This window comes from Episyrphus balteatus, chromosome 3, assembly GCF_945859705.1.
Source record: "Episyrphus balteatus chromosome 3, idEpiBalt1.1, whole genome shotgun sequence".
NCBI classification, from domain to species: domain Eukaryota; kingdom Metazoa; phylum Arthropoda; class Insecta; order Diptera; family Syrphidae; genus Episyrphus; species Episyrphus balteatus.
In genome coordinates, this window is record NC_079136.1 from 79,369,949 (window position 1) to 79,474,810 (window position 104,862).

General features: G+C 30.1%; 3 protein-coding genes across 3 annotated transcripts; 1 reads left to right on the forward strand and 2 right to left on the reverse strand.

Moving 5' to 3' along the window:
* The first annotated feature begins 2,909 nt into the window (after positions 1-2,909).
* LOC129913141 (esterase B1-like) lies at positions 2,910-11,477 on the forward strand. Its single transcript, XM_055991669.1, has 6 exons — positions 2,910-3,151; positions 9,436-9,748; positions 9,807-9,957; positions 10,020-10,580; positions 10,640-10,815; positions 10,883-11,477. The coding sequence occupies exons 1-6, from the start codon at positions 3,108-3,110 to the stop codon at positions 11,342-11,344; spliced, it is 1,707 nt and encodes a 568-aa protein (XP_055847644.1). The 5' UTR covers positions 2,910-3,107; the 3' UTR covers positions 11,345-11,477.
* A 6,983-nt stretch (positions 11,478-18,460) lies between these two features.
* LOC129913637 (esterase B1-like) lies at positions 18,461-52,207 on the reverse strand. Its single transcript, XM_055992404.1, has 6 exons — positions 51,717-52,207; positions 23,849-24,161; positions 23,633-23,783; positions 23,005-23,565; positions 19,214-19,389; positions 18,461-19,141 (listed from the first exon to the last, which is right to left on the reverse strand). The coding sequence occupies exons 1-6, from the start codon at positions 51,761-51,763 to the stop codon at positions 18,689-18,691; spliced, it is 1,701 nt and encodes a 566-aa protein (XP_055848379.1). The 5' UTR covers positions 51,764-52,207; the 3' UTR covers positions 18,461-18,688.
* Positions 52,208-71,929: 19,722 nt separating this feature from the next.
* On the reverse strand, positions 71,930-99,470 carry LOC129915101 (uncharacterized). Its single transcript, XM_055994563.1, has 11 exons — positions 99,318-99,470; positions 93,825-94,137; positions 93,058-93,769; positions 92,817-92,992; positions 92,298-92,746; positions 85,291-85,473; positions 76,611-76,923; positions 76,405-76,555; positions 75,784-76,344; positions 75,551-75,720; positions 71,930-72,413 (listed from the first exon to the last, which is right to left on the reverse strand). Exons 1-11 carry the CDS (start codon positions 99,362-99,364, stop codon positions 71,958-71,960), a joined length of 3,531 nt encoding a protein of 1,176 aa, XP_055850538.1. The 5' UTR covers positions 99,365-99,470; the 3' UTR covers positions 71,930-71,957.
* Positions 99,471-104,862: the final 5,392 nt, after the last annotated feature.

Sequence of the window (104,862 nt, forward strand, 5' to 3'; positions counted from 1 at the left end):
CAAATCAATTGTGAACGAGAAAAGGTTTTTTCTAATGGAAATTAATGAAAGAAATGAAAAATGTGTGTTTTTTTTTTAGTGGAGAGCAGTGGTAAAATAATAATTATGACGTCAATGATTTTAACTTTTTGGTTTTGCGTTGAATATGTTGTGTATGCACTATGCATTGATCGTAAATGAATCGATGAAAATATTTCTCCACTTTAATATCGATTTATTTCTAATACTTGGAGCTAAACATGTTATTTGTTTATTGTTTATGAAAAACAGTTGAAAATTGACTTCGAAAAAAAAGTTAAAAAAAAAAAAATTACATAATTTTGTTTGATCTATTATAATATGGCAATTTTACTTGAAATTTCTATATTTCTTAATTTGGGTGAAAACGTTTAAAGTCACTTTTTAACTGATTTTGATACAAAATACCTCGTTGGGTTTAGAAATAAATACAATTTTAAAATATTAGCAGTGTTTTTTTTTTCTAAAACTTAATTGTTACTCATTTTTTTTTCATTTAAAATGCAAAAAAAAAACAAACTAGGTATTTAAATAGGTTGCTGTTTGTTTTATTTGCGAATAAAATTGAAAAATTAGTATAGATACTGAATTGTAGAAAATAAAATGCACGACTGGGTCGCACGTACTTGCTCTTGTAGTTCACAGTATCTTTATCTTAAATATCTATTGGAAATTTAAGATTTTGTTTAGTGTCGAGAAAAAAAAAATAAAAAAAAAAAAATCGAAAGTTTAAAAATAAAATTCAAATTTTTTTTTTTTTTTTAATGTTTTTTTTTTAATATTTTATACTTCAAAATGATATCTGTAAATTTTTAATAAAATTGACTTATGCTTTGATGAAATATATGAACTTAAAAAATATGTCAATTTTTGAAAACGGCAACGCCATATTTCCGTTCTCCGCATTTTTTGAGAAAAACTAAAAACGTGGTTTTGTTAGAATCAATAAGAGTATTGCGCACACCAAATTTAATCTTAATCGTTAGAGCCGTTTTCGAGAAATTTGCAATGCCTCGAAAACGTTATATGGGGGATATGCGTTAAAATGGAGATATTAAAAAAATAAAAAAAATGGGTCTAGGGAATTATGTAAAAATCATCTGTACCAAGTTTCAAGCAAATCCATCCATCCGTTTAGGCCCTAGCTCGATGTACAAATGGACGTACAGACGCACAGACCGACGGACGGCATGACGAAAACCACGTTTTTGATCTTCTCCATAATCGTAATGTTGGTTTTGATTAAAACCTCGATTTTTGTTTCTACACGAAACCAATACTTGCCCTATAGAGCAAGTAAAAACAGGGCTTTTAATGAAAAATAACATGTTTAAGTTTAAAATCAGTGCAGAAAATTAAAAAAAAATCTGATTTTAACTAAAACCAAACGCCCTTTGTAATACACAGAGAAAAAAATGTCACCTTAAAATAAGATGATGCGGACATAAAATTTAACCACCTTAAAATAAGGTGATATCCGCTTAAAATAAGGTGATTCCACTTAAACTCAGTTAAATTTAATGTAAACTTCATCTTATTTTAATGTAAATGTTCATCTTAAAACAAACGACCAAAAATAAAATAATTTAAATTATTGTCACACTTTAGCTTTACAGTACCTTGCCATATTATTAGGCCCAAGCGAAAAAAATACAATTTTTTGGTTCAGTTTTTGCTCAGTTTTTAAAGTTTTTGTCGAAATATCTTGATTTTTTTTGTCCCATTTACTTGTACTTATCATGTAGATACGGATTGACTTGAAAAAAGTTAAAGAATTCATAATTTTTGATAAAAAATAACGTACAAAAGGGAATAAGCTCCAAAAACCGTTCCCTATGGAATTTAAGCCCGGATAATTACCAGACCGGTCCAATACTTAATTTCTTGTACCAAGGAATAACGTGACATTCTTAACTTTATGGCAAGGACCCAATCTTGCATAAATTATACAAAAAAACACGTATACACCAGAGTGCACAATGCACATGGACAACTAGCAAATAAAGTGAATTACAACTTTGGTATGGATGCAAAATTATGATCGAAACTAAATAACGCTTGCCAACAATAACCAATATTTTAACAAAATTTTTATCTTCTTATCGTAAGTGTTAATAAATAAACAAAAAAAAAAAAACAACATAATTTTGAAACACTTTTAAAATATTTCTTCACAATCAACGATTATATAAGTATATATAAGGTTTGTAGCGCAATGATCAGCTGGCTGCAGGGTAGGATCTTGCTTCATCTTCATTTGCATGCTTACAAAATTAGCCGTTCATAAAATATATGTATATCATACCAGACAAAAGAAAAGAGTGATTAAGAAATGCTATAGGCAAAATAATAAATTATTATTAATTAAAATAAATTGGGATAGAATATTTTCAACAAACCAATTTGACAAATTCGCCTCATTAAACTGGAGAAAACTTGATGAGTGAGTACTAAAGGAGGGTAATTGAAAATTTTGGATTTTGAAAGAATTTATCTCTACCGTTACTTTTGAAATTCTCATAAAACTTAACAACAAATTCTTCATTAAAATCACAGCTTTAAAATTCGCCTAAGAGTATACTCTAATTTTTTGTTAGTAATTGTATTGAGTTCAAAAACGTCATTGTTTCACAAATTAGTGCTTACTTTTCGTTATATGAGTATACCGACACATGAACATATTTACATATAGGTATGGGCTCTCATCTATAGCTTTACGGTTATAACATTGAGAATAAAATCAATGGCATTACCTACTCTCTTTATACATTTTGGATACAGCTGAGATATGATATCATTAACTTCCTAATTTCACCGTCCCACCGATAAAGCCTAGTAATTTGTTCCTCACTCTTGTGACGAAATGACGATGGAGCTTGATCGACTTTCTTTTCAACTTTACGCTTTAGTTTGCGTCGAGGTTTTGATGAATAAAAAGATAACGGTGTTTTGTCTGAATTTTACTTCGTGTGTGATAAATGTTTTATTGAAATAAAATTTGTTTATTTATTTAAAAAGAAGATAACTAAAGTTCTGGTTTTGAGTGCATTGTTTTGATTTCAAATCGATATCAAGAATTTATAATTGAAATGGCATCACTAAGTTTTTTAGATATGGTGAAATTGACCTTCAAGTAAGTTAATTAGGGATTACAATTATTTAATTAAATAATTGATCCAGTGGAAAGGTTAATGATCTTTTAGATTTCATCTTAGACGTCTTAGACATTCTCAGTAGTGTCACTGCAGTTTATTTGTGTCATCTTGGTGATATGAAGTGTATCCTTTGGATCTCATGTTTTTATTTGCTCTTTATAGGCCAAATATTGGTTTTCTAAAAAAAATTTAATGTTTAAAAAAGAAGCATCTTTGAAACCACTTCAGACAGTTTTGCATAGCTATAAGACTACCTTGAAATTCGCAATAGGATTAGTTTGAATTTTTATTTTATTTACCTTCATTTTGATTGTTTTCATTCGAGTTGTTTCCGTTCGAGTGTTAATAACTTTACATCGGGTTTGAGAAAGAAATTTATTAATTTATTAATTTTTTTATGACTCAAATTTATTGAAAAACAATTAAATTACACATTGAATGTCAAATAATTTGAGACATCTTTTAACCTCTAGAGCAAGTACGTGCGACATATTTTTTGTTTATTATTTTTTTCCTTACAAACGCACAGTGACGAAATTTGAGAGTCTTTCCTCATATTCCTATTCCAGTTAGCTATAAGTTTTAAAACCACAAAAACCTGCTCCGAGCCATGTTGTGTTTAGTAATTTGTGATGTTTTGTTTTTTTTTTTCTAGTTTTCTCTAAATCACATTGAATGTTTATGCAACCGGTGGAATTTTTTGTTTTTTTTTTTTTTAATTCTGTGCTTTTGACTTTTGTTTTGTTTTGATTTCGTTTTTTTGATTTGGTAGTTTGCATATTTTAATTCAATTCAATTGTGTTTTATATTAAATTTATGCGCGCGCACGTTTTATAATAATGATGATGATAAAAAAAATCGAAAGTAAATGAATAATATTTTTTGGGATTGCATTTGTATGCAGTGGCAGTCTTTTATTTCAAGAAGATATCATATAAGAAAAGGCCAGGTTGTTTACTAGAAGGAGTTGAGGTTTCGTTTGTTATTAACCTGAATATTGTTTGTTATGAGGTGAAATTGAGGTAGGTTTAGATAGGTGGTTATATGGTATCAAATCAACATTCTTATGAATTATTGACATTTAAATAATTTGTAAATTATAAGCATATTTTGTAGTGCCATCAAATGGGTATTTCAAAGTTACGAGATATCAACACATTGAATGAAACAAAGCTTACATACATTTTTGAATTTAACATTATAAGTGCACTATTCAGAGAGAATAATATCAAGAGTGAAGACAGGAAAGATTCATTGGATTCAATCGTATTTGTTCGTTTTTATCTAAGAATCTAATCAAAAGTAGGTATTATCACAGTTGTTCTGAAAATTGTTTTTGAAAGGTACTTTAGTTTTTAAAAAAGAGGTGTTCCAAATATCATTTCGTTTTTAATGAAAATGTGGTAATCTTAAATACTATCCAGTTGGCATAACTCTATTTTTTTTTGACGTTTTAATTTCGAAGCCGAATTTTAAATTAAGAAGCCGAATTTGAAATCGTTATAAGTTAAAAATGCAAGAGAAGAACAAATATTGGCTCTAAGTAATAGACGTGGATTAAACAAAACTCGATAAAAAAACAACAATAATTGGTAATAAGCCATTTATTTATTTATTAACAGAACCAATAATCAAATTTAACGCTCACTTTAACATGTAACTGAATTCTACATATTTCACCATACCAAAAATCTATTTAATAGCGAGGTTAAAAGTTAACGCTCGGTTAAATTTTATAGTTGGGAAACTCAACTATAATAGGATGCCATTTTGAATAAATAAATAATTTATACTTAAAACCAAAAATTCCAAAAATTCCGTTTTAAAAAAAATTGACTTTTCAAAAAAAAAAAAAAATTTGAAATATTTTTTAAAAATCCAAAAATGTGTTTTTACGAAAATTTTCTAAAATTTAAATATTACGGTAAGTAACCGTAACGCTTTTGTAAAAATATTTTCCTTGAAATCGGGTTAGTCTTGTAAGAGATATTTTGAAATAAAAAAAAAAAAAAAAGATTCTATGGCAGGTACCGTTAGTAACCTCCAAAAAAAATTTTTTTTAATTCAAAAGTTGGGTCTTGTATATAAAATTATACACAAATCAGTTTATCAAAATCGTTTGAGCCGTTTTTGAAAAAAAAAATTACTTTTGTATATATGTTATATGGCAGGTACCGTTAGTTTTGGTCCTAAAAAAAATTTAATTTCCCCTCTAGGGAATCATCTAAAACTGTTAACTGCCAAGTTTGAAGAAAATCGCTCTTTTAGTTTAGGCTGTAGCTCGTGGCACATACAGATACGGACAGACAGACCAAATTGCCGGACCCACTTTTTTGGCATTCTCCATCATCGTAATGTAATTAAAATAGTTACATATCTCAAGTTCGATTTTTTTTCCGAATCCTAAACTTGCCTGTATCGAAAGTAAAAATAACCGCCAAATGTTTCTTGATACTTTGAATACTAAAATAAAAATTCATTTATGAATTTATTCCTAGACCCCCCCATATACTAAAATCGAATTTTCATTACGTTACATACACTCGTATGTAACCTACCTAATTTTTTGTTTATTAAATTTTAAAAAATTTTTTAAAAAATTATAAAAATTTAAATGTACAGAAAAACTAAGTAATATCTAATAACAAAAACAAATTACATAATTATTTTCTGATAATCAGATTAAAAACAGAATATTACATTATGCACTTGCATCTTATCTTTTAAAACGCCACAGTTTAAACTCAATCAAGGAAGTATTTGTAAAGTTTATTTTTAATATCATAAAATTAACAGACAACTATTTATGAATATATGTACAAAATTATTGATAGATTACTCAGAACTCATTGCTTCAAAGTCTAAAAAAAATCAATTTAATTCATTTTGCAAACAAAGTTAATATATCAATAAACAAACCTTGTAAATGAGTTAAAATGTATGTAGGTATGTATGTATGGTATGTGTTGTAAAAAGCGTATAGCTTTTATTGTATTTTATTGTAAATATATATAATTTGCTTCCATAATTTTTTTTTTTTCTATTTGAAGTGTTTACTAGCAAACTTGCAATTTGTTAAACTTTGCTCTATTTACATTGTGACTTTTAGTTTCATTAGGTTAAAGTAATGTTACTCGTATACTTCCGCCATAGATAAGGTTACTCCGAGTTAGGATCCATTTTATATAAATCTTAAGTAACAAACGTTAAGACATCAAAATAATAATGATATAAATCTAATTGTGCAGATCGAATCCTGCGTGAAAATTCCACTGCATTTTAGAGACACATGTGTGTACTGGCCTAAGAATCGAATTGTTGCGTCATCGAGCAGCAGTTTTTTTTTTAATTAACTCCTGGGGTTAAAAAATTAATGTTCTAATCGAAGTTGGTTGAATTATTCCAGATAATATTCTTATACTGGCTAAATATTAAGAAAGGATTTATTGGTTTTTCGAATACAAATAAGTGGAATCCTGTTTAATTAATAAAATATATAAAAAACGACATTACCAAAACGATTATTTAATTAATCTTCTTTTCGGATGAATTGCAATTAAAATGAAAAACAAATATAAATGTCCCGAAGCCAGGATACAATCAAAATAAAAAATTCTTTTACCGAAAAAGCAAAATTCAATAATATTTCCATTTATCAGATTAAATTTATGTTGGCAAAAGGCACACTGCATGAAACAATACAATCCCACGTTATTGCACGCAATATCAATGCATGTCAGATGTAAAATTGTTTCACATAAATTACGTGATTCTGCATTCAAAGTATCATTTATAGGTACACTCAGCTATCAATCCATCAAAAAAGTATAAAGAAAAAAATCAAATAAATAATAATAAATTCAGTGCAAAATTAAAAATAAGGAAATATCCGCTGTTCTAAAGCTTGAAAGATGCAAGATGTTTATAAATTACGCGTAGATACAACTTTAAATTCCTTAACGAATGTACCTACAACATTTTGATCGTGATAGTAACAAAACAATGTTAAACAATATCGAACTTTTTAAAAGTTGCCTGACGGAACTTTTTTAACATTTTCTCCTTAATTTTTTAATTTTTACAATATTTCATCATTTTAAAATATTTGAATCTTAAATGCAATTTTAGCCATTTTCTATGTAGGTATGTGGATTAACTTTAATTTGTAAAGCAAAAAGAAATAAATTATTTGAGCACCAAACAAGTACGCATCTAAGTTTCTTTTACTAAAAAATGTATTCTATTTCGTGTAAAGAGATACCGTTTATAATGATTTTAGAAAATACTTTTTCATTCTTATTCTGGTGTTCCCCAAGGAAACCATATTGGACCATTTTTATTTACATTGCTGCTTATTAAAGACTTACAAAAACGATTTTCGGATTTTCCTTTGTTCGCTTCACCATCTTACAAAAATAATAACGAATCTGAATCAGTACAAAGAGACTTAATTAATGTTTCCAACAAGTTTAGTCTCAATGATTATGCAACTGGATGTATGTAAGTGTAAGTGCATTACTTAACCGTCTTAAATGTTTTTAATTTGTGTAATCAAACACTAGAAAGGGAACTTCTGTGATCTTGGCTTAGTAATTATACTCGTTTTGATCACGTTATAAATTAATCTAAATGTCGACTAGGGTAGGTGTGCCGGTTTTCAAAAGAATTTCGACACCCATAAATCTTAAAAACTTCATACGAAAACGGATTAAGAAACGGAATAACGGGACAAAATCGCGACATCTAATTAATTCAAACAGTATAAATTGGGACTGTCCGAACGAAATCTAGACGTCAGAATCTAATGCAAGAAGTACATAGAAAGTTATAGAAGGATTAATCGAAATGGGTGAAAAGTAATCCTAAGCTAAGTTTTACATATTGATTACGTTTTGACGTTTGTCGATTTTTATATGCTCCACTTTAATAAAAGTAATTGTATGTACATATATAAAAATGTTCAGAACACAAACTGGAAAGTATCTCAACATTATAATTTGTATGTGTGCGTAATGTCGTATTTCGATTACTATATTTATCTAAATAATGCACTATCCCCCTTTTAAAATCACAATGAAGTCATTTTTGAATGATATTTACCTATGAATCAATGAAGAAACCTAAAATTGGTCAATTGGTAATAAAAAAAAAAAATTTTAATTTCCTTTTGCTTTTCTACGCACTTAATTCAAACAATGTGAACAATTGTGTTTAATTTATGAATCATCTTATTGGCCTTGAAATTTACCTAATTACTTTGGGTTTTTTTAATTTCCAAAAAATATTCTACATGAGCAGAAGATCCACCGTAATAGCTCTAAAAACGAAGTTATTAAATATTAAAAATCATTCAGTTCCCAAGCAAATAATAAACAAAATGTTGGGTTAAAGGTTTATTTCTTGTTTTTTTATTATACCTTAAACATAATTGATACTTAGTCATATGGTTAAGGCCTTTTATACTTTATCATATTTAATGTATCAACTGGTTAATTACGAAATGAATATTTGGTGTTCCTTCTTTAATAACACTATGATTGGACAAATGATTTTATTCAGCCTCGGGAAATTATATTATTCATGTAAAACTTTTTAACAAAATTAGCAACTTTTTAGGTAATTATTTTACATGCGAAAATAAGCATAATAATTTCATTAGAAATAAAGTAAAGAATGGCATTGACTTTTAGATTTTTGGTTCTCAGATTTTGACAACCGTGGTCTATTTTTTGTATCAATAAAATTTTTGTGTGAATAGGAAAAAAGTCCAAAACTCTCAAAGATCCCATTTTTAAGTCTGGTACGCAGCTGAAGCAAAAAGAAATATTCCATACAAAATTTCGTTAGCGAAATTTTGAACGAAAAATTTCGTTTTTCTTTTCGTTTTTCAGTACGCAGCTCTGGGGAAAAATTGGAGAGTTTTCAATTATTTGTCACTTGCTTTTTACTGTCCTGTGCATTTTTCATGACTCCAACAGCAGTGTTGATGGTTTCTTCACTTTTTATTCATTTATTTCTTGTGTTAAAAAAATATTTTTTGTTGTTTTTCTTGATTTTAAATTAATTTGTAATTTTTTTATTTTGACTTTGACAGGATAGATACTTCAAGCTATTTTTTCGTTAGCATTTTCCTGGTCGACTTTGGAGACTTGCACATTAACATTGAATGATTTTTTTCGAAATAATTTTGGAAAACAAAAATAACTGTTAACCTGTTGAAAAAAACTTTATTTGAGTTAATTTTTTTTTTTTTTCATTTTAGAATCATAGGATATAAACTTCAGCAAAGTTCTCTAACTACAAATGAAACAATTGAAGTTCTAACAACCAAAGGCCCTATTCGAGGCGTTAAAAGGAATTCCGTTTACGGCGACTCATATTTTAGCTTTGAAAATATTCCATTTGCCAAACCTCCATTGGGAGAACTTCGATTTAAGGCCCCACTGCCTCCAGATCCATGGACCAACGTAAAAGACTGTACTCAACCCTGCGAAAAACCTCTTCAAGAGAATTTTGTTTTTACAAAATGCAAAGGATCCGAAGATTGTTTGTATCTTAATGTATTTACAAAAAATGTAAGCTATTTTTTGAAGTATCTGATGAATATTTTTTAAACAATAATGTATCTAATAGGTGAAACCAGAAAAGCCTGCACCAGTTATGATATGGATATATGGTGGCGGTTTTCAAATTGGTGAAGCTTCAAGGGACATTTATGGGCCAGATTATTTAATGGCTAAAGATGTTGTTTATGTATCAATAACTTATAGATTGGGACCATTTGGTATGAGCTTAAAAAATATAAAATATATATTTTTGAAATAATTTCGAAATAAACTATTCCAGGATTTCTTAGTCTCAAAGATCCTAAATTAAACATACCTGGCAATGCTGGATTGAAAGATCAAATTATGGGATTAAAATGGGTCAAAGAAAATATTTCAAGATTTGGTGGAGATCCAGATAATGTGACTCTTTTTGGAGAAAGTGCTGGTGGAACATCAACTCATCTCCTAATGATTTCTCACCAAGCCAAAGGACTCTTCCACAAGGCTATCGTTCAATCTGGCAGTGCACTGTGCCATTGGGCAATGCCACCAGTTAATAATTGGCCATATCGATTAGCTACTTCATTAGGATATACTGGAGCAGATGAAGACCAGGCTGTGCATGAGTTTTTGTCCAAAGCAAATGGTCCAGATATTGTCAAGGCTGCTGTTAGAATAACAAATAAGGATGAAAAAAGAAATCGCGTCTTATTTGCTTTTGCTCCAACAATAGAGCCTTATGAAACAGAAGACTGCGTTATTTTTAAGGCACCTTTGGAGTTAATGAAAACTACATGGAGCAATGACATTCCACTCCTGATTGGCGGAAATTCACACGAAGGACTTCTTTTTCTTCCAGGTTTGTAAAAAGGATTAATATTTTTTTTAAATTATCTTATGAATTTTTAAACGGTTTAGAGATTCGCAGAAGACCGATTACACTGGACGAAGTTAAAAATTGTGAATATCTTGTTCCGAATGACCTAGGTTTGGAGAGAAATAGTGAAAAATGCCAAGAATTTGGTTTAAGACTTAAAAAGGCGTATTTTGGTGATGAAGGATGCAGTTTAAAAACCTCAATGCAATACCTCGAGGTATTTTTTTTTTTATCTTTTAATTTAATTACATTTTAACCTCGATGTCCTTATTTTTTTTTCATAGTTACTTTCATATAAAATGTTCTGGCATGGAATATCACGCACAGTTCAGTCTCGTTTAGAGTACAGCAAAGCACCAACATATCTGTATCGTTTTGAATTCGACTCACCATTTTTCAACCAGATTCGTAACTTAATATGCGGCAAGGGACATACTGGAGCGTGTCATGGTGATGATATTTGCTATCTTTTTTACAATACATTCTCGTGTAGATTGTCAAAGGATACCCCAGAGTATAAAACCATCGAAAGAATGATTGGCATTTGGACCAGTTTTGCCCAAAATGGTAGTCCCAATTGTGATGTTATAAGTGATGTTAACATTCAACCTTTGGAGAAAAATGAATATCCTCTCAAGTGTTGCAATATATCAAATGAAGTTCAAATTATTGATTTGCCAGAAGCTGAAAAATTGAAAATATGGGATAGTATGTATGAAAAGGCTCAGTTGTATGGAAAAACATAAGAAAATTAATAATAAATAATTCGTGGAATGCAAAGTGATGAGTGCATCATTATTCGAGATGTTCAAACTACCTCCCAGTTTAGATGTATTTAAATATATGTTTATTTAATAGATGTTTTTTTTTTTTGTAATGTGATGGTGGGCTGTTCCTTGTTTATATGTAGTTTAAAGTATGTTTTTTTTTTTTTGAATAAAGATTTGTAGGTGTATAAAGTATCAAAGGATGAAATTATGTGATTTTAATATCTTTACTTCTTTTCTTAATTTCTCAGGGTAAGTGAAGAATGATTTTGGTTTTGTAATAGAGGAAAAATCTCGAAACAAGTTTTTATTTACAGAAATATGATTTCAAAGAAAATTGAACAGTGAACAATGTATTCAGGAAAAAAAATAAAAATTTATTTTTTTCAGATTTTTTTGCCAACAAAATACATTTTCAAAAATGTCCTCAAAATTTATTGAGTACGACATCAAAAGATAGATAAATAGGCTCTATTCATAACTGAAAACCAAATGTCTGTAGGAGTTCGGGTTGCTGAATTATTTGCAATCGAAATATTTCTTTTCCTTCATTCGGAAGCAGATATTTTCGGATCAGAGTCTCGAAATAAGTTTTGGTTTACAAATATGACATCACAGTGAACAAGACTATGCATTCAGTTAAAGAACTTACAAATTAATTTTTTTAAGATTTTCGAAAATTATCCTAAAAAATTGTCTAAAAAAAAAGGAATTTTCAAAATTTTTCTCCAAATCCATCGAATGTGACATCAAAAGAACGGACTTTTTAGACTCTATTCATAACTGAAAACCAAATGTCTGTAAGGGTTCAGGTTGGTGAATTATTTGCAATCGAAATATTTCTTTTTTTTCCAAATCCATTGAATGTGACATCAAAAGAACGGACTTTTTAGACTTTATTCATAACTGAAAACCAAATGTCTGTAGGAGTTCGGGTTGCTGAATTATTTGCAATCGAAATATTTCTTTTCCTTCATTCGGAAGAAGATATTTTCGGATCATAGTCTCGAAATAAGTTTTGGTTTACAAATATGACATCACAGTGAGCAGGCCAATGCATTCAGTTTAAAAACTTACAAATTATTTTTTTCAAGATTTTCGAAAATTATCCAAGGGGTACCCCTTTTCTAAAAAAAAGGAATTTTCAAAAATTTTTAAAATCCATCGAATGTGACATGAAAAGAAATGACTTTTTAGACTCTATTCATAACTGAAAACCAAATGTTTGTAGGAGTTCGGGTTGCTGAATTATTTGCAATCGAAATATTTCGGAAGCGATATTATCGGATCAGAGTCTCGAAATAAGTTTTGGTTTACAAATATGAGATCACAGTGAACAGGCCTATGCATTCAGTTAAAAAACTTACAAATTATTAATTTTTTTAAGATTTTCGAAAATTATCCAAGGGGTACCACTTGTCTTAAAAAAAAAGGAATTTTCAAAAAAATTTCCAAATCCATCGAATGTGACATCTAAAGAAAGGACTTTTTAGACTCTATTCATAACTGAAAACTAATAGTTTGTATGAGTTCGAGTTGCTGAATTATTTGCAATCGAAATATTTCTTTTCCTTCATTCGGAAGCAGATATTTTCGGATCAGAGTCTCGAAATAAGTTTTGGTTTACAAATATGAGATCACAGTGAACAGGCCTATACATTCAGCTAAAAACATTAAAAATTAACTTTTTTTAAGATTTTCGAAAATTATCCCTTGTCTAAAAAAAAGGAATTTTCAAAAATGTTCTCCAAATCCATCGAATGTGACATCAAAAGAAAGGTCTTTTTAGACTCTATTCATAACTTAAAATCAAATTTTTGTAGGAGTTCGGGTTGCTGAATTATTTGCAATCGAAATATTTCTTTTCTTTCATTCGGAAGCAGATATTTTTTCGGATCAGAGTCTCGAAATAAGTTTTGATTTACAAATATGAGATCACAGTGAATAGGCCTATGCGTATGCATTCAGTTAAAAAAATTAAAAACTAATTTTTTCTCAGCTCTGTTGCTCTAAGTAACAAATATGTATGAAATAAAACAAATGCTTTCTTAGGTTAATCATGGATAGTAACTTTAAAATAAGATTAAATGCTAATTATAGTGGCATAAATCAATAAATTCCCAGATATACGAAATGTGGTTTTGTTATACATACATTTTTCCCGCGCTCTGACATTTTTTACCATTTCAATCTTATACAAATCACCCTGTATTTTTAAACACATTCATGTTAAACTGTTTTTTTTTTCAAATAAAAAAACTAGCAAACACCTACTGCATAAGTAGAAAGTGGTAGTGTTATGTTCATAAGAGTATGCAACATAATCGGAAAGTCTTTGATCAGTTACTCAAAATTGAATTTAAAAACTGTATTATGTGAAATTCCTTGTTCGAATCATAGGGTGTAATTATAACCTGTAGATGTATATACCTATTACACAACCACATCTGCATAAGAAGAAAAGAAGCTATCAAAGAAAAAAGAAGGGAAAACTGGACAAAAAGGGATCTAATACAATGCTTTAATTTTCAAGAGCCCTTTTTTGACTACCTTACAGACATGTGAGTTCGGTATAGATACTAGTGTTCAATTACCTAAGACCCAACAAAAAAGTCAGATTGAGCGCTTCTGATTATACTCGTATGTATTTTAATTCCAAAAGTGAAAAAAATAACTTCGAAAAAAATATATTTACCGGTGAAGTCGAGAATTTCTTTTTTTTTTTTTTGTTGGAAGAGCTTGACAAACTTGACAAATTATTGCACGATATTTATAAACTTTTCAAAAATTATTAAAAATACTTTAGGCTAAAGAGAGAATATATCATTCCCCTTAAGCCAAGAGCATGAATGTGAATAATTTGAAACTTGTTGGGACTAAACATTTGGCAAATTTTCAGTTATTGAACAAATGAAAACACATCATACACACACACACACATAGGCGGATTCAGGGGGGGGGGCACGGGGGCACGTGCCCCCCCCAGAACTTAAAGTTCATACTTAAAGGAAATCAAACTATAAGAGTTTTAAAAATATATGAATAATAAAAGAAAGAACTTGAGTGAAATTCTTGTCTATTTCTGGCTGAAAATGCGAATTTTGTTGATTGTTTCATCCCTTTCCCATGAAAAGCTCCACCTCACAAATAAATAAACGATTTATGTAAAAAAAAGTGAATTTTCAAAGTGATTTTGGTGAAAAATTTTGATATGGACATCGAATGACATTGAATGATATAAAAAAAATAATTGTATATGCAACTCTATTTTTTCATACAGAGGGGTTAAAAAATTTGCACTTTTTTCGTTGTTTTTTTTCAACATTAGTGTTTTTAAAATAGCGGAACAAGTCACAAAATTGCATAAACTATACATTATAGAACTGCTATATATGTAGAACAAACTTGCATTTCAGAAGTTTGCCCAAGTTTGCACCCCGAAAATAAAGACCCCTTGAAAAAAAACTCCTCAAAAGCGACCCTTACTTATAGATTTTTATAAATATTATTTTATTGAGAAAATTTCTCCAAGGATACCTCTAAAAATATGTAAAAATAATAGTGTTCTAAATTTCAAAAGAATCGGTGCAGTAGTTTTGAAGTTATGAGGAGCACCGGCGTTGAAAACATTAGTTGTGAGGATAACGATTTAAAGTTTTGAACTCTGGACTAAAAGACTAAAACGTTCCTAAGGGTAGTATTAAAATACTTATAACTTGGTCAATTTGGCTCCAAGAGACCTACGATTTAAACACAATATTCTTGAGGTATAAAACAATTTAACCCCTTGTAGCCCCATGTGACATTTCTGTAACAAACCGAAAAAGATTGCATAAAAACTCTACAAACTATTTTTTTTTCTTTTGAAGCTTCTAATATTATAATCTTTAAGTATTGCTTTATCGAAATAGTACTTCAAATTTCTAATAAATAGCACCAATAGTTTTTAATTGACAGTTAATGTTGAAAGTTGGGCTTTTTTTGAAAATAAGCAAATTTGTATAAAAACTACGAAATTCAGAAAAAAAAATAGTTTTTGTTAGTAAACCCCACTGGGTTTTATTTTTGGATTTTAGGAAAGTGCCTAAAAATTAATATTAGATAGTTTTTTGCTTGAATTTTTGAATTTTTATATAAAAATAAATTATTTAAACTTTTTTTTTACTCCCAAAATATCGAAATAACTAAGTAAATAATGACTTTGTTGAATTTTTAAAAAATACGTGTTTTATTAAAGATAAAGGCCAATCGATTGACTTATTAATTTTTAAATTTACGACCTTGGGTTACAAAAGGTTAATGCAAATAAAAAAAAAAAGGGTTTCCCGGCAAAAAAGTAGGATTCAGTTTTTTTTGTTATTCTTAGGAACTTTAATATTTATTAGAATGAAGTCTTTAGTATTTGACTAAAAACTACTAGGTCATTAACTAATGGTATAATTATGTCCATAATATTGCAAAATTTTATACAAAATCAATTAAAAAACGTAAACATTTTTTTTTTTTAAATTTCATCTTTAAAACTTAATTTCTCAAAATCTATTTGGTGAAACAACTTAAGTCAAAAAATTAAACAAAGAATAGATTACTAACTTTAATATAGCACAGAATTGTACGTGCATTTTCTGATTTTTCATATTTTTTTTCTTCCGGCTAATCCAGGAGTAAGAGGGTTAGCACTTAAGTGGCTTTTACTGTAACAAGAAAATGAAAATTTTTCCTTCCGAATAACTTTTTGGTCATTTGGTACCTATTTGATGTGGGAAATGTGCCTAAATATTTTTGGCCAGGTTTTAGACCACTGTGGGTCGTTAAAATTTTCTGCTTGTTAGTCAGTCGTATGGTACTTCACTTTATTTCTAACTGTTATTGCTGTTTTTTTTTTGCCAATCCGTCCCTTGTGCCCCCCCCAGAAAAAAATCCTGGATCCGCCCCTGCACACACAAAATTTTCTAAAAATGACGAATTGGTATTCTAAAAATTTCAAATCCACAATACCTATGTACCTAATTTTTCAAATATAAAAATTTTCAAAAAAATTAAAAAAAAAAAAAGTGTTTGGACAACCGTTTTCCATATCAATTTCAACAAAAACACATTAAATTCTTGTTTCCAATAGTTCATCAACGATAACAAATCATAAGAAAAATAGTAATAAATAATTGACTTGCATTAAAAAAGAACACAAAAATATGAAAGTCGAACAATAACAGCTGAAGGATTGTAAAAGTTATAATATGTTTGTATATATTTTTATGTTTGTAAGTGTTGAAAATGTTGTCTATACAATTAACACATTGGACGTTGTACGTTCAATGTTTTCAAATGGGATTCTCATCTTTGACCGGATTATCTTTTCTTTATTTATCGCTATAGCTATTCATTCTTTATCAGCAAACAAATTTTTAAAATAGACAAACCTCAGACGAACGCCTTTGGCCTTATAAATATTTCCAGACAGTTTAATTGAATATACATATTTTAATTGGTCCAATTAATTTGCGATAAAGTTTTTACATTTTTGTTAAAAAAAAAATCAGTTTACAAATCAATGCTTGTAATTTTGTTGCAGTTTTAATAGAAATTTAAAAAAACACCTACATATTATTTAACATGATATGTAATTATATTTGAAAAATGTATAAATTGCAAACATCAAATATGTATTGTTTATAAATAGGAAACGCCAAGCGTGACCGAGTAGAGATAATATACAGGCAACAGGGAAAAAAAAACTTGTGACGTCAGTAAAATTTTGATTAAATATTAAAACGCGAATGATTCTCAGCACAATTTATACTCAGAAAATTGATACGGACAAATATTCTATGCGGCAAGTCGATATGATTTTTATGACCAATTTAATAAGGCCCTTTGTAAAGTGAAACAACTATTTCCTGTTAATACTTGCGTCTTTTATTCAGATCTGTGCATGCAGTCATATAAAGAGAAGAAAATAATCTAATTGTTACCCTGAAAACCCAAAGTCGCGAAAATCTAAATTCCTGAAAACCCAGAATTTCGATTTTACGAGTTCTAAAGTTTCCGGGATTCTTGATTTTTCGGATTCTGGATTTAGAATATCACAACAACATACTCACCTTATTGATAACAAGAAATTTGTATTAATCTTTTTCTTAGGTATTCAAACCTTGCCCAACGAATATAAAAATCAAACATTTTTTTTTTAATTTCAAAATAAATTTTAATGTTCTCTTTTTAAAAATATGTATATTGTTCATGAAATAAGATAAAAACACTTACTCTTTTTAACATTTTTTTTTCAAAAGACTAGTTCACAAAAATAAATATACAAAAATTTGTATCTATGCATGTGTGATATATATATTATATGTACCAGCATAACAAATCGATTTTACACACACGTAGAAAATATTAATAAAATAATATTTATTATTATTTATATTATACACAATTACATATAATATGTATGTAGTATTTATATAATATATGGCAAAAATATACCTATCTGATAAAATATAGTTGTTTTTTTTTCATACATTCATTTACACTATATAACAAATAAGTTTGTTTTATTTTTTTTAAATATAATTTATATATAGATTTAACATTCTCATATGTATTTTATTTATTTATCTTTTTTTTCAGGAAGGTAAATATATGAAACTTTTCTATCAATTTTTTTTTAACAAAACTAGTTTACTATTATGACACACAAAAGAGCTTATAGCCATAACTATAATATTTCTTGGGTCACTTCCCTGTTTTTTTTGTTTATATTTATAAAGCTCTGCTAGGGTCTTAATTAAATTTTATAAAAAAATAAAATGAACATTTCTATATATGTGCATCTTCAGCGTCTTTCAGTGCATGCAAATAGGTATTAAAATTCCTTCACAAGCTATCTAAGTTGAAGGTCAATCATCACATAGGTTATAGAACTCAATCTAGAATCACAATTCCAATAGAAAGATTGATTTAAAAACATAGTTGGAGAAATAAAAACGCTAGGATAACTTTACTTCTGGTGCATTTTATCATAAACTAGTTAAATATAAAAGAAATATAGTTAAATTTACCAGAAGTAAAGTTATCATTTTCTCTATATTCAAATGAAAGTTATCGTTGTTAAATAAGAAAATAATAAAAATGTAATAGATTAATAAATACAAATTTATAAATCCTTCAATTTAGATGGCATAAAGAACAGTTTTAACAATTTGACTGTGAATCTTTTTAGTATAAAATATAAATATTAAACATCTCTCACAGAGTATAAGAGAGTACACTTGGCATAACCAGACTCTTTTTAATACTATCACGACGTTGGCGGTCACCTTCTCAAAGCAGTTCATTCTCCTTAAAGAAACTCTCCCAAACCTGCAATTTATGCAATTCAGGTATATCAATAACTTGCAAACTATCAGCTATATTAAGGCACTTTAGAGTTTTTTCTTTCAAACTCACAGGTTCCCACTGCTCGGTGGCAGTAGGATCAAAATTAGGATTACTATCTGCAGCAAAATGAGTCCATAACCCAACCAGTCTTTCAATAGTCTTGTATTCAATTGTATGATTTTTAAGCTTTTTTGCTACAGAATTATAAAATAAATATGATAAATCATCGCCATGGCATGTGCCTCGCACTTTTTTGCCACAACTAATTATTCGCAAATGATTAAAATGTTTGGAATCAAAATCGAAACGATATAAATAAGTTGGTGCCGTAGCGTACTTTAGTCGGGACAATACTGAACGATAAATTGGAAACCAGAAATACTCATGTGATACCATCTGTGAAAAAAAAGAAAACAAAAATTTGATTATTTTTGGCAAAAAACAATGAAAAAAATATATTTAACTTACATTAAGGTATTCATTTAGAGTCTCTAGACTGGGACTTTTGTCGCCATAGTAAGTTTGTTTCAACCGCATTCCATATTCTTTACATAATTCACTATCTCGGTCCATTTCTAGTTCGATTGGCACCACGTACTGACAGTTTCCAAGTTCATTTAAAAGTTTTGGATCCCGTCTTGTATCTATGATGAAAAAGGTTATATTAAATTCTTTATTCATAAAGCAATGGTTAATATAAAATTATACTAGAAAATGCAAAAAAATTGTAACGAACACAACCAATAACATAGATGTTTGAATCTTGACTTTAATAAGGGGCCTATCTTATTCTCAGAATAAAAAATATTTGTGCATAATTTTGGGATGGTATTGTAACCCTTATTCTAATTTTTTGAATGTTTTCCTTTGCATGCTTTCAAATCCCTACACTCTACAAATTAATTCAAATCAATGAATTGTATTCCTGTTTTATTCTAATAAAAGAAAATTAGAATAAAACAAGTTTTATCCTATAATTTTTCCCCATGTAGTAAAAAACAGTGGAATCGTTACGTTAAATCGTTAAGCCAAAATCCGATAAAACGAAAATCAAAATTTTAAGGAACGAGTTAGAAGTTCAAGGAACCTATTTGGCAAAAAATAGCCGGCTCTGGCAACCCTGGCTGATACTGCTGCAAACATAGTAGGCCTTGATTCTCGTTAGTATAAGACTTAGCTTTGGAAGTGGTTTTATTAAAAAATAATGTATAGCCGTTATAAACCACCGCACAGGAGGGCAACTTTATAAAAATCGTTGGGTATTCAAATTTCTCGTGTGCTTAAAACCCAAAAGTAATTAATTTAATGGGCTAGGGAATATTGAAATCTTCAAAAACCGAAAGAAATTTTAAAATCGTGTTAAAAAAATTAAACTTGTACTATTGGAGCTTGTAAAAAGTTCTATTTTTATTACAGTTATGATCCTTTTCCCAATATTCCAAAAGTTGAATACAACTTTCGAAAAGCTTTTTTTGACTCAAATTTTTTACTTTTAATTCTGAAATCTAATTTCTTACTATTTCTGAAACATTTACTAAAAAACATCAGTGCCACTTTTTGCCTATTTTTATTAAGTTTTTATTTAAAAATCTTATTTTTATTCATTTATGGTTAAAACTCGAAAATTTGTATCAAAAAATAAAAGTGAACAATGGTCAATGCATACAAAAGAAAAAAATGGAACATTTAAGATTTTTGATTCAGTGGGCCCATTTTCACTGAATTACTATCAAATATTAAAGATCACTTTTGATTGTTGAAGAATCTTGAATCTGGGTTGTATGGTAGAATTGGTAATTAGTGCAGTAGAAAAATTTTAAAACTTCTGCTTTGTCTTCCTAGGTAGCATAGTATACCTACGCCTTTTCTTGCTGAATTATTATAAAGTATTAAAGAACACTTCTGAATATTGTAGAATCTTGAATGGTACAATCATCAGATAACTATAAACATCAAAAACCAAAAAAAACTTTCATTTTAACTCATAAAATTCATAGCTGTATGTTTTACGTTTATTTAAAGAAAAAATTGCTAAAATATTTCAACCCATTCCAAAGTTATGAATTTCGCAACGAAAAATGAAAATCTGGCCCATTGTGCGCCATTCAAAATGAATGGAAAAACTACTGGTGATAGCAGGGGCGGATCCAGGATTTTTTTCTGGGGGGGGGCACAAGGGACGGATTGGCAAAAAAAAAACAGCAATAACAGTTAGAAATAAAGTGAAGTACCATACGACTGACTAACAAGCAGAAAATTTTAACGACCCACAGTGGTCTTAAACCTGGCCAAAAATATTTAGGCACATTTCGAACATCAAATAGGTACCAAATGACCAAAAAGTTATTCGGAAGGAAAAATTTTCATTTTCTTGTTACAGTAAAAGCCACTTAAGTGCTAACCCTCTTACTCCTGGATTAGCCGGAAGAAAAAAAATATAAAAAATCAGAAAATGCACGTACAATTCTGTGCTATATTAAAGTTAGTAATCTATTCTTTGTTTAATTTTTTGACTTAAGTTGTTTCACCAAATAGATTTTGAGAAATTAAGTTTTAAAGATGAAATTTTGAAAAAAAAAAAAATGTTTACGTTTTTTAATTGATTTTATATAAAATTTTGCAATATTATGGACATAATTATACCATTAGTTAATGACCTAGTAGTTTTTAGTCAAATACTAAAGACTTCATTCTAATAAATATTAAAGTTCCTAAGAATAACAAAAAAAAAACTGAATCCTACTTTTTTGCCGGGAAACCCAGTTTTTTTTTTATTTGCATTAACCTTTTGTAACCCAAGGTCGTAAATTTAAAAATTAATAAGTCAATCGATTGGCCTTTATCTTTAATAAAACACGTATTTTTTAAAAATTCAATAAAGTCATTATTTACTTAGTTATTTCGATATTTTGGGAGTAAAAAAAAGTTTAAATAATTTATTTTTATATAAAAATTCAAAAATTCAAGCAAAAAACTATCTAATATTAATTTTTAGGCACTTTCCTAAAATCCAAAAATAAAACCCCGTGGGGTTTACTAACAAAAACTATTTTTTTTCTGAATTTCGTAGTTTTTATACAAATTTGCTTATTTTCAAAAAAAGCCCAACTTTCAACATTAACTGTCAATTAAAAACTATTGGTGCTATTTATTAGAAATTTGAAGTACTATTTCGATAAAGCAATACTTAAAGATTATAATATTAGAAGCTTCAAAAGAAAAAAAAATAGTTTGTAGAGCTTTTATGAAATCTTTTTCGGTTTGTTACAGAAATGTCACATGGGGCTACAAGGGGTTAAATTGTTTTATACCTCAAGAATATTGTGTTCAAATCGTAGGTCTCTTGGAGCCAAATTGACTAAGTTATAAGTATTTTAATACTACCCTTAGGAACGTTTTAGTCTTTTAGTCCAGAGTTCAAAACTTTAAATCGTTATCCCCACAACTAATGTTTTCAACGCCGGTGCTCCTCATAACTTCAAAACTAACTACTGCACCGATTCTTTTGAAATTTGGAACACTATTATTTTTACATATTTTTAGAGGTATCCCTGGAGAAATTTTCTCAATAAAATAATATTTATAAAAATCTATAAGTAAGGGTCGCTTTTGAGGAGTTTTTTTTCAAGGGGTCTTTATTTTCGGGGTGCAAACTTGGGCAAACTTCTGAAATGCAAGTTTGTTCTACATATATTGCAGTTCTATAATGTATAGTTTATGCAATTTTGTGACGTGTTCCGCTATTTTAAAAACACTAATGTTGAAAAAAAAACAACGAAAAAAGTGCAAATTTTTTAACCCCTCTGTATGAAAAAATAGAGTTGCATATAGGTACAATTATTTTTTTTATATCATTCAATGTCATTCGATGTCCATATCAAAATTTTTCACCAAAATCACTTTGAAAATTCACTTTTTTTTAAATCGAAAAATCGTTTATTTATTTGTGAGGTGGAGCTTTTCATGGGAAAGGGATGAAACAATCAACAAAATTCGCATTTTCAGCCAGAAATAGACAAGAATTTTACTCAAGTTCTTTCTGTTATTATTCATATATTTTTAAAACTCTTATAGTTTGATTTCCTTTAAGTATGAACTTTAAGTTCTGGGGGGGGCACGTGCCCCCGTGCCCCCCCCCCTAAATCCGCCTATGGGTGATAGCATCTAGTTTGAAATCATTGGCAACATAAAAATAAAGATAATACTAAGCGACCTAAGGACTTATTAAAATGGTCAGAAAAATAGTCTCTTAAACTTACCGGAATAAAGTAGCAATCCTTCATTTGTTACACCACCTATAATCATAGGTATGCTATTACTCCATGTTGTTCGCATCATTTCAATTGGTTTCTTTGGCACTATACATTCTTCCGTAACATAAGGTTCAATTACCGGACCAAATGAGAAACCAATTCTTTCTCTTTTTTCCGAATCCGTACAGAGATCTTCGTTAGCTTTAACAATATCGGCTCCTTTAGCTGTCATTAGGAACTGAAATACATCACGATCGTTGTTTTCTCCCGTATAACCAGCCTCCACAGCCAATCTGTAGGGCCAATTTCGCTGTGGTGTCACTGCCCAAGGTGAAAGGGCATTACCTGACATACAAATTCCTTTATGAAATAGACCTTTAGTTCGATCTGTTATCATCATATAATGAACTGATGCTCCACCAGCGCTATCACCGAAAAGTGTTATATTATCACTGTCACCACCGAAGCGTGCACAATTTTCTTTAACCCATTTGAGAGCCATTACTTGATCCTTGAGACCGGCATTGCCAGGAACACCAAAACTAGGGTCTTCCATACACAAGAAACCTAATTGTGGAGTTTAAGTGTTAACATAAAACATTCAATTTATTGAAATGGGAGTATAAGAACCTACCAAATGGTCCCAGACGATATGTTATCGAAATCACAACGACATCTTCCTTCAGTAAATAATCAGGACTGTAAAGATCACGAGACGCTTCTCCAAATTGAAAACCACCTCCATAAATCCAAACCATTACAGGTAATGGTTTATTTGGTGTAAGCTTTAAATTGACAATAAAAGATGAATTATTAAAAAAATACTTGATTTATGTATTTTTAAACTTACATTTTTTGTGTATACATTTAAGTATAAACAATCTTCTGAACCTTCTGTCATTTGAAACACAAAATGCCTCTGTAATGGTTTGGGACCCATTGACGTACAACTTTTAACCTCTGTCCATGGCTCTGGTGGCTGTGGAGCTTTGTATCGTAATTCTCCCAAAGGTGGTTTGGCAAATGGAATTTTTTCAAAACTGAAAAATGCTTCTCCATAAATAGACTTCCGTTTGACGCCTTTAACTGGTCCATAAACTGTGTTAACTATTGTTTTTTCATTTGTTCGATAGCGGCGTTGTTGTACCTTGAAGTCTACCATCCTGATAAAGAAAAAAAAAAATAAATATTATAGATAAGTGATAACGATAAGTATGTCATAGTTTTTTTTTTTCTGAACATAATCTAAGATTATAATCTTTATCAAGAAATTATTGTTTTCACAGTAAAATTTCATAGATATATTTTCATACAACAACAAAAGGTGTCAATGAAAGTAATTTTTTTTTGTATGGGATTAAGTTTCAATCTCTTCAAGGGAAAGATTTATTAATTATAATAGTTATTTTGACCCTAAAAATTCGTCTCTGGTGATGTGAATCGATTACTGATTTTATCATCAGGGGATACCAAAACTATATTTTTACTTGCATTATAGGTACTTATATCAAGTTATGCATTCGTAAAAAAAAAAAGTTGAGATAACATTTTTCCATGACATTACGATGGTAGACAATGCCAAAAAAGTGGGTCCCGGAAGTCCGTCTGTCTGTCTGTCTGTCTGTCTGTCTGTCAGTCTGTCAGTTTGTCAGTCTGTCAGTCTGTCAGTCTGTCAGTCTGTCAGTCTGTCAGTCTGTCAGTCTGTCAGTCTGTCAGTCTGTCAGTCTGTCAGTCTGTCAGTCTGTCAGTCTGTCAGTCTGTCAGTCTGTCAGTCTGTCAGTCTGTCAGTCTGTCAGTCTGTCAGTCTGTCAGTCTGTCAGTCTGTCAGTCTGTCTGTCAGTCTGTCTGTCTGTCTGTATAAGGAGCTACAGCCTAAACGGATGGACCGATTAATGTCAAACTTGGTATGTAGCGTTATTCTGCGACTCTCCAGAGGGGTTTTTGGAATTAATTTTTTTTACCAAAAATAACGGTACTTGTCATATACCGATTTTAGTAAAATTGAAATATCTCGAAAACGGCTCTAACGATTTTGTTTAAAAAATTCAAATGTTAGTTTTAAGCTAAGGTCTATCTTTCAATGAAAAAATTTTTTTTTGAAAATCATTATTAACGGTACCTGCCATAGAACCGTTTTTTTCAAATCCGATTATCTCCGAAACTGCTTATTCGATTTCAACGAACCTTTTTGTGGAGAAGCATTTATATAATTTAAATATAAGCCAAAAATAAAATTTTGAAAAAAATAATTTTTGGATTTTTAAAAAAATTTTGAAAATTTTTTTTGAAAAATCAAATTTTCGAAAACGGGACATTGAACTTTTTTGAAATTTTGTTTTTAGATGTTGATTAGTGATTTCTACCAAATGACATACCAATTTTATTTTAAAACTTTTTTTCCAAAAAAATATTTATAAAAAATTAGTTTTTTAAAAAACGGCTCTAACGATTTTGAAAATTTTTTTTCTAAAAATGCATGTTAATATATCAATCAAAACTGCATACTTGTTTTGGAGGGCAATTTAATTTCAGATTTTATTTTATTTAAAAAAAAAACGAATTTTGTTTTTTTTTTCCAAATTTCTATATAAAAAGTCTTAAAAATTTAAGCAACTTTAACTCTAAGAGCAAGTTCGTGCGACCCAGTCGTGCATTTTATTTTATTTAGCTTTAGCAACTGCAGATTAACAGATTATAAATTTATTTTTGGTGTTGCGTTACCTTGACATATTGTAGGGTGGCATAAAATTATTTTTTCACTCAAGTCAAGCAATGGAATCTACTGATTTTTTTTGTGTATGGAGCATTTTTTAAAAACTGATTCTGATGTGAATAAAATCTTTCGATTCTCCAAAAAAGTACAAAATATCGGTGGTTGATCAAATAAATATTCTCAGACATTATTTACACTAGGTGCATGTAATAAATACGGCCTGTCTGGTATTGATGCTTTAGTTAGAGAAATCGAGTTTGGAATGATCCTAGTAGGTAGTTCGATCGAGTTAAGAGTATTATGTAGCTTACAATAATGACGATTATAACTGGTTGATGTAGTTACAAAAAAGCCAGTACTCAATCAGGTGTTTTCAGAGACGAAATACCAACAGATTACAGGGGTGCTAAAAGATTCAAGGTCCTTGGTTTATTCCTCTATTGAATCATTCAGAAAATATAATTTCCTTTCTTGTTTTCCAGGTTAAATTGGTTTATATGGGTTTTAGTCTTTGATGTGATTCTAATTTCCTAAGATAGTTAATAGTATACAGGTAAAATAGGCATTTAAAAAATCTATGTATATAGTCTTGCAAAAACAAACAATTTTTCTGCATGTTTAAAACTTATTAGGGGGCAAAAATGTAAAGCCCATATTCGCGGTTTGTATCATTTTGAATCACAATCGATCGAGCAGCTACATATTTTAATATGCAAAATGTGTTCAAAATCCATTTTCTCACATAAATAAAGCAAGATTTCTTTAAAATTCTTTTTTATTTATTTATTTATTTATTTTTTGTTCATTTAGACCTGATTTTTTATTCGTCAGTTAGACTATCAGAAGAATAAAAGTCAATGTAAAAAAAACTTTCATTCGTAGGAATAAGCTCTAAGGCCCTTGATATAATAAAATAGATTTATAGTCATTCAAAAATTGTATCGCCAGTGATATAACTTACAGAACAGGGGAACAGTGTCGAATTGGCTGATGTAACTTCATGTATGTCCGAAACTATTGAACAGAATTTAGACATCATGACACCATGAAATCTTCACCTAATTTTTGATAGAAAATGATGATAAAGTTTCGCACTTCCAAAATTTTTGATAACTAATCCTGCACTGAAATTATCAAAAATTATCAAAATTATCAAAAAGAAAAAATTAAAAAAAATACATCGTTCATTATTAGTATTCTAATATTAGGTACAGTATAGGGAGCAAAAAAAATGCAAACGAAAGAGGTTAAAAGAGTTTTGAACAAGAACTAAGTTACCAAATTAGGCATATTGAAACTGTTTTGTTTTCATTAAACAGAGTCAATTTGTGAAATATTTTACTCCAAAACCATTATTTGGTCAAAAGTCTACCTAAATATGCGTTTTTAGACGAGCAAAAAAATACAAATGTTCTTATTGTTTGAATTTTTTTTTGCTCGCTACTGTATATTTGAAACTGATAAAAAATTAGAATATAATCCAACAAAAAGCACATTTTTTTCAATAATGAAAGAACACCTGCGTTTGTTTGCGTAAAATTTTTGGCAACAATTGTTCAAATAAAGATACCACTGATTAAATAAGTTTTTTTTTTACTTTATTAAACAAAATAAAATGAACTATGGCGATGGGAATAGATAGGAAGGTTATCTAATGCAGTATTTATAAAGCTTTCTTTGAGTTCGTATAGATTAAGTTAAGAAGATAAAAACAAAAAGTATAGGATAAAACATGACTTTTTGGAAATTAAATTTAGTAGACTATACACATAATAATTTACATGCATAGACATGAGTAAAAGGTAATTTTGTTTTAGAAAGTAAAAATACTTGCAATTTCTTATATTGCATTGATTTATATACGGCACCTATGCCACAAATGACAAAATAAATTTTAATTTTTAATAAAAATTAAATGATGTCATATTTATGCAATTTACTATGGTGTCAAACAATATTTAAAAATTCTATGCTCCAGTATTGATTTTTTAATAACGCAAAACTTCATGCATTGATGTCATTAAATCACGTTTCTAAGAAGACTTTTTTTTTAAATTTATAATTTGCCTTCTAAATACTCTCTATGATGACAACACTTTTAAAGCAAAAACTCATGTCATCACCACAAATGAGTTCATCACGTTTGCTGAAACTCTTTGCAAAGCAATGAAACCATGGTTATATCTTCATTGAGATAAATTTACTTTAATGCATTAGACTTATTTCTTGAAGTAGAAGAACGAGAGTGAAACTGATATAATGAAGAAATAATAAAAGGCCGTTTTGGGGGGCGGGGCGCCTTGAATTTGAAGTTGCATTAGAATAATTCGCTTAGAATAATTAAATAAAGAAATAAAAAAAAAATTAATTAAATTACATTTTCAAAATTAACTGACCTCAACTCCATATACATAAAAATGAAAATTTTTTTCATTATTTTTTCCTTTGTTTATTAAATTTTCAAGAATATTTATGTAGCAATCTTATAAAAAATTAAATTTTTTATGAAAGCAGTTCTCTAGAATTCCACACAAAATTTGTTGAGTAAATTGTGAATCAAAATGCATTGAGAAAATGTTTTGTTAACATGTAAGTAATTTGAAATTTACTCATATAAAACCGTTCTAATAGTTAAAAAAGTTAGAAGTAAAATAATTATATTTTGGTCATAATGAGCAAAGTAAGTTCAATTATTTCGTACCTAAGTCTATCTGTATTATAGCTTCCGGACACTACTGACTTCTTGTTGTCTTATTTTTAATTTTTTTGTCATGAAACAATTTAAAAAAAAAAAAAAAAGAAGGTCATAATCTGCATAAGATTATTATATTTAATATCGTACGAGGCAGATTGATGAAAATTATATTTGCCATAGAAAATCAAAACAAAATAATCTGTTTAAGACAATATTTATAAAATCAATTCTTGTGAGACTCAAAATCCGCCCATGTTCATGAAGTAATAACTTGTGTTATATCTTATATCCACCCTAGACATACGAATATAATTATCTATTTCATGATATAAAGTATACAGTTTATATAGGTTAACAAAGCTTAAGTACTTTCAGACTATCTATCCAAAGAAGTAAAACTTTTTTCTTTTATACCGAAAGTTATATCAGTAAATTAATGATTTATTTTTAGTTAGAGCTAAGAGAAAATATGCAAGGATACAAAATTGAATATAAAATCCTTTCTCTAGAAGTAAGTTTATTATGTTTTCTACTTTAAAATGTTTGCGTTTATAAATAATTTCTTTGCAAACAAAACAAAACGCCTGAAAGAAAAACCTCAAGCTTTATTAGCTTATCAATAATGGAGCAGAGCTCAAATTTTGTAGATGTTTTATAGTAAGAGTAACGTTTTTTAATTAGGATGTTTGATTCACAAATAAAAAAAAAAAAAACAATAATTACAAAATTTCTGAAACATTAAATGCCATTTTTCGAAAATAAAATAGTTTATTTTTCCCAATTTTTCGAAAATAACATAAACGATTCTCATTGATTGAATCATATTTTCATGTATTTAGGTATCCGAAACATTAATTTTTTGAATACCTACATAAAGACTTTAAAGTAAAAGCGTAATATAATGCGACCAGTTGGATGTTTAATAATGTTCACTCTGGCGTATACGTATTTTTTCTTCTCTTTTGTTTAGTACTTATTTTATCCAAGAAATAATTTTTTGTTAACTCAAAAACATTTTGAATTGTTTTTTTTTTTTCGTAGCTTATAAAAGAATGTAAAACTTCTCAATACCAATATAATAATATGTATTTGCATTGCACATTTATCAAAAGAAAAAAAAAAAAACTAGGCGGTCATTTCTTTCTTCTCTCATCATCATCATCAACTTAATTGAAATCAATTCACAACAAACTATATCAAATGCAAAAAATCCATTTTATTAATAAAGATCTTAGATTCCTTCAATTAAATAATTTGTATCACGTTAGTAAAGTGTGGTGTTTAAAAAAGAAAAAAAAAAAAAAGACAATAAACATTTTGAATGACATTTTAAAGTGATGCAATCAGACTGTCAATATTCCAATACATAAATAAATGTTCCTAGCAAATCTAACTTAACTTTTAAATCAAAAGTGCAAATTTTAAATTATAGTAAGAAATATTTTTTTTTTTTTTTTTCAGAAATACTTTTGGATGCTTTTTCATAAACAAGCATTTTGGTGTCAACAAAAGAAAATCTTCATTTGTTTATTATGATTTATTCATTTTTAATTTTGTGTTGTATATGCAAAGCTTTGCAATATTATAAAATGAAATCTACATTGCGTGGATCTATGAAGTGACTTCACTGTTTTTGTTTACTCTATAGTATGTTTGTATACCACTGCGGCTTTTTTTTAAGGTGTGTGGCCCTGGTGTGTCACCTCCATTGTGTTAATCAAATAACATTTTGTTAAATTTGTATGACAGATATTTCCGGCACAGTTAATAAGGTTCGTCAAACTTATAGAGTTTTTTTTTCTTTTTTTAGTTTAAATATAATGAACTTCTGCCATACTAATACAATATTGTTTTCCATTGTTTTAAATAATAAGTACTTAAAGTTTATTTTTAAAGTTTTTGAATTTGTAACATTTAAGTTTCTTTCAATAAACGAATAAATGTTCATAATACTTTGAGAAAAATTGTGCAAAATATAAAAAGTTTAAATTTATTAAAAATGATTCCGATGATGTTTTAAAATGTTTTGCTCACAATATTTTTTTTTTAAATAACAAAAAATTATATAAACAAAAATTCGGTCTTAAAATAGGCAATGAATTTGAACTCCAAATGAAAAACATCATTTTTCATTTTCAACTTTACGATAACTTTTTGAAAAATTAAATTTAATTATAATGCATATGTCGCATGTACTTGGTCTTATGGCGAATTCGGTTTCTGAATTTGAAAGCCTTTTTTTTAATTAAATAATAACAATGTTAGTTAAATTAACTATAAAATTTAAAAAAAATGTTAAAAAAAATATTAAAAGTTGTTCTAAAAAATACGAAAACACTAAGAAGATGTTTTTATTTCCAAACAATCTACGGTAATAGATTTTTTCTTGTATATAACAAATATTTTTGGATTTTTTTGTTTAACTTATTAATTAATTTAAGTATTAATTTTCCAAAAAATAATTTAATATCCCAAATGAAGAAATAATTAACCCACATATACAAAAAAAAGTTTCAAGAAAAATAGGTACATGATGATGGAAAATTTTTAAAAATATTGATTTTTCAAAAAATAGTTTAGGTAAGTAGCTATTTTAAAAAAGTTCAAAATAATTTTTTTTTTTTTCAAAATCTTTAAATTAAGAAAAAATTACAAATTTATTAATTTTTTTTTTTCAGATTTTCGACGAAAAAAAAAGCAAAATGCAAAAAAAAATTATTTCAAAAAACTTCCTCAAAATTCATCGAGTGAGACATCAAAACATAGTATCTCGTGAGGCCCTGGGTTTCTATGGGAGCACCGGGAACTGCCTCGGCTGCCCCATTGCTATGCACGATCTTGCTTCCCATACGATGTTTTCTTGTCTCGACCCAACAAGGGCTCAAGCCTGTAATACTTGAAAACAAGTTGCATTGCAAAAGTAAACATTTAATGCAATTGTCTCCTTTTTTCCGGTATGGCACATGGTTTAGTTTTTGCCAAGGTTTAAAATTCTAATCCGCTGATCTTTAAAATAAATATTATTTAATGACTGATAATAATGATAATAATTGGCGACAATTTTTTGCGATGTTAATAAAAATGCATTTCTTCCGGGGTTCTAAGACATTGTCAGATTCGAAAAGCAGCATGTTTACCTACAGACGTTATTATCTACTTAATTCCTTTTTGCAATTAATTTTAATGAATAAAATAGCTTATATGGTATAAATGGTAGTATGAACATAATATTCGCAATATGTACATAAATATTTATCGTTATTTATTTTATAAAGTAAACTAAAAAAATTCACGAACAATTCAAACAATTTAAAGCTTAACTAACTTAATTGTTCGTTGACATATATATGCCATTATTAGATTGATTTTTATAAAAGAACATTTTTTTATTCTCGTGTGCGTATACAAATACTGTACTATAACTACTTGTGTGTGCTTCGATTGTGGGCTCGTTTATGTTTGCTTGCGGTTATTACTTGTTGCTAATGCATTGCCTTTTTCAGAGAGTGTAAATGACGCAAGCTTTAATTTGATCTTGGGCGATCTTGTTATACAAACCTTGCCGATTCTTATAGAACACACGAACAACACAAACTGCTGAATTCTATTTGCCATCGTGATTCGTGGCATTTAATAAATAAAAAAAAAAAATTATCTCTAGGTAAGAATAATCTTCAAATAGGTACATAAAGAATACACAAAATGTATATGTAGTGTGTTGGAATATCAATTTTTTTGTATGAAAAAAAAATTTTATTATATTTTCATAGTCAAATATGCGAATGAGTTTTCATGGCCAGACTCAAAATCGAAAATTCGTACATTGTGCGAAAACAAAAATGTATCTTTGTTGGCACATACAATCATTCATATTGTTTGTCAAGACAAAAATAGGTCTAGTCAAAATAATACACATAGCCAACAAAAAAAAAAAATCGTTGATACAGAATTGCCCATAATTATTATGAGCAAAACGTTCGTTGAACTTTTGACTTTTGAAACTGAATAGACGAAAGTAATTTTTTATTATATGGTCTTCTAGACTACATTTTCACCGATTACCTAAGCTTATGTTTTGATACGGTTGTAAAATCTAATTCATTGTTTTTTTTTAGATTACAGACTAGGAGTTTTTTGTTCTAAATTCTCTTCGAAATGCTTTTTTTTAAATTTTTCGTATAAAAAGTGTATTTATTTCAGAACTTGTATTTTTTATCTCCCAAAATCATATATAGGAAAAAGGTACAGGTTAAAAAAAAAAAATTGTTAGCATTTTTATTAAAAATCTATAATAACTGTAATTTGTGTAAGGATTGATATAATTTAATTTAAATTTGTAAAAGATTCAAATCTGTCAAACTGAAAAATCAAATTTTAGTCGTTTCCAAAAGACTCTTTAGTGCATGTCTAGTAGGTAGAAAACTTGAATCATTTTATTTTTCCAAAAAAAATTTTTCAAAAAAAATAATATTAAATTATTTAAAACTGCTTATAGGGTTGTTTAGTTATATTATTTTTACCAAATAAGGTCAAACAGTAAGTAACTATTGTATGTGATCTAGTTTTCATGAAGGTTTTTTGTATTGAATTTAAAAGTTCAGTTTTACCAGAATTTGAAATTGATATTAATTGTGGGTGATTTCGTTTTAATTAATTCTTTCTATTTGCCAGTTTTGAACTTCAAAGTATTTGAAACTAATTAGTTTCAATAAAATGTAAAAAAAATTCAGAAAACAGAGCAGATCTAAACTGTTTTTATAAGCAATACAAGAATATACATTATTTTTTATTGAGAAACAGGTCCAAATAATTTAATTTTCAGTTGGTGTTATTTGCAACTTCATTCAGTTATTATATTTATATAAAAAGCCTTAATAAAATATTCCGGTTTATTTTAAAACCAAAAAAGTTGGATATTTTATTTTATGAATAACTAAATAATTAGCTTAGAAGTTATTTGCAAAATTTTGTTTCACGATTAATAAAAGTTTTCATATATGATTCTTTATAGGGTTTCCTTGTATTCATATAGATTTTTAACACAATGCGGTATATACAAAATTTAATTAATTTGTTATTCATTTTATTCTGATGAAAAACTATTATTAGAATAAAAGAGTTTATTTCGGTTTTATTGAATTTTGTGTGACGACACACCAAAGTTGATTTATTTGTTGTCAAAATTTATTTGTTTTTTTTTTTATACTTTTGACTAAATAATAAATTTGCTTCCGTTTTATTTTTAATTTTTATACAGGGTGTCCCTAAAAAAGTAATGGTCCAAACGATCCAAAATCTTTATGGGCTTTTTTAGTGAATTTTCTAAAAACCCCTACTTTGAAGTAAGTATTTTGCTTTCTTTATACGAGCAAAAAATAAACACACACACACAAAAAAATGGTAACCCCCATGAAACTTGGCAAAAAATTTCAAGGATAAAAGAGTCTTTAAAAAAAAAAATGTATTCTGAGTTTGTAGAAAATATAATGCTCTACAAATTTGTTATATGCAATTTTGTTGTAGAATATTATCCATTTCGAAAATAACACCGAAATAAGTACGAAGAATATAAAAAAGCTTTCGTGACCTTTCTTCTCACTGGTCGAAGTTACAATAACATCACTTGTTATACTTTTATAGATCGTTCAACTCTGAGTAATTTGCTTTTTGACTCATTGAAATAGCTTAAAATTTAGCTTACTTACGTGTTTTTTTTATGGGAAATCTCCAAACGGGGAGGCCGAGTGCTAATATAATATTTTTAAGGGCTCACATTTTTAGAAATTTTTTTGTTGGGTTTCCAACCAAATTTTGAAATAGAAGTGAAAAAAAACCTGATCGCCAAAATAAAAACACTCAAATCTTTATATTATTCCTGCAAAGGCATACATTTTGATTCAATCATGATAAGTTGGAAAAATAAAAAAAAAATTAAATTAAAATGGTCACCCTAATACGAAAATATCTCTAGCAAAAACCGGTAACGAAATAGAATGGAAACTTTTTTTTAACCTAAAAGTGTCATGAGGTTTTTATCACAAAAACAGTCTGTTTGAATGTTTTCGTTCCCATGATTTATCTGTAAAAAGCTTAGAATGAAGTCAAGCTTAAATGATGGCATACGAATATTAAGTGTAGGTGTGATAATAATCTTTTAAAATACTTGTTTTTTTATTAGCAAAAGTGATCACAAGTTAATGAAATTCAAGATAACAATTCTTTTCAGACGATAGAATTGTTTGTGTTCGCTTAGTCATATGATAGATATACAAAACACAGGTATCTATCTATCTACACTGCTAATGAAATTTTTTTTATTCAATTGCAAATATATTTAGTAGGTAATTTACATGAGGTAAAGGACTATGTTAGAGTTAGTTGAGTCATGGGAGCTTTTTTTTTTTTTTTTTTTTTTTTTTTCAATTCTAATTATATACCAACCTCTTTTTCTCTGAGTGATATTAGCTATGAGCTTTGAAAATAATTATACGAAAGATGTGCATTTATGTTTTTTGTGGTGTTTTCTGTTTTCAAAGAAACATAGCTGTTTGTTTATCTCTGATGTACCAAAAATAGAATTATAACTCAATTATACCTCAATTATACACACAAAATACAATAATTTGTTCCTGGTATAGGATGCTGCTGGGAATTGGGACATACATACATAGAATTGAGATATTTCAAATAGTATTTTATTTGAATTAATATCAAAGTTCATTTTACAATATTGGTTATGGTTTTGCATTTCATTTTATTACCTGCAATACATAGAAATAGCTAGGTATGCATTTACAGAACAAAAAATTGCTCTCGTGATTTTGATTGAACGTGATATCACTTTAAAAATACAACGAACGAACGGCGATTCACCTTAATTTTGGAATATCGCGTTGTTTTTTACAATATCAAGGGGATTTATTGGAGTTTTTTTTAGCATTAGCTATTGTTTGATTACGAAGAATTTCGGAAGTTGTTATTCATGGAACTATAAAATAATATAGTAATTAAAATAAGTATGAGTCGGTTTCCAAATTAAATTTGGAAAATTTACCTACAATTAATTAAATTTAATAAATAAAAGCTATCTATGTTTCTTCGTTCATTTATTGATATTGAGTTTTTACTTTTTAGTTTTAAATGCATGTGTAGGTAGGTTAGTATTGTTTGTTTTTGATGTTGAACCGCGACTTGTGAACTATCCGAATCCAATTATTACTTCTCTTTTAAATGGAAAAATACATATGGGGAATATTTTTTTTAAATCAAAATTTTTATTGCACCGAAAAAAAAATTTGATAATAACAGCTATCAAATTAACATTTTTCAGTGACAAAAGTCGTCCAACAATTAAAATATCAATTTTGATATTTTATCATATCATTTTGACATTTTTTAATTTCAGGTGGGATAGTGAAAATTTCACTTTGACAATTAAAATATCATTTTGACATTATTTTAAGTTTAAGTGGATAGTGAAAATTTCACTTTGACAATTAAAATATCAATGTTGACTAGATTTTACGTTTTAGTTTATTATAATGAAACCTTTTTCTTTCCTTTTCTTTTTTATTATTTTTACTAGCCGACCCAGCCCTCGAAATTCGAGTGCCAATTTCTTTATTTTTTTTTTATTTGCAACAATTTTGAACACAATAATACCAAAATAGTTTCTTTATTTTTTATAGTATTTGTTGTTGTTTTCTTACGATTAACTACACTTTTTACACAGGAATATATAATATACATACCTACTTTTTGATATATTTTAAACCTGATTTAGATATTGTTGAACTACGTTTTAACTACGCTCAACTACGTAAAAAAAAGTATCGAAAAAGAAAATGCAAAGTGTAATCTCCTTAAGGGCATTGTGTTTGCGATTGCATTTCAATTCAATTCAACCTGTTTCATGTTCCATTCGTTCAAATTCCATCCGTCAATCATTCAACCTCCACCAACTTCACTCAAATTTGTCATTCACACCATTTTTTTTTTCATTTAGCTTGTAGAAACATGAAAACAGACCGAGTTCTTTTTGCGATTGTGTGTGTGTCCTTTGACAACAATTTTAACACGTACGTCAATCTGAAATCAAAACAACTTCTGCAAAATAAAACCAGAGATTCCTTTGATCAATAATTTTGTTTATTTTCTTCGGTAATATAAATTCAATTAAATCAAAATCAATAGGAAATTGCAGATATTATTAAGATCTGAGTGAAGATGAAGTAGAAAGTTAATTATTTTGGCCGTATGCTGTCGTTTTACAGAGACAAAATATCCTGAAGACAATCACGGGAAGAAAAGTCACAGTAATTTGACTTTTTCACAATAACTATGCCAGGAAAAAATATATTTTGATCGCAAATGGTTTTTTTTAAATTTATTTTATATTTTTCCGCAATAAAAAAACGATATTCAATTAGAATTTACTCTTTATTTGAAGTTGGTGTTCTCAAATTAACAATACGAAGAAAACTTTCAGCTTGACGTTTGAGAAATGTCAAATCTTCCAGGAAAATTTTAATGAATGCGTTCAGACACTTAATAATGATTAAAGATATGTTCACATTTATTAAAGGTGCGTTCAGGTGTAGATCTTCATAATATACAGTAGTAAAAAGGTAATCCGTGGTAATATGTGGTGAGAAGAGACATTTTTTAATCAAATAAATCAATTCTTAAGGCATTACAACGTTTTTTTTTATTTTTTTATGTTAAAACCATAACTACAATGACCTAAAAAGTGAAAAAGTGGGAAATTTACAAAATTAAATTTTTTTTTTTATTTCTTTCTAGCAATATTTGTTTTTTAAGCTATTGCATAGATTTTAACGCAGGCCTGGCATGGGGAGCTAACCAAGAAAAAACGTAACGAAAAATTAGTACATTTATGATGGTATGTGTGTATATGCATATGATTGTACGAAGCTTGCATGGATGTGTGAATGGTTTTGGTTCAGCCAGAGAGGGTTATATAAATTGTGTTAGACAACAAAGAGAGGAGTAAGGAAGAAGACCATAAATGCTGTGTCTGCAGAATAAATCAGAAGCAAAAAAAATTATCTGTATTTTCTTTTCTCTTCTCTTCCCATTCTTCTGTTTCTTGTTCAACTTCTTGTGATTTGTGAACGAGTAAAGCGTTGCATTGCGCTTGCGATATTAAATCAGAAGAGAAAGAGTATTCTTGTGTTTTCTTATTTTTTTTTGTCTGGAGAAGTTTATGACATGAGGTATTGTGTATGCATGTTTTCAAATGTGACCTTGTTGTTGTATATGAATTGATAGGGAGATAAAAAAAAACATAATCATTCGTTTTGTGTAGTGTAGGTCAATAAATTATAATTGCATAAGTCGATAAAAAATGCAATGCAATAGCTTTACCGCGGCAGTCCTCGAGTGACACAAGTCTTTTTTTTTTTAATTTTTGGAAAAAACTACCAAACATTTTTTTTGAAACCAAAAAATAAGCTTTTTGCATCATTATTTTTTATTTTGTCGTCGTAAAAACTGTCATAAAATGAGTTTGAATCTATCACTTTTTGACTTTTTGCAAAAAGTTGCCGTTGTAGTTATACTTTTAAAGCCTTGAGGCTTAACTACAATGACCTAAAAAGTGAAAAAGTGGGAAATTTACAAAAGTAAAAAAAATTTATTTCTTTTCAAGCTCCATTTGTTTTTGGAAAAAACTACAAAAATTGTTTTTCAAACCAAAAAATAAGCTTTCTGCATCATTATTTTTAATTTTTTGGTCGAAAAAACTATCACAAAATGAGTTTGAAAATGTTGACTTATTGACTTTTTGCATTAAGTGGCTTTTAACTACATTGGCTCAAAAAGTGAAAAAGTACAAAAGTGACAATTTTCAAACGCATTTTTGTATGGTTCTTCGGGCTAGAAAATTAAAACAAAAAATGCGAAAACCATATTTTTTTTTGTATAAAAACAATTTGTTAAAGGCATAACTACAATGGCCTAAAAAGTGAAAAAGTGGGAAATTTACAAAATTAAAAAAATTTTATTTCTTTCTAGCGCTATTTTTTTTAGAAAAAAACTACAAAAATTGTTTTTTTAAACCAAAAAATAAGCTTTCTGCATCAATATTTTTAATTTTGTGATGGGAAAAACTGTCACAAAATGAGTTTGAAAATGTTCACTTTTTGACTTTTTGCAAAAAGTGGCCGTTGTAGTTGTACCTTAACTGTTTTTTTCAAATTTTCAAATTCATTTTTTGACAGTTTTTCTTACCTTAAAATCAAAAATAATGATGCAAAAAGCTTTTTTTTTGCTTTAATAAACAAAAACAAATAGCGCTAGAAAGAAATAAAAAAAATTTAATTTTGTAAATTTCCTTTTTTTTTCACTTTTTAGGTTATTGTAGATAAGGAACAAAAAAGACATTTTTGTTAGTTTTCCCTGAACCTCATAAGAAAAACGCTTTGCCATGCGGCAATAAAATATTAGTGCCTTTTATGCAAAAATGTAAACGTCTAAAAGTGAAAACTTGGTAAAATGGTAAATGAACTGTCAAAGTCAGCTATTACATGAAGCCTCAAGAGGCTTGACTCTTTTTTCGAAATTTCTTTTGATAACACACCCACAAAAAAAAAAAGTTATGACCTGGGGTTGCGACTAAGTTTTTCATATAGTTTTTGGGTCGCTGAAACCGAATCTGGAGTCCGTTTTGCCCCATTACGTCAGGTTTTCGAGATAACCTAAAAAAAATGTCACGAAAACAAAAATTTTTTTTCACTGATCTGGATATGCGAATATGTAAATCATATAGTTTTTGAATCACTGAATCCAGATTCGAAGTCAATTTTGCCCTATCACGTCAGGTTTCTGAGATATCCTCAAAAAATGTCAAAACCAAAAAAACTAAATTTCTTATTTGGGGTTGCGTCTAAGTTTTTCATATAGTTTTTGGGTTGCTAAAACCGAATTCGAACTCTATTTTTCCGTATCATGTCAGGTTTTTGAGATATCCTCAAAAAATGTCAGATAAGAACTTTTTTTTGAGTTTAGACATTTTTTGAGAATATTTCAAAAACCTGACGTGATACGCCAAAATAGACTTCGGATTCGGTTTCAGCGACCCAAAAACTATATGAAAAATTTAGTCGCAACCCCAGGTAAAAACTTTTGTTTTTTTGGTTTTGACATTTTTTTGAGGATATCCCAGAAACCTGAAGTGATAGGGCGAAATTGACTTCGAATCTGGATTCAGTGATCCAAAAACTATATGATTAACATATTCGCACATCCAGATCAGAGAAACAAATTTTTTGTTTTCGTGACATTTTATGAGGTTATCTCGAAAACCTGACGTGATGGAGCAAAACGGAATTCGGATTCGGTTTCAGCGACCCAAAAACTATATGAAAAATCTAGTCGCAATCCCAGGTCAGAACTTTTATATTTTTTTGTGTGGCTGCCCTACTAACAATTTTGCTTCTATGATGCTTTAAAGAAGCAACAATTGCATCTGTAAAGCTTTATAGATCCAAAATTGTTTGTCGGGTGTGTAATCATTCTGTGAGGCGCGTACTATTACACGATGCCTCTTGAGTCAAGGACTCAAATTTGACATTTATCTTTTGAATTAAAATTTGTTGTTGTTGTATTGCACCAAGAAGCAAAAAGAAATGTGAGGGAATGTTGAAAAAAGAAAAAGTGGGAAAAGAAACGTCAAAAAAGATTCTCGGACTCACTACCCACGACTCTCCGGTCGGATAATTATTTTTTCTTTCATCTTTTTTCTCTTTTGCACTCATTATGTTTAAAAAGAGTCGCGCCTCTTGAGGCTTCATGTAATTACATGACAAATTCTTATGTTCTTTCAAGAGAGAAAAGGACGAAAATAGATTTCATTGGTATCAAAAGTGTTTACAAAAGTAATAGACTTGATTTTAATAGAATTCGATTTTAACAAAAAAATTCATGGTAATAAAACAAACATCTTACTTTCTAAACTTAGATAACTAAAACAATGAAAGTTAACCATAGTTTACGTGTGATCTTAAAACAACGCACCAATGTGAACCCACCTTAATGTTTTTTGATTTTCGCTGAATGCTTTCATTCATTCATTCAGTCATGAATGACATTTCATTCCAGTCGATTGGAAATTTTCCAATAGAATTCCAGTTGTTTTTGTTTTTTTTTTTTATTTTGTATCGAATTTTAATTTGTTTAATTTCGTTATTTCGGTTAATAAAAAGTAAAAAAAAATGTGATTCTGCACATCTACGCGTCATTCTCTTTCGTTCCGTGTATAATTTATGTCCCTTCGGTTTTTGGGGGCCCGGTAATTTGTACCACAAAAACTATGCTCGCCGTTTAATTATATGATTATTTTAAGAATTTTCTTTCTTTTTTCAAAACATTACTGAAAGGGAATATTCTTTACAAAATAATGGTGATATTATTTTTTCTATTATAGGTGATATAATTGTTTTGTTATTTTCTCCCAAACTATGTGAAGTAAAATCTTAGTGCCGATCAAATTTTCTCAGTAAATCATACATTTTACTTCGAAAAAACACAAAGCGCCTTTAAATTAGTACACATTAAGAATTTTTTATTTAATATTTTTCAATAATTTGAAATGAGAAATTGATATGAAAAAATGAAATATCAAAAACAATTTCCAAAATGTGACATTTTAATATCATCCTGATAATAAAAATGTTGTTTTAACCTTTTATATATCATAAAACACATTTTATAGAGCATTTTGGGCTGATATTTAAAAAATGTTAATTTGATATTTAAAAAATGTTAAATTGATATTGGTTTTTTTTTTTCGGTGTGGAACTAATAAAAAATCGACTAACTAAGTCACATTTGTATGGTTCTTCAGAGTTCAGATATTAATCTTAAGAAGCATTTCTTAAGAAGCAGATTTTTAGAAGAAATACAATTTTTAGTAAGAAAAGCATAAAAAGAAATAAATTTCAAACCAAAGGAATAGGAAATATCTAGTTTAATTTATTTTTTTTTGTTGATGGGCGAGTTAGCCAAAAATTTCCATACGCTTTACTGTCTTAATTTGAATTCATTCTTTTCTTTTCTTCCTTGTCATTTAATTTGAGTTTTGTGAGTTGTGACTTTGATCGTCGTCAACGCATGGACTATGATCGTTGTTGTTTAATCTTTTTCTCCGTAGTTTTTACCCCACTAACTCATATTTCAATTCCTTTCACTTTCATAAAAAAAAGTGGAATGTTATCGCCCTTTCCATTCCACTTTCATTTCTATTTGTTACTCTGTTTATGTTTCTGTCCTCGTTATTAGAGAGAATATTTTCATAAAACTGTTTTTTTCTCGTTCTTGATTTTTTCTAAATTTTTTAATTACAGAAGTTTTTAATAATTTCTTAATATACAATTCTTCTGGAATATGGAAAAACCCTCACTGAGAACCAGTATTTTGCTTCGTATGTCCCAAATTATCTTTTGTTTTTTTTTATAATTCTTTTATTTAAACATTGGCTAAAAGTTACCAAAAATAAATTTAAACAAAAAGCTGAAAGTTTAAATAAAACTCAATTTATAATTTTTTTTTAATTTTCTAAATTTTTTTTTAGGTAGAGCATAACTTTTAAAATTATTTTTTGTTTAAAAATAAATTAGTTTAATAACCAAAGTAGTTTAAAAGTTTCTTTGAAAATCAAAATTTTGCCTTTTTTCAATGCAATAAAATTAGAGCTGATATATTCACGTACGATATTTACACTTCACTACAATAATAATGACGGGCATAAAAAGGTGAAAAAATCATTTCAAATTATTTTTTCTTCTCTTTCAAATAAATTATAATAAATTAACTTCACAAACGTGACGAAATTATGTAAATATTTTTTAACGTTTAAACTTACTTAAATATTATGCATGTTCTTTAACTTCCTAAATTATGTATTCAAAATCTAATGATTATGTCGAAACTATAATGAAGCCGATCAGTCAGAGTTGAAGCATTTAACACTAAAGGAAGGTAGATATACATAGATAAATTTTATTTATGATTGAAAATCGAAAGTGATTTGTGTGTCTAGCCGTATTATTGTACTAATTTAAATTTTGTATACATATACGTTGATGTATAATTCCTTTTTTGCAGTAGCTAGATACATTTAGGTTAGGTTCTTCGTTGAATCTTTTAGTTTTTGATTAATGCTTTTTACAGAACTGTATATTATTATTATTGGCAAGTTGCTTTTAACTGATAAGTGAATGTGGGGTCAACCGGGAAGAAAAGTCTTAATTTATTAATGCACATTGATATAAATTATTTTTTTGAAGCATAAAATTGATTAATTGTTTATTTGAATAAACTAGAAATACAAATAATTTTGTACCTAATTCAAATAATTTTAATAAAAAAATAAAAAGATATTTTAAGTATTAGTCAGTTGCTATTCTATAAAATACGTTAAGGACCCATAGCATTTAGAACTTAAATTACCTATTAAAACTTGAGGAATTATGTAATGTAGGTACTTCGGGTTGTTAACTCATAAACATTTCTGAAATTACGCGAAATTTTTGCTAGATACTGCGCAACAAGCCCTTAATGTGAAAAATAAAAACAGAACAAAAATAATTTGCATGACCCTAAGTCATTCCTACTTTACAAAAAGCAATTTGGTATAGGTATAGCAGTTAACATTCATTTATTAATATAGTTAAATTTTGAATGTATATATGACGCTTTACACATTGTTTATAAATATATTTTTGGTAATGTGTGTGTTTTAACAGAATTTTGTCACATGAAACAAATAAATTAAAAAAAAAAAACTAATTAATCAATCAATTTCAAAACTTAAATCGAACCGAAATAAAATGTTATCCATAAAATTAGTGATGGTTAAGATAAGTGATCAATTTGTCTATACCTACTTTTTTGGACTTTTTGCAAAGTTTAAGTGTGTTGCGATTGCGATAGTGACTTATACATAATTTAAAAGTTTTAAAAATAATTTATAATAGTCACTATTTCTTAAAGTTTGTTTCATCAAAGGACACAGTTTTTCCCACCCAAATCCTCTAGCATTCTTGCGTCTAATACGACTTTATTTACTAGAACCATCTTAGGACCTCTAGTTCTAACCAAAGAAGCCAAAAACTTCAAACCCACATTATCTATTTGGACCTGTGAATATTTTTGTAACGAAGACTACCGATAGTGACTAGGGCTGTAAAGGTAACGACAAAATGAGTACCCGCATGTATACGTTACTTTTGATACTAGTACCCGCATCAATAATATCGTTACTCGTTAGTTTCGTATGCTTCGTATTTTTCGTATATTTCGTATGTTTCGTATGTTTCGCATGTTTCGTTACTTTCGTTACTTTCGCATGCTTCGTACGTTTCGTAATTTTCGTATATTTCATGTATTTGATACGTTTCGTATGTTTGGTATTTTAAGTATCTTTCGTACGTTGGTATAAGAGTGAAAAAAAAACAAAAACAATTTGTATAATCTAAGCTACATTTTAAAGCCATAAGCATTAATTTAAGTTGCGGCGTTCTCATGTTATAAGAGTTTGAATGTAGCTATACTGATTTTTTTTCAATTTTTTACTTGCTCTATAGGGCAAGTATTGGTTTCGTGTAGAAAAAAAAAATCGAGGTTTTAATCAAAACCAACATTACGATTATGGAGAAGATCAAAAAAGTGGTTTTCGTCATGCCGTCCGTCGGTCTGTGCGTCTGTGCGTCTGTACGTCCATCTGTACATCGAGCTAGGGCCTAAACGGATAGATGGATTTGCTTGAAACTTGGTACAGATGATTTTTACATAATTCCCTAGACCCATTTTTTTTATTTTTTTAATATCTCCATTTTAACGCATATCTCCCATATAACGTTTTCGAGGTATTGCAAATTTTTCGAAAACAGCTCTAACGATTTCGATTAAATTTGGTGTGCGCAATACTCTTATTGATTCTAACAAAACTGCGTTTTTAGTTTTTCTCAAAAAATTCGGAGAACGGAAATATGGCGTTGCCGTTTTTCAAAAATTAACATATTTTTTAAGTTCATATATTTCATCAAAACATGAGTTAATTTTATTCAAAATTTACAGACATAATTTTGAAGTGTCAAAAATTAAAAAAAAAAATTAAAAAAGTTTTTGAAAAAAATTTTTTTTTAAGTTTTTGAAAAAAAAAATTTAATTTTAATTTTTTTAACTTGCAACTTTATTTTTTGATTTTTTTTTCTCGACTAAACAAAATGGATGGCAAGAGCAAGTACGTGCGACCCCAGTCGTGCATTTTATTTTTAATCAAACGTGGAAAATTTTTTTATTTTTTTCGATTTTTTCGACAAAACTTTGGTAATTTTTTGTTTATATCCGTTCAGTAATCTTATCACAATTCTTTAGAGACCTTTATTTCAAAAGAACACCACGCAGATCCCGGAATATTAACACTTCAATACAACCATGTTGAACAATTTTTAATTTTTTTTTCTACTGACAGTGATTTTCAAACCTCGTTTTCTCGGCTTTTTTTTCAGTTGAAAATTTTGCACTGAAAATTAACAAATTTTTTCAAAAACCAAAACACTTTTGTACATTCTTAAGCTACATTTCAAGACCATTAACAAAAAAGGTCATAAACACATTGGTTGCGGCATGGGTATATGTATTTCGGCCACATAGAGAAAATACTAAAACGGGTCTTTTGATATTTCTGTATAAATTATTATCGATAACTGAACTATACCTTGGAACTACTGTTTTTATCGAGACAAAAGTAAACTCCAGATAATTATCTGGAGTTAGCATTCCGACTACGGTAACGATATCGATACGAGATGCTAAATGCGCCAAATTGAGTGTATTTCTTCGTTTCGTATCTCATATATCGGATGATTTAGTATTGAAATTGGAATGGGGTCGTTACTCGTATGTTTCGTATCTCGTATGTTTCGTTACTTCAGTACCCAGTAACGAAAAATGCGAGTAACGATACTGTTTAGAAAGTAACGTTTCGTTACTCGTTACTGAAGCAAATACCCGCATTTAAGTAACGAATACATACGATTTGCTACAGCTCTAATAGTGACATCAAAATTTCATAGTCGGTAGTACAGTACCTATATTCAATTTATGTAGTAACACCTGTCAGATATTAATTCAATGATATCTCAACTCCTATGTCGAAGCTTTAAGATAAAAGCATGGAACATTATATAGTTAACCTACAAAAATATTTTATTTTTAAATGACGACGGTTATAATTAAGATTACGACCGCGATACTTTGCTAAAAAAAATTATTTATCAAGCACGGACCAACCTATTTCTAAATGTTCGTTGCATAGAATCATGAAAATTTTGTTTGTTAATTTTGAAAACAAAAATTGCATGTTTAAGTGTAATAGTAACACGAAAATTTTGTACTCATGCAATATCTTTCATACAAAAATTAAAACAAAATAAACAACATGCTCATCAAAAAAAAGTCACCAAAATTTGTCAAATTCGTTGGTGACGAAACCAAAAGAATATAATTTTATTCATATAGTGAAGTAGTAGTTTCAAATTCTCTTTACAAGTTTGTGTTTTTTGGTGGTTTTCAATTAATTTTCAATAACCGATACTTTTCTCAAACAATTTCTTTACCGACTTCCAAAAAAGGAGGAGGTATTCAATTCGTCTGTATTTTTGTTTGTTTTTATGTTTGTTACGTCTCATAACTTTGGACTGAGTGAACCAATTTTGATAATTCTTTTTGTATTGGAAAACTGAAATTTCAATTTCGTTCAGTTTATTCCATAGAAACTATTAGAAAAACCATAAAACCTAGTTTTGATAAATGGAAGGCGGTTTTGTTTTTGATAAAAATGATATTTAAATTTTGTGAAACAATTTTCATTATTTTCACTTATTAAAACAACAAAATATTTTTGGATTTTTTCTTATGTTTGTGAGGTTATATTAAAAAAAAAATCTTGTGTGCAATTCACACGTGGTAGAAGTGAAACCTTAAAAAATCCTTTTTTCTTGCAAAAAAAAAATCTATCTATTTTTATTCTATCACCTTCAAATCCATGTTTTTTATATGACAACCTATATAAATTTTATATCATCTGAAAGCTTATTGTCTAAGCTCAAAATATATATATCGATCAGGTCTATGAGACATCTACAAAGCTAGAATTTTTTGAACTCGATCAATTTCCATCAAGAAAAGCGAAAAACACGTATTTTTATCTTCTCACGCTATTAAATCCATTTTCTTCCCTAAAAACCTATAACAATCTACACCATCTGAAAGCTTATTGTCTTAGCTCAAAATATATATATCGATCAAGTCTATGAGACATCTACAAAAAGAGCTAGAATTTTTTAAACTCGATGAAATTTCATAAAAAAAAGCAAAAAAAAAACATTTATTTTTATGTTCTCATGCTATTAATTCAATTTTTTTGTTTGACAACCTATAAAAACTTTTATACCATGTGAAAGCTTATTGTTTCACCATGATGCATAAATCTTATTTCAAAGATGTCTACAAGAGAAGTTAGAGTTTTTTAAAGTCAACCATGTCGAATTTCCAGACTGAGATTACGGTACTTCCTACACTGGTAACTGGTCATAGCCAACAGATCTACACAGGTGTTTTCAGGTATTTTTCAATTTTTTCAATTTAAGATTGTGTAACTTGTAGAGCACGTACCGTTAAGTGTGATATATCAAATAAAAGGTTATGTTATTAAAGTTAAATCAAATTTGTATGTGCACTAGATCAAAAGATATAACGTGTGTTGGAAAAGAACATCTTTTTACCGTTATCTCCGAATTTTTAATATGAAATTAATTGAAATTTTGTACAATTATAATTTATTTAATTACCTATCTACAGTACAAATTTCATTCATCTATCTATTTAAACAAAAAAGTTATAACAAGTTGAAGTCGTGTCGCGTTTTCGTTTCATCTTGTTTCAAATCACTACGATACTAAAGAAGTTTTCACTTCAAAAAATAAAAAGAAACTTTAAACTTGTAGGTACTTCACCACACATCATTAAACAATTATTTATTATTATTGTTAATATTTTCAGACTGTCTTGTTTGAAGTACATATCCCTAATCTCTTCTTCTTCTTCTTTTATCTCGGCGCTGTTATGATATCGATGTCGATTGGATCAGAAGTCATAACTCAACCACTTATCTGCTTCGCACTAGTGATCCGTCTGTACCTGAGGGTTGACCTCAGAAATTGGTCGCAAGCCTCCCAGTTTTTTATTGTTGCATTTCTGAGGCCAACTTAATGCTGGTGTTTTTGTATCTGCTTGTACCTAATTTCCCTAGATTGTATAAAAATGAAGAAATTATTCATCTTCCGCGAATACGAAAAAATTAAACTTCCTTCTTACTATATGGAGAAATTAAATAATTAAGATAATTAAGTACAGAACAGACAGGCAAATTTAACGAAGAAATTGCAGATATTTCGTCCCATCTCCCATCCATGGGTTCCATGAAATTAACCCGACTTTTTTTGTTTCCTTTTGAAACGTTAGAAAGTTATTTTTGTAAAATAATGTATACTTTCATTAACACCATAATCCGTTCAATTTCTTGAATTGATTTGATCATCAAATACAATAACAAAATTTAACTCTACACTCACATATACATCGAATTTATTCAAAATGTTTGATGTAAGTAAGTATTGCCATTTGGTTATATTACTTGGAACTGTGTACTAACTCATTTCGAAAAAATATCATTCTAACAATGCATCACAAAACTTTCTTTAACTAACATTGTTCCATCTTGGATATAATATAAGTACAGTAAATCTTTATTTTCCAAAATGTTACTTTCAAACTTTGTATTTTTTATGTGCATCATTATTGTTGACTTTAAAGGTGGTACCTGTACTTGTATAATTATAATTAAATGTTTGTATACTCCTACCATTTGAAATCCAAATAGGTATATAAATTCCCATACTTGTTTATGATTAATTAATGTTTGTTGTTTTCACCTACCCTTAATTTGAGTGGATTTAATTTAATTGATGAATTAAATTGATAATTGCTGTGATTTTATTTTTTATACAATTATTTACTTTATCGAAGTAACTAAGCATGACAAAATGGCAACATTCGGTTCTGTATTATCGACTTAATCAAAATTTTATCTTCGCGGAGATATATAATTGCACAATGAAAGGTAACCGTAACGTAAAAGTACCTAATTAAGTATTAATTAAACATTAATATTCAATTCAAATTGTTTAACTTCTATTAACTATTTGAGTGAGTCAGGTTTATTTTTTTTTATGACAAACACTTGAAGTGATTTTGCAAAACGCAGGTTTTTCTAAAGAACTCTTCAAATTCAAGGCAACAATCCAATAATTTGAAGTTTTCGTAGTATTTTTTTTTTTTTTTGTAATTTCATGATAAGAAAAAATATGGTATTCCCCTTCCCTGTTATTATCTTTTGCATTCAGCTGTGTCAATAATATAAAAGTATTATGTATTTATTATTTTTAGATTCTGTTAGGTATGCTTTAATTTCCCGCCAGTGGGTGACGGAGAAGTTATGAGTAATATAATTTGATCTTACTTTAATTTTCTTACATACATACTTGCGAACTAAAATAATATTTGACTCTAAAACTATGAAAATTGAACCTTGATAAACCAATCAGACAAAAAGTGATTCTCACAATTCTGTCTATCAGTAAGTCTGTAAAATGGGGGATAAGACAAAGCACATGGGTTGAAAGTTGATTCATTTAATAAGGACTTTCTTCTGGTGAAAAAAAGATCTTTATTTAAGTTTCCAGCTTTTTGTTTTGTTTCCGAAGTTCTCCAAAACATCTAGTCCGATTTTAACCAATTTTTGTATACTTGAGCTTTGAAAATCCTCTCTTTATAAAATCAAAAATAATTTTTCGGCAAGGGGTACCTACCCCTTGAATTTTTTTTTTCAAAAATCTTAAGAAATATGATTTGTAAATAAACCTAAATGCATAGAATGAACAATTCATAATTTTAAACCAAATTGTTTTAAGACTTAAGTGAAAACAAATCGGCTTGGAAATGTGAGAAAAAAATAGTTTTTCATTAACTTTTTTTTATTCTTCAAACTGAGATTCATATAAATATCCATTTAATTTCATATAAATATTAAAGAATTTATATGGAATTTTTTAGGAAAAAATCGTTTTCGACCAAAAAAGCACACTTCAACAAAATTTATCAATCCGTTTTAGAAAAATTGATTAAAAAAAAAAAAAAAACAAAGCAAAAAATTTTAAAAGTCAAAGACTGAAGGTTTTGAACATTTTTAGACATTGAAATATTTCGGCTATTTAGACGCCTCTATATGTACAAAAAAAATATCGTTTAAATCAATTTGGTCGTTTTTTTCATTTAAAAATTAGAACTTTAAGTCCAACGTATTTTTTAAATCAAAAATCGTTTTATCATTTGGCAAGAACCCTGAATTTGTATACCACAAAACATTTTAATTAGAGAATTCCAAAAACTCTTGACTACCAAGTTAGAAGCAAATTGCATCAACAGTTTGGGGTTTTGCTGCAGATCGAGATAATCTGGAATAAATCTGAATTTATTCATTTTAAAAAAGTTTCGCAATGCACCATCATTGCACTGTCACTGAGTCACGTACAGACAAATTTGATTTAAAATGGTGTAGGTATGTGTATTTGACTGATGCCTCCATCATTAATTTTCGACGAGCACAAAATTATTAAACGTATTACTAACTGTAGTAAGATATTCAACAAAAACTAAAAATACGTCACGTACAGACAATTTGTGTCAATCATACAATTGTATGTATGTAGATCGAAAAGCTAATATTGTAGCAAATCTATTAAACTTGTTGATATGATGTCTTATTAAGAACTACTCGATTAAAAATTGTGCTTCTATAAAGCGTTACAAATGCTTGTTTTAAGCTTTATAGAAGCAAAATTGTAACTTATGCATTGCTTGCCCATAAACGAATGGTACAATTTTGGAGTTAAATAATTAGTAAATCAAAGGTTAAAATATAAAAACGTAATAGTTGTCACGAATAGGAAAATATACCGTTTTTCTGTGGGATAGGTACAACTTGTTATTTCTTAAATTTTAAAAAGATGTAAATAATAATAAATTAAATCAATATTGCATCTGTATCTAAGATCGTGTGTGTAAATAAACAAATGCATACTCCGGATTACATATTATTCCAATCAACACTTAAAAAAAAATGTGTTGAATAAAAAATAAGCATAAATAAGAATAAATACTTTGTTTAAACAAAAATCGAAACTTTCAGCAAACACAGGGATAAAGTATCATATCTTCTCATATTTTGTCAACACAAAACAAAAATGTAGGTATAATGTGAAATATTTTTGTAAGAGGAAATCTATAATTTAAAGGCAAATAAGTATATCTACCTATGTACCTATCTCAACTTAATAACCTCATACTTTCAAAAAAGAAAAAAAAAAAAATTAAAAGCTTCAACCAACAACAAGTAAAATGCAGTATGTAAACCATTCATTCATGGCCCCCAATTGCATTAGATACACAGATTGCAAAAAAAAGCTTTTATCTTATGAAAAACAGCTGATAGCAACTGCACATCATCTGTCAAAACGCATGCCAAAATAGGATTTTTGCCATCAGGATGAATTATACAAACTTTAAATCCAAGGTCGTCAATCAATATTTTGCTCTCTTCTATATAGAGCCCAGTTATAATAAATAATAATTAATTATAAATACCAACATCCAATTTATATTGGTCTTATTGTCGATGGACTTTGAGCTCAAAAATCGTTACATACAAACATACCCATGTTAAAATAGGTTCTTTTTTTTTCTGGCGGGGATATACTAAAACTCAACTTTGGATATTAAATACATATTATTAATTTATTTTCTTTAAGTTTGGAATTATGCCAAAAAATAAAATCGGTAGGTACATACCTACATTAAAAAAAAAACCACTCATTTAATAATGTTGTGCCTATTTAAAAAAAAATTAAATTTAATTTTAACACATCCGTTTTCAAATAAACAAAATGAGTGAAAGCTTAATAAGTATACCTAACCAACAAGGAAACTTCTCTTTTCAGTATTGAGGTGAAGCGAGTCCATTTTTATCTTTTTGTTTTGTAGGTACCTATTGCGCAGAAATCTCAATGAAATCATCTGTTGGGCGCCATTGCAAAAATGCAAAGGATATTCTTTATTATTATACAATCCTGAAAGATTTCAATCTAGAAATGCATAATAAATACTTACTTTAGACCTAGCTTTAGCTGGTCAAATGCTGGAAGATTTGAAGTCATGTTTTTTTTTTGGCGGGGCGGGTGATGTCCTTATTAGATTTTGTTTTGATGTAAAGGATAATTTGCTGCAGTTTTTTAAATTCCTTAGGATACTTTTTTTCAACCACAAAATTTTTCGTTCGTTTTGTATTGCTTTCAAGATTATTTTATTGATTGACCAAAATGCAACCTTTTGAGATACACTTGATTGGCTTATATAAAATAATAAAAATCTTCTTTGATTACACACTCACGCAGTCGTTTAACACAAATTTATTTAATTTAGTTTTCAAAAACGTATGCAAATGAATATATTTATCTATCCTTTCTTGTTGTATATATTTTTTTTTATATTTACACGCGCACTATACTCGACAGACGACAACACAACAACTGATGAAGAAAAAATGCTCGCATACCTACTGTTGCAAAATAAGCTTTTTTCTTCTGATGTTCTAATAAATTATCCGGCTGCCGCCAGAATTCGAGGAAAATTGTGTATATGCCTCGCCTCGAATTGTATCTATGTACCCAGAGAAAACCTGGGTGTTTTGGTAAAATAAGTTCTGATGTTAGGGCTCGGAATATATTTCATAGTGTATTTATTTATTAAGAAGTTGTTAATTTGTCAATAAAAAATTGACAAAAATGACAGAGAGTCAACTCGTTGACCTATTTTGTTAACCATGTAATCCTGGCTTGAAGCAAAGAAAAATTTGGGATTCAGATAATTTCTATTCTGGATGTGGCATCTTTGGATTCAACTATCATTGCTTTCAGCTTAACATCAGATCCATACTTGACTATGTTATTTCAACACTTTTGACTATTAAAACATTTTTGTTTTAAAATTTTGACACTTTCTGAAAATTAAACATGAAATATTAAATTTTTTTTTTTTTTTGTTCATTTTAGATTTTTTTTTTATTTTGCATACCACCATTCACTTTACTTATTTAATTCTTTTAAATTTGTTTTTACCTTCAAAAAACACTAAAAAGTGCCGATACAATAATCATCCGCAATTGACTTCGTACTAGGTGAAAATGCTTGACTTTCAAACAGGATTGTAAAAAAAGAATTTAAAATTAAAACAAAAAATTATTGCAAATAAAAAAAAATTGTATTAAAAAAAATGTTTTACAACTAAAATATTCCCATTGAAAAAAATTATCTATTCAATCTAAAAATATCTTGCATTAAAAAAAAAATAAATTGAAAATAAATTTTTATTTCATATCAAAATATTTTTGATTAAAAAAAAAATTATTTCAAATAAAATAAAAAAAACTACAGCATTGAAAAAAAAATTCAATGCATGGAAATATTTTTTTTTAATAGGTATTCGTAATAATAAATAATTTCTTACAATTTTTACTATTTGGCCTTATACATATAAGCTTCAATAATACAGTTGAAATAGCTAAGGTATGGTTAATAGAAAATCGAAGAATAAAAAAAAAATATTTAATACACATAATTTTGTATTTTTTTTTTTCAATGCAGAAAATTTTCTACTTGCAAAATAAATTCTTTTTAATGCAAAATATTTTTGTTTGTAATAAAAATTACCTATATTTTACAATATACAATAACATTTTTTTTTATGCAAAATATTTTTAGTTGCAACAATTTTTTAATAATTTTTTTTTTATTTAAAATAAAATAATGGAAAGCAAATACATTAAAAATTAAATGATTTTTTACAACCTTGCTTTCAATTCGTTTTTCCAATAAAAAAAAAATTGTAGGTAGGTACTCTAAAACATTAACACATATTTTGAGTCCAACTGGATGAAAATAATACTAAATCATGATTTCTGGCAGCCCTGGATAAAATAATTGCTTAAAAACATGGCAGCAAGTTAAAGAAATTAGTTTTAAACGAATAATAGTTTACTAAAACTTTATTCTTTTATTAGTAAAATCAATGGAAACCACTTTGAATTAATGGAAAATCACAACATTTTTAGCCTTTAGTGGAAAATGATTGAAGGTAGCACACTTTAAATCTATGTTGTTCACAGGTAAAAAATATTTAAAAAAGTAAAATTGGCATCCACTGGGGATCGAACTAGCTTGTTTCTTACCACTTAATGCGACAAACTGTAACTTAAGCACACGACGATTTTAAGAAAATTAATGAATATGTTTTTTATCATTTCTATTTTTTAATTAATTTCAATTTCGGAAAACAATTAATTCTTATGTCGTTGTCGATTGGCTCTCCGCGTCCGGAATCATTCAGAAGCCTTCTGAAAGTGTTTTATTCGCACGAATATGATAGACTTGATTTCTTCTTGACTTCAAAACAGAATTCACTCAAAATCACTTAATATTTATATAATTAAACGTCAAACCAAATTTCGTAGTAGAAAAGCAATGAATTTTTATTTGATTATTCACCATTACAGATATAAAATTTCAGAATTCAGTGGAAGCGATTCAGACTGTCTTATTGGATTTCAGAATGAGTGAATCCTTGAGTGAAACCAACAACGACATTAAATAAATAAAAAAAAAAAACACGTACAAAGATATTTGAATTTCTGCCTGGGTCGAAATCGTTGAATTTTTTTTTCATTGTTAATTTTAAATCAATATATAAAACAAAATAAAAATCGGTTAGAAATTGACTAACCCAGTGAAAAAATGAAGTTTCAAAAACCCGTATTTAATGATTGGGGGAGTATTGATTTTTAAAAAATTCCTATTGATGCGATTCGTAGATTTGAAAATTTCAAAACATCTACACATTAATATAATAATAATAATAAAAGACTATGTGCGTGTTACATATTCGTACGCCATTTATTTAACGTCACTCATTTTATTTTACTTATCAAAGAATGAAAGTATGTAGAGAAAATAGTTTCAAAAACATACAAGTTGCGCTTTTTAATAGAAAACTACAAGAAATACCAATCCGAACCCTGCTTCTGATTTTTGCTTCGCTTTACCTAAGTAGATGCGAAAGCTTTTCTGTTCTACATGTTCATGATTCACTAAATAGTGATGAATAAGTTCTATACGTCGAGGAAGCAGAACAGCATGTGATGGAAGTGGTATTGAAACCCACTCTAGAAGATTCATAGCAACACAAGAGTTCAGCAAAAAAAATCATAAAGCAACGTTTGCTTATATGTTACACTGATGTGACCTTGAGGGAGAGCATCAAATCGTGTGCACAGAATGTTTTTTTGTTTATTTATTTATTTTTTTTTTTTTGTTAGGGAGGGTCGGTCGGTCTGTGAAACGCGAAGCAAAGAATAAAGATATGTATTTGGTGTACGAATCTATGAATGGGAAAGCACAAAGATAATTTTTGTTTGTGTAATTTTTTTGCCAAATAAAGTGTTTGAATTAATAAATCTTCCAATTGTGATTTTAATCAAAATCGAATAAAATAGGTATCCGTTGAAAAAAAATATTGGAACAATTTTGTTTGATAAATGATCATTTAGCAATGAAGACCAATTATTTTGAAAAAAAAAAAAATTAATTGTAGACCAGTATTTGAAAGAAACATAGATTTTTTTCAGATTGAATTAAAGTTCATTAAAATAGTTTTTAGGGGAAACCGGAGGAAGTAAGGTATACCAAAATTTTTTTTTCTTAATTTCTCATTGTATTTTATTTTTTAATGGTTTTACAATCGATTTTAAAATATCTTTTTAATGCATTTGCTTTCCACCACAAATAAAAAATAGTGTTATTGCAAATAAAAAATTTTGTACATTGAAATTATTGTTAAAAAATTCTACGAATATTAAAAAAAAAAAATAATATTATTTTGACACATTCTTAATTGAATTTTTTTTATAAATTCAATTTTTTATATGCAATATTTTTTTTTATGAAAGATATTTTACTGACAAATTTATCTGCAATCAAATTTTTTTAAATGGAGAATATTTTTATTTGCAATAAATTATTTCTTCAATTTAATTTTTTTTTTAATTTCTTTTTTCATTTTCATCTTTTTTTATAAAAAAACATTTTGCGGGAAACCGACTAAGTTACGAATACCAGAGTTACGGGCGACAGAGTTACGAGCGTCAAAGTTACGCGAAACCGAAGTTACGAAAAACTAGAGTTACGAATTCTAAAGTTATGTTAAGCTATGACATGTGATTTTTGGGTTGGCAACAATTACGAGGAACGATATGGAATTAAAAAAAACTGAAATGGATTTCTATAGTTCAACCTGAAGAACAGGGTCATAAGGTCACAAATTCCGAGTGGAATCGAAAAAAGCCTTGGTGCATTGAAAGCTTTCACACTCGTTTTCGAAATAAGCTGTTTAACGTCAAAACGTTAAGAAAATTATATCTGTTCCTGTGTTTCAATTTAGTAAAGAAAAATAAGTGCAAAAATGGTTGGAAAAAAATGGATTCCTTCTATGTGGCAAATTTGAAACCATTCTCTACTATGTGAGGATGGCCGAGCGGTCCAAGGCGCCAGACTTAGGCCCATTTCACACGTAGCCGGGAATCGGGTAAACGGCCCCGATAGCCTGTTGCAAGGTACACGTTCTTATGGGCGCCTTCACGCGAATAAATTGAAAACATATGAAGAAAAACCGGCTACCTGGGCCGGTTAGCCGGTCGCCGGTTTTGTGTGAAATGGGGCTAATGGAAATAACTTTTTTCTTTTATATCGATTTGCTTTTTATGCAAGACTTCCTATCGAAACAACTTAACAACTTAGAGAGCCCTTGAGTTTGGGCATTATTTGTTGTTTTTGAACTTTAAAATAAAACAAATTATAATTTTTAACCAAAAAAATTGTAAGCTACTCACACGACATGTAAATAACTTTCATTTTACATAAATAAAACTGTTTTCATTCAGACTCCGACACAAATATTCTGTCGTAGAAAAAAAGGTACCATTTCATACCATTCGAATTCAGTGATGCCTGTTTTTTACGAATTTCGAAATTCGTAGAACTTTTTCCAATCTGAGTTTACTACGATGGATTTTGAGATAGTTTTATCGGAAAACGTAGGATATGTTCACCAACAATGGAATTTGTGATAAGGCAGAATCTATCTTTTTTGATATGCAACGAATTGGGAGTAATCAATAGAGTATGGGGAAAAACACGAAAGAGACGAATAAAAAAAAGTATACTTGGAAGGGCAAGTCAAATGATAGTATATTCATTCCTTGTAGTTTGCTGAAGTAGCTGAAGCTAATTGAAATTTTCCAAATAAAAATATGGAAAAAATCTTGGAGGAAAAGTTACGATATGCGTTACGTTTTGTGACTCACTTTTTATTTTCCTAGGCTATTTTCTTGATCCAAATTCCAAAAGACTTGTCACCGACCGAAGCCGTTGTTGTCTTGACAGTTTTTTCAGTTTCTTTAGTTATTTTTTTCAACTAGCTTTCTGATGTTTTTTTCTTCAATTTAATTTGATTTGTATTTTTTTATTTTGATTTTGACATACATATGTACCTAACTCGATTATAATGTATTATATGCTCCAAATAAAATTTTCTTGGAGATGCGTGGAGTCCCTCCGCGGAAGAAGTGAAACTTCGTAATCACTCTCGCTCTGTCTCTTTCCATTCCCCCTCCCCAGGAGCGTTAAACGTTTAACGTTTGCTGGAAGTGGCATAAGAAGTTTCAATTCAAAAAATTACAAATTAAATTTTTTTCAGATTTTTGAAAAAAAAATCAAGGTTAACCCCTTGCCGAAAAAAAATGCATTTTTAAAAACTTCCTCCGAATTTATCAAGTGAGGTATCAAAGAGAGGTCTTTTTAAGCTCTATTCATAACTAAAAACCAAAAAATTTTTTGGAGGTTTGATTGCGAATTTATTTGCATCCAAATATGTTTTTTTTTTCATTCGGAGGCAGATATCTGCGGACCAAAGTCTCGAAATGAGTTTTGGTTTGCAGATATGAGCTCACAATGAGCAGGCCTATGCATTCCTGTAAAAAAAATAAAAAATTATTTTTTTTTTCAGATTTTTGATAAAAAATCAAGGTTAACCAATTGCGAAAAAAAATAGATTTTAAAAAATTTCCTCCAAATCCATCGACTGAGACATCAAAAGAAAAGTCTCTTTAAGCTCCATTCATATCTGAAAAATAATATTTTCTTGGAGATCTGGTTAGAACCGGACTAATTGTTAGAATCAATTTATATTTTATTAGCAGCAATAATTTTAGCCCGGGCAAATTAGTAAATTAGAACGTATTTTTCGCGGGACAAAAATTTTAGGATGTCGGGAGCAGCTGCCATTTTGGAAAAGAGTATGGTACCGTTTTTATTAATAGCTCCATTTTTGGTTTTTTTAACCAAAAACGACGACACTTATTCACAATAAAATTATCTAAGAAATGATATCATCCTATCATCCCAACAAATTGACTTTTATGATAAGGACATTCACCGAAACAAAATTTTGTCCCGCGAAAAATGCGATTTGATGCAGATATTTTGATTAATTTGCCTGGGCTATTATAATATAGAGCGGGCGGCGGCTGCAGAAACGCTCAACTCATCGAGCTAAAGAAAAATTCACTTTTGTAGTAAAAGATGACTCTGAGTAACTTCGAAAACCAGAGGTCTTCCCGTCCGCATCCTGGCAGGATTAGCGTAGCAGGGTGAAATCGGGTGCATTTTTTAGACACCCTTCAACTCATCGAGCTAAAGAAAAAAATTGCCATGGTGGTCTTAGACTCAATTAGTGTATCAAAAAACCACAGGTCTTCCCTTCGGTAACCTGGCAGGAGTGGCGGTAGGGCGCATCAAAGTGGTCGATTTTTAGGGCCCTCCTAACTCATCGAGCTAAAAGATGAAATTGGTGTCAAATGAAAGGTAGCAATTTCTTCTTTAATAATTCAGAGGTCTTCCTGGCCAAATCTTGGCAGTTTTTGCACTCGAACAGCTTTAAGGTTGGAAACGATGAAAATTAGTTTTTTGTTAAAGTCTTGTTTTTTGGTGTGTAGACCGGTGATTTAAGAAATTGTTTTGTTACCAAATCAAAGATAACAACATGAATTTACTAAATCCATAAAAAAAATTAGGAATAGATTAAAAATTTCTAAAAATAGACCATTAGAATGTCAAAAAATACCTATATTTCTAAGCAATTAATCAAAAAGTATGCTCTGCATTTTGATAGTTATCGAACTTAAGTATAAAAAAGATGCCAAATCGAAGGTTAGAATGTCTACTTTTATATTTCAGAGGTCTTCCAAGTCAAAGTTTGGAAATTTGGTCACTTAGACCACTTTAAGAGCCGATACTACTAACCTGATTTGATTTTTTTTTCTGTGTTGACCGACTGTGGACCCTGGACTTGTCGAGCTAAGGGATGAAATTGGTAAAAAACGAAAGGATGGAGCTTCTTCTTATATAATTCAGAGGTCTGCCAAACCAAAAATTGGTAGTTTGGCCACGCAGTCTATATTAAGGTATACTTGATTATCTTTTTTTTTTGTGTTGCCCTTTTGTGCACGCGTCGAACCATCGAGATAGTTAAAAGACGAAATTGGTACCAAACGAAAGGTAAGAATGTCCTCTTTTCTAATTCAGAGGTCTTCCAAGCCAAAACCTGGCAGTTTGGTCATACTTTCAATTATAAGGTTGCAACATTTTTTTTTCTCTTTTTTTTCTATGTTGACGCGGTTGGGCGCGCGTCGAACCATTCAGTTAGTTAAAAGACGAAATTGGTGCCAAACAAAAGCTAAAAACGTCCTCTTTCGTGATTCAGAGGTCTTCCAAGCCAAAACTTGGCAGTTTGGTCATAAGGGCAATTATAAGGTTGCAACATTTTTTTTCTCTTTTTTTTCTATGTTGACGCGGTTGGGCGCGCGTTGAACCATTCAGTTAATTAAAAGACGAAATTGGTGCCAAACAAAAGCTAAGAACGTCCTCTTTCGTGATTCAGAGGTCTTCCAAGCCAAAACTTGGCAGTTTGGTCATACTTGCAATTAAAAGGTTGCAACATTTTTTTTCTCTTTTTTTTCTATGTTGACGCGGTTGGGCGCGCGTCGAACCATTCAGTTAGTTAAAAGACGAAATTGGTGCCAAACAAAAGCTAAAAACGTCCTCTTTCGTGATTCAGAGGTCTTCCAAGCAAGTATGACCAAACTGCCAAGTTTTGGCTTGGAAGACCTCTGAATCACGAAAGAGGACGTTCTTAGCTTTTGTTTGGCACCAATTTCGTCTTTTAACTAACTGAATGGTTCGACGCGCGCCCAACCGCGTCAACATAGAAAAAAAAGAGAAAAAAAATGTTGCAACCTTTTAATTGCAAGTATGACCAAACTGCCAAGTTTTGGCTTGGAAGACCTCTGAATCACGAAAGAGGACGTTTTTAGCTTTTGTTTGGCACCAATTTCGTCTTTTAACTAACTCAATGGTTCGACGCGCGCCCAACCGCGTCAACATAGAAAAAAAAGAGAAAAAAAATGTTGCAACCTTTTAATTGCAAGTATGACCAAACTGCCAAGTTTTGGCTTGGAAGACCTCTGAATCACGAAAGAGGACGTTTTTAGCTTTTGTTTGGCACCAATTTCGTCTTTTAACTAACTCAATGGTTCGACGCGCGCCCAACCGCGTCAACATAAAAAAAAGAGAAAAAAAATGTTGCAACCTTATAATTGCCCTTATGACCAAACTGCCAAGTTTTGGCTTGGAAGACCTCTGAATCACGAAAGAGGACGTTCTTAGCTTTTGTTTGGCACCAATTTCGTCTTTTAACTAACTGAATGGTTCGACGCGCGCCCAACCGCGTCAACATAGAAAAAAAAGAGAAAAAAAATGTTGCAACCTTTTAATTGCAAGTATGACCAAACTGCCAAGTTTTGGCTTGGAAGACCTCTGAATCACGAAAGAGGACGTTTTTAGCTTTTGTTTGGCACCAATTTCGTCTTTTAACTAACTCAATGGTTCGACGCGCGCCCAACCGCGTCAACATAGAAAAAAAAGAGAAAAAAAATGTTGCAACCTTTTAATTGCAAGTATGACCAAACTGCCAAGTTTTGGCTTGGAAGACCTCTGAATCACGAAAGAGGACGTTTTTAGCTTTTGTTTGGCACCAATTTCGTCTTTTAACTAACTCAATGGTTCGACGCGCGCCCAACCGCGTCAACATAAAAAAAAAAGAGAAAAAAAATGTTGCAACCTTATAATTGCCCTTATGACCAAACTGCCAAGTTTTGGCTTGGAAGACCTCTGAATCACGAAAGAGGACGTTCTTAGCTTTTGTTTGGCACCAATTTCGTCTTTTAACTAACTGAATGGTTCGACGCGCGCCCAACCGCGTCAACATAGAAAAAAAAGAGAAAAAAAATGTTGCAACCTTTTAATTGCAAGTATGACCAAACTGCCAAGTTTTGGCTTGGAAGACCTCTGAATCACGAAAGAGGACGTTTTTAGCTTTTGTTTGGCACCAATTTCGTCTTTTAACTAACTCAATGGTTCGACGCGCGCCCAACCGCGTCAACATAGAAAAAAAAGAGAAAAAAAATGTTGCAACCTTTTAATTGCAAGTATGACCAAACTGCCAAGTTTTGGCTTGGAAGACCTCTGAATCACGAAAGAGGACGTTTTTAGCTTTTGTTTGGCACCAATTTCGTCTTTTAACTAACTCAATGGTTCGACGCGCGCCCAACCGCGTCAACATAAAAAAAAAAGAGAAAAAAAATGTTGCAACCTTATAATTGCCCTTATGACCAAACTGCCAAGTTTTGGCTTGGAAGACCTCTGAATCACGAAAGAGGACGTTTTTAGCTTTTGTTTGGCACCAATTTCGTCTTTTAACTAACTCAATGGTTCGACGCGCGCCCAACCGCGTCAACATAGAAAAAAAAGAGAAAAAAAATGTTGCAACCTTTTAATTGCAAGTATGACCAAACTGCCAAGTTTTGGCTTGGAAGACCTCTGAATCACGAAAGAGGACGTTTTTAGCTTTTGTTTGGCACCAATTTCGTCTTTTAACTAACTGAATGGTTCGACGCGCGCCCAACCGCGTCAACATAGAAAAAAAAGAGAAAAAAAATGTTGCAACCTTATAATTGCAAGTATGACCAAACTACCAAGTTTTGGCTTGGAAGACCTCTGAATCACGAAAGAGGACGTTCTTAGCTTTTGTTTGGCACCAATTTTGTCTTTTAACTAACTGAATGGTTCGACGCGCGCCCAACCGCGTCAACATAAAAAAAAAAAGAGAAAAAAAATGTTGCAACCTTATAATTGCAAGTATGACCAAACTGCCAAGTTTTGGCTTGGAAGACCTCTGAATCACGAAAGAGGACGTTTTTAGCTTTTGTTTGGCACCAATTTCGTCTTTTAACTAACTCAATGGTTCGACGCGCGCCCAACCGCGTCAACATAAAAAAAAAAGAGAAAAAAAATGTTGCAACCTTATAATTGCCCTTATGACCAAACTGCCAAGTTTTGGCTTGGAAGACCTCTGAATCACGAAAGAGGACGTTTTTAGCTTTTGTTTGGCACCAATTTCGTCTTTTAACTAACTGAATGGTTCGACGCGCGCCCAACCGCGTCAACATAGAAAAAAAAGAGAAAAAAAAAAATGTTGCAACCTTTGATTGAGTAAAACTCGGTTGTAAGTCGAATGAATACTAATTTTATTTCACTACGTTCCTACTATATATATACAATTTTCTAGTCTTATCTTCTATTCTTAATGTCTATGTTCTTATCTATCTATTCTTACTTATGTAATTTATCTGTAGATAACCGTCAGTGTATGCTTAGGGTAATCTGTCTTATCTTTATTTCACATACACATTGGGTTATCTATAGATTTGTTATGTTCATAATGTTTGAACATTCTGCGGGCCAACAGAAAGGGCTAAAATTCTTTTCCTGAATATTATGCCTCGTACTATATAGATTACTAAAATAATAACCAAAATGCAACTTAATATAAATCCGCTGTGACCGCTTATGTGGTGAAGGTCCAAGCCCTTAAGGTGAATGTTTTCCCTCTTGAACCTTTCCAAGTCTCGTTGAATTTTGAGTAGTTCATTTTTGTTGTTTATTATCGTTGCCTGTATAGGTTTGATTCTTTCCTCTGCAACTTCGTCCAGTGCCTTCGTCCATATCGTCTGTTCCTCGAAATGGCTGATGGTTTCAGACTTAACTTGTTGCGGTGAAGTAAGGAAACCTCCGTTGTATCTAACCGTGCATTGTGGCCTTAATGTTAGAAGCCCTTGTGCTGGAAGCTTAACCAATTTGTGCTCAGAATTTCCACAGCTTATATGAATAGCCGTGGTCGTAAATTGTTTAAACAACCATGTATTTGGTTTAGTCAACTGAATCCATTTGTCTTGCTGACCAACTCGTTCAAAATGACAGCTTGCTGTTTTTGCTTTCTTTATTGGTGATATCTCACATGATCCATCTGCTGCAGTTTTCCATGGCCAATTACCATGGCAAATATAGTGCGTTTCTTCGTTTTTTAGACAGAGATTTAGTTGTGCCTGACTCATTAGATTGTATGCGTCTAATTGGAAGTTGAAGACAAGTATTTCGGTGTATATTTTTGGTGTCACAATAATATCTCCCTGACGTATTGGCACGTCAATTACCCGAAAAACGTCCGATGCTTCTGAGTGAAGTAGTGGAATCTCCGCGTCTATTACTAAACGCCGGCCAAGTATGAATCCCCTCGCTTTCATTTGGCGAAATGTTTCTTTCAATCCATTTTTTGTACCATCACCAGGTAAACGAAATTTCCCTAAGATTTTATTCCGAATCTTGTGAATCTCTTCTTGTAGTTGGGATGGTTTTAATAACAACGGATTTATATGGTGATTATTAACATCAATGAGGATGCTTATAACTGCCATTTGCACATCATTACATTCACTTAACATTGCATCAAGTTGCATTGCTGCTAACTGAAATATCATTCCTGCTTTGTATGCATTATGAGCTTGAAGTGTCGTATTGCGTATTTCATTAATTTGACCATTGATTCTTACAAATTGGTCGTTTACTTCGTCTGTCGTTTTCTTTAAGACATTTACTGTAGCATTTACCAGTGATGTTTGCCTCTTGTTTAAGCCATCCAGTTCATGCTGGTTGTCCAAAAGATTTTTCATGTTTTCTTCTAAGGATTCTCTGTCATCACTGTCCATAATACCGAATAAAATGTGGTAGAGTGAACCAACAAATTCAAGTGGAGCTCTTTTTACCCTGTTGGTTATTATTAATAGTTTGTTGTTTTCAGACAGTACTTCATATCTTCTCTTTAAGTTTGCTGTTATTAAACTGCACTGCTCGCTGAAGTAGAACATTTTTGAACACTTGTCTTGTAGTTTAGTTATGTAGCTTGAAATATTATTGGTTTCTTCAATATATGAATCTAAATCGTAGTAAACTACAAGTCTCCATTTTGATGCCACCACATCCATTTTTCCGATTGGGTCTAAGTAAATTCCCACATTTTCGTCTAAGTTTTTAATTGTCATATCAGGTGTTGTGCTCATATTGGTTGTTGAACTCTTTGCTCGTCCAAATGCAATTAATACTAATAACATCAACATCAAAAATTTAATTCCATTAACTTGTGTGTTTTTTGATCCATTATATTCTTTTAAACGGGTGAGCTGGCATGTTTGCTGTGAAATTTTACTCTCCGATTCTTCTTCAGAAGTCTCGAGTGGACATAATTTATGTATTGGTCTTTTGTAGAGTCCGTCCTTTGTTCTTAGTGTAACGACTCGTACATTGCCGTCTGACCCTTTGTGGACTTCAACAACGCGTCCCATGGGCCACCTCGACGGTTGGGTATTTTCGTTTTTTATAATAACGATTGCACCTTCCTCCAGATTCTTCTTTTCAGACTTCCACTTGGTACGTTTTTGAAGAGACACCAAGTATTCGTCCTTCCATTTTTGCCAAAAGTCTCGTTTTAATTTTTGCACCAGTTTCCAGCGATCTAGGGACCCAATTTTTTCAAGTTCTCCTGATTCAGGGGAATCCAATAAAGGACGTCCCACCAAAAAATGTCCAGGTGATAATACATCAATGCTGTCTATGTCATTACCCATCGCACATAAGGGACGTGAGTTTAATATTGCTTCTATCTGACATAGCAATGTTGTCATCTCTTCAAATGTTAATTTAGATTCTCCCATTATTCGTTTTAAATGGTGTTTCATTGATTTGACGGCTGCTTCCCAAAGCCCTCCAAAGTGAGGACTTGCGGGTGGGATGAAATGCCATTCCACCTTGTCTTCAGCTAACCTTGAAGCGAGTGACGCGTTGTTTTTGATGGCGTTCTTGAATTCTTGGTCTAAACATCGATTCGCTCCAATGAAATTAGACCCATTGTCTGAATATATATGAGCACTTTTGCCACGTCTTGCAAAAAATCTTCTTAGAGCTGCCCTGAATGCTTCTGTTGTAAGGTCACTCACTGGTTCTAAATGAATGGCTTTAGTAGCCATGCATACAAAAACTGCTATGTAGCCCTTGTACGCTTTCTGTCCTCGACCTCTTGATGTTCGCATCAATATTGGTCCAGCATAGTCGACCCCAACATGTAGAAATGGTGGAGAAACTGTAGTTCTTTGCTTTGGCAGATCTCCCATTATTTGGTTCGCACCGCTACTGTTGTATCGAATACAAATCGGACAACTACGACAACATCTTCTTATTAGTGTTTTGATACCAATTATGTAGTATCTTCTTTTAATATATGCTTCCATCACCGAATTTCCACCATGTAGTGTAGCTGCATGTGCTTCTTTGACGATTAAACTGGCTAGTTTACATTTATCCAGTATTATTGGGTGTTTCTGGTTCAAAGGTAACCTTGCATACTTAAGCCTTCCACCCACTCTTAAGATTCCTTCATCATCTAGGTAAGGTTTCATTTGAATTATTTTGCTGCTCAAAGGAATATCCTTTTTGTTTTCAATTTTTTGTAATTCATTGCAAAATTGAATTTTTTGCTGTTGTTTGATGATTAAAATTCTCGCCTGTGACAGTTCGGATACAGTTATTGATCCTGGCGTTATTTGTTTGTATCGAAACCACCGAATAAAACGAAGCACATATGCAACACTTTTCTCAATTTTGTTGATGTTCGATAATCGTTCGATTAAATTCGATACAAAATGTTTCTTGCATTGTAATGTTGACATCGTTCTTAAATCTGTTGATGGTGCCAAGTGTTGCTGTTGCGGCCAATGATGTTTTGATTGTTTCAGCCACTGCGGACCTGTCCACCATAGTTCGTGTGCAGCAATTTTTGAAGGGCATATGCCACGTGATGCAACATCGGCTGGGTTGTCTTTCGAATTTAAATGCAGCCATTCGATTTTATCCATTAGACTCTTGATGTCAGCTACTCTGCTTCGTATAAACTTTTCTTTGCTCTTGTTGTTTTTTATCCACCACAAAGTAATGGTGGAGTCACTCCACCCATAGTATTTTGTATCATTTGAGAAATACTTTTTTATCTTGTTGAGTAACCTTGCAAGTAGTTGAGCTGCACATAACTCTAATTTGGGAAGAGTTTTTTTTATTTTTGATGGGTGCCACCTTGGTTTTGGCTGTTAGTATTTTAATTGTCATATTTGTTTTAACATATATGACAGCTGCATATGCTTTTTCTGAAGCATCCGTAAATCCATGTATTTCTATTGGACCTGCTTCGTCATTAAATATCCATCGTGGGATTTTAATTAATTTGATTTCTTGTAAGTTTTGTTGAAAGGTCATCCATTCTGCCTTCATGATTTCATCAAGTTCATCATCCCAGTCATAGTTTGATTGCCACAATCTTTGTATGAATATTTTCGCTCTTATCGTAACTGGAGCAAGCCATCCAATAGGATCGAATATTTTTGCAATATTTGATAACACATTTCTTTTGGTTTTTGAAATGCTCAATTTAGATGAATCTATAACAAATCGGAACTCATCTTGATCTGGATCCCAGTGAAGTCCCAATGTTTTCATAGTGTCGCCTTCTTTGACATTAATTATTTTTTGCTCATCATTCGACATTATGCCAGTCAGCAAATTTTGATTGTTTGAAGACCATTTTCGTAATTGAAAACCAGCATTTGAAAGATTTTCACTTACTGCTCTTATTATGTATCTGCATTCGTCTTCGTTGTTGGCACCTGTCATTAAGTCGTCAACGTAAAATTCTTCTCTTTTAGTTGTTTCTGCAAATGCTTGCATGCAGATGTCGTTTTCTGATATTTCATTATCTTTTTCTATTTCTTCTATCTCCCAGAACCTCTCCATCGATGAAGTAACCGCTGACATGATTTTGCCACATTGTCGTTTCTGGTGTAGTGAGCCGGAAACTACCCACCCGAAAATCGTATTTTGTGCCACTATGCCATTGTGCTTCCTTACTCCTTCTTCAATTAACTTTGGGTATAAGTCACTTCCGATGATAATGTCAATACGATCTTTTGTATTCAGGTTTGGATCTGCCAGAATATAGTTTTCCCACTCATTTTTATTAAATTCAAATGATTCGTCAGGTAGTGGTTTTATAAGGGTTGGTAATACCAAAAACTCTGCTTGCATTTTGTTGTTGCTCATAAATCTTGGTCTTATCTCTAAATACACTCTTGATTTTGATGTACCCACTGCTGCATCTGAGAGTCCAGTTAATTCTGTACTTATTATTTTCCTTGGCAAGGAGAGGATCTGCGCTGCTTCCTCAGATATCATTGATATTTGAGAACCTTGATCAATCAATGCCCGAAATAGACATGTTTCACCATTTGACGATGTGGCTGATATCTGTGCTGTAGCTAATATTACCATTGGACTCTCTATCTTCTTTACCATCAGGGATGATAATGATTTTTCTTTTTACTTGCTCAATAGGGCAAGTATTGGTTTCGTGTCAAAAAAAAAATTCGAGGTTTTAATCAAAACTAACATTACGATGATGGAGAAGCCCAAAAAAGTGGGTTTCGTCATGACGTCCGTCGGTCTGTGCGTCGGTGCGTCGGTGCGTCCGTGCGTCCATCTGTACAAGTAGCTACAGCCTAAACGGGTGGACGGATTTTCTTGAAATTTGGTATGGATGTTTTTTTCGTAATTTCCAAGGTTGGTTTTTTTTTGTTTTTTAATATCTCGCTTAGAACGTATACCTCCCATACAAAATTTTCGAGTTATTGCAATTTTCTCAAAAACGGCTCTAACGATTTTGATTAAATTTAACACACGTGATGCTGTATATAGTTCTAACATAACTGCGTTTTTAGTTTTTCTCAAAAAATACGGATAGTGGAAATATAGTCTTTACATTTTTTTAAATCGCGGATGTCGGCTCTTCCCGTACATCATTATGGAGTTGTTGCAATTTTCTCAAAAATGGCTCTAATGATTTTGATAAAATTTTGCATACGTAATATTCAAAGTAATTGCAGTAAAACTGTGTTTTTAGTTTTGCTCAAAAAAGTCACGTCAAATAAAAAAAGATTGTATTTAACTAACATTTGGCCTCCATGCCGGCTCTTCCCCTACATCAACCAAATTTCTTAAAAATGTATATAGAGGCAGCTCTAATAACCTACAAGTAAGCTAACATAAAAGTGCTTTGAACTGCAAGAGCAAGTACGTGCGGCCCCAGTCGTGCATTTTATTTATTGTTGTTGTCTGAGGGGCTCAATTTTTTGTTTTGATTTCCCTCGACCCTTTTCTTCGTTTGGTAGTTTTCGTTGTGTAGTAGAGTGTTATGCGATTTATTACACTTCTTACATTTTATTTGAGAGAAGCATTTGGTTTCTGCACTGTGTTTAAGACATATACTGCATATTTGCTTATTGCGTACATATGCTAAACGATTGGGAATCTCGGTGTTTAAAAATTTCTCACAATAATAAATTCGATGACCACTCTGCATGCAGAAATCACAGTTCCACTCTCTTCTGTCTGATTGAGAATTCCCACTTTGTTTTTTGTATTCTTTGTTTCGAGTCATTGTTTGATGTTGAGATTCAAGGGTTTGAAATAATTGCTCAAGGAAGTCCATAACATCCTCCAGTTTTTGTATCTGGCTTGGTTTTTTGATGTGTTGCTCATATAACTGTAAGCCCTCCTTGTCAAATTTTCGAAGGAGTAGGTGAGCAAATATTTCATCGTTTTCATTGTTATGTTTGCCTATTGTCGATGTGATGATGTAAATACATTCCTTTGCTGCATCGTGAAGCTTTTTAACATTAGAAGGTGATGTAGCGTTCATCATTGGCATGTCCAGCAAGTAATTCAATTGCGTGGAGAAGTTGATTCTTTTATTTTCGTACCTTCTGACGAGAGTCTTCCATGCTTCATTATAGTTTGCCGAAGATCCTTGTATTAGGCTAGCAATAGAAGTTCGAGCATCACCGGTTATACACGATCGCAAGTGATTTAATTTCACAGAATCTGGCACATTATTCTTATTGTGAACCAAATCTATGAAGAGGTCGGAAAATATCTTCCACTCTTCAATTTTTCCATCGAATTTAGGCAGTTCAATTTTTGGACTTTGTGTTAATATATTTGCATATGGATCAGATTTTATGCTCTCATGTTTTTCTTCCAACTTGAAAAGAAGTAATTTCAGATCTTCTTCCAACTCGATTATATAATTTTCTTCTCTGAATTCCTCTTCTTGTATTGGATTCATCTTAGACAGCTCAACTTGCAGTCGGTCATTCCACCGTTTCAATTTTCCAATCCATATGTTTTTTGTATGAGGATGGGAAATTGCCTCAAGTTTCGCCTCGTCTATTGTTTTTTTTAAACTTTCCATTATTGTACGTAATTTCGTTAATTCTATTTGAGTTTCATGATTTGTTATTGTTTTCATCATGATCTCATTCATTTGTTTTTGCTGCAAGTCTAGTCCAGTGGCTAGCTGCTGATTAACAGTTTTTATTTCTGCTATTTTGCTAGCTAACATTGCTTCGCTTGTGCCTTGTTCTACACTGTCCAGATCTTTGTTTTTCAGCAAATTTTGAATTTTCTGAAAGTAGTTATCTGCTCCTTTCATCCATTGTTCCTTAAAATAGGGAACATCAATAATACCAAGCTTAAGAAGAAGCTTGTCATTTTCCTTGAATGCTTGAAGATTCTTTTCAGCATAGACAAGAATTTCTTGGTTTTTGCTGCGTGTTGTTACACTTTCTCCATCTTTTAATAACTTTTCAAGGTTTTTTAATATTTCAACCTGTTTTTCAATTACTTTTAAATGCTCTGATGACATTGTTGAATTTGTTTTTTTTTTTACTTGTTAAGATTTTTCACTGAATATGATTTTTTTTACTTGTCAGTATTTGTAGCTCTGACAACGCTAATTTTACTTTATCAGTATTTGTAGCTCTGATAACGCTAAATTTCACTTGTTCGATTATTAAAAATCTCTTACCACTGGTGGGGGAAAATTTTTAATATAGCTCGAAGGACCAAGTGATTGAGTAACACTCGGTTGTAAGTCGAATGAATACTAACTTTATTTCACTACGTTCCTACTATATATATACAATTTTCTAGTCTTATCTTCTATTCTTAATGTCTATGTTCTTATCTATCTATTCTTACTTATGTAATTTATCTGTAGATAACCGTCAGTGTATGCTTAGGGTAATCTGTCTTATCTTTATTTCACATACACATTGGGTTATCTATAGATTTGTTATGTTCATAATGTTTGAACAACCTTATAATTGAAAGTATGACCAAACTGCCAAGTTTTGGCTTGGAAGACGTCTGAATTAGAAAAGAGGACATTCTTACCTTTCGTTTGGTACCAATTTCGTCTTTTAACTATCTCGATGGTTCGACGCGTGCACAAAAGGGCAACACAAAAAAAAAAGATAATCGAGTATACCTTAATATAGACTGCGTGGCCAAACTACCAATTTTTGGTTTGGCAGACCTCTGAATTATATAAGAAGAAGCTCCATCCTTTCGTTTTTTACCAATTTCATCCCTTAGCTCGACAAGTCCAGGGTCCACAGTCGGTCAACACAGAAAAAAAAATCAAATCAGGTTAGTAGTATCGGCTCTTAAAGTGGTCTAAGTGACCAAATTTCCAAACTTTGACTTGGAAGACCTCTGAAATATAAAAGTAGACATTCTAACCTTCGATTTGGCATCTTTTTTATACTTAAGTTCGATAACTATCAAAATGCAGAGCATACTTTTTGATTAATTGCTTAGAAATATAGGTATTTTTTGACATTCTAATGGTCTATTTTTAGAAATTTTTAATCTATTCCTAATTTTTTTTATGGATTTAGTAAATTCATGTTGTTATCTTTGATTTGGTAACAAAACAATTTCTTAAATCACCGGTCTACACACCAAAAAACAAGACTTTAACAAAAAACTAATTTTCATCGTTTCCAACCTTAAAGCTGTTCGAGTGCAAAAACTGCCAAGATTTGGCCAGGAAGACCTCTGAATTATTAAAGAAGAAATTGCTACCTTTCATTTGACACCAATTTCATCTTTTAGCTCGATGAGTTAGGAGGGCCCTAAAAATCGACCACTTTGATGCGCCCTACCGCTACTCCTGCCAGGTTACCGAAGGGAAGACCTGTGGTTTTTTGATACACTAATTGAGTCTAAGACCACCATGGCAATTTTTTTCTTTAGCTCGATGAGTTGAAGGGTGTCTAAAAAATGCACCCGATTTCACCCTGCTACGCCAATCCTGCCAGGATGCGGACGGGAAGACCTCTGGTTTTCGAAGTTACTCAGAGTCATCTTTTACTACAAAAGTGAATTTTTCTTTAGCTCGATGAGTTGAGCGTTTCTGCAGCCGCCGCCCGGTCTAATAGGTAAATTTTCATTTTTAAATTACCAAGAACTGAAAAACTCGTTTTTTTTTCCAAATTGTATATATTTTAAACAATGTTCCGTTCAACATACGAGGTCGACTGACAACAACAATGGCAAAAATTAGAAAATACGCATTTTTAATATCATTTTTACTTTTTATGTGATGTGGTGTAAATTCCATCTCTTATTTTTACTCCAATCCAACCTAAGGTGCAACAACATACAAATATAATATGTAATAAATATAATAACCTTAAGGTTAAACTTGATACATCCAAAATTTAAAAAACGCATGACTTAACATTACAACCATTAGATATCTTACGCACAAGTTGCTTTGAGTACAGCTGAACCTATCTTTTTTTTTTAATAAAAAACATAATGTAATTATATTTGCATTTGTATAAGTAGTTCAGTATAACAATTCCTTTGGGTACATACTATCCCATAATTCAAGTTTTTTACTTTCAGGTAAATCAATCATCTCCAAGTCATCAGATATATTTAGACATTGAAAAATTTCTTGATTTTTGTGTATTGGTGTCCATTTTATATCACTTTTGTCCGAAGAAATATTGGGATCTCCTGTGGCAGCGAATTTTGTCAAAAGCGATACCATTGTTCGAATCATCTTATATTCTCGACTTTCATGGTTTAATTTTTTTGCAATGCCATTATAAAAAAGATACGACAAATCATCACCATGACAAGTTCCCCGCATTTTTCTACCGCACATGAAAATTCGAACATGATTGAAATTTTTCGAATCGAAATCAAATCGATAGACGTAAGTCGGTGCACTGGCGTATTTCATGCGAGAAAGCATTGTTCTGTGAATTCCATGCCAAAAATATTTATATGAGAAAATCTGAAATAGAGAAAAAATAAAATTCGTAAATAAAAAAAATGCGTTGAAAAATGTAAGTAAGTCAGCTATTACACGAATCCTCAAGAGGCGCGCCTCTTTTCAAACATAAAGAGATAACAAAAAATTATCCGACCGGAGAGGCGAGGCATGGGTCGAAATTCTGAGATTCTTTTTTGACGTTTCTTTTTCCACTGTTTCATTTTTCAACATTCAACCGCAATAAATTTTAAATCAAAAGAGAAATGTCAAATTTGAGTCAAGAAGAAATAGTACAGGTAAAATAGTACATAAAATCAAGAAATAAAAAAAAAAAAATTTACACTCATGAAACTTGGCAAAAAGTTTGCTTTTGGGATAAGAACCAAGTAGTTACATAAAAAGTCTATAAAAAAAAGTTGGGTGGAAGGGTGTTTTTTCGCGGACAAGAGCTAGGGGGTGAAGGTCAAAAATATACCTACTGAAAAAATTTTTTTGTCGAATATCATCATATGACACATGTTTTCGAGGTATTTTTTTGATGTTGAATCTAATGACATAAAAATATACGAGCAATACGATTGCTCTAAGAAAAGTTATTGCCGATTAAAAACAAGATTGCTTGTTTTTTTACTTCAACAAGTAAAATATAACCGAAACCCATGTGAAAAACATGCTACACTGATAAAATTTTGGATGAAGGTTTTAGATAAAGTAGGGACGAAGGATTCATAAAGTTCTTAAAATTATTTTTGGTGAAAGGGTGTTTTTTTGATGGGTTAAGTTGTGTGTGAGGAAGGTATCATAACAGCTGACTTAAATTTTATTAATTTTTAAAACTTGAAGTAAATGTTTTGGTTGGTATAAGAGTTAAGAATCTATAAAGTGTACAAAATTATCTTGAGTGAAAGGGTGTTTTTGGCCAAACAATATACCACTGTATTAAAAAAAACTGACATTCTGTGATTTTCCAGACATCGGAGCATTCGACTAATAGAACTCAAAATATTAGCTTATAAAAAAATTGTTTCCAAGGCCTTATTTGATTGCTTTTTGGTGATTAAACTAACAAACTATCCATTAAAATGATAAAAAAAAATATTTTTTGCAAATACAAAAATTGCATTTAAAATGAAATTATTATTGCAAATAAAAAATGTTCTGCATTGAATTTTATTTCAATTTGTGCATTAAATATTAAATATTTGTCGTCAAATTTCTTATACAATTTTGCAATTTTTCGAATATTTTTTTTAGTGCAATTTTTTTTTTTTTTTTGCAATTATTTATTTTAATTTAACAACCCTGCAAACAATTAAACAAAAAATATCAGTAAAATACTCGTAACTATTGGTTGGTTTAAAAACCTTATCTAGTGTTCCATTGAAGGGATATTCGAGAGTGAGGTTTTAAGACATAACAATTGAAAATTAAAATTATTTGAAAACATTTTTGTATTTTTTTCACTTTGTAAATTCATGTATAGTTCAATCTTTATAAATAAAAATAAGTCATTATTATACAGGGTGATGTACCAAAAAGCTAAAGCGTGTAGGTTGGGTAGAGACATGAAAAAAATAAATCGTATGGGAGGGGGGGGGGGTCTATTCACCCTTGTTTAGCGGGGAGGGGTAATTTAAAAAAAATTGACTTAATTTTGAAAAAAAATTATTAAAATTCAACGGTTATAGGTATCTACAATAAAGTGTTATACCTTTTTGTAAAGCCAAAAACCTAGTCTTTTATTGCACAGTTTTTGAAAAATTAATTTTCAAAATCAAAATTTTGAGAAAAAAAATTTCAAACTAATTTTTTTCAAAATTTTATGTTTTTGAGTACTAATTTAGTTTTTAAAATTTGATGATTTTATTTGTTTTTAAACAAAAACAGAAAACTGGATCCAAAAATATCTTGTCATTTTCAAGAAATTAACAAAAAAAAAAACCAAAACTACTTTTTTCTACCTGTACTGGCTAGGCCTGTAGACCGCCCATGGATTAGTGCTGTAAGCTTCAGAATGGTTGGACCAATTTATACGAAAAACATAATTGGCAAACTTAAAATTTGTATCATCAATACTCATGGAACAAATTTGATTGGCGTATGTATAAGTATAGATAACCAGTTTAAAAACTTATCATTGCTTTCTTTAAATTAAAAATCACTATAAGTCCTGAATAAAATTCTAATCACATCATGAATGTACACTCTTATGCTTTGTGTATTTTAAAATAAAATATTAAATTAAAATTTTAATCAGTTTTGACGGTTATTAAAAACAAAAAAACTATTTGAAGGGATTAAAGAAAGTCCGTTTTACGGTACTTCAAATTGTTGGTACATATTTACAAAAAAAAAAAATGATTTAAGAAAACCTGGTTATGGTTAATTGAGAAAAAGTTTACAAAGGAAAATTTTTACACAAAAAAAAAAAACAACTTTTGATTTTTAAGAGGTTGGTAATTTGAAAAAAGTTTTTTGTCATAAATTTTGAACTGAGGATGGGGTAACAAAGAAAAAATGATGTAATTTGTTGGAAAAACAATGGTTAGTTGAGAAAGGTTTAAAAAGTACCTACTATTTGCTTACTGAAAAAGAAATCTTCTTACACAAATCTTCTTTTTGGATAGATTATACTAAGCATGTATCTTTTATAGGTGCTCATATGGCAAAACAAAAAAATGAATGATTTTTACACTTGAAAAAATATTTGTATTTTGTGGTTTTTAAGGTGAAATAAAAAAAAACCCGACTTAAGCTTCTTAAAAGGAAAGTTATATGGACTACTTTTAATCAACTAAGAATTCTTAGTCACCAGTGGATTAACTTTTTCCAAATAATATATTAAAAAAATTTGTAACTAAGGGTGGGCTTCCAAAAAAAAAGTTGGGCTAAGCTTGGGCAATCGAACCGGGCAGGTAAAAAAAAAAAAAAATACCATTTGGGGTACCAACTTCACGTAGTCATCAACTCAGCTCAGAAACGAATAATCAACATGTAAAAAAAAATTGTCGAACGTTTATACAGAGGTTTGTTTTAAGTTACTTCTTTGTTCGCCCAATTTGATATTGATTGTACAGAGAAACGAGGAGTATTATTCATAAATTTTTTGATATAATAAATTCTAAGATATAATAATCATGATTCATTACAAAACTTACATCGCTGTATTGAAGAAGATTCTTTAAATTAGGTTCAGCATCTCCGAAATGCGCCTCCTTTATCTTTAGACCGAAATTCGTTCTTTCTTCTTCTGTTAGAGAGACATCGTAAGGTACAACTTTTTCACAATTTCCTAATTCTTCAACCATATCAGGAAATCTTCGCGCTTCTAATTATTTAAAATCTTTTTTAAATACGTACATAGTTAAAAACAAAAAAAAATCAATCTTACCCGAAAACATTAGTAACCCTTCAAAAGAATTGCCTCCAATAATCATAGGAATCGTATTGCTCCATGCCTCACGCATCATTTCAACCGGATTCTTAGGAATAACACACTCATTACTCACATACGGTTCCACAATTGGTCCAAAACAATATGGAATTCTTTCATGTCTTTCTTCTTTTGTAAGTAATTTCTCAGATTGTTTGTACATTTCATTTGGTTTGAGTTTGGTCAGAAACGCACAAACTTCTTTGTCATTGTTTTCTCCAGTGTATCCCGCAGATTTAGCAAGCCTATAACTCCAGTTTCTTTGTGGAATATTACCCCAAGGTGCAACCGCACTACCAGACATAACAATTCCCTTATGGAAAAGTCCTTTTGTCTGTTCGGTAAGCATCATGTAATGGGTCGAACATCCTCCAGCACTTTCACCAAAAACAGTTATGTTATCCGGATCGCCTCCAAAAAACTTGCAATTATTTTTTACCCATTTTAGAGCCATAACTTGATCCTTCAAGGCTGCATTGCCTGGAACACCCACCTCTGGATCCGAAAATGACATAAAACCTAGAACAATTCACAGAGTTTAAAGATATTGTGGACTTATTACCTTTAATTAGTGCCAACCCATCGGTCCTAAACGGTATGTGATTGTAACAAGCATTACATTTTCTTGCATAATATAGTCTGGGCTGTATACATCTCGTGAAGCCTCGCCCATTTGAAAAGCACCGCCATAAATCCACACAAGAACTGGCAATGGTTTTGAAGGATTAAGCTAAAGAAGTTCAAAATTTAGTTTTGAGTTGAGTGTTTTCACGGATCTGGCTTACATCTTTTGTGAAAACATTTAAATAGAGACAATCTTCACTGCCTTGTACCATTCCTATTACTATATTCATTTGTGTTGGTTTTTCGCGTACTTTAGTGCATTTCTTTACACCTGCCCATGGCTCTGGTTCTTGGGGAGCACGAAAACGAAGTTCGCCGAGTGGTGGCTTAGCATACGGAATTCCTTCAAAACTAATATAATCTCCACCGTAAATAGAAAGCCATTTCACTCCACGAACTCTACCATAAGTCGTAGAACATTCCACTTTTTCATTTGTTCTCTGTCTCGTCTGCCGACATTTAAATTTAGCATATCTGTTGAAGAAATAATAAATAAAAAAGGTTTGATTAAAATTTCTGAGACAACCTTGAGAGAAAAAAAAAAAATCAATTTATTTTGTTTTGTTTGTCTGCTTCAAATTATTCGAAAGAGCTTACGTTTTGATATTATTAACAGGTGACATACTTATCATATGAAAATGAGTATCTTATCAGGACCAGCAATAAAATATTAATAATAAATTTTAATATAAGAATTTACAGACCATTTTTGGCGGTGATATTAGGTACAACCAAAAAGTGAGTTCAGTATGAACAGGTTCATAAGTGTTAGCTATTATGAATCAAAAAAAGTAGCGGTTTAATTAACTTCCTTTTATGCCTTAAGGAAGCGAGAATAGGAAGAATTACAGGGTGATTTACGAGGAATATGAGCTAGAGCTGTAAGTTGGGTTGATACAAGAAAATTGTATGGGAAGTATTAGTCTAGAGGTCCAATTGAAAAAAAGATTATGAAAAATCAACCGTTACACTTAAAATGAGTGCCAAACCGTTTTGGAAATGCGATAACTTTTTTCTTAAATTTTGTTATTAAATAAAGTTGTTTTAAGGAGATGTTTTTAAAAAATGTATGTTCAAACTTAGATTTTTGGAAAAAAATATGGCTGTCTTTAAAGTCGGTTTAGGGACGGTAATTTTATACGTGATAACGTAATGAGAAAAAATAGCTCAGACCAAATAAAATTTTTTTTACGAATGACAATACTTTGTATCAACTATACCTAATATGTACCATGTACCTAACTGCAGTCGATTCTTAATCCCACTAAAGCAAATGTACATTAGAACTGTGTCGAAGCGAAAAACTTTCCAATATATATCCTTTTTAAGTATTTTTTAGGAGAGGAATTCGTAGTTAAAAGTTTTAAATAGCTCTGCTTGCCATAAACGAATTTAAAAATGGCAGAATATTCCGCGGCATCTCTAGTTAAAATTGCTTCAAAGAGTGATAAGTTGGTTGATATAAATTGCGAGCGTTGAAGAAACAAATTTTAACCATTGTTAGGCTTTATACAAAAAATTATTTCGTACAATTTTATATAACATTAAAAAATGGACTTTTTCTCGCACTGAAATGAAATTGACAATACTTAAAAACAAAAATTTTTAATAATCCAAGTTATTTAACATGAGCTAATTATACTTCACTTTGAAATTTAACAATAAACTGAAATTGTGTTATCTTATAATTTGAAACAAAAAAATAACAAAATGTACATGTTGTACTGCACTCTGAATAAATGGATACATTTATTTTTGCTTATATACAGGATTTAAGCTAAACATAGAACAAAAGTGGGTAGCAATAGGTCTGTTTAATGAAAAAAATCTAGGACAGAACAAAACAGAGCAGCACAAGTTTGTAAATACTGTCAGAACAAGAAAGAACAGAAAAGTTCAACTTCGTATTTAGCAAGATTGACATGTTGTTTATATCAGTTGCAAAATTTGTAATTCAAAATAATTTCTTGAAATGATTTTTTACTAAAATAAATGATTTACTAGCACTTTTAACATTCCCGTTATCTTTTTTTTTTTTGTTATTTTTTAAAATCGTTAAGAAATTCGCTTTTAAAAATCTTATTTTCTCTTATTTGTATCACAATCAAACAAACAGCTGACAATTGACACTTTTAACTCACTTGCTCTACCCCAACAATAGGAACAGAAAAACTTGAACTTTTCTGTGCTGAAAAACTTCATGGAACATAAAATGACAGAATATAGAACAAGTTGGGGTGTGCTTTTTTTCATGAAACACAAAAACTTGTACTTTTTGGATCTTTTCTGTACTTTTCTGTGCGGATCAGATTCATTTAACAGACTTAATAGTTGTGTTCACCGAGGATTTTTCTAAATCAGAACAGGATAGGACAGCACAGTTTCGTGAGAAACGTCAGAACAAGTTAAAACAGTCATTCAAACATCAGTTGTCAAAATAAAAAAAAAAAAAAAAACGAATTGTAAATTATATGAATTTGTCTAGATTTGTCAATGAACAGCAAACTAGAAAAGTTCAGCACAGAAAAAATCTCAATGAACAGCAAAAAGCTGTACTTTTCTGCCTAGAACAGTCCAGCACAGCGTCAGTGAACACAACTAAAAACAAGCAACTGAAGATATCTCGGACAGCAGAAAAGATGTCACAAAGATTTAAATAGATTTAACGATAATATTTCAAAAACGAGACGTGATCGAATAAGTCTGTCTTTGGATTCGAGTTCGGCACACCGAAACCCTTTGAAAAAGTATAGTTAAGTCTCGCCAACAAAAACCTTGCATAAATACTTGTGGTATTGAAAGGTTCTTAAAGAGCATTTTAAGGTGTTAACATGGTGCTTAAGGAAATGGTGAAAGAGGAAAAAACTTCTTTTTTGAAAGATCCCTTTCCAAACGGTCCATTAACCAACAAATTTTTGTTTTCCTTTATAAAAACTTCATCGACAGCTTCTTTAACGATACAAAATTGTTAGAGACTTTAAGGGAGATTTTCAGATATTAAATCAAATCACTAAAATACGAAAACAATCCATTTAGTGCTACACATATTAGACTTGTATTTGTTTATTATATATCTTTTGATTTTCTGAATACAAATTTCGGGGGGGGGGGGGGTTTAAACCCCATATATTTAATTGAAAAATAAAAAAAAACAAAAATAACGTTTTTAAGCGAACTAAGTTTTAATAAAAAGACAATTGGATTTATATTTTTCCGAATATTTTCAAAAATAAATAAACAAATGACTTGAGCGTCCGTGTTTCCTGAGTGAACTAAGCATTAATGAGCTTTAAAGTGTAAAATATTGAAATGTGGCATATTACCCAAGCTGGCATATTCGCCCGACTTACCCTTTTCATTTTTTTTAAGTACCTGTAGGTAGTTCTTAAATTGATTTAATCTTAATTTCTCTTTTAGAAATCGATTTCTAGAAAAAAATATCAAATTTTTTTTTAATTTTTTTTTAGAACAATCATAGTACCTATTTTAAACATTTTCATCAACCTTTTCCGGAAAATTGATTTTTCGAAAAACAATTCCATAATTTTTTTTCAGTCCAAAATATATTTCATCGAAATTGGTTAAGTCATTTCTGACCGAAAATAATGCAAATAGAATCAGAATTGCTACAAGCACTTCCTTGACATTCGGCATTTACTAATCCATAATTCGATTATACAAGGTGTCCGGTAAGTAGTACAAAGCTGGTAAAAAACTTTACTTTGCTATGTAGGATGTAGGTATATTGAATACTTTATGACCATGTTAACAAATTCATATATAACTTTTTTTCGGATAAGCCGCGTTAAGTATTAAAATGTTATTATTTTGTAATAAAAGTAATACCCAAACTACTTTTATTTCAATCATTGTATTGCAATTTCATATAAATAAAAATGAAATTTTTATATTTATTGTCCAAAGGTATTTTTGTTAATATCAAAATTGCATGTGATAGTTTGCATATACAAATATAAATAATTAATATAGTACGTATGTTATGGAGCTCTTAGCACTTTGATAAATGATTATACACATAAAAACTGAAGGATTTCAATTAAAACTGGTGTTAATAATTAATAAGAAAATGACGATAGAAGTGAAAGCAAGCAGTAACAGCGTGAAATGTATTTCTCTTTTAGAATAAAGTAATTATAGGAAAGTTTTTTGAGCCTTATTAAAATTAATATTAAATAGGAAAAATGTTTAACTTCCACTGAATCAGATTACCTAGGGTTTTTCACTTTTTTTTTTAAATCCGCTCATTTTATAAATACGTATTCATCTCGTGGTTAAACCTTGAAAATCGCGACTTTCGGACATGAAAAGTTATAGAATGGCAAAATGAGTAGGACTTTAAGCAAGAAATAATTCTATTAGAATTTATTCCGAGGTTTATCCATTTTTTCGCCTTATTTGACTGTACTAGATTATTTAAGAAAACAAAAAACTGTTTTGAAAAATGTCTAAACAGTTTGATTTTTTTTTGTACAGTATTTGATAAAAATTTACTTTTACTTGTGTGTGTTTTTGCAAAAAATCTTGTCTCTTAGCACCTAATCTATTTTATTCGAAAAATATTATCGACGTTTTTTGTCTAGTTGATAATCTATATCCACAAAAGATCGATTAAAGTGTCATGTAGTCTTCGTCGTCTCTAATTTGGAGCTAATGAAATCAACTTCTGATAGTGAATATCTTGATATTATTGATTTGATTGTAATAAAGTGCACGACTCTGGTTGAACGTACTTGCTCTAAAAATGGTTTATGGATTTAAGTTCTGCATTAAACCTTATGTGACAGTTTTATGCAGAGGAAAAAGTCGGGAATAAGATTCTATGTTCTACTTAAATATTTAAGTTTCGTTTCAGCAAATGGATCTTAAATGTTTTGAAAATTTCTTTTACATATGTATTACAATGGTCTACAAAATTTTGGTGCGGACACTAAAATATAGTTTTCTATAGGTTTTTGATATGCCAAACTCGAATCGAAGTCAAAAATATCCTATCAGCTCCTGTTTTTGAAACATTACCGTTAGAAAATCGAAAAAAAGTTTTTAAACCACTTTTGATGTTATGCCTTATTTTAAAGAAATTTGTTTAAATAAAAATCATAACGGTTTTTATAAGAACTCCAAAAAGATATCAAAAAGATCTTAAAAGAAGGAAAACAGTTCTTACAGAAACCGTTATAATTTATATTAAAAAAAAAATGTCTTCACATAAAAGCATAGCCTCAAAAGTAGTCAAAAACGTTTTTTGCATTTTCTAAATGTAATATTTCAAAAACGGGAGCTGATAGGATATTTCTGACTTCAGATTCGAGTTCAGCATATCAAAACCTATAGAAAAGTATATCACAGTCTCATCACCAAAAACCTTGTAGACTTGTGTTATCTATTACCTAAGTATATTATTTTTATAATTTTTTTTATGTTGATGCATTTTATGCCAATACACCCTGTATATTTTATTTGTGTTAATTATTTTATTTTTTTCATAAGCTAATGCCTTTCTATGGCAATAAAATTCGATTGATAGTAGTTTGTTTTATTAATATCGGTACGAAGAAATTGTAATAATATTATCAGGAAAATAAACACACAGCAATAGTATAATATGATTTATAAACATTTTTTTTTTATTTAACATTTTTAATCAACATTCCTTTCATATTAAAACAAACTTAGCTATTTTTCTCTATACATTACTAAAGATCTTCAATCAACTTGAACTTTAATCCCACCTATCGTTTCTAATTGATTGCAGTCAGTTGACTTCTACATTTTACATTCGATTGCTGATTTTACAAGCAAAACAATATTTCTTTCAGATAATGTATTAACAACAGGGTGACAAGAATAGGTACCTACTTAGTAATTATTTTTAAAGAGGCATATAATTAGTAAAATCTGGTTTTATTAGCTTGTAACTGTGAATATAACCATTCATAAAAATATGAACCTCAGTTTGTGGTCACGTTGAAAATAATCGTGATTAGATGAATTTATTATAAAAATTGCATGTGGCATGTAATGAATCAATTATATTTATAAATATCTATATTGGAGTTCCTATGATCTGATATTGACTGAAAAACTGAAGAATTTTAGAAATGTAAGGTTATCGGTAACTACCTACATTCCTAAAATTGTATGATAGGTTAATTTTATTTATTTGTTACAACTTATACATTTAAAACAAAAAAGTTATCAAACTTGATGCAATAATAAAACATGACATAACGATAATAGTGAATGCAAAAAACATATACATACATGTCTATCAATTTGCCTTATCAATCTCAACAGTTGTTGAAGGGTAAATCTAAACTCTAAAGAGTCAAAGTGTCAAAATCTCAAAAATCAATATTTTTATGAAAATACAATCTAAGTACCAAGTCTTACAATAGCCAAATGGATTCAAGTACCTTTCTGTTTTCAAACTGTACAGTGTACCTGTACGCTAGGGTGTCCGTTATTTCCCAAAGTGATGTTTTCGGGGGAGAGGGAGACACCCCCCAATCTCATATTTTTACTTGCTCTATAGGGCAAGTATTGGTTTCGTGTAGAAAAAAAAAATTGAGGTTTTAATCAAAACCAACATTACGATGATGGAGAAGATCAAAAAAGTGGTTTTCGTCATGCCGTCCGTCGGTCTGTGCGTCTGTGCGTCTGTGCGTCTGTGCGTCTGTGCGTCTGTGCGTCCATCTGTACATCGAGCTAGGGCCTAAACGGGTGGATGGATTTGCTTGAAACTTGGTACAGATGATTTTTACGTAATTCCCTAGGTCCGTTTTTTTTATTTTTTTAATATCTCCAATTTAACGCATATCTCCCATATAACGTTTTCGAGGTATTTCAAATTTCTCGAAAACGGCTCTAACGATTTCGTTTAAATTTGGTGTGCGCAGTACTCTTATTGATTCCAACAAAACTGCGTTTTTAGTTTTTCTCAAAAAATGCCAAGAGCGGAAATATGGCGTTGCCGTTTTTCAAAAATTGACATGTTTTTTAAATCCATATATTTCATCAAAGCATAAGTCAATTTTTTCAAAATTTACAGACATCATAGGTATTGAAGTGTAAAATGTAAAAAAAAATTAAAAAAAAAATTTTTTCAAAAATTTTTTAAAAAATTGAATTTTTTTAACTTTCGATTTTTTTTTTTGTTTTTATTTTTTTTTTCTTCACAAAATCTTAAATTTTCAATAGATATTTAAGATAAAGATGCTTTGAACTACAAGAGCAAGTACGTGCGACCCAGTCGTGCATTTTATTTTGTTCAGATTAGTTGTTTATTACTCAAGATATAGCCCGAATACTAAGTATGCTGGAAAAAAAACGACAAAAACTTTGAAAAATCATATCTCGAAAACCTATCCATAAATATTTTTTTAGATAAAATTTTCAAGTTTTTTGGGCTCAAATCTATACGAAAAGTATAACGGCACTAGGTGTCCAAAAGTTGAGTTTATTTTAGTTTTTTTTTAAGTTCTCAGATAATATCAGCACCCTTAAAATCCGATATAAATTCAGTTTAATAGAAAAAACACCTTTTAACTTGATATGCTTATGGTCTTCTTTTATTCTTGATGCCATTGACCATCAAAATATTTTAACAATTTTTTTTTAATCTACCATTATTTTTTTAACACATAATTATTTGGCAATTTTTGGGCCATCCTAATGTACATTTTAAAATCAATGTTGCAATCATATCTGATGGACAAAAATTCAGTGCATGTATTTGTAAAGACTGAAAGTTAGACTCTTTAAATTTGCGTGTGAAAGATATCACCCAAGGCGCAAGATATATGCTTCAAAATTTGCTTGCTTATAGTTTAACTTACGTTTCAATTAATAAAGATATCGTTAATCGTTTAATCAATTTTAACTGTTAGATATAGTTTTAATTTGAAAATATTATTCATCGATTTGTAATGTAAGATGTGTATGTTATCAACGCTGCCATTGACTGATTGAATTGAATATAGTTAATGATCATTCTGTAACAATTAATTTGAAATGCAAGAATTTCGACATGAGCTAAGGTATCTATACTAAAAGTACCTACCCTTCTGAGCTCAAAAAAGAAGTCTAGTTTTGCTTGATTAACACGAAATACCACTTTAGATACCATCATTTTTTTTTTCAGCTTCATCAAACACTAAAGTTAAATTTGTTTCCATTTCGAAATAAATTACTTTAATAATATTGAGTTATCGAAAATCGATAACATCATAACAATAAATGTAAAGGTTCACATACATATAGCTTGAAAGCAATTTACATTAAACCAGCACTTTTTTTTTTAGTAAAATATGCAAAGGTATAGGAAATTATTATCCAAATCTAATATCAATAAGGACACGAATCAAACTATGGTTATGGCTACTTACAAATACACATAAACAAATGTCTTAACAAAGAAATTTTAGTTCAAACTCAAGTTCACAAGTCAACGATTTTTTAACAACAAACTTTATGAAAACATTTTTAAAATGTCTTATTTTTTTCACTCGAGAAGGTTAGTAGTTATCCAATTTAGAATTTATATTAATAGAGATATTCCAAACATCTAAATGACTGTCTTTGTCGTTTTGTTGATTGAAGCGAGAAATAAATTACGCCTACACACCGACCGACACCACTACAACACAATAATAAAACACGAGAAGAGGGTTGCTTTGATTCTATTTATCCTTGACGAAGAGAGTAATTAACTCAAGAACACAATTCCTATTCTAATACACTTGTACATAAATAGAATATTGCTGCTCATTAAAGTTAACTCTGTACTTTTTGTAACACACAAATGTTCAATAGCCTGCTCACCTGAAAGCTAATTTTAACTGATCCGCAAATGAAATGTTGAATGCGGCCATAATCACGACGCACTCTAATGTGTATTGCTGCAAGGTTTTCGAAAAACGTTTTTGGTATATTGCTGAAAAGTGTTCAATAGAGTATCTAGTTCTGGCAGATAGTCCTGCGAGTAAATTGGGGAGGCAATAGGTAGGTTATATACCTATCCCAATTTAAATTCAAATGAACAAGGATAATACACGAACACGAGGAATATATTATTGTTTCGCGCTTGCCTGCTGTCTCGCACAAGGGTAGCTACTCTACTGAACTGATATCGGTGATGATGACGACCATTGGGTTGTGGTGGGTTGTGGGCAGCAGCAGCAGAGCAGCTCACAGCTTGTAGCAGTCAGTGTAGCTGATTTGAGTTCTAAAACATTGTAGGGTAAATGCCCCACATAATGAAGTGTATTCGCGCCACTTTTTATTGGTATTGGTTAGAAAATACTCATCATGGTATGTACCCTGTATTGTTTAGTATAGCTGACTAGTTCAAGTCCAATCAGTATAGGGCGATCGAATGGACGCGTTTTAATCAATACTAGGTACCTAATTGTATTCGAAGAAGAAAAAAAAACACCATTTCGTTGGGTTGCTTAGTTGGTTGAGTTTTCCCGTAGGTTGTGTTTTAAATCTGTATAAGGTCAATTCTTCTCTGATTACTGCTATATGTTGTCTAATTAATCAATCCAGTTTTAACAAAATTGTATGTGCAATTAAAATGTTTTGTGTTGCACATTATAACAGGTTTATCTTGATATTTTTTAAGTACAATTTCAGTTGATTTGTAAAACTGGACACTAATAAATTTGAGTACCTCTATAATATAATCAAATGTGCATATAAACTCTAATGATAAGTGTAACAATGATTAAGCAGTTCTGGTTCTTATTTAAAATATAATAAAACTGAATTTTCATATAAAGTAAACATTGTTCTTTGTTAACAGTGACCTAAGGGTCGTTTTGGTCAGCATTTCTAAGCAGCTTGGAGCTTCATCGATTTGGAATGCATACAAATAAATAAATTCCCTTGTACTGATATGTATCCTGTTATAAGATGCTAGTGTATCACACAGTATTATATCAATTAGTTTTTTTTTTTCTATTCTTCCTTTTTTTACTTGCTCTATAAGGCAAGTATTGGTTTCGTGTAGAAAAAAAAATTGAGGTTTTAATCAAGCCAACATTACGATGATGGAGAATATCAAAAAAGTGGTTTTCGTCATGCCGTCCGTCTGTGCGTCCATCTGTACATCGAGCTAGGGCCTAAACGGATGGATGGATTTGCTTGAAACTTGGTACAGATGCTTTTTACGCTATTCCCTAGACCCTTTTTTTTATTTTTTTAATATCTCCGTTTTAACGCATATCTCCCATATAACGTTTTCGAGTCATTGCAACTTTCTCGAAAACGGCTCCAACGATTTTGATCAAATTTGGTATACGTAATAGACTTATTGATTCTAACAAAACTGCGTTTTTAGTTTTTCTCAAAAAATGCGGAGATCGGAAATATGGCGTTGCCGTTTTTCAAAAATTGACATATTTTTTAAGTTCATAAATTTCATCGCAGCATAAGTCAATTTTATTAAAAATTTACAGACATCATTTTGAAGTATAAAATATAAAAAAAAAAAATATTTTTAAAAACATTTTTGAAAAAAAATTTTTAATTTAATTTTTAAACTTTCTATTTTTTTTTTTTGATTTTTATTCTCGACACTAAACAAAATCTTAAGTTTCCAATAGATATTTAAGATAAAGATACTGTGAACTACAAGAGCAAGTACGTGCGACCCAGTCGTGCATTTTATTTTAGGTTTGTATTTTACTTTTGCTCCTAGCTCAACGAAAGATTTACCGTTGAGCTGTTTTGGAAATTTTTGAAAAAAAGTGCATCTAATGCATTTTTACCATTTCTGATGCAACGCCATTGAATTTTTGCTCCTAGCTCAACGAAAGATTTACCGTTGAGCTGTTTTGGAAATTTTTGAAAAAAAAGTGCATTAAATGCATTTTTATAACATTTCTGAAGTTGCATTTTTACTATTAACTCAACGAAAGATTAACCATTGAGCTGTTTTCAACATTTAAAAAAAAAATGTGCATCAAATGCATTTTTACCATTTCCAGTCATTGCATATCAATCTAAAAAGAAATTCGAATATTTAGTAGGAGTTAAATAAAAATATTAATGTCGTTTGGCTCCCAAATGGAATGGAAACTTGTATTGAAATTTCTGTATTGGGTTTGAAATCGTTTAAAATTATTTCTCAAACATTTTTTTTTAAACATCTTGGAATTTGGAACTTAAAATCGTAGACAAACTTGAGAAAAAAGAAAAAAAACTGAAATTTAGAAATTCCTGAGCATATAAAGTCCAAGCATAAGAATATAATTATTATTATTAATGGGTTGAAAATTTGCGAAGGTAGAATTTTTTGCAATGATTTAATTGAATTGAAATTGAAAAATAAAACGTTTTTTTATCCTCATACAAGGTTTTTATAGATTAGGTTTCTTCTTCCTTTTCTCGGCGCTGTTGAGATCTCAATGTTAAAGGGATCAGAACTTCTCAAGTATTTGTTGCTTCACACTAGTGATCCGACTATGGGATTCGATGGTTTGCTGGTTTCCCGGCAAAGTCAAGTTAAGTCGCATATACATTTTTGAATGTCCCCTTTTGAAATGGCGTCTTTAAATAGTGTGAATAAATAGGGGCTAAGTGAGTTAATATTTTATGTTTTTCCTTTGGAAGATACAATTAATTTTCTTACTTACCTACTTAAATTTATACTCACAGTCCAGAATGGCTTTCAGTCTATACCAACAAGTGTCCCCAGCCAGCTCGGTCCCTATCTAATTGCGTCTAGCAGCGCACCCGCACATACAATTTTTGACTTTCTCACCAGATCGACGTGTCGTTTTAAAGCCAGTTTAGCTTGTCGTGCCTTCACTTCTTTTTCTCTACTCTCAAACAATGTACATTAAATCATTTCCGGCGGCTACCAGTTCCAGTAGACTTAGAAACATGAAATTTTACACACTATCTGTTTTTGGTCTAATTAGAAGAAATGTGAAAAAATTTTTTGGAAAAGCTTCTGGTTTTCCGAAATATTGAAGTCGTAAGTAAAAAAAATTTTCTTACATAAATTATAAATCAGTATTATTTGAACATTTTTATGAAAAAATGAACTAAGTATAAATATACTGGGTATTGAAAAATTGTTGAAAAGAAAATGACAAAATGAGTTCAAAAATCCTGCTTCAAATTTTACCAGAGCTCGAATTTTGAAAGTTCTAAAAATGCACGAACAAAATTTTTCACAAGAAAGTCCAAAAACAGGTCGATTAGACAATTAAACCATCTTTTGAAATCACTTTTTAGTTCATTTCAATTTAAATTCAGTTATGTTCCAGAAGTCTTCAAACATGACGTTGCGAAAACACAACACTAGCTGGAAATGGGTAAAGTTGCCATTACATTTTGGAAAGTAATGCTAGTTGTAGTAGCTGAGAATAGTCATCTGTTATCAAATTTTGTGTAAAATCAGTTTTCAGGAATTGTTGGTGCTAACTCACAACATTTTTCTCTCAAATGGACAGGAACCTGTACCCGAAAAATCTTTCTCGCAAGGTAACCTAAAAGGGTGTCTCCGCACATGTAATTGCTCATCAATTTCCAATACCATAGGACTAGGCTTAATAAGGTCTTGCACAAGGCTTCCTTTGTTCATTGAGAGTGAACCATATTGCTTTAAGACCTTCTTAGCTATAGAAGCAAGAATAATTGTTCGTTCTTTCTCTGCATTGATGTCATTGTGCGAGGTAGTAGTGCATCCCCTCTGACTACTTCAAAATTATAGCGGAATGTGCTATGCTATTCATCTAATTAACAGCCAAACCCATTTCCGCCACCACTTTTTCAATAGCAACAAATTCAGCACTGATAAAAGAACACTTTGTGCTTTCCATAATATGTTAATTGTGTCACTGTTAAACTTCTGTAGTTAATCCAGAGCTAGAGAAGTTGAAATTGACTCACCTTCTACTTTAGTGTTTTTTCGTGCCATCATCCATATTTCATCAATTTCATGATGACAAAATTTAATCATTCTAGTTTCCCAATCAGAGTTAAGAGCAGAAATTAATCTTGGTACAAAACTAAACAGTTGCATACTTTTGGGAATATAAGATTTCATTAGTGATTATTACGGATTACTTATTACTAAACGAGCACTCTCAAAACAACGAAATAAATTTAATTTGTAATTTGAAACAAATTCATTGAACCGTGGGTACATAACTGCCACATTTCAGTAAGGTATGTTGTATTCGAAGGATAGTTACTTCATTATTATTTTTAGTGTTCCATCAGATTTTAGTCAAATGGAATAGGATGCATTCAATAAAATGGTGTAACTAAATATACTCGTATCTATACTAGTTACAATGATTGGGAATTTATTCAATTTATGTACGTAAAGCCCCTCTATTTTTCGCCCCCAGAAATACCAGTTTTCTCGACGATTTTGCTTTGATTAGAAGTGAAATAATTACTTCACAGCTGAATTTACGATTTTAAAGTCAGTTTTGTCTTTTATCACCGGGAACAGAACATTAATAAATAGAGTTTTTTGTTTGCTCTTAGTCAATAATAATAAGAGCTGATTATTATGAAGTTTGCGGTTTAAAGCTGTTAAACGAAACCACCCCTCGAGTGCATTTGCTTGAACGATTAATCACTTACTCGTGCGGGTAAAAATCGCTTTCATATTTTATTTTATATTTTGTTTTTACTTCAAATGGTTTTTTGATAATTCTGCAGTGGACACCGTTTACCCGATTTTTTTTTCACGGTGATAGGGCGTATCCAATATTAAAGAATAACTACCACTCCAAAATTTCAAATACATACATAGTTTCCATAGAAAAAAAAAAACACAAAAAGTATTAAATTACTTTTCCCGGCTTCTAAATGAAATAATAAGTTATATTCGACAAAATACTTACATAAGTATAGGATATTTGGTCAAATCATATGTGTATTTTAAGGATTTAGTATCGACGTAGAATTTCATACTTAGTCAGCTTCAAAGCTATCAAAAATATTCTTTTTGGCTTCTTTTTTTTCAAAAGTACAATCTATCCAAATGAAACATTGTTTGAATTCACTTTTTAAAGCTCAAAATTATGGTACGTTTTTAGGTTACCTATGGAAAAACGTGTAAAAACTAATAATGTGATTTTAAACGACTTTTATTCAGGAATTGAGAATGAAATTTTCATGAATTACCTAAATTTTCTTGACCATCTCGCAGATTATCATTTTTTTAGACTTTTTACGTTGTTGATACAGTTAATGTATCTAGTATTCGACTTCATTTCAAATTGAGCAATCCATTTCAAAGTTTAGAATAGAATCATTTTAGCCTTGCATATTGTAAGGCGAAAGTACTATCTTCATCATGTAACTTCCATACTAGCATAGCATACTAGCTTGAAGTTCTTCGAATGGTCCAGGAAAAAAGAATGCTTATTTATTGTTTTTTTTTCACAATTTTGTCATAAGAAACAAAACTTGGTAAGTATCAGTAATAAGTTTAACTCATAACTAAGTTTATTGTACGTCTTGCTGAGACCACGTGCTTTAGTTTAATAGCCTGTGTGCCCCGTGAAAATTTGACATAGAGGGAGTCGATTGTGTTTTGATTGTGCTTAGCCGTCGTTTTCTGTGGCTTGCCGTGTAAAATCTTACTAACCTTAGTAGATACATATTCAGTTCAAAATAAAACATGGCTAATTAACATCAAACTTATGGCGCAGACTAGTTAAAATAACCAAATGATTTTTTCATTTGACAAAATTTTGCCCTTAATGTCGACTCTTCCCCAATATCAATTTTTTTTAAATTTAGATCCAGCTTTTAAAATCTACAAGTAGACTAACATAAAAGTGCTTTGAACTGCAAGAGCAAGTACGTGCGACCCCAGTCCTGCATTTTATTTTTTAATGATTTGAAGCTCATTTTAAATTTCACAGGGTTCAAGAGGAATTCCATTTATCTGTGTAACAAAAAAAAATTAACTGGCAAATATTTGTGTTCTTAGCAGATTTTCACATTGATGTAAAATGACTTAGTTTTTTTAAGAAATTTCTTCATTGAATGTGTGTTATCAGCACAGAGGAAAAGGTAGTCGACTGCAGAGTTGGCATCTTGGTTGCAAGCATAAAGTTCAGTATAGTAATAGTCATTTATTTCTTGGAAATAATATCGCGAGCTGTAAGGTGGTTACTTACTTCCGTGACTGACTGTAGGTATGTTTTTTCCACATCGTATCGTAATGTCAGAATTCCTTAACTATGTACATATGTATGTAATCTTTAATCTTTATATAAAGAGTTGATTTCGATAAATCTGGAAGCTGTACATTTTTATTAAATAATAAATAAATACAAATACAAAATGCAACAACTAATAACCATAAGTTATTTTATCAAAACAAAAACCACATAAAGTTTTTTTTTTTAACCAAAACACTCATAAAAGGGTAGACAAAACTTATTTGTTTTTTAGTGCGTTTATAAAAATTTAACATTTTCTTAAAGTTGTTAACACATTGGCATCCATAATTTCATAACTTTTTCCAATTTTTTTAAGCTACTTCCAATTTACAATACGAAAGCTTTTTAGGTAAATATTACCCAAGAAATCACAACACAGGTACAGATATCTTACTGTGCGGTTTTGATTCAACTTTTTGTTTGACATTTTCATCCCCATCAAACCAGCACAGATATATAGAAAAACATTTCTACTTTACGCAGAACACTGTAATACATCGATTTGAGGCAAACTTGTATAGCTCAGAGGTTATTGAAGAACCAAATGGCTAATTATTTGTGGCCTTTACAACAAACACCTATCTATTATATCATTTTTATAACTCAAAATGTTCTTAAAAATCTAACTAGTACAAATCTTTGCTGTACAAACTGTCCCAAATTTTCAACTTGTCTGCTTCAGGCAAATCAATAATTTTAGCATCATGACTTATATTAAGACACTTTCTTGGAGATTCATTAAGTTCAGCTGGTTTCCATACAGCTGGTTGTATGCGATCCGTATTTGGATCTCCTGTTGCAGCATAATGTGTCCAAATTCCAATCATTCGATCGATGGTCTTTTGCTCAGGACTATCTTTTTGAAGTTTGACAGAAATTGTATTGTAGAAGAGATATGATAAATCATCTGCGTGACAAACACCTCGAATGTTTTTTCCACATTTCAATAGCCTAAAGTGATTGAAGAAGGCCGAATCAAAATCGAAACGATATAAGTAAGTTGGTGCAGTAGCGTAAGTCAAACGTGACAAGACCGTGCGATGAATTGGATGCCAGAAAAGTCTATACGACATGAGCTGAAAGTAGAAATGAATTTTTTCAAAATCAAAATGTGCTTCTTTCTTGATAAGTGTGAGTGAGTATTACATCTAAATATGAGAAAAGATGTTCCATTGAAGGTTGATTGTCTCCAAAATAAGCTTTTTTAAGCTTTAAACCAAGCTCCTTGCAAAGATCAGTTGTTCTATCTTGAGAAAGTTCTGGTGGTACAAGATGTTGGCAGTCTCCCAAGGCATTGACTTTTTCTGGAGCTTTTATCGTTTCTAAAGAAAAAATAAATTAAAATTGTACTAGATTTTAGGCATTGGCATCTTAAATTCTATTTTACCTGAATAATTGAAAAGCCCCTCAAATGAACATCCACCAATTATCAGTGGAATGCTATTACTCCAAGCTGTTTTTAACATTTCTCGAGGATGTTTTGGTACAACGCAATGACTTGTCACATATGGCTCAATAACTGGCCCAAAAACAAATATTAAGCGATCACGACGTTCTTCGTCAGTGAGTAGGTTCTTTTGGGCAGATATAATTTTTTTCCCATTACATTTCATTAGAAACTCACAAATTTGTTTTTCATTTTCTTCTCCCTTATATCCTGCTGCTTTTGCAAGCCTAAAAGGATAACTACTGTAAGGTGTTACTGCCCATGATGCAAGAGTACTGCCTGATTGTACAATGGCTTTGTTAAATAGCCCTTTTGTTTGATTTGTAATCATCATGTAGTGTGTTGATGCTCCACCTGCACTCTCACCGAAGACTGTTATATTATTTGAGTCACCATTGAAGTACTGAATATTTTTTTTCACCCATCGCAGAGCCATAACAATATCTTTTAAGCCAGCATTACCGGGGATATCTAAGCTAGGGTCGTTGAAGCTTATAAAACCTAAGGGTCCTAAACGATATGAAACTACTACGAGTATGACATCTTCTCTCATAAAATAATCTGGACTATAAATATCCCTTGAAGCTTCTCCAACTTGAAAAGCACCACCATAAACACAAACCATTACTGGCAAAGGTTTTTCAGAAAGAAGCTGCAAGAAATTTTTTTAGCTTTGAGAACTAAATGAATATCTCTATAAGATTTACCTTCTTTACATACACATTTAAATGTAAGCAATCTTCGGATCCATCGACTTTTCCAAATATTATATGTTCTTGAAGTGGTTTATTGCCACCGGATGTACAATCTCGTACACCTTCCCATGGCTCACATGGCTGTGGAGCTTTGAACCTTAAGTCACCAATTGGTGGCTTTGCAAATGGTATATTTTCAAAACTGTGATATGAATCGTTGTAAGTTGATATTCTTTTGACACCTTTGACTTTTCCATCGGTTGTGCCGACGAGATTTGTTTCGTTTGTGACTAAGCGACGTTGTTGTATTTTGTGGACTGCCATCCTGGAAATAAAATTGAAAAAGTATAGTGGAAAATATTGTAAAGTTGTATGTTCAAGGTCTTAAAAATCATATGCCTCTTTACATCTTAAAAAGAATGGAAAAAAAATTCAGACAGAGGCGTGCGTTGAAATGTGCTTAGGCCTCAGGATAAAAACATGAAAAGAAAGGTCTTTTCAAGGACTATTCATTACAGAAAACCAGAAGTTTCTTGGAGGACTGGTTCCTGAGATATTTCCAACGGAACATTTTGACCACTGATGAGCGATTTCGTGTAAAAAACAATTTTTACATTTTTCTGTAAAAAAACGTACAAAATGTAAAAAACTTAAAAAATGGTATAAAACAGGAAAAATTTTAAAATAAGCATTCATTTTGACAGGTTGCCATTTGAAGTACATATGTAGATTTTGTATTCACTTCACTATATTAGAATTCTAATAAAGTAATAATTAATAAAAACATATTTCCTAGGTTATTAATGGCCTGTTTTCTCAAGAGCCCAAATGATATAATTTTTGAATTAAAGATTTTGGTTCAAAATCAAATGGCCTTTGCATTCAGGTAAAAAATACAAATCTATTTTTTTTTTATTTCGAATATTTTTTTTATTTTTTCCAAGTTCATCTAAAAGGTATCTAAAAGCTCTATTCATAAGTGAAAACCAAAAATTTCTTAGAGGTTTCTTTTCTGAGTTATTTGCAACCAAGCAATTTTCATTTTTCACAAGTTTTCATACATCTCCATCAAGAATTCTACCAATACTGTGAGGGGTAGATTTCATCCCTTGAACAATTCATTTCTATTTATGTGACCATCATAAATTATTGATTATGTAGTTTGCCGAAAAATATGCAACCGAGTTCAATGCAAAGTTACAGTCTGTCTTCTATTGCATACTTTCAAGACTAGTTTTTCACTATTAAATTGGTGACCAACAATATGGTACGTAAAACATTAATTTTAATAACACTGATTATCTACATAATTTCTAACTTGTTTTGTCATATTTTCTTCAACGATGGAAACAATTGCATTCATTGCAATTATTTGATTTGCACAAAGCTTAACTTACGTTAGCGTAATATATGCATCTCTGACGACACACATCATATACAGAAGGGTTAAGGTTTATTATAAAATCATATACCTTTTTCGACGCAGCCAAGCGTAAAATTGTATACGATCTGCGAATACCTTTATGATTATCTCTTACAATCATCTGCTTTATATATGAAACAGACAGTACCTACCTATAGCAACACAAATAAAGTAAACAGTAAATTAATCCAGTCGAAAGCTTTTCATAAAGGTTACGCCATACGCCACTATAAATTTTTGGCGCCACATAGAACTAAATCTATGCCATTGCAATATGACATCATCTTTTTTTGAGGAGTGTTCATTGTATTAAATCCAAGTAAGTACAGTCGGATACACGTATTTATACATTTTCGAAATGTTTACAAGGACTTCGAAAACAGGATATGAAAATTCCATACTAATATGACTGAGGTTTGAATAGGTATTAAAATTTCATACATATTTGTTTGAAAGAGAGGTATTCAAAAAGCTAGAACCTATAGACAGACACTATGCCTAATAAAGCAATATTGTCATAATTTATTTTTAATTATTTGATATATCAGCATAAATACCATTGAGACTCATTTGCTGAAACGAAACTTAATATTTAAATAGAACATAAAAACTTATTCCCTATTTTTTCCTCCGCCTAAACTGTAACATACAGTTTCGAGTTTGATGACTTTTTTTCAAACGTCGGTTATTTAAATTTTTTGAATCTAAAATGAAAAAAAAAATTGAATTTCTATTATAAACTGTAATTATTAATAGGACCTTTTTCTCTTCTCATTTCAACTAACAATACGGAAAACAATTTTTTAAAAATAAATTTACATATAATTACGAACACTTTTGAAGATTTTGTTAGTTAAAGATTTGTTTAAAAATTCTAATTTGTTTGTAAAAGGCAGGAATACGTTTCTGGATTTAAACAAATTTATAGCTTAGTATTGTAGGTGTTGTCGTTCTATTAAAATACCTACTTGTTTTATCTTGTGAGAACAGCTGCGTTCCTTTGGAAATATTTTTCTACTTTTTAGTACTTAAAGCTGCTTTGAACTACTTTTTCAGTATAGCAAAGTAGATCAAAGTAGTTTAAAGTACTAATAAGTAGATAAATATTTCCAAAGGAACGCAGCTAACATTACTTGTTACACTTAAATGACGGAAAATTGACTCTTATAATTTTTTTTATATTTAAACTAAACAATCTCTTGATATCATTTAATTCATGAAATTTGAACAAAATTTTTGAAAACAAATTTATTTTTGTTCACAAAAATCATAATTTTTATTCAAAAAAAACAACAATACGGCAACATCGGCAATATTATACCAATACCTATAGGTTATAAGTTTGAGAAAGTGATTATCAAAATCAGAGCTGTTGGACCCGGTTCCCTAATACTTTAATTTTTTTAGCTTTAGTTAAATTTTGATTTGAAATGATTTTGTTTTTTTTTTTTTGTTTATTTATTAACACTGATAACAAAGAAGATGAAGTTGTTGTTCAATTATTGAGTGCTAGTGCTATTTAGTATTGATTGGGGTTGTGGTGTGTTGGCACCAGTGGCGTATCCAGAAAAAAATTTGGGGGGGGGGGCTGAAAAATTTTTCAAAAATTTTTGATAGGGTAAATGTACTACTAATTTGTCTCTTTTTTTATTCATCTTTGCTCGAGAGAAAAGCGCTGTGCTGCGGTACTGAAAGTCGTATAGTAGCATTTTACTGCTCCCGACAACTTTGTACTACTGTCTCCTTTCACATTCAAAGTAGCTATTTTTCCAAGTTCTTGTATCCCAAACATTTAACACAAACAGCAAGGTGTTTAGTAATCTTTAAAAAAAAAAAAACACTTTTTCGTTCGAACTTTTTCATTTGCTGAATTCAAAACTGTTTACAGATTTATTCCTATCACGTCTAGTTTTTGAGCTATACTCATCACTTTGTTCGGTATAAATGCCCATATTTCCGCAATTCGACCGAAAGTGAACTGGCATCACTTTTCAATTTCACGTGAAATTGATCTTCGATCGATTTCGAAAACTTCCATTTTTATTATGTTTCTAAAGTTAAATTACTGCTACTTTGAACATGGATGCAGTTTTATTGGCAACTTTATTGGATAGAAGCAGAATTTAAAAGAAAAAATAAGAAGTCACATTTTGCGAGACATATGAAATATGTAAGTGAAATGCAGAACATGGGCGATATTAATGCAAATTTTCAAAGAAAAATGAATTAGATAAAGTGTAAAGCGAATGGGGTTGCAAACACAGAGGCATGATATTTCATGAATCATGTGTTTTATGTATTCGTATTAAATTAACAACAAATAAACATTACAAAACAATAAAAATATAAGTTTTGATAATATTTTGTCCAAAAATTGGAGATTCATTGAAAAAGATACCAAGTTAACGAGCAGATACAAAGCTAATCGAATTCGATCAGAAAATCGAAATGAGCGAAAAAATGTAGAACACCTAATTTCACTATCGGCAACGCAAGTAAATGCTCAAAAAGTGAAATGCATAACGTAAAAGTCTCAAAAACTAATTTTCAATGATCCGAAATATATATTTTTTAATAATTAATATGTTCCTTTTTTAGTACAAATCAGAAGCACAAACTGGAATTTGCTTAAATAAACCATTAGTTATGTTGACCACTAAGATATTGAGATATAAAAAATTTGTATTTCCAATATCTTTGAGAAAAATATTATTTTTGAAAAAAAGTAGGTAATATACTCAAGACAATAAAATACGACGTGATTGCATAAGAAGTTTTGCAAAATTTAACGGTGATGTAATTCGACGTCAAAACAACAAACAAATTATTTGAAGAATTCTGAATTGGACTAAAATCCTGAAAATCCCAAACCTCAACGTCAACTAAGGCACTTACTCAAACAAACACAAACAACCATTTTAGAATTTGGAGGGGGCTCGATCATTTGAGCTGCCTCTAAATCTCTACGATCTACGAAGAAGTTTCAGTTAATCTAGTAGATTATGATGAAATCAGCTAAATAGTAACATGATTTTGGAGGCTTTGGGGGGGGCTTGAGCCCCCTGAGCCCCCCCCTCAATACGCCACTGGTTGGCACCTAGGTCCAAGTTGTAATTCACATTATTTGCACGTTGTTACAATGTACTGTGGCGTATACGTAATCTTTTTTGTTTTTATATTTTGATTTTTTTTTTAACTGCATTTAAAAAATTATTCAAATATTCAAATATATTGGTAGGGTTGAATATCGCACTATGCTTTTTTTGCCATGCAAATACCTAAAGAATCAATAAAGTCTATTCTAATTTTTCACATGAGAACGTATTTTTTCAAAATATTTTATGTGACTTACAAAAAATTACTTTTGTATTCCAAACATTTTAGAACAACTTCAGCGAAAGAAATTTACAGGGTTCAATATTTTTAAATAGTGGGGAAAAATTAATTTATTTTAATTCGGTCACCAATTTATTACAAGTTAACTTACAGAACAGAACGATGTTGAGTGGAAGCATTAAATCATACAAAAAATCGTTGTTAAACCTTTTTTCTTACATTTTAGATATAGACCAGTTTTGACTCAAAAAAAATCACTTCGTCAATTCGTTTTCAATATAGATTTGCCTTACACATATTCGTAAAATACTGTTAAAAGGATTGAAGCTTACTCAGAAAAAAAAAACACTTTGTTCCATATGTTAGTTGTAAGTTCGTATTTTAGAATCATATCTAAAACATTTCACCAAAGAATAATACAGGGAATGAATCACATCATCATCGTTTGTAAATGGAAAAACACAGCATCTCTTAATTGTACATTTATTCAAAAATGGACCAGTAATTAGTACTTAAATACATTTTCAAAAACAAAGTCCAAACCATGCAACAAAGTGATGCATGCAAAACAATCACTTGCAATTTTAATTGACAGTGATTATCCACGAGAAACATCATAATCATTTGAAACGCGAAACATGTAATTTGTGTTTGCAATTTTGTATCTATTCTATTTTACAATTGAATTCTGACGTCATTTGGATAAAATCTCTATAAATACATTTATTTTCCAAATATGTACTTACTTAAAGCCCATTTTTATTAAGTCCATATATCCTATATCAATATCCATGTTGATGATGAAAATAGAATTTTAACTTTGTCGATATCACTCTATGTAAAAACAAAACAAAAAAAAAAAGTTCTTTCCTAGAACAGGGTAGAATCACAACTGAATTTAACTTGAATGAATACAAAATAACATCCCTTAAACATTTTACTTTTTCACAATGAGAACGATAATGATAATGATACTTTAGATAAGAAACGAACTCGTATGGAACAAAGAATTTAATGTTGTTTTTTTATTTTACGGAAAAGAATATTTTAGATGTATACAACACACCTTTTATTTATTTAAGGGAGTTTATCTTTTGTAAAAAAATCAGTGTTTTCAGTTTTTTTGTTTTAAATTTAAAAATAGATCCACGCGTGTGGTACATACTTATAAATCTATACTAAAAACAAAACATTGAAGAGCACGCAAATAATGTAGAATCTATTGTCCATGTAGTTGGATATATTGTTTGTTGTTTTCTATGACTGATGGTGATGGGATTCGATTTATAATACAGTCAAATAAGGAGAAAAAAGGGGTAAATCTCGGAATGAATGTTAGTAGAAATTTTTTTTGCTCAATATCTTCCTTTTGCCATTCTATAACATATCTCAAAAGTCTAGAAAAATCTCATGTTCGCTTGTCGCGATTTCAAGGTCAAATCGCGAAATGGAGATTTTCAAAATTATCAAAAATAGGCTATGGTATTATATACACATATGATACATGATTTCAAGGTATTTTTTAATGCTGATTCCAAAAAATCTAAAATCAAGACAATCTGACGTCTCTGGAAAAAGTTATACCTGTTTTTCATCTGTCAACTCATATTATTATAACAGTTGCAAACTTACTGCCGAAAAACCCTTAAAAGTTATGGTAGATGAACCAAATTTTGCATGAAGATTTTAGAATCCATCATTATTAAAAATCAAAACAATCCATTACAAAAAATATATGTACCTACGAAATAATGGTATTTTTTGATGGAGGGGCAAATTTTAGGATATGCACTAAAGAAGATTCTTGTTCATCTTAGGAATAAGTGTTAATAGGCTAATTTTTTCATTTTAATCTTTGTTTGGATATTTTTTAACTACCCTCAAAAATCTAAAAAAATCTCATGTCCGCAAGTCCTAATTTTCTTGGTTTGAAGATAAGGTGCAGATTTTAAAAAATTGAAAAACTACACTTCAGATATTTGTGTCAGATCAACATGAATAAGGTGCTTTACTTTTCAGGGATGGTCAGGTTGACTTGTTTGTGAGTTTTGTTGGAATAAGTGTTAAAAAATACCTTTAAATCATGTCGCTTATGTTGGTATACATATAAAAATTTAAACTTATCTTATTAATTTTTTAAAATCTGCACCTTATCTTCAAACCAAGAAAATTAGGACTTGCGGACATGAGATTTTTTTAGATTTTTGAGGGTAGTTAAAAAATATCCAAACAAAGATTAAAATGAAAAAATTAGCCTATTAACACTTATTCCTAAGATGAACAAGAATCTTCTTTAGTGCATATCCTAAAATTTGCCCCTCCATCAAAAAATACCATTATTTCGTAGGTACATATATTTTTTGTAATGGATTGTTTTGATTTTTAATAATGATGGATTCTAAAATCTTCATGCAAAATTTGGTTCATCTACCATAACTTTTAAGGGTTTTTCGGCAGTAAGTTTGCAACTGTTATAATAATATGAGTTGACAGATGAAAAACAGGTATAACTTTTTCCAGAGACGTCAGATTGTCTTGATTTTAGATTTTTTGGAATCAGCATTAAAAAATACCTTGAAATCATGTATCATATGTGTGTATAATACCATAGCCTATTTTTGCTAATTTTGAAAATCTCCATTTCGCGATTTGACCTTGAAATCGCGACAAGCGGACATGAGATTTTTCTAGACTTTTGAGATATGTTATAGAATGGCAAAAGGAAGATATTGAGCAAACAAAATTTCTACTAACATTCATTCCGAGGTTAAACCCTTATTTGACTGGATTATTAAGTGAAAGTTCAAATTTAATATACCTACCTAATATAAAATTGAAAATTTTAAAGTTCCAAGAACATACAAAAGATGAATGCTCATCTTCTGGTGATTGTTTAAATATGGGAAAAATAATATGATATTCTGATGAAAATTGTAAGCTTTGTGTGTTTTTCAAGTAACGAACATAATATATTTCCATCAACTAACTGGACAGTCCTAACGATCCGGAAAAGGTATAAATAAAAGAGTTCAATCAGTATGAAATTGATTATTTTTCCGGATAAGATTGTTTTCTCTTCTTGCTGATTGAAATACAGACAAAAAAATGTGTTTGTAAATATTTCAGTCAGTGAAAGAAGGATGATTTGAGTTAAAAACAGAAAAAAACATTTATCAGGAAAATTAATAAATGTATTTAATGATAAAATTATTGAAAATATCCAAGGTACCCAAACATTTCTTTTAACCCTTTCGAACCCAAGCTATGAAAATCAATATTAAAAAATGTTTTTTGGGCATTATCGGGTCAAAAACATCACAACTAAGAAATATGAATAGCAAAAAGTTATTTTCCAAAATAATAAATAGCAAAACTAATGTGTTTTTCTCATGTTACATGTAAGTAACATGCACTGCCTATGACCACCAAAAAAAGTCGGAGAACTGAGAAAATAACTTTTTATGAAACTATAATGTATGCTACTTCTTCTAAGCAAAAAAACAAAACACTTTCTGCATTAACATTTTTTATATCTTTTTTTAAAAATTATGACCATATATAAAAAAAAATTTTTTGAAAAAAAAAAAGTGAATTTTAGTCCCTTTCTCGATAAAAAAAAATTAAAGGTATGATATTTGACCAACTTTTTGTAATAATCCAGTAACTAGGCATTATTATCTTTCAATTAAGCCATCGTAACCTAAAAAATTGTTTAATTTAATATTTTTTACGAATTTTTAAAAAAATGTTACATGAGAGTAACGCTGGGTCCGAAAGGGTTAATAATTCGAAATCGATCAAAACAGCTATTGTGTTTAAATCAAATAAAAGGGGATTCCTATCATGCTTCCTATTGTATGTTTGTATAGTCTTTTAGATTTAAGCTTTTTGGTTCTCAAGGGTAGAAACAGTCATTGGGTAAAGAAGACAAAATCGCTAAATAAATATAGGCTTTTGGGAAAAAAATTGAAAACTTTTTAAGTTCTGTATTACAAAACTTTTTGAACCTACAAGGCTGCGAATTGCACTTAAATTAAAACAAATTTCGTCTTCTTTAAGTAATGCCTGGTAACCTTACATTGGATTTATTTAACTTAAAATCTGTAAAAAGTCCGAAAACTTCGCGGTTTTTGGAGCACATGTCTTCAGAGCTGCAAACTTGGTATCTTATTTTATTACCTTGGCTATTATAGTATACTCGTATTTTCTAAAAATATCGCAATCTCAATAATCAATTCTTTGCTGCCTAAAGAAATTTTTTTTGTTCTAAGTGACTGGTCTTTAAATGGCATTCGAGTTTTTGGTATAGTATCTAAAACAAATTTGTGCTAGTTGCATCCCTATAACTCATGAACGGCTGGTCTGATTTTTATAATTTTTAATTTTTTTTTTTTTTGTTATCAATTTTTCAAAAACGGACCAATGAATTTGCGTGAAACTTTTTTTATGATGGTTTAAATTTTTCTTTTAATGGCAAACAAAAATGAATTTGTTTTGAAATTTTTTGAATAAAAAAACTCAACAATTTTTAATTTTTTTTAAATTCTATAGCTATACAGGAAATTAAACTGCATACTTGGTTTGAGTTCAAAGCATTTGAAAAGATGTTTTCGTAAATTTAAAAATTCATGTTTATATTCTCGTTTTTCATAAAATTAAATTACCTATACAATTTATAATTTTTTTTTTCTTAAAAATCAACACAAAAAATTGAATACCAAATTTTCAGATGGAAATTTCGTTTCTAAATAACATACCTTCGTTATATATATTCAATTCATAAAGTCTTAGAAAAAACTAAACTTCAACTCTTAAAGCAAGTTTTTGTAATCTTGTAGAGCACAACCATTTCTATTTTGCTATTTTTTGTACCTATTTTGCTTTGTTTTGGATCCCTTCTGATTGAGGTTACTATTTTTTTTTTTCGACATTGCTTATAAAGCTCTAAATCGTCTGATTTTGTTCGTTCTCGCCATAGGAGTTTAATGAAGGAATCTTACCCGTAGCGTAGTATGCATCTAGCAAACATTTTTACAGAAAATCAAAATAGTGCAAAGCAATTCATTTCATGAGTTTTGATTTTGTTGTATGTGGATATTTCTTTCATTTAGAGGAGCTTTCATTTTATTTCGGGTATTTCGTACGTTCGGCTGCCATTAATGGAAACAATTTAACTAAATTCACGCTAATCGTTTGACAGGGGAAAAAGGACCGATTTATTTGGCATGCAAGATTTGGAAACCTGACTACATTGAATTTAATCGTTAATATTAGAACGGGTTAAAAAAAATTATCTTACAAAAAAAAAAAAAAATAAAATATCTTTAAGAGCATTTTGTTGGTCTAACTATCCTTAGGAAAAACATGTGTGTGACTTGCATATTATGATCTTACTCCTTTTTCTGTGAAACCCCAAAAATCGAGAAATTTTATTTTTAATTTTCTTGAAAGTATAATCAATAGCGAAATAATAACAGTTGCTTTCATGTCCTAACAAAACAAATGTTTACTGATACCACTTTTTGGCATTCTGCTAATACAATCAATTAAATTTTAGATCAAAAAACTAATATCAATCTGGAATTTTCGAGACCCCCTTCCAGTTCTAATCTTATTGAAACAGTTTTATTATTTTCAAAACAAGATATCATAGTCAATCTAATATCAAGAGTTAAAATATCAACACAAACTATCAAAAACTCAAGTGGTAGGCGTGTACCTATTCTGGTTTCTATTTCTAAGGTTCACATCATTGCGATTTGACTTTTAAATTTACGATAAGTTAGTTCGGGTATAGAAAAATAATATTGTTTTATCTCAAATATACATACTTTCTTTAACAATCAACAACAAATTTTAATCAGTATATAGAATTTAATAAAAATATACTCGTATTGTAGGTTAATTTCTTTGATTTGATTAGAAAATAAGATTTACGACCATGAGTATCAAGGTTACAAAAATAAATGTCGGGGGTGGAAATAGCTCCCGTGTCCCGTGGCCGTGTGATAAACACAATATTGTTAAGAGTTAGGGTTGTTTACCGATAACAATATCCAAAGTCCAACTTTTAGCTTTAAGTCATGCATTGATTAATAAAAATGCTAATCTTCGTCAAAACACAATTAACAAAATTGTGTATGATGGAATTGTGTTGGGCGTGGTAAGAATTAAGAAAAGTGTAAAAATTTGCTGAGTAAATGGTTTCTGTTTACTTTGATTTGCTTATATCATTTATAATGTTCATATACATATCGTCGGTGAAACCAGAAAAGTGTGTAACTCCATTTT

Coding starts and splice junctions, on each gene's coding strand:
- LOC129913141 (XM_055991669.1), top strand. CDS start 3,108: ATGGCATCACTAAGTTTTTTAGATATGGTGAAATTGACCTTCAA. Junction 10,581..10,639: donor AGGACTTCTTTTTCTTCCAG/GTTTGTAAAAAG, acceptor TAAACGGTTTAG/AGATTCGCAGAAGACCGATT. Junction 10,816..10,882: donor CCTCAATGCAATACCTCGAG/GTATTTTTTTTT, acceptor TTTTTTTCATAG/TTACTTTCATATAAAATGTT.
- LOC129913637 (XM_055992404.1), bottom strand. CDS start 51,763: ATGACTTCAAATCTTCCAGCATTTGACCAGCTAAAGCTAGGTCTAAA. Junction 24,162..51,716: donor CAGCTAAAGCTAGGTCTAAA/GTAAGTATTTAT, acceptor TTTCTTTATCAG/GATGGTAGACTTCAAGGTAC. Junction 19,142..19,213: donor CTCTAAATGAATACCTTAAT/GTAAGTTAAATA, acceptor TTTTTTTCACAG/ATGGTATCACATGAGTATTT.
- LOC129915101 (XM_055994563.1), bottom strand. CDS start 99,364: ATGGATATTGATATAGGATATATGGACTTAATAAAAATGGGCTTTAA. Junction 76,924..85,290: donor CAGTTAAAATTAGCTTTCAG/GTGAGCAGGCTA, acceptor TTTCTTCAACAG/ATATGCTAAATTTAAATGTC. Junction 76,556..76,610: donor TAAATGTTTTCACAAAAGAT/GTAAGCCAGATC, acceptor GAACTTCTTTAG/CTTAATCCTTCAAAACCATT.